This window comes from Lynx canadensis, chromosome D4 (genome assembly GCF_007474595.2).
Source record: "Lynx canadensis isolate LIC74 chromosome D4, mLynCan4.pri.v2, whole genome shotgun sequence".
Taxonomy (NCBI): Eukaryota; Metazoa; Chordata; class Mammalia; order Carnivora; family Felidae; genus Lynx; species Lynx canadensis.
The window spans coordinates 50,019,427-50,163,605 of NC_044315.2; the positions used below are offsets into that span (position 1 = coordinate 50,019,427).

Below are 144,179 nucleotides of genomic sequence, written 5' to 3' on the forward strand. Positions count from 1 at the left end.
CTGGGACTACAAATCCCACAATGCCACGCGCAGTGGGGCGGGAACCGCAGGCGCGCCGAATCCGGATATTTTAAGATTTGATTTCAGGAGCTGCGCGCTCCCTTGTGGTTGAGAGAAATCGTTCTGAACGTTTTGTCAGGGTAACTAACCCTTTTGCGACTTTTCCAGAACTTCTGTGGAATCGCCTGAGACTTTTGGAAGTTAAACATTGTTTTTTAATTAAAACGACAGAGTTTGGGACCAAGTTGTAAACAGTCGTTTGCCTTAAATCCTAATACTAAGCTGGGTTCTCGGTACTCTAAAAAATTAAAATATCTTACGTGTTAAGCAATTCTCAGATTTAAAACATTTATCTCAACTGTCACATCTGCATACAAATGACAAATGCTGCGTCCTCCTTCCATGTGTCTGAAGGCACTTGGAAAAAATCTCCATAATGTCAGTTGATTCAGACAATTCTGTGTACCGAGTAGTTGGGCAGAGGTTGTAGGGAAGGAAACAATCTTTTTTCTTTCTACCTTTGTAGGCTTTGCGCGGGGCGTTGCAACAAAAGAGGTTAATAAGAGAAAAATGTATTAACATACATATCTCATATATGCAAGGGAGAAACTCAGAAATGAGTACTCAAAGAGGTGGCTAGAGTCTGGACTTAGAGAACAAGTTAACAAAGGAACAATATTTCCTGAAGAAAAGGACTTTAAATCTTTAGAAGCAGCAAATTATGGAGAGGCAAAAATATGGGGAACTAACAGTGAATAAAGTCCAGTTAGTAAAATTTGTTATGTGGATTCCTCCTGTGTAGTCACTAAAGTACACTACAAATTTGTTGGGCTCAAATGGGAGAATTACATAAAAATATTTTACAAACTTGAAGTGATAATTCAGCCACGTGACATTTCATTTTGTTGCATTCATTTTATTTATTTTTTTTTCAACGTTTATTTATTTTTGGGACAGAGAGAGACAGAGCATGAATGGGGGAGGGGCAGAGAGAGAGGGAGACACAGAATCGGAAACAAGCTCCAGGCTCTGAGCCATCAGCCCAGAGCCCGACGCGGGGCTCGAACTCACGGACCGCGAGATCGTGACCTGGCTGAAGTCGGACGCTTAACCGACTGCGCCACCCAGGCGCCCCTTGTTGCATTCATTTTAAACTACTTGAAGGCAGGCACATTCAAAAATAAATCCAGTTTATAAATAATGTATGCAAGTTGAAAATGTGAAAAACGTTGAAAGTCCAATACGTACGTACGTTATGATTATAGTTGCAAGCACATTTAAGCTTTCTCTACATAGAAAGAATGGAAGAAAACTCCAAGTTACTTTATTAGAGATGTGGGATTTGAGATGAAGTAGTTTTTTTTTTTACATTGTGTTTATTTTTTTTTTAATTTTTTTTTACTTTTATTTTTGAGAGACATAGAGAGACAGAGCAGAAGCAGGGGAGGGGCAGACAGAGAATGAGACACAGAATCCAAAGGAGGCTCCAGGCTCCGAGCTATCAGCACAGAGCCCGACCTGGGGCTCGAACTCACAAGCCATGGGATCGTGACCCGAGCCAAAGTCGGATGCCCAACCGACTGAGCCACCCAGGCACCCCTACATGGTGTTTCTTTACACATTGATTCTAAAATAGTTATTTTTAAGACCACTGTCCATTTAATTCATCCTTCACAAACTTGGATCAAAATAACTTTGAAAGGAAGTTTAAAGATAGGAAGTTTCCACTGAAACGAGGAATAGATGTCACCAGAAACACATCTATACTTAATGTAATCTGTACATTGCGCAGACCTAACAGGAAGGATAACTACCTCTAATTAGAAGTAAAAAGATAGTATAACGCTTATTAAAGTCTATTACACGATAACACATATCATGTCACATACGAGGTGACATAGCGATATAATAAAACTCGCTAGGAGTAAATGCAGGTCAGGCACACAATCAGAAAGGTGACTTTGATTATAAATACTAAGGTTTTCAGACAAAACGTACTTTCCTACTCAAGTCGCCGTTTTCTGTTTGTTTCAGAAAAAGACTGGAGATACTCCGACAACAAAAATTAGATCTCCAATCTCGCGAGAACAGGTTATTCTCGTTCTGTTTGGTGTTACCAGGGACAGAAGCCGAAGATTGGCCAATCAGGAGGCGGGTCCTCTCTTCGTCCCGCCCCCGTTGCCGGGATACGTAGCCGCGCGTAGCCGCTAGTGGTTAGTTCTGAGGACCCAGGAAAGCTGCGCGAGGGCAGCTTGCAGTGGCGAAGTGAGCTAACGGTGCCCTGGAAGACTGGTGGGCTCCGCCGGGGGTGGCGGCCTCGGAAACAGGTTCGAGCGCCCGTCACCGCTACAGCTTTCCTCCTGACACTCCCAGGGAGGTGAGAAATCCCAGGTCCCATCTATCCCTCTCTCAGTCCCTCCGGAGCCGCTTTTCTTACCTTGGAGAAGCTGATCCGCTCCAAACAAAAACAAATACACACTTTTCGGCTCTTAGGCGGTTCTCTCAGCCTGTCGCCAGGCCTGGGAAGTCGGACTCCAGGCCGGCAGAGCGTGTGGAGAGATCACCTCAGTCAGTCCCCTGAGGAAACCTGCCGAGGCGAGACCGGAGGGAAGGATCCAAGAGCCTCAAAGAGAAAATTCACCGTGGGCTGAGGGATTTCACTCGAAGCAATAGATTTGTGTCTTTTATTAGCAACTTGCTAGTTGTTGGTATATGTTAAAATGGCTGGTTTAGGGAGGATCCTGGTAGTAATAATTAGCAAGCCGATGTTTTTATATAGCATCTTTAATCTTCACAACAGGTCTTCAGGCCACAGCCCATTGCCACGCATGGGTCTTACAGATGAGGACCCACATCCAGTGGGGATAACTGTCAGAGCTAAAGTTTGTGTCTCTCATTTTTCTGGAACCAAAGGCTAGGCTCCGTCTCTGATTTGCGTGAATAACGGAGGAGTTAGTGGCCTGTTAGGAGTGACCGTTCTTTTTATTTTATCTCCTGGAACTGATCTAATGCTAGGCTTTCTCCAAGATAGTAAAGCAGTGGTAGAGACAGTCAGGTGGAAATTCTTTTTTTTTTTTTTTAATTTTTAAATGTTTATTTACTTTTGACAGAGACACAGAGTGTGAGCGGGAAAGGGGTAGAGAGAGAGGGAGACGCAGAATCTGAAGCAGGCTCCAGGCTCTGAGCTGTTCCACAGAGCCGGATGGGGGCTCAAACTCACAAACCCAGGGATCATGACCTGAGCTGAAGTTGGAGGCTTAACAGACTGAGCCACCCAGGCGTCCCTGGAAATTCTATATGTTGTACATTTTCTTAAAGTTGTCAGGAAAGCTAGAATAATAGACTTAAATTTTACATGGACAACAGCCGTACTTCATTTTCTTGAGCTTCTCCAATAATGCGCTTTTTACACATTGAAGGTTTGTGGCAAACCTGTGTCAAGCGAGTGTATAAGTGCCATGTTCCCAACAGCATTTGCTCGCTTCATGTCTGTCACATTTTGGTAATTCTGGAGATATGTCAGACTATGCATTGTTACTATGTTTGTAATAGTCATCTGTGATTAGTGATTAGGACTTGCTGAAAGCTTAGATGAAGATGAGGGTTAGCATTTTTTAGCAATGAAGTATTTTTTTCGCTAATGTGTAAATTTACATAAATATAACTGAAACAAAAATGTAATGAAACAATACCCTTTCTATATGCAGTGAACTCTTACATTTAAAAAAAAATTTTTTTGTGTGATGTTTATTCAGTTTTGAGAGACAGAGAGCAAGCAGGGGTGGGGCAACAAAGAGAGGGAGACAGAATCCGAAGCAGGCTCCAGGCTCTGAGCTGTCAGCACAGAGCCTGACGTGGGGCTCGAACTCACGAACTGTGAGATCATGACCTGAGCTGAAGTCAGACGCTTAACCAACTGAGCCACTCAGGTGCCCCTCTTACATTTTTTTTAATGTTTATTTTTGCGAGAGAGAGTGAGTGGAGGAGGGGCAGAGAGGGAGAGAGAATCCCAAGTAGGCTCCAAACTGTTAGTATAGAGCCTGACACAGGGCTGGAACTCACAAACCATGAGATCATGATCTGAGCTGAAATCTAGAGTCAGATGCTTAACTGACTGAGCCACTCAGTCACCCTTCTTACATTTTTTACTTCATGTTTAAAGCATATTGGGCAAAACCTACCAACTTGTTTTCACAACCCACTGACAAGTCATGACCCATAATCTGAAAAGTGCTATTCTAAATCATCAGCCAAAACTTTGAATAATATATTCTGATGAGTAAAGGAGGGGGCTGGTAAACTGGGAGAGGATGAGTGAATTGAGGAGCGGGTTTAAAGGGAGATAGAGTGAGAATAAAGATAAAATGGGTATAAAGAGTACCAATGAAATATTTCAATTGGTATTGAGATGAAACAATTCCAGATGATGACAAGCTCCAGGTCTAGCCATAGCTATGGATGAGTGAAATGGAGTTGAGATGGTTACTAAAATTTAGGTCAGGGGAACTGTGACCTAGAATGTTAGATATTGAAGCCAGTATCCCTATGGAAGTCATCCAGGACATTGGTGGGACTGGAGTAGAGAGACTTGAACTAGGTATAAAAGACTTCAGTAAAGATGGGGGGAGAAATCAGGAGGTCCCTAAGATAAAAGGAACCAGGAAAGATCCAAGGCAGTAAGGTTGCATTCCTTGGTCCTCAAAGGAAGATTTGGAAGATTAATGTTTTAAAAGTGACACTGGGGAGCAACGGGAATGCTGTGTACTCCTTTGCTTTGGAATTGTGGATTGAGAAACTAAAACAGCCTTCACTGAAAGTGTTTTGTGGCAAGTTGGGATTCTATTAAGGCAAAGAGTAAAATGAAAGATCTGATAACAGGGTTTAGAATATAAAGGAGTGAATCATCATTTTTCCCTGTGGGGGGGAAAAAATAGGGAGGGAAGAAACGTGCTGGATATGTCAGAAAAGAGAAATTTTAGTAGAGTATGGGAAGAGCTCAAGAGAGATAGGTAATTAGAGAGGCTTACATTTTGGTAAAAAATAGGGAAATGAGAAAGGCATATGATAAATGATTTCATAGTTCCACTCTAAATTGAACATTACTTTCATATTTGAACAAAATGAAGCCGGTTTAGCCTTGTAGTAGTACCTGGAATGACAATTTGCAAGAGAAGTCATTGTGGATTAAATGTTTGAAGGGAAGCTATGTGGATCTCCAGTGTGTTGCTATAGGAGACATTAAAGGAGAATTGAACTGTTACTTGTTTCCAGATAGTGGTGAAAGTAAACAAACGATGGCCAGTAATCACAAACCTTCAGCTCGCCCTGTTTCACGAGGTGGAATGGGGTTGACTGGAAGACCTCCTTCTGGAATACGACCCCCATCAGCAAGTATTCGAGTGGCAACTGGAGTAAGTTTCAAACAAATCTGTTTAATTCTCATGCATATGTCCTACTAGAAGTTGGAAAGCCTGTCTATAATAAGAGATTCTTCTTTGTTCTTTCTTTATTCCATCAGCATACTATTACATATGTTTTGGCATTTTGGGGGGGGGGGGTTTGGGGGGATACCTAGAAGTATAAATGTGGGAGGATGTCTGAAAGACATTTTTAAAAATGTATTTATTTTGAGAGAGAGAGTGCAAGTAGGAGAGGAGTAAAGCGAGAGAGAGAGAGAGAGAGAGAGAGAGAGAGAGAGAGAGAGAGAATCCCAGGCAGGCTCCACAGTCAGCACGGAGCCCAGTGTGGGTGCTCAGTTTCACGAACCATGAGATCATGATCGGAACTGAAATCAAGAGTTGGACGCTTAACTGACTGAGCCACCTAGGCACCCCTAAAAGACATTACTGAGAGAAGATACCTTCTCACATTGATATTCAAATTTATTTTAAAGGTACAATAATTTAAGTGGTATAGCTTATTGGTGCCTGAATTAAATGAAATGGAATAGATGAGAAACAGAATCAAACATATGTAATTAGTGATGAAGGTAACATTTCATAATAGTTGGAAAAGCATGGAGTATTCAATAGTTTATTCAAGTAATGGATAAGCCATTTATTTTTAAAAATTGACCTCTCCCTCACACAGAATTCTAGGTATTTTAAAAACTTTATATTTAAAAAATGAAACCATAAATGTTCTAGAAGAAAATATAGGCAAGTATTTCATATAAACTTGGTGTGGACTCGTCCTTTGTAAAACAGAAACACCAAGTACTGAAAAGGAAAGTATGTTTATATTTATATATTTGAATTTTTAAAAATTGCAAACACCACAATAAAGTTAAAAGAAAAATGACAAACTGATAAAAATATCTGCAACATATATGTCATAAATAGAGTTGAGAATTGTAAAATGAAAAAACTTTATGAACTGGTAAGAGCTCTTTCTGTAATTAAACACTATGAACCCTATGTTAAATCAAAATTACATGAGATTTCTTTTGGGGAGAGTGGGGAACATCATTGTAAAACTATTCCAGAATTCATTTAGAGCAATAAAAAACAAAAATAAAAGTGCAATATTCTAATATAAAAATATAAGTAATAAGTAAAATAATATTTTGGTTGCCACAGCAGCCTGGAAACAAACAAACAAACTAGTAAATGTTAATAGCTTAGTGTAAGATGGGGAGTGCCATAAATCAGTAAGAGAAACACCGCATTAGAAAAAATTGGATAAACTTTATAAACTGATAATTCTAAGCAGAGTGATATCCTATAAAAGATAATTGTTACAGTTTCATTATAATAGTGAAAATTTGAAAGCAACTTACCTTGTAACAGGCAAAGCTTAAATAAATTATGATATATCTATCCCTATAATTGGCTATTAGGTAGTCATTAAAAATTATTTTCAAAGTATTTGAGGAAAGTATATATCTTTATAATACAGTATTAAATGAAAAAAAAAAAGCAGTGTGGTGCCAGTTGAACATAAAAACGGACATTTATTTACAGAGAAGTAAATGTACCAAAATATTCATATTAATTTTTCTTATGGTTGTAGCAGATGATTTTGACTCCATGTAAGGTGGTTTTGACTCCTTATCTGTGAAGTTTACACAGTAGGCTAACTGCAAACCAGAGATAATACTGGGTCGTCCTGTTTTTAGTTCATAAGAAGCACAATAAATTTTGGAGGGAATAATTTTGTTAAAAATCAGATTTTCTTAAAGTTTTCAGATTTTTCTAGAGTTTCAGCTAATATTACCAGCATCATCAACTTACACTGAAATGATTTTTCTAAAACCTTCATGTACGTGGTACTGAGCTAGTAAGAATTTTTATTTTAGTAAAAATTTATGTTTGTTAATTAAATATTTACAAAAGAATCTGACACTCATTGGCCGCTTACTCCATGCCAGGTGCTTTACCCATTTAATGTTTGCAGTTTTAAAAATGTCGATGCCTGTTGTAAATCATACAAAGGAAAAGTGTCAGAGTTCCCTCCTACCTCAGGTATAACTATTGTTAACAGTGTGACGTATATACCCTTTAAGATTTTTTTCTGTTCATTGACAAACACTAACACACATGCATATAAGATTATATGGTTTTAATATTTTCTAAAATAATGATAATACTATACACATTTTTATTTATCTTGTCCATTACTTTTAATAATATATTTCCATGTGAATACATATATATAGTAATTCCTTTTAATATGTGCAGTTTTAATTTATACTTCTCTATATTTTCATTTGGTAAAGTTTGCCCAGGAAGAGATGTAGCATTCTCTTCCAAAGATCACTCAAGATAACCCTGAACTCATTTCATTTGTATTTGTGGTTGACAGTGTTCCTGTGTCCAACATATTCTTTGACATGTGTTACTGTTGTTGGCCCCCAGTATAATAACCAAGTAATTCTCAGAATCACTTAAGAACTATGTTAGCTGACAAGATTAGAGACCACCACCTAACAATTAATGATAAGCAAAATGAATGACTATGGTTATATACAATCCCTATCTAAAATGTCTACTACATATTTAATCTACTACTTGACTCTTTGACAGAGAGTGGGGGAAAAAGTAAAGAAAGAATGGAAGATAAACAAAAGAAGGATATTTTGAAACAGCCTCAGGTTGTCTCCTACCTTTCCAACTTGTCCATGCTGTATGAACTGACAAGAGGACAGTCTTTTGTCCTTTCCTCAGATTGTCTAATGTTATATTGGATTTTACAGACCTGAAGTAGAGAATCATGTAGAGTAATGATATGAATGCTTGCTGAATGATGTCAGCCCTTTGACACTTGGCTGTCTCATGACAGAATTTATATGTAATTATAATTTAAAAATGAAAATTTATTTTTTCTGATTTTGAAGGTAGTATATACTTACCACAATAATGCTGAAAACACTGAATTGTAAAAATAACAACATAAAAATGAACTATAATATCACATCGTATGGAGATAACCGTTGTTATTGTTTCTTATATAATTCTCAGACTTTTTTGTTTTACAAAATGGAATTATAAATACTGTTCTGTAAACTACTTTTTAAAATATACTGTAACTTATTCAACCATTTCCTATGGTCAAATAGGGACAAAAATGTGGATATTTAATTCCTTTCCAGTTTTGAGGTTATTATATAATGTCTACACATAAAATTAATTTAAAAAAAATTTTACTTTATTTTTCTTGAAATATAGTTAACGTAGAATTTTTTTTTTTTTTCCCCTCAAGTTAGCTAACATACAGTGTAGTCTTCACTTCAGGAGTAGATTCCCATGATTCATCATTTACATACAACACCCAGTGCTCATTCCAGCAAGTGCCCTCCTCAATGCCCATTACCCATTTCCCCCACCCTCCATCCCCTACCTAGCCCCATCAACCCTCAGTTTGTTCTCTGTATTTAAGAGTCTCTTATGGTTTGCCTCTCTCTATATATATTATTTTTCCTTCCCTTCCCTTCCTCTATGCTTATCTGTTAAGTTTCTCAAATTCCACATTTGAGAGAAATCATAGATACCTGTCTTTCTCTGACTGACTTATTTCACTTAGCATAATATGTTCTGGCTCTATCCATGTCATTACAAATGGCAAGACTTCATTCTTTTCATTGCTGAAGTCTTCATTTCATTCTTTTCATTATTCCATTGTATACATATATACCACATCTTTATCCATTCATCAGTTGATGAACACTTGGGCCCTTTCCATAATTTGGCTATTGTTGCTAGTGCTGCTGTAAACATTGGGTTGCACGTGCCCCTTTGAATCAGCACTCCTGTATCCTTTGGATAAATAGCGCAATTGCTGGGTTGTAGGTTAGTTCTATTTTTAATTTTTTGAGTAACCTCCACACCGTTTTCTAGAGTGGCTGCACCAGTTTGCATTCCCACCAACAGTGCAAGAGGGTTCCCTTTTCTCCACATCCTCACCAACATCTCTTGTTTCCTGAGCTGTTAATTTAGGCCACTCTTACCCATGTGAGGTGATACCTCAGTGTAGTTTTGATTTGTATTTCCCTGATGATTAGTGATGTTGAGCACCTTTTCATGTGTCTGTTGGCCATCTGGATGTCTTTTTTGGAAAAGTGTGTATTCATATCTTCCCATTTCTTAACTGGATTATGTGTTTTTTAGGTGTTGAGTTTGGTAGGTTCTTTATAGATTTTTGATACTAACACTTTATATGATATGTCATTTGCGAGTATCTCCTCCCATTCCATCGGTTGTCTTTTAGTTTTGTTGATTATTTCCTTTGCTGTGCAGCTTTTTATCTTGATGAGGTCCCAATAGTTCATTTTTGCTTTTATTTCCCTTGCCTTCAGAGACATGTCAAGTAAGAAGTTGCAGCCGAGATCAAAGAGGTTGCTGCCTGTTTTCTTCTCTAGGATTTTGATGATTTCCTGTCTCACATTTAAGTCTTTCATCCATTTTGCATTTACTGTTGTGTATAGTGTAAAAAAGTGGTCCAGAGTCATTCTTCTGCATGTTGCTGTCCAGTTCTCCCAGCACCGTTTGCTAAAGAGACTCTTTTTTTCTATTGGATACTCTTTTCTGCTTTGTCGAAGATTAGTTGGCTATGTATTTGTGGGTCCATTTCTGAGTTCTCTATTCTATTTCATTGCTCTATGTGTCTGTGTTTGTGCCAGTACCAGACTGTCTTGAAGGGGCTAAAGTCTGGGATTGTGATGCCTCCGATTTGGTTTTCTTTTTCAACATTACTTTGGCTATTCGTGGTCTTTTGTGGTTCCATACAAATTTTAGGATTTTTTGTTCTAGCTCTGTGAAGAATGCCGGTGCTATTTTGATTGGGATTGCATTTGAATGTGTAGATTTCTTTGGGTAGTATCAACAGTTTAACAATATTTGTTCTGCCAATCCATGCACATGGAATGTTTTTCTATTTCTTTGTGTCTTCTTCAGTTGCTTTCATAAGCTTTCTATAGTGAAATTTTCAGCACACAGATCTTTGGTTAAGTTTATTCCTAGGTATTTTATCGTTCTTGATGCAGTTGTAAATGGGATTGATACCTTGATACCTTGGGATTGATACCTTGATCTCTTTGTGTTGCTTCATTATTGGTGTATAGAAATGTGACTGATGTCTGTACATTGATTTTATATCCTGCAACTTTGATGAATTCATGTATCAGCTTTAGCAATTTTTTGGTGGAGTCTTTTGGGTTTTCCATGTAGAGTATCATGCCATCTGTGAGAACTAAAAGTTTGAGTTCTTTGCCAATTTGGATGCCTTTTATTTCATTTTGTTGTCTTATTTGCTGAGGCTAGGACTTCTAACACTCGTTAAACAACAGTGGTGAGAATGGACATCTCTGTCGTGTTCCTAATTCAGTGGGAAAGCTCTTAGTTTTTTCCCATTGAGGATATTAGCTGTGGGCCTTTCACATATGGATTTTATGACATTAAGGTATGTTCCCTCTATCCCAACTTTCTTGAGGGTTTTTATTAAGAAAGGATGCTGTATTTTGTCAAATGCTTTTTCTGCATCTATTGCTAGGATCATATGGTTCTTATCCTTTCTTCTATTAATGTGATATATCATGTTTGATTTGCAAATATTGAACCAGCCCTGCAGTCCAGGAGTGAATCCCACTTGATCATGGTGAATAATTCTTTTAATATACTGTTGAATTCGATTTGCTAGTATTTTGTTGAGAATTTTTGCATCCATGTTCATCAGGTATATTGGCCTGTAATTCTCCTTTTCAGTCGGGTCCTTGTCTGGTGTGGGAATCAAGGTAATGCTGGCTTCATAGAATTGAGTCTGGAAGCTTCCCTTCCATTTCTGTTTTTTGGAATAGGTTGAGAAGAATAGGTATTAACTTTGCTTTAAATGGCTGGTAGAATTCCCCTGGGAAGCCATCTGACCAGTACTCATGTTTTTGGGAGATATTTTGATAACTGATTCAATTTTGTTGCCGATTATGGGTCTGTTTAAATTTTCTGTTTGTTCCTGTTTGAGTTTTGGTAGTGTGTAAGTGTCTAGGAATTTGTCCATTTCTTCCAGATTGTCCAGTTCGTTGGCATATAATTTTTCATAGTATTCTCTAATAATTGTTTGTATTTCTGTGGTGTTGGTTATGATCTGTCCTCTTTCATTTGTGATTTTATCTATTTGGGTCCTCTCTTTTCTTTTTGATTAATCTGGCTATTCATTGATCTGTTCTATATTCATTGATCTGTTCTGTGTTACTGGATTCTATATTTTTTATTTCTGCTCTAATCTTTGTTATTTCTTTTCTTCTGCGGGCTTTGGGCTTTCTTTGCCACGGCCTTTCTAGTTCCTTTAGGTGTGAGTTTAGATTGTGTATTTGGGACTTTTCTTGATTTTTGAGATAGGCCTGAATTGCAATATATTTTCCTCCTACAACTGCTTTTGCTGCATCCCAAAGGGTTTGGACGGTCATTTTTTCATTTTCATTTGCTTTCATATATTTTTTAATTTCTTTAATTTCCTGGTTGGCCCGTTCATTCTTTAGTAGGATGTTCTTTAACCTCCATGTATTTGGGGGACTTTCCAAATTTTTCCTTGTGGTTGATTTCAAGTTTCCTAGTGTTATGATCTAAAAATATGCATGGTATGTATGATCTCAGTCATTTTATATTTGTTGAGGGCTGTTTGGTGACCCTGTATGTGATCTATTTTGGAAAATGTTTCATGTGTACTCGAGAAGAATGTGTATTCTGCTGCTTTGGGAGGAAAAGTTCTGAATGTATCTGTTAAGTCCATCTGTTCCAATTGTAAGGGTTAAATTGTAGTGTAGGGCTAACCTGTAGCCTTAAGAAATAACAGCTTTGTTTTAACACTGTAGATTAAGAGATAACAGCCTTGTCCTATCAATCAAGGGAACAAAAGTTCAAGGAAAATTGGATTAGTGTTTGATTGGATTGGGGCAAGGGCATGTCTGAACTGTTTGCATCCCCATCTGGGAACTATTTCTTTGTTTTGTTCCCAGGTGATGATAAGACGGGATGTGGTCTATGTGGTCAGCTATAAAAACTCTGTACCCCTGCTGTTAGAGATGCACTCTGGTCTAGAGTGTCAGTCCTGATCGTTTGGCCTTGCCTCTCATTGCAATAAACTTTGTTGTGACTATCACTGGTGCCCATAGCATTCTGTTTCAGGAGTTGTGTGGATGCAACACAATGTGTCATTCAAAGCCGTTGTTTCCTTATTGATTTTCTGCCTAGATGATCTGTCTATTGTTGTAAGTGGAGTATTAAAGTCCCCTACAATCATGTTATTGTGTATAAATTTATTTATGTTTGTGATTAATTGATTTATATTATTTGGGTACTTCAGCATTGGGGACATAAACATTTATAATTGTTAGCTCTTCTTGATGGATAGACCTCTTACTTTTGATATAATGCCCTTCTTCATCTCTTGTTACAGACTTTGTTTTAAAATCTAGTTTGTCTGGGGCGCCTGGGTGGTGCAGTCGGTTAAGCGTCCGACTTCAGCCAGGTCACGATCTCGCGGTCCGGGAGTTCGAGCCCCGCGTCAGGCTCTGGGCTGATGGCTCAGAGCCTGGACCCTGCTTCCGATTCTGCGTCTCCCTCTCTCTCTGCCCCTCCCCCGTTCATGCTCTGTCTCTCTCTGTCCCAAAAATAAATAAACGTTGAAAAAAAAATTAAAAAAAAAAATCTAGTTTGTCTGATATAACTATGGCTACTCTGGCTTTCTTTTGACGCCCAGTAGCATGATAGATGGATTTCCTCACTTTCAACCTGCAGATGTCCTCAGGTTTAAGATGGGTCTTTGTAAGTAGCATATAGATGGGTCTTATTTTTTTACCCATTCTGATACCCCTGTATCTTTTGATTGGAGTATTTAATCCATTTACATTTAGAGTGATTATTCAAAGATACGGATTTAGTGTCATTGTGGATTTAGTGTCATTGTGTTATCTGTAGGTTTTAAGCTTGTGGTGATGCCTCTGGTCTTTTGTAATCTTTACTGCTTTCCACTCACAGAGTCCCTCTTAGGATCTCCTGCAGGGCTGGTTTAGTGGTCAGGAACACCTTTAGTTTTTGTTTGTCTGGAATAGCCTTTATCTCTTCTTCTATTCTGAAAGACAGCCTTGCTGGATAAAGGATTCTTGGCTGCATATTTTTCCTCTTCAGCACATTGAGTATTTATTTCCTGCCACTCCCTTCTGGCCTGCCTAGTTTCAGTGGACAGGTCTGCTACTACCCTTATGTGTCTACCCTTGGTGGTTAATGCTTGTTTGTCCCTAGCTGCTTTCAATATTCTCTCTTTATCTTTGTATTTTGCCAGTTTCACTATATGTCATGGTGTTGATCTGTTTTTGTTGATTTTGAAGGGAGTTCTCTGTGACTCCTAGACTTGGATGTCTGTTTCCTTCCCCAGATTAGGGAAGTTTTCAGGTGTAATTTGTTCAAATAAACCTTCTGCCCCTTTCTCTCTCTCCTTCTTCTTCTGGAAGTCCTATTATATGGATGTTATTTCATTTCATTGACTCACTTAAGTCTCTAATTCTCCCCTTGTGGTCTCATAATTTCTTTTCCCTCTTTTTTCAGCTTAATCATTTTCCATAATTTTACCTTCACTTCTTCTCTCCTCTGCTTCTTCCATCTTCGCTGTCACTGTATCTAGTTTATTTTGCATCTCAGTTATTTCTTAATTCATTGTGACTATTTCTTACGTTTTTGATGTCTGCAGCAATAGATTCTCTGCTGTCTTTGATGCTTTTTTCTAGCCCAGCTATTAGTCTTATGACTGTTACTTTAAACTGTTGTTCAGATATATTGTTTGTATCTGTTAAGAGCAATTCTCTGGCTGTCATTTCTTCCTGGGTTGTCTTTTGAAGAGAATTCTCCTGTTTCAACATTTTGGCTACATTTCTGGCTTTTACGTGTTTTAACAGCTTGTTATGTCTTCCATCTGCAAGTTACTACTATATTAAAGAGGGATAATACACTGGCCAGGGCCAGGCACTTCAGGAAGTGTTTTTGGAGTGTGTTGAGTGCACTCTTGTGTTGTGTATTTGGCTGCTGTGCCCACTGGTCAGTCTTCTACAAAGCTCCTCCTTACTTGTGGTGTGGATTGTTTGGACCTTCCACCAAGTGTGCTTTGATTTGTTCGTTGAAGTAACTCTGGAAGAAAGGAAAAGGTGGGGAACCTGATCCCATAGAAAGTGAAAAATGAAAGAGGTGAAAAAAAAAAGACCAAATAGAGAATCAAAGAAACTATAAGGCTTAATCCAGAGAGAGAAAGGAAGGAAAATTAAGATGGAGCTTTATAAAAAGTGTAAAAAGAATAAAAATGCCTGAAAAAAATGCATATATATATATATATATATATATATATATATAATAAGAATTGACCAAAAATCAAATCAGAAACTATGATCCCGATTCCAAAGGAAAAAAAGAAGAGGGTAGAAAGAAAAAAGAGAGGAAAAAAAAAAAAAAAGAAAAACAGACTAACATACAAAGCCACAAGATAGTTGTCTGTTGGTGTCTGGGACCAGTGGCTGTGCTCGTCTGGAGGAGGGACTGTCTGGTTCAGTCAGTGTCATTCCCACTCCAGTAGATGAGCAGTTGCCAGATTGCTAGACACGAGGGGCGGGTCTGGTGTAAACCAGTCCCGCCTCCACTGGGGGCAACTGTTCTGTTCCCTCAATCCCCACTGTGTTGGTGATGAGGAGAAAAATGGCAACACCCCAGTCTCTCCTCCCTGGACTGGGTTTCTCAAACCATGCTGTTCAGGCAGCCCTTACAGAATAGTGCTGGTGGTCAGTCTGTTCTCCACAGTCTCCCGCACCTCTTAGGCTCTTGGCTAAGATTCAGAACCTGATGTCTTAAGGGGCCCTGTACCACGTGGATTCCATTTTGGTGTAGCACCACTCAGCCCTGCTGGCGCCTGAAGGTTCTTTTGTCCTTGGTGGGGCCATAGACCCTCTTCCCACAGTATTGGAGGAAGGAGACTGTTACCTCTCAGCATGCCCCTGAGATTGCTACTGTGCCCTGGGGCCAGCTCCCTCTTCCCCCTAGGCTTGTGTACATGGAAGCTGCAGTGACTTCAGTCTGGCGAAATTTGCACACTTTTGAAAGCTCCTATCTTTGATCTTCAATTCCTAAGGCTGTTTGCAAAGTAGGAACTGGCACTCTCAGTATTTTTTTTCCCCAGTCCATGGTCCAGAGAAGTTTTTCTCTTGTACTAGTACAATACCACAATCCACAGCCTTTCTTTTTCTCGTTTTGTTTCTCCACAGAAGGGGCTCCTTCCCCTCTGTGCCTACGCTGTTTTATCTCCCCCAGTTCACATAATGCATCTGTGTCCTGCTGAGCTGTCTCCCTTACCTGTGGAGACTTTTCTCTCACTCCACAGATTGATTTCCTTAGTGTTCCAAGTGTTCTGACCTCAATACAGCTGTGTTTGAGGGAAGGGAAGGGAAGGGAAATCCCCGCAACCCTACTTCTCTGCCATCTTAACTCCTCTAAAATTTTAAATTTTAAAGGAATGTACTATCTAATTGCCGGGGTCCAGCCCCAGCAGATCCAGGGATTCCCGAAGGATGAATGGCGCCGGTGAAAAAATAAAAAATGGACACAGACAACAGCAGTGTGTTTGACTGGCTGCTTTATTGTGGCAAACGTGGCATTATATTTGTTAGCAATTTCCTTGTAGCATGCGTCATCTATTTTTCTGGCATTACCTAATTCTAAAAATGTTCCTATGTGTAATCACCCATTAAGGAACAACATGGTTATTTTCTTGTAATGTTCCCTCCTGCCCTTTGCTTATTGATTAATTTCTTCACATTATTTCATTATGTATCTACGTTTATCTATAATCTATAAAGCATTTGCTTTGCTATTTTCATGGAAGGTCATCTATCTCTCAACACCTCAAGTGGAACACTTACAGGGACAGGACTTCTTAATTGTTTTTTTGAACCATTTGCAGTATAAGGAACAAAAGTTTTTGCTTTGGTCTGGGGTGCCGGGAGGGAGCCAAGAGGACCCTGGGAACCCACGCCTCATGTGTTCCCAGAGAGACAATGTATACCTAGGAACTAATGAACCATTCTGTACCTTAACCCACCAGGTCCAATCATCATCTTGAATGTCTCATGGGGGCCAGGTGGGCCTAGGGTTGGAGTAACTTGTATCCATAGATACACTCCTTTGTTGCCGGAGTGGGGCTTTCAAATCCGTTTGTTCCCTCCTTGGCTGGAAAATATATGGGGTCATCCTTCCTTTAGGTAGAGGAGTCTTTATAGGGGGTGGCAAGGGCGAGATGTGGGGCTGCATGATTTTCTTGGGGTATCTTCTTTCTTTCCCCAGTGGTTCTTTTCCCTGGGGGCATGTCGTGGGCAATTCACCAACAGATGATTCCCCCAGGTACTTTGATTGGTAGGGGGGCTGCCCTGACCAATGCTAAGGCCAAATTACATAAAAGCAGGAGTACAAGAAGCTTCACTGTCGGTGGCCGCCCTGCAGTCCCGATCCATCCACCGTCTGGGCCCTGCCATCAGGCTGGTTGGAGAGCTTGGCTGCCGGCATCTATTGTTCATAGAATTTTAAATGTTAAAGACTTTTATTTAATATGTCCTATTTTGGGAATTCAAAAATGTAAGGAATACTTTACAAATTAAATGTAATTTTAATTTTTAAAAAATAATCTCTTTGCTGTCATAACAGTACTAGAGGTATAGTGTTTTTCTAGTTTACTAAAACTGGAATCATGTTTTTCATTTAGATGCCACCTGGAACAGCAAGACCAGGCTCTCGTGGTGGTACCATTGGGACAGGGGGAGTTCTGTCTTCTCAAATAAAAGTTGCTGATCGTCCTGTAACACAACAAGGTTTGAGTGGAATGAAAACTGGAATGAAAGGTATCTCTTTTAAAAAGATGAGTATATTTTGTATAAGAAGTATCACAGTACCATATTACTGGGGGAACCTGGGTGGCTCAGTTGGTTACTAGTGTCTGTCTTCAGCTCAGGTCATGATGCTGTGGTTTGTGAGTTCAAGCCCCGTGTTGGGGTTGCTGCTGTTACATGGAGCCCGCTTAGGATCCTCTGTCCACTCCCTCCTCAGCCCCTTCCCAACTTGAGGTCTCTCAAAAATAAACAAACACTAAAAAAAAAAATAGTATTGCAGTACCGTATTAGTTAGCCAAAAAGTATAAAGAGGCCATTTTATTCAATTTTTATTCCTTGATTCACAAAATTGTGGTGATGGTTAAATAAAAGTGCTATGAAAATACACTGTGAACTTTAATCTTCATTTTTCTAAATATGGAGCTTTACTATAACTTGAAGAAATTTGAAATAATTTGAAGAAGAGCTCAGGAATGAAAATTAGGTTTCTAGTACTACATAGAAATATCCTGAAATATTTTTTGATTGTTTCCATATCAAAATGACACTATTAAGGTATTTGTGTATTTATGATAAATGACTCAAGAAGTGTTACTTTTCTAATAATTAATAATCCATTATAATATGTAACTTCTTAAGTAAGGAATTGAAGCTAACACAGTTTTTTACTGCATCTTTCCTTAGGCCTATGTATGTGTTTAAAAAAGCATAATGGTACACTTATGATTCAAAAATTGGTCTGTGATACATACAAATCAAAGCATGGTAAACTGCTTTATAACGAGTTTTTTATTTTCTGTGTTTGTGACAGATGACTTATCAGGGATGAAGATATTCTACTGGGACAAAATTAATTATAAGATATTATGCTACCTTTTGTAATATAGTATGCCATGCCTTTCAGGAGACTTAAATTTTTTTACTTTATTATAATACCACTTAGCTCACTAAATATTAAAAAACAATTATTTAGGGGTATGTGGGTGGCTCAGTTGGTTAGCATCTGACTTCGGCTCAGGTCATGATATCACGGTTTGTGAGTTTGTGGGTTTGAGCGCTCTCTGCTGTTAGTGCAGAGTCCACTTTGGATCCTCTGTCCTCTCTTTGCCCCTCTCCCACTGGTTCCCCCTCTCTCTCTCAAAATAAATAAACTTAAAAAAAAACAACCAAAAAACACAATTTTTTAGAAATGCTTGCTTGATATCAATACTGTGAAGAAATGTCAAAATTATATCATTGTCTAGTCTTCTCTCCCTCTTCTGATCATAGACCTCACAGTTACTACTCTCTATCCTTACTTTTTCCACTTTGCAAGGTCACCTCTCTCAAGGTTTGGACATTTAACCTAGGGGTACTTTCTTAGTCCTGCTGAAATAACTGAAATAAGATCATGTTTCTAAAAAAAGGGTCTGGGGGCGCCTGGGTGGCGCAGTCGGTTGAGCGTCCGACTTCAGCCAGGTCACGATCTCGCGGTCCGGGAGTTCGAGCCCCGCGTCGGGCTCTGGGCTGATGGCTCAGAGCCTGGAGCCTGTTTCCGATTCTGTGTCTCCCTCTCTCTCTGCCCCTCCCCCGTTCATGCTCTGTCTCTCTCTGTCCCAAAAATAAATAAACGTTGAAAAAAAATAAAAAATAAAAAATAAAAAAAGGGTCTGTAAGACAAATTATGAAAAATCATAATCTCTTGCATTGAGAAATCCACAGTCTAAATCTTCACTGTGCTTTATGATAGTTAATAGCTACTTGTAGCTATTTAAATTTAAATTAATTAAAATTAAATAAAAGATTCAGTTCTCTGCTATCATCAGCCACATTTCAAGTGTTTAATAATTCCAAGTAGCTGCTTTATTGGACAGTGTTGGTATAGAATATTTCCATTGTTGCAAAAAGTTCTATTGGATAACCCTGTTCTAGACTTTTTAAAAAATATTTATTTATTTTGAGGGAGAAACAGATTGAGAGAGACTGCGGGGGTGGGGCAGAGACAGAGAGAGAGAGAGAGAGAGAGAGAATCTCATGCAAGCTCTGCACATGCTCACGAACCATGACATCATGACCTGGGCTGAAATCAAGAGTCAGCCACTTGACTTGTTGAGCCACCCTGGTGTGCCTAGACTTTCTTAGATTGAGTTTGCATTCAGTTAACCTGACCTGTAGAGTGTACTTCCTGTCTTAACACCCCTACCTTTAGTCCCATTTTTGTGATCTTAATTCAAGTTTCCATTATGTTATGATGCTAAGATATTAGTTCTCTTTTCCATTTTTTTTTTTAAGCAGGCTCCACGCTCAACATGGGGCTTGAACTCATGACCCTTAAGATGACAAGTCACATGCTTTACCAACAGAGCCAGCCAGGCACCCCAGTTGTCTTTTCAATTGATTCAGTCTGTCATCTTGATTATCAGATTTATTGGGGCATAAATAAGGACTCAACAGAATTGTGGAGTGTAATTGTGGTTGTGCTTTGGCTTTACTATTTTGGTGGTATTTCCAAACTGCACACTAATAATTAAAAAATTTTTTTTTAGGTCCCCAGAGGCAAATTTTAGACAAATCTTATTATCTTGGACTTCTTCGGTATGTTCAAGAAACATTTTTTTTCCTATGCATGGTCATGAAGTTTTAACGCTGGTGCTTATTAAGATAGTTAGGTGTCTGTTGATTTTTAAGAATTATTTTGTGTTATAATTTCTGGTTAATTTGGCTGTGCTACAAAATATATGAGATAATACAAATAGGTCAAGATTTTAAATTGTATTTGTTTGCATGTGTGTGAATTAATTTATGTCAAGTTCACTATCATAATGATAAGAATCATCTTTTATTATGCTTCTTTCACTAACTACTATGAAGTATATTATTCATACCACTGAAATGTCATCAGTTGTATCTAATAAGAAAGGGAAAATGCATATACTTATAATATTTTAGTGCAGAGTTTTACATAAATGTATAATTGGTCAGTTGCCACAAATGTAACCTAATTTTAATTAATTCATGAAGTTCATTATGTCTCTAAGAATGAAGCTCTAAATTGAGAACTTTTTTTGTATTCTTTATCTACCTTTTTTTGCTCAGATGTCCTACTGTTCAGTCTTCATTTTTCTGCTTTATTGTATTTTGTTCTTGGCTCATCATCTATATCTTTGTCTACTATTTCCATTGCATTTAATCCATCCTTCTATCATGTCCTAAAACCTCTGTTTTCTTTTTCATTTCTTCTGCAGTCTTTTGTTTGTCAATTATCAGGATCCTTTATGGGTCTCAAACTTCTAGAAGGCAATAGAGAGAAGTGTAGGTTTTCCCCACCACTCCTAATGCTAACATCAGCATGAGGCCAGCACTTACATAGCATCTCTTCATATCCAGCCACTTTTTAATCAAAAGAAAGAAAGGATATAGAGCTATTTGTCAGCATTGCATATCCTCACTTTTCCAGGATTTGTGCTTTTGTATCAAAAAAACGGGTCTAGGTATTTTTGTAATTGTTTGACTCTATAGCACTAGTTCTCAACTGTCCATGATTTTTGCCCCCCAGGGAACATTTGGTGATTTTTGGACATATTTTTGGTTGTCACAGCTAGGGTTGGGGGTGTGTGCTACTGACAACTTGACCAGGGATGCTGTTAAGCATTGTACAGTGCATAGGATAGCCCTTCCCCACTGCCAGAGTATCCTTTACTGACCTAAACTGTCAGCAGTGCTGCTTTTGAGAAGCCCCACCTTAGAGAGTAGCAGGAGCTGTGAGGATGACAATTAGGCATCTAGTTGTGTCTATAGATTGTTATTTTGACCAGGCTTACATTCTGGTCCTATTTCATTTTAATGATCAGAGAATCTATTTCAGTTTCTTATCATTTGGGATATGCCTCATTTTAGTCAAACAGGCCACATAAATTGTTTTTCTTTTTTTAGTGAAATTTCACAAAACCATTTATATTATTGTTACACATTTATGAAAAATTTGCTTGACTAGAAAGGCTCTTTTCTGGATTAGGATTATTGCTGACTTTTTTATTTCTTTCCATTTAGAAGTAAAATAAGTGAACTTACAACAGAAATTAATAAACTTCAAAAAGAAATAGAAATGTACAATCAAGAGAATTCAGTATATTTGTCATATGAAAAGAGGTGAGTAGTTTTGCAGTTAAAATTATGCAAGGTCTTTTTAAGAGCAATATTCAATGTAATATGCTTCAGAAGTTTAATACCAAATTTGTAATTATACATAATGTTTATAATGTTCTTCTTATTTAGGTGTTTATGAATGTATTTGTTTTATGCTTACAGAGCTGAGACTTTAGCTGTTGAAATCAAAGAGTTTCAAGGACAACTAGCAGACTACAATATGGTATTTGCCCTTTTCTGAGATTATTTTGAATATTTCCATTGTTTTTTACCACTTTAAAAATATATTATTTTAGATACTAAATAATACATGAATATATGCTTACGGTGAAAGATTGTAACAAGGGAGAGTATAGAGATTAAAGCCTCCCTTTGCTTTTCCCTCATTTTTCTCACCAGAAATCATTTGGCCTAACAGATATGTATTCTTCCAGTCTTAAGAAAATACATTTACTTGCAGATACATATTTTCCCTAACAGTATTAAAATAATCATTTTAAAAGTAGCTAAAATTTATTGGGTACTAACTGTCATTTCTGTAAAAAAAACATTTTATCTCTCTATGGATGGTTTTTATTATGAAATATTAAAAATTTTAATTATGTAGTGCGCAGATTCTACCTCCATTCTTATGTTTCATCCAAAATACAGCGGTTGCCTTCTGCCAAAATAGAGTATGTAACATAAACATAGTTCCACCAAGGATTTTTCCTAATGTTTACTTTCTGAAGAAATAATCTCCTTGGCTTTGTTCATAACTGTCGCAATCTTTGGGGTGGTCTTGGCCCCATTACACTTTCTAGTGTCAGAATTTTCTTTCTTCTAACTCTGTAGGTGCTCTAGACGGCAATGGCATTTGGTCTTAAAGGGGAAAACTTTTATCTCACTTCTGTTAAAAAATAGTGTTACATAAAACAAGAAACATTCTATCATAATCGTTGGGTAAATTATGCTATACCTACTTGATATTGTTATATTGTACTTATAAACAAATTTTGCTGCTTATGGAATACTGTACTTCTCAAATCTGTTTAACTGTATAATCCATAATGAACATTTTGTAGAGCCTAGTATTCAGTACAGATTTTTTTTTTAGTAATGTTTTGTTCTAAATATGAGGAAGTTTTTTATAAAATATGAAATGACATTAGTTAAAATCATTTAGCTGTACTGGAATGCATTAGGTAAATTACTTATGTAAAGATATTAATGTGTGAAATAGGTTGTTTGCAGGTATAATGACCTAACAACTGATACAGGGAAAACATTTAGCTGATATCTAACATATAGTAAGATCTCAAATGTTAGGGTTTATTAGTACTTACTATTCATATCAGAAGTGAAATATTCCATAAACTAATACATAGTACATTAATAAAGCTTGGTGTTTCAGGAAAAATTATACCCAAATAATTTGCTTTTAATAGCCTTCCTATTCATCCATTGATGGACATTTGGGCTCTTTCCGTACTTTGGCTATTGTTGATAGTGCTGCTGTAAACATGGTGGTGCATGTGTCCCTTCGAAACAGCAAACCTGTATCCCTTGGATAAATGCCTAGTAGTTCAATTGCTGGGTGGTAGGGTAGTTCTATTTTTAGTTTTTTGAGGAACCTGCATACTGTTTTCCAGAATGGCTGCACCAGCTTGCATTCCCAAGTAGCCTTCCTATTCAAATTCTGGTTCCACAACTTGCTGAATTTCTTTATCTGCTATATTTAGAACTCTGCATCCCAAAGCAACAGAATATACTTTCTTCTCAAGTGCACATGGAACATTCTCCAAGATAGATCACATACTGGGTCACAAAACAGCCCTTCATAAATATACAAGAATTGAGATCATACCATGCATACTTTCAGACCACAATGCGATGAAGCTTGAAATCAACCACAGGAAAAAGTCTGGAAAACCTCCAAAAGCATGGAGGTTAAAGAACACCCTACTAAAGAATGAATGGGTCAACCAGGCAAGTAGAGAAGAAATTAAGAAATATATGGAAACAAATGAAAATGAAAATACAACAATCCAAACGCTTTGGGATGCAGCGAAGGCAGTCCTGAGAGGAAAATACATTGCAATCCAGGCCTATCTCAAGTAACAAGAAAAATCCCAAATACAAAATCTAACAGCACACCTAAAGGAAATAGAAACAGAGCAGCAAAGACACCCCAAAACCAGCAGAAGAAGAAAGATCACAGCAGGAATAAACAATATAGAACCTAAAAAAACTATAGAGCAGATCAACGAAACCAAGAGTTGGTTTTTTGAAAAGAGAAACAAAATTGATAAACCTCTAGCCAGGCTTCTCAAAAAGAAAAGGGAGATGACCCAAATAGATAAAATCGTGAATGAAAATGGAATTATTACAACCAATCCCTCAGAAATACAAGCAACTATCAGGGAATACTATGAAAAATTATATGCCAACAAATTGGACAACCTGGAAGAAATGGACAAATTCCTAAACACCCACACACTTCCAAAACTCAGTCAGGAGGAAATAGAAAGCTTGAACAGAACAGACCCATAATCAGTGAAGAAATTGAATCAGTTTTCAAAAATCTCCCAACAAATAAGAGTCCAGGACCAGATGGCTTCCCAGGGGAGTTCTACCAGACGTTTAAAGCAGAGATAATACCTATCCTTCTCAAGCTATTCCAAAAAATAGAAAGGGAAGGAAAACTTCCAGACTCATTCTATGAAGCCAGCATTACTTTGATTCCTAAACCAGATAGAGACCCAGTAAAAAAAGAGAATTACAGGCCAATATCCCTGATGAATATGGATGCAAAAACTCTCAATAAGATACTAGCAAATCGAATTCAACAGCATATAAAAAGAATTATTCACCATGATCAAGTGGGATTCATTCCTGGGATGCAGGGCTGGTTCAACATTCACAAATCAATCAACGTGATACATCACATTAATAAAAGATAAGAACCATATGATCCTGTCAATCGATGCAGAAAAAGCATTTGACAAAATTCAGCATCCTTTCTTAATAAACACTTTCAAGAAAGTCGGGATAGAAGCAACATACTTAAACATCATGAAAGCCATTTATGAAAAGCCCACAGCTAACATCATCCTCAGTGGGGAAAAACTGAGAGCTTTTTCCCTGAGATCAGGAACACGACAGAGATGTCCACTCTTCACCACTGTTGTTTAACATAGTGTTGGAAGTTCTCACATCAGCAATCAGACGACAAAAGGAAATCAAAGGCATCAAAATTGGCAAAGATGAAGTTAAGCTTTCACTTTTTGCAGATGACACGATATTATACATCGAAAATCTGATAGACTCCACCAAAAGTCTGCTAGAACTGATACATGAATTCAGCAAAGTCACAGGATACAAAATCCATGTACAGAAATCAGTTGCATTCTTATACACTAATAATGAAGCAACAGAAAGACAAATAAAGAAACTGATCCCATTCACAATTGCACCAAGAAGCATAAAATACCTAGGAATAAATCTAACCAAAGATGTAAAAGATCTGTATGCTGAAAACTATAGAAAGCTTATGAAGGAAATTGAAGAAGATATAAAGAAATGGAAAAACATTCCGTGCTCATGGGTTGGAAGAATAAATATTGTCAAAATATCAATACTACCCAAAGCTATCTACACATTCAATGCAATCCCAATCAAAATTGCACCAGCATTCTTCTCGAAGCTAGAACAAGCAATCCTAAAATTCATATGGAACCACAAAAGGTCCGGAATACCAAAGTAATTTTGAAGAAGAAGACCAAAGCAGGAGGCATCACAATCCCAGACTTTAGCCTCTACTACAAAGCTGTAATTATCAAGACAGCATGGTTTTGGCACAAAAACAGACACATAGACCAATGGAATAGAATAGAAACCCCAGAACTAGACCCACAAAAGTATGGCCAACTAATCTTTGACAAAGCAGGAAAGAATATCCAATGGAAAAAAGACAGTCTCTTTAACAAATGGTGCTGGGAGAACTGGACAGCAACATGCAGAAGGTTGAAACTAGACCACTTTCTCACACCATTAACAAAAATAAACTCAAAATGGATAAAGGACCTGAATGTGAGACAGGAAACCATCAAAACCCTAGAGGAGAAAGACCCCTCTGACCTCAGTCGTAGCAATTTCTTACTTGACACATCTCCAAAGGCAAGGGAATTAAAAGCAAAAATGAACTATTGGGACCTCATGAAGATAAAAAGCTTCTGCACAGCAAAGGAAACAACCAACAAAACTAAAAGGCAACCAACGGAATGGGAAAAGGTATTTGCAAATGACATATCGGACAAATGGCTAGTATCCAAAATCTATAAAGAGCTCACCAAACTCCACACCCGAAAAACAAATAATCCAGTGAAGAAATGGGCAGAAAACATGAATAGACACTTCTGTAAAGAAGACATCCGGAAGGCCAACAGGCACATGAAAAGATGCTCAACATCGCTCCTCATCAGGGAAATACAAATCAAAACCACACTCAGATATCACCTCATGCCAGTCAGAGTGGCCAAAATGAACAAATCAGGAGACTATAGATGCTGGAGAGGATGTGGAGAAACGGGAACCCTCTTGCACTGTTGGTGAGAATGCAAACTGATGCAGCCACTCTGGAAAACAGCAATGAGTTTCCTCAAAAATTTAAAAATAGGCCTACCCTATGACCCAGCAGTAGCACTGCTAGGAATTTACCCAGGGGATACAGGAGTACTGATGCATAGGGGCACTTGTACCCCAATGTTTATAGCAGCACTCTCAACAATAGCCTTTCTCTTATGGAAAGAGCCTAAATGTCCATCAACTGATGAATGAATAAAGAAATTGTGGTTTATATACACAATGGAGTACTATGTGGCAATGAGAAAGAATGAAATATGGCCCTTTGTAGCAACGTGGATGGAAGTGGAGAGTGTGATGCTAAGTGAAATAAGCCATACAGAGAAAGACAGATACCATATGTTTTCACTCTTATGTGGATCCTGAGAAACTTAACAGAAACCCATAGGGGAGGGGAAGGAAAAAAAAAAACAGAGGTTAGAGTGGGAGAGAACCAAAGCATAAGAGACTCTTAAAAACTGAGAACAAACTGAGGGTTGACGAGGGGTGGGAGATGGGTATTGAAGAGGGCATTTTTTGGGATGAGCACTGGGTGTTGTATGGAAACCAATTTGACAGTAAATTTCATAAAAAAAATTAAAAAAATAAATTTCTTTATCTGCAAAATGCGGATAATATCTACTTTAGAGAGTAATTGTTAAAATTAAGTGATACATATAATGAGTCCAGAACAATGTTTGGTGGAAGGCAAATATGTTAGCAATTGCAATCATTGCCTAACTTTTTTTTTTTTTTTTTTTTTTTTTTTTTCAACGTTTATTTTATTTTTGTGACAGAGAGAGACAGAGCATGAACGGGGGAGGGGCAGAGAGAGAGGGAGACACAGAATCGGAAACAGGCTCCAGGCTCTGAGCCATCAGCCCAGAGCCCGACGCGGGGCTCGAACTCCAGGACCGCGAGATCGTGACCTGGCTGAAGTCGGACGCTTAACCGACTGCACCACCCAGGCGCCCCCATTGCCTAACTTTTTGAAGGAAGCTTACCTGGTGTTGTGTTTGTGCCTTACCTTGTTGGCTTTTTTGTTGTTGTTGTTGTTGTTGTTTTTAATTTTTAGAAGACCAAGAAAATCATTTTGTATTCTCACTGGTATAAATTTGTAAATCTGTTAATAGGCTCTCTGCTGCAGAAAAGAGAGTGACCGAAATTCCCCAAACTTTTTGTCTTCTTTAGACACTCCTTTTAAGGTCAAACATCTTTTCAAAGCAGGCAAAGCTCACTTTGCCACCCTAAAAATGTGACTGGCCAAATGCATAGTGTATACTTAGGTAGCTCAATATTTGTTTTTATCTTAGAAGATAAAATACACTATAAACAGTAGCCAAATTATGGAAAGAGCCCAAATGTCCATTGACTGACAAATAGATAAAGAAGATGTGATATATATATGCAATGGAGTATTATTTAGAGATCAAAAAGAATGAAATCATGGGGCATCCAGGTGGCTCAGTCAGTTAAGCATTGGACTTCAGCTCAGGTCATGATCTCGTGGTTCATGAGATTGAGCCCCACATTGGGCTCTGTGCTGACAGCTCAGAGCCTGGAGCCTGCTTCGGACTCTGTGTCTCCCTCTCTCTCTGTCCTTGCCCACTCACACACACTCTCTCTGTCTCTCAAAAGTAAAATAAAACATTAAAAAAAAAAATTTTTTAGGGGCGCCTGGGTGGCTCAGTCGGTTAAGCGTCCGACTTCGGCTCAGGTCATGATCTCGCGGTCCGTGAGTTCGTTCAAGCCCCGCGTCAGGCTCTGTGCTGACCGCTCAGAGCCTAGAGCCTGTTTCAGATTCTGTGTCTCCCTCTCTCTCTGACCCTCCCCCGTTCATGCTCTGTTTCTCTCTGTCTCAAAAATAAATAAACGTTAAAAAAAAAAAAATTTTTTTTTTAATTTTTTTTTTTAATTTTTTTTTTTTTTCCAACGTTTATTTATTTTTGGGACAGAGAGAGACAGAGCATGAACGGGGGAGGGGCAGAGAGAGAGGGAGACACAGAATCGGAAACAGGCTCCAGGCTCTGAGCCATCAGCCCAGAGCCCGACGCAGGGCTCGAACTCACGGACCGCAAGATCGTGACCTGGCTGAAGTCGGACGCTTAACCGACTGCGCCACCCAGGCGCCCCTAAATTTTTTTTAAAAAGAATGAAATCATGCCATTTGCAACAACATAGATAGAACTAGAGTGTATTATGCTAAGCGACATAAGTCAGTCAGAGAAAGATAAATATCATTATTTCATTCATATGTAGGATTTAAGAAACAATAGATAGAACATAGGGGAAAGGAAGGAAAAATAAGATAAAAACAGAGAGGGAGGCAAGTCATAAGAAACTCTTAAATACAGAGAACAAACTGAGGGTTGTTGGAGGGGTGTTGGCTGGAGGGATGGACTAAATGGGTGATGAGCATTAGGAGGGCACTTTTTGGGATGAGCACTGGGAATTATATTTAAGTGATGAATCACTAAATTCTGCTCCTGAAACCATTACTACACTATATGTTAACTGGTTTGGATTTAAATAAAATTAAAAATAATAATAAAATTAAAAAAGATAAAATATTTAGAAGTAATAATAATTAAATGACTACTCATTGTTTTAAGATTGAATAACTATTTATGAATTATAGAGAAAATTTATGAAGACTAACAGTGTTTTTTTTTTGTATCTTTGTTTTTAGTTGGTAGATAAACTTAATACCAATACTGAAATGGAAGAAGTAATGAATGATTACAACATGGTAAGAAAATTTAAAAGTATAAGTAATAGATTTACATAGATCATATCACCCAAAACAAAGCATTTATATCTAGAAATAGTTTGATAAAACCTTACATACTTTACAGATAGGTATTACTTTGATCTTAAATATTTCTATTATAGTTGACTTCCCTTACTTGCATTTTTTTCCATTAAAGATTTTAAAGTAATCTCAATACCCAGTGTGGGGTCCAACTCACAACACCAAGGTCAAGAGTTGCATGCTTTACCAACTGAGCCAGCCAGTGGCCCCTTAGTTGCTCTTTTTAAATTTCTTCCTATTGGTCATATTTCCCAAGTAGATGCTTTAGTATCTTTCTACAAGGCCATGTTTGAATTGGTCTCACACACAGCGTTAGTTAGGGAGTCTTGTCTATATTTCCTTACATATAAATTAGTTTGCAATACTTTTGGTTCAGTATTTGCACAAAAGGAACTGACTACTCACTGGAAATACAGTTGCACTTTTACAAAGTTTTATAAGAAAGAGAGAAAAGTCAATAGTTATATAATGCCAGACATAATACTACTTTTTGATTGATAAATGATACTTTGTGTTCAGTGTTCTTAGATTCTTTGGTAGACGACAAAAGGATAGAAGCTAACTTATTTTGATTATAAACATTTAGGAGAAACTAACATAGTTTATATAACTTATAATTTCTTTATATAACTTTTATATAGTTTATAATATGGCTTAGAGCTTATACAGTCAGACTATTCTGTGAAAGCATAGAATTTATAAAATGACTTTCTAAATTAGAGTTCTAAAAACATGATAATTTCGTGAAATTAGTCTCAACTTTAGAACACAGGAAAATTCCCAACTTAAATATATATATATAGATATATTTATATTTATATAGATTTATATAAATCTATATATAATCCTATATAGGGTTTTATTTTTGAGTAATCTCTGCACCTAGTGTGGGCCTTGAACTCAAAACCCCAAGATGAAGAGTCATGCACTCTACCCACTAAGCCAGCTGGGCACCACTAAAAGTATATTTTTCATGCCAAATGTAAAATGTGAAAACCTCTTTATGTGTTTTGTCAGTTGTTTGGGATAGGTCAAAATTCTAGGCTGAATATGGACAGGTGGAGTCACATAGGAGTACTCAGGGTAAAATTCTGAATAATTTAAGAATAAAACTTGTGTTGGCCCTTAATTCAGCATATTACTAATCAACTGTTGAACAGTCAATAAATATTAGATTCTGTTTACATAAATTAAGTTTACGTTGGATTATTTGATAGATCACTAAAGAACAGTGAATATTTTTGGTTTGAGATTACAATGCCTGTGAAAAAGACTTCCTTTTCCAGGGGTTGTAGTTCGTTCAGTGAAATAAGTACCGTTTTGTTTTTTTTTTTTTTTTAACTTTGACAGTGGCGTTAGGATTATGATAATCTCTCAAATTGTTTATGACCAGCATACCTTTTAAAGAAGTAGCTCAGTTGAATGGTAATTTTTATCACTAACTTCTATGTTAACTCTTTATTCAGCTTAAAGCTCAAAATGATCGAGAAACACAAAGTATGGATATCATATTTACTGAAAGACAAGCGTAAGTACAATCCATGTAGAAATCAAACATTTACAAGTGAAGTGTATTAGGCAATTTAACTTTGGAGTCCTTTATTTCCTTATAAATTTTCTCGTTTTCTTCTGTTACATTTTTTTATTTTAAAAATTTGAATATTTGCAAAACAAATTTTATTGTTTATACATTTGTTATCTTCATTTACCACTAAGAAGCCAAATCCTGTATAAATAAAATAACTACATAGATTAGATAAATAAAATTTCTGTTTTAAGTACTTTAAAATCTAAGATGGATGAGAACATCTCCATCTCTGCCACTTTTAATTTTATTAATTTTATTTTATTTTTAATTTTTTTAAGGTTTATTTATTTTGAAAGAGGACATGAACAGGGGAGGGGCAGAGAGAGAGAGAGAGAGAGAGAGAGAGAATCCCAAGCAGGCTCTGCTGTGTCAGCGCAGAGCCTCACTCAGGCTTGGTCTCAGGAACTGCGAGAGCACGACCTGAGCCAATATCAAGAGTCAGATGTTCAACCAACTGAGCACCCAGGTGCCCCTACTACTTGTAATTTTAACCTGAGCTTTTTAACTATTTTGAATTATGATATTTAAGTCCCAGCCTAATAAAAGGGACATTATTAGTGGGCTATTTATATTATTTCATTATTCAATTATTAGTTTATAATTAATAGTTATATTAATGCATATATATATATATATATATATATATATATATGGATCTTTATATATAACATGTTTAAAGAACACGTGGCAGTGACAGCAATGTCTACAAAGATGTAGATGTGATGTGGTTATCTTAGTCCGTTTGGGATGCTATAACAAAATACCATAAACTTAGTATTTTATAAACAACCAGAATTTGTTGCTCACAGTTCTAGAGGCTGAGAAGACCAAGCTCAAGGCACCAGCATGGTCCCATTCTGGTGAAGGCCCTCTTCATGGTTCATACCAGGCATTTTCTTGCTGTATCCTCCCAAGGTAGAGGGGGTCTGTGGGATCTCTTTTATAAGCGTGCTGATCCTATTCATGAGGGCTTCAGCCTCATTACCTAGTCAGTACACAAAGACTGCACCTACTAATACCTTTGGGGGTTAGGATTTCAACACAAATTTTGGAGTGACATAAATATTCAGATAACAGCAGTTAACATAATTATTCTTCCTTGATTTTTAGCCTTAATTAAATACTATCTAAGGCAATGCAAACATAAAAAGATAAGCTATTATTATACACACACCCCATACATATTTTGTCTCAGAATTTTATCAGTATTAATCTCTTTGAGAGCGAGGATAATAAGTAACCGAAATTACTGAAATTCTGTAACACCACATATACTGTCCTATTACTTATGCACGTAGAGTAAATATTTGATAAAGAATAGGATGTTTACAGGTAATTTTAAAACATTTGGAAGATAAATATAGTTTTTCTGTTGATTAAAAACAAAGCATCAATCTATCGTTTGATGCTGTTATAAAGTGTGCCTTAGAAATTACAAATCCTGGAAGTCCCTTCACATTTACAAAGCAAATTCCATATTTATGGTGACCAGGTTGTTACTAGAAAATTTTCTTTTTTACTGTTGTTTTTGTTCTGGTTTTAAACCATTTAGCAAGTATTTATCACTTACCATACATAAAATACTCTCCTAGGTACCTAAGGAATAAATAATAAACTGTAGTCCATTTATATTTTATAACGGACTTTGATAAAAAAAAAACTATATAAAGTGTTTTTTATAGAGTTTAGAACCTTTAGAGTCTAGAACATTTAGGTCCTCATTTATTTCCTCATTTATCTGCAGTTGTATAATATTCAAGTCAGATTTGTATATATTATATGTACATGTTTTATAGATATTTCATCCAGAAAGATAACTCACAGATTATAAATTTAAGAATGCCACAGACTTTATGTCTATTAGGTTCATTTAGTTGAGGAAAAAGTTCTTAAAATATGGTAGTTTGTCCTGAAATGTGAGAACTTTCAAACTTAATATTGGCAGTTTGTAATTGAGGCTGAGTGAAATTGGTTCTCCTGACCCTGTTAAGCAGAAAATTAAATTAAGAACAAAAGTTACCTTCAAGAAGGTTACTTTTATATGCAGAGGGATAGACTTACTTCATGTGTTAATCAGATGGTCAACATCTCAATAACACAAGGCTGTATCTTGACCACATTCAAAGGGAACAAGTAATTTCATACCTTGAGAAGGCAAGTCTAAAAACTTTTTTTCATTCTCTTTTATAGTACTACCATTTAGTGATTTAGTGTGGTGACTAAACCATCTGGTTTATTATGTAACACCTATTCATAATAAGTTAGTTATATTATGCAGCCTTAATATATTACTACAGCATTAAGAAACTTGGTTTTAATTTAGTTTCACATGCCAAAAAAAAAAAAAATTTAGTTTTGCATGCCAATATTCAATTATAAGAGTTTTAAGAAAATAGATGTAGTTTGCTCATGTAGTATTTCATTTTACTACATTTTTTTCAGTATTAATATTTGCCTCTTAGGAAATGATATTTTGGTAAAATAATAGCTTTTTAGAAAAACGTGCATTTTTGGGAATGCAACCTGGTGCAGCCACTCTGGAAAACAGTATGGAGGTTCCTCAAAAAACTAAAAATAGAACTACCCTACGACCCAGTAATTGATCCACGAGATACAGGTGTGCTGTTTCGAAGGGACACATGCACCCCCATGTTTATAGCAGCACTATCAACAATAGCCAAAGTATGGAAAGAGCCCAAATGTCCATTGATGGATGAATGGATAAAGAAGATGTGGTATGTATATACAATGGAGTATTACTTGGCAATCAAAAAGAATGAAATCTTGCCATTTGCAACTACGTGGATGGAACTGGAGGGTATTATGCTAAGTGAAATTAGAGAAAGACAAATACCATGACTTCACTCATATGAGGAATTTAAGAGACAAAACAGATGAACATAAGGGAAGGGAAACAAAAATAATATAAAAACGGGAAGGGGGATAAAACAGAAGAGACTCATAAATATGGAGAACAAACTGAGGGTTACTGGAGGGGTTGTGGGAGGGAGGATGGGGGTAAGGGGCACTAAGGAATCTATTCCTGAAATCATTGTTGCACTATATGCTAACTAATTTGGATGTAAATTTAAAAAAATTTTAAAAATTAAAAAAAAAAGTGCATTTTGTTTCCATAATTATCTCTTATAATTGAGATTTAAAACAATAAAGTATAAATGATATTATCTAGTAAGAAATTTTACATGTAAAACATTTATGTCCTTTATTGAAAACATGTTTCTATAAACACAGACAAATATACATTATAAATAAGTGAGTTCTATTTGACAGGGCATATATGTATCATCCTTAACAGTTTTTATTTTCCTCATTAGACATTTGAGCTGAATTTACTATTGGTATAATGGCTATTCTGCAGAATATAACATATATCTACATTATTTTTAGTTTCTTTTTTCTAAGAAACTATTAGGTGCATAGGCATTTTGAGAAATGACACAAAAATAAAACAGTGTATTAAACACTTATGTTCCCATCTCCCAGCTCCATCAGCTCATATCCATTCCTGCTCCATACAGACCTCTAGGCACTCACTACTGCCTTCCCTGTATTACGATGAAGAAGTTCTAAAGATATTGTATTATTTCATCTATAAATGTATTTTATTTTAGTGTTTTAGAGATGTTCTCTTCTCTAAAAGATATAGATAAATACACTTAATTTCCACCCATATGGAAGGTAAAAATGATGGATTGTTTTTTACAGCTTTTAATGCCACTGTTTGCATTAAGTTGTTAAATTATGATTGCAGCCAACTGAATTAGTAAATAATAAGAATTAGTAAATAATTAACTTCAGACCCTTCCTATAATAGTTTAAGGCCATTCTTGTCCAAACTACATTTTTTGGACCATTAATGTGCTATGAACTCTTTATGGGCATACTTCAAATAAAGGGTTTTGTTGTCAAGTAAGTTTGGAAAATTCTTAAAACTTGGTTCTTGAAGAGCAGAGTACTTTAGCTTAGTAGAGTTTCAAATAAGTCATATGACAAAGAATCTTGTTTCACTTTGTTTAAACTCAGTATTTCCTATAGGAATTCTGTAGTAATTTGTCCATGTACCTTTTCCCCCCTTATAAATATTTCTGGGCATTTTTCTGGAAATTAATATTCTGTAAAACAATTTGGGAAACATTGCTCCATCTACAGGATCCCAAACAGCTGTGCCTGGACCATCGGAAATTTCTCACATCCAGCCAAATTCATTTGAATAGAGTTCTCCTAAGAGAGGGAAAAAAATAGATTTTTAAAAACAGGATTCACAGATACTTGTGATAGCCACTTTGGAAGCCACCATACTGTTCATTTGTGACGATCATGCATTATGGTGATGGTCTTTCTTTATAGACAAAATCAGTACTTTTTTTTTTTTTTTTTTTTTTTGGAAATCAGTAGTAACTTGTTAGGGATTGTGCTTGGACGTTGTGCCTGGGCTTTAAGTTAGTACTAAATTTTCAGGAAATTTATTGTGCTAATTCTGGAAGCATTGAAAAAATATTTTCCAATTCCATGAATTCATTCTATGAGCATAAAATCAATCTTAGTCTGTTGTATATTTAAGCTTCTTCACTTTGACTTCTCATATCCAAAACCTTTATTTTTCACTTACTCCAGTCAATAAATGTTAATATAATTTAATATGTAGTGAATCAAATATCTGGGCTAATATGAGAATCAATTCATTTTAATTAATTAATAATTTACTTTAGGTCTTTTTCTTATTAGGATGTATGGTCTCCTGAATACTGCTGAGAAAAGTAATGCTTCTGTTGTAACTGTTAGCTACCGGATAATGTCATTTACTATATTTGCACATACTTGCTCAGTACCAATGAGAAAAACATGATTTTATGATATTCATGTGTTGTAATTAATATGAAAGTACTACTAGCCACAGTTTGGTATGTCACATGCCTAATCTCTATGTCTAAACTGTGAGTGAGCCAATAACATTTTTAAAGAATCAAACATTGAAGAGAATTAATTTTCTTCACATAATTCATGAGTATCTATATATTTGTCTTCAATAAACCCATCATCGTCTATTACAAATGAATGTAGTTGTTCAAATATTACTGTAGTTTCTTCAGAGTTTGTATGTGAGGCCTGTGAAAGAGAACTTGAATTTCCAGTAAAACCATCTTCATAGGTTTCTGCTTCATGCTCTTCCAGGCGATGATGATTGTAACTAAGCAGAAAATTATACCATATTGGGCATTTGATAGCAATAAAAATGAGGAATGAAGTCATCAGTACAGTGACTACCACACCAAGAAGAAAAGCCCAGCTTTTTCCAAGAAGTTTATGTTCTTAATTGGAATACCGAGAAAGAGAGAGAGAGAAAGAGATTTTGTTAATTGACAGAAATAAAATAATCATAATTACATGTCCTAATAACTCCATAGTATTGGTATTAGAAATAAACACACATTCTAATTTTCTTTAAACAAAAGTTACTAAGACTACAGTAAATTAAGATATTTCATAGTGTGATGAGAAAATACCTTTTTTTCAAAATAGCTACCTATCTTTGCAGATACTGTTTATCAATTCAACTTAAATCATTATTGATTTATACCTGTTGAGAATTGTTACTTAACCAGTCGAAAGTAAGGCTCAGAGAAGTTAAATAAGTTGCATTATGGCATTGGATGGTAACTGGCAGAACCTGGTTTGGAAACCTAGTATTTTGTAAATCTTTTGTTCAAATGAGGAATTGTTCTTTTACATTGTTTCTAGAAATTTAAAATTCAGTTTATTTAGTCTACTGCCCCAATATTAATATTTAAGACCAGTACATTACCTGAATTTTTTAAGTTGTTCAAAGAGCTGTTAAATGTTGAATTGTTAATGGACTGAGAGTGGTTATAAAGATCTTCATTTATAGGTGGAGAAAATTTTGAGTAGCACTCAGCATTGTATGGTACAGTTGTGATACTATAGCGTTCCAGGATATCTGGGTAGGCACATGTGGTGATGTTCTCATTTTCTGGTAAATCAGAATTAAGATTTGTTATGGAAAATAGGGTTAATAATATTAGTAAATTTTTATAGCTAACATAATTATTTTTACCTAGAATTTTTGGTAATGACCTATCATCATTAAAGATTATAAGAAAGAAACTCTTATATTTGCCTAGCAACACTATAAGGGAAAGATTCATATTCTTGTTTATTAAGTTATTTTATGAATATAGTTCAAGTGTAATATGTTTATTGTTTAGTTTATGTATTAAAGTAAAGATGGTATGATTAAGATTGTGGTGAAAATTGATCACAGGCAGAGCATGGTTTGCAGTTAAGCAAATAGGGCACCTGTTTTTATCTACTCTCTGGCAGGATATCCTAAGAAAAGGAAATACACCTAAAAAAAATTACTCTTATGTATTCACACTGCAAACTTAATACATGAAGTGATAGTATCATTTCACATATATAGAACATTTAAAATTTTCTTTTTTTTTTTTTTTTTTTCCTGAAAGGCAGAGGAAGAACATCTATTCAGCAATTACTTTTTATTGTTTCTTCCTGCTTCCCTTAAACAGGAATAGTTTCTTTTTCTTTAAAACATGAAGTGAGAGACTTTCCTGGGGTGGAACAATCAAAAATCAATCACATTTTGGTTTTGATTAAATTATGTTAGCTTACCTAGTGTCACATTTGAGGTGTTCAACCATTTCTGCAAATTCAGTAGACTACAAGAGCAGTTCCATGGATTTCCATATAAAATTATTAATTCCAGACGAAACATTCGTGGTACATCAAAATAGCTTATCAAATTGCCTTGCAGATTCAGAAGTATTAGGTTTTTTAGAGGCACAAATATATCAGGATTCAGTTGAAATATTTTGTTTTGACAGAGATGTAACTGTTTTAGTTTATTTAAGCCTATGAACGCACCCTGTTGAATTATGTGGATGGAGTTTGTACACATATTTAAAATTTCTAGGTTGGAGAGGTTACCAAAGCTGTTATTATATAACATAATGATATTGTTCTCAATCAAATAGAGTTCAGTGAGTAAAAAATAGGTCTGTAGAACCCTTGTGTCTGTAACATTCAGAGAAATTTGGTTATAACTGAGATCAAGTATAGTAATGTTTTTATTGATATCCACTGGAATTAACGAATAATTCATTTCAGTGAAATTATATTTGACTTCCTAAAAAAGAAAAAATCAGAAATTAATTAGGAAAAATATTAACAGAATTTCCCAAATTTTCATATCCAGGTAATTAGATATTTAGGAGAAAATAGTTTTAGGAAATATTTCCTCTCTAATATTTGATGTTACAATGTAAAAAAGGTAAAGAAAATACTTTTATTTCTTTATCGGGATGAAATACTGAAGATTAAGGAAATTCTGATACATGTAATTGAGCAAAGATCTTCTAGTTTACCATATATACTTTATGTTATTACAGAAAGAAAGACTATGGGTGTAATTCCATTTATGTATGTGGAAATACATGGCAAATAATAATTCTCTTATTTAGTACTTCATTTGTGCAGATTTATAATGAAATTTAAAATTTGTTGTTTTTAAAAATCAGAGCTACCAACACTAGGGCTATTAAATCATTAAATCATTCAGAAATATTACTCAAGATATAACTCTATAGAATTAACAGCTCAAAGTTTCGTGTTTTAAAAGAAAATATTTATTGGGGCACCAGGGTGGCTTAGTTAAACGTCCAACTCAACTCTGGCTCAGGTCAAGCAGCGTCTCGGGCTCTGCACTGGGCATGGAACCTGCTTAACATTCTCTCTCTTCCTTTCTCTCTGTCCCTTCCCTGCTTATGTTCTCTCTCAAAAAAAATGAAAATACATACTTTATTAATTTTTTTAAGTAATATCTGTACCCAGCATGGGGCTTGAACTCATGATCCCAAGATCAAGAATCATGTCCTACCGACTGAGCCAGCCAGGTGCCCCCAGAAAATATTTATTTTATAACAGAAATTGAACCATGTATTGAATTTAAGAGCCAGGAAGCATGAAGAAGTGCTTTCCTTATTTGGATATAGAGCCAAAAAAAATAGTTCTTATTTTGACTATTTTTGCAATTGAAGTATCTCCCTAAAAACAATAATGTAACAACAATAATTTTCCTCATAAATATATGATTTTTTTTAAAAAAAATTCCTACATTTTAAAAAGTAGTGTTTGGGGGTGCCTGGCTGGTTCAGTTGGTAGAGCATGTGACGCTTAATCTTCAGGCCCTGAGTTTGAGCCCCACTTTGGGAGTAGAGATTACTTAAAACAAGACAGTGGTGTTTATGTCCTGAAACTAATCTCACATTTTATAGTGAAAACTTTTAAAGAACTAAGTTAAAAAAAAATGGGGGCACCTGGGTGGCTCAGTCATTTGTGTCCGACTCTTGATTTCGACTCAGGTCATGATCCCAGGGTTGTGGGATCAAGTCCCACGTTTGGCTCCATGGCTGAGCATTGAGCCTACTTGTTTCTCTTTCTCTCTCTCTCTCTCTCTCTCTCTCTCTCTCTCTCTCTCTCTCTCTCCCTCTCTCCCTCTCTCCCTCTCTCCCTCCCTCCCTCCCTCCCTCCCTCTCCCTCTCCCTCTCCCTCTCCCCCTCTCTCCCCCCCCATCTGCCCCTTTCCACCACTCGAACATGTGCTGTCTGTCTAAAATAAAAAAAATAAATAAAAAGCATGTGTTTTCAATTTATAAAAAAAAATTTATAGACTGCTTTTGTCAAATTAGAATCCAGCTTACATATCACAGATTTTGAATATAGACAGCTAAACATTTGGTTGTGATAGCTTGGATTTTTTTCTTTTATTGTCTTGGGATATTTTACTAAATGTACAGAAAGTATACCTTTGAAAATATTGGTTGTAAAAACTTACTGTTCTAGAAGACTGGCTGTTGTCTGATAACAATAGCATGGAGAGGGGCCAAAATAAGATTGTGATGCATGTAGTTTTCATATCGCAAGCCTGATAGAAAAGAGAGTATTTTCATCTCAGTAGGATACTAGAACTTTAGAGATGATTGAGGACATTTTGATTTCCTTTTTTCTCCTTGTAAATCTATTTTTTCTTAAAATATGTAAAATGTAAAACAAGTACATGTCCCTGAACTCTTCCTTGCTCTCTAATCTTAACAAATTGGAAAGCTCCTGGCAAATGAAATTTGAATATATTTTAGAATGTTTATGAGTTCCTGAATTGATTGAAAAGAAATTTAATAGAACTGGTTGTATATTTTAAAATTTTAATAATGTGCGTGAAAGAAAGTTTTATATACATACATATGTGTACATGTTTAATATGCTTATATTGTTATTTCTTGGTTTTTTTAGATTTTAGGCATTGTCTGTTGGTATAATCCATTGACTTAAAACCGTAGGAGTTGAGAGCCTTCAGCTCTTTTTCAAACACTTGCTACCTTCATCTCCAATCCATCAAATGTATGCTTTTTATCTCTTCATTCTCCAAACATAGTTACTTATAATTTTGGCTAGATGAGTATTCAGGGCTTATCATGAACGTATAAATACTGTTAATGACTGAGCCATGTAACAGGATTACTTTCCTGTTCCTGTACACTTTTTTTTCCTCTAAATTACTGTATTTTTCATGTGCTTAGTTTTTTTTTATTTTTTTTTATGAATTGATACCTAAACTCTCCCCTAACATATCGCTAAATAGTTTATACTTAATTAGATATTTAACGTTCCATCTTCTTAAAGAAGTCTCTCCTTAGGCCTTACTTAGAATGAAATTGCTGGACTTTTTCTTGGGAATCCCTAAATGTTATTATCCTTAGTTTTTTTGTTTTGTTTTGTTTTCTTTTTCTCTTGGACTGGTTGGCTTTCCCAAAATGACTTTCAACTGTCTGAACAGATAAGGCCAGGTAGTGAGCTGAGAGCTGAGTGGTGAAAAAGGGGGGTTTATCTCAGTAATTAGTATGTAAACTTTAATTTACTCCCCGTTTTTGGCCTAACATTCCTGCATTCACTTGTGCTTAGTGCCCAGATTCCCTTTGTTGTATTCTCCCCAGAGGGAAAAAAAAGGCCTCAGTCTTATGCTTATGTAGGAGAGGAACTTTACTTGGCTGGGCAGAGGCAAGGAGGAAGAATTTTAACTATGTTTTATTCCTTTCTTCTCCAGTTCCAGAGTACCTGGTGCTGCCAGTTTCTGGGCCATTTATGGGTTCTGTGGTATAATTCAAGAAACTTCTCAGCTTGCCCCACTGCTGGCTTGGAAACATTTTGCTTTCCTAGATTCCACTTAACCATTAACTTTCAAGTTTCTTGGTTTTATTGCTGTTGCCCTCTCTTCCATTCTCTTTGTCCTTATTACTTTTTATTTTCATTTAAGTCAGGTTTGGGTCAGGAGTCAAAGTTAACATGTACATCCAACATGCCATCTTTTTTTTTTTTTTTTTAATTTTTTTTTTTTTCAACGTTTATTTATTTTTGGGACAGAGAGAGACAGAGCATGAACGGGGGAGGGGCAGAGAGAGAGGGAGACACAGAATCGGAAACAGGCTCCAGGCTCTGAGCCATCAGCCCAGAGCTTGACGCGGGGCTCAAACTCACGGACTGCGAGATCGTGACCTGGGTGAAGTCAGACGCTTAACCGACTGCGCCACCCAGGCGCCCCCAACATGCCATCTTTAACTGGAAATTGCCATTAATTTGAGTAAACTCTTGTTGCTAAATAATTACTTTCCATTTAGTCATTTTATTCATGACCTTGATGTTTCTTGTTTTTATCTGTTTTCTTAAGGTCAGCATTAGAAAACTATATTGCAAACAAATGATCATTTAAGAGGATATGAATATATCCTGTTATAATCCTTATTGGCTTTCTGAAATTTAGTCTTTTAAATCTTAGAGCATTTCTTGCAATGCGATACTTAATACTTTAAAGGGTAAGTTTATTCCTTCAGAGCAGGAAGTAGAAAACTATTCAGAATGAGCAAGCCTCATTTCAAGTTATAAAATCTGTTGTTGCCTCATTAGCAATGAGGAATTTACTGTTATTTCAGTTTTGGTCTATTTTAGTTCACTTTCTCATTACCTTCAGTATGTTGATTTGTTTATACTTATATCTCTTTTATTTCTCCTTTACCATAGTTAAATTTATTAGAAAAAGCCACTGCTGTCCTAGATTTCACAAACTGGATGTAGACTCAGAATCAGATTCTTTTAGAATCAGATTTAGAATCTGATTCTTTTAAAATCAGAAATGAGTTCAAGCTCTTATTCCAGAACATTGTCCACAAAAGGGGATCCCTAATTCATACATAAAAGGTACTTTACCCCTGTTTAACCACCTCTAGGAACATGTGTACAGCCTTGTCAATGGCTTGTGTCAGTATTTATCAGTGGGGTAGCAAAGTTCTTAGTGAGGGTGCAAATGTAGGTAAGGTAGTGGTGAGTAAGGGAAAAGTCCTATTTTTTTCAGAAATAAGTAGGATAGGGATCATTAAAGGAAGCAAATAGGCTACAAAAAAAATGAGCTGATTCTAAGAAATTATGTGGAAAAGAAGCAGCTAAAGTATGTAATGGAGAGATCAGGCAGGACTATAAACCAATGTGTAATTTATGATCTTTATCCTCTATTTCATACTAATAATTGCTTTCTCTAGTGTGCTAAAGGTGATAAGATTAGAAAAGGATTTTTCCCCATTTTTTGATAAATTTCAGAGTTAGGAGCAATATATATGCAGAGCTTAAGGTAGATTCTTATAGTGTTCAGCAAATCTCAAGCATTGTTAGGTCTAAAGCTATGAAATGCATTGATTAGACTACGCAGTCTGTGGGGCTTTTCATATATTTTGTGTGTCTTTTGGAAGGGGAAAGATTAAAAGAGGGGGTGGGGGCACCTGGATGGCGCAGTCGGTTAAGTGTCCTACTTGAGCTCAGGTCATGATCTTGCAGTTCGTGGGTTTTAGCTCCTCATCATCGGGCTCTGTGCTGACAGTTCAGAGCCTGAAACCTGTAGATTCTGTGTCTCCCTTTCTCTCTGCCCCTCCCCTGCTTGTTTTCTGTCTCTCTCAAAAGTAAATATTAAAACAAATTTTTTTTTTTAATAAATAAAAGAGGGAGTGGATGTTGACCATCACAACGTGAGTAGAGAAGTCCCTAGACAAAAACATTTGCTAGCATTATTGGCTATCTTAAAGAAATCAGGTGGGTGGAATAGCTAGCCAGTAGATAGGTTATGCAGATTGTCCTTGAGTCACTTTACCGCATTTAAAACATTGGTGTAAAAAGAAGATATCTATTACTGCCTTTTTCCTCCCATTGGAATTTTTTCTCAATTTGAAATTTATTTTGAAATGATACTTGGGTTTGAATTTAGTGATAAAAAAATAAAGAACAAATGGAATAACAGTTTCTTTTAATTTACAAAATAAAGTGCCTTTTGACTTAGCTTACAGCCTACCTTACAGGAAAAAAAAGCTTTACACAAAAGTAAATAATAGGTAAAGAATAGTGTTCCCCTTAGTGCGTTTTCAAGTATAAGTTTCTTGGGAGTTTTTGGTTATTTACTTCCTATGACTTTCATACCATGAAATAAAAAGATGCTGCAATTATGTTGGTTTTGTTAAATAAAATGTATATATAGGTTTGCCATTAAATATTTTAGTTACGCCAGAATTTGATGTGTTTGAAGATATTAACAGTTCATGATTAACTTCACTTTTGTAGTCAACCATTTTATAGATTTTTTTTGCAAACTTAAACATTTTTATAATGGAAAATTTCAAGAGAAAACCTCTGAGCAAGGAGAATAGTCACACCTAATTTCAGCAACTACCAATTAGCGGCCAGTTGTTTTGGTTTTTTTTTCATCTTTTAAATTTGTTTTAAGTTAATGTCATTTTTCAGAATGCTCTGTGATTAACATATTTCAAAATAAAAAGATCTTATATATTTGATTAGCTAGATGCAACCTTTTTCCCCCAAAAAAAGAAAAATTAGTTTGCATTGCATTATAACTTTATTCGAGAAAGTTTTTTGGCCATGTCCCAGGTGTATATTTCTAAAGTAGATCATGTGAAGATATAATCATATTTTCTCCTCTTTCATCACTTATTAAAGATTTTTGTACAGACTTAACAAATCTAAATATGTTTTTTTTAATTCACCAGCAACCACCAAACCTATAAATATATAGGATCTTACCTTTACTTTTTTCTTTTGTCTCTGAGATTCGTGTGCTAAGGAGTCTACTGTTTCTTCTACACCATTAAAAAAAAGTATGTCATATGATTGCATTTCACTTATGTTTTAACCTTTGTACCTAGTGAACACGTGATTAAAAAAAACTAGACTTCCTTAGCAAAAGATTGACTAGAAGAATAATTTCTTAAAGTCATCTTTGACTTTTTTAACGTAACAAATAAAGTGCGTTGCTTAACCTTTGTGTTTCTTAATTACTCTTGAAAAATTTAAATATTAGCAAATTCACTTTGCAAGTTAAAGTATATAATATTGAGAATGCATACTTTAAAAGATATGTTGTTAGAGTGATTTAAAGTTAGTCCTAAAGGTATTTTGTGTTTAGAAAGATTCAAATTGAAAAGATACCACCAAGTTTTGTATTCCCCTGAGTTTCAACTTTGTTATTTACTCATTTTTATGACACTGTCATTGGTGGTTTTACTGCCAAGTTATAACAGGAGCAAAGTGCTCAGAGCATCAAAAGACCTGACACTTGGCATTGTGTGGCCTTCAAAAAATGAGTTACCTTCCTTATGCTGCAGCTTCTCATCTGTGAAATAGAATACTGTATAGTATGAGCTCCCATATTACTACAGTAGACAGATAAATCAGGCAAAAACATGGTTAAGATTCCTTATTGATAGTGAATAATCATGGAATTTAGAATGAGTTAGTTCCAAAAGATTAACTCCTCTGAGCCTAGTATCCTTAATCTATGAAACAAAGAGATTGCAATAGATGACCTTTTCTGCTTCAAAGTTCTGTGAGCCCGTAAACCGTATCAGTTCAGCATTTGTGGTACTATAGTAATTGAAATTCAAAGTGAAGATATCACTCTGTCCAGCAGTGAGACAAAAATAAATAGAAATTCCAGGTTGTTTGATTTTGTTCATTTTTTTTTCTTAAGTTTTATTTATTTAAGTAATCTCTACATCCCATGTTGGGCTTGAACTCACAACTCTGAGATTAAGAGTCGCATGCTCCTGCACTTGAGCCAGCCAGGCACCCCTGATTTTGTTCATCTTTTGTTGGGTTATTATGAGATATTATTTGTAGGAAAATTTCTTAGTTTAGATTATTTTATTCTGGTAGTGGGGTATGAGTATAAAAGGTGTGGAGGATAGGTGCATCTACAGGGTTTAGAGAGAGATTGTGAAAACTGTAGAAGTTGATATCTACATGTGAAAGATTAAATAGTAGAAGATTCATATTTTGAAACACAAAATAGAAATTTTGATGTTGAGACTAAACATTTATCTTCAAGTAGTCTTTTTATATGTCAGTCTTTAAGTATTTACATGATAACTAGCATCTTTCTATTTTTTTCAGAATTTTTCTCTACCATATTGATAATTGACCTTGCTTAGGTAATAAGTGACACATCACTGGTATTTCTTGTGATTTTATGATAAAGATGGTTATTGTTTATAATTAATTTAGTCACTACTACTTTTATATGATTACACTCGTGATGTTCCTGTTATGTTTTTAGGGAAATAAATTTATTATTTTGCAGTGCTAAAATATAGTTGATAACTTTGGGAATACCAATTTTTTTAAGTTTATTTTTAAGAAAGAGAGAAAGAAGAAGCACAAGTGGGAGAGGGGCAGAGACAGAATCCCAAGCAGGCTCTGTGCTCTAAGCACAGAGACCAATGTGGGGCTCTGTCCCACAAACCATGAATCATGACCTGAGCCAAAATTAAGAGTGAGTTGAACGCTTAACAGACTGAGCCACCCATGTGCCCCAGAACACCAATTTTAATTAAAGCTGTAGATAAGCAAAATATATTATTATTCTAAAGCTCTGATTGTTTTTTAATCAAATTGCACTGTAGGTTTCCTTACTCTCAGATCAGTCAGAGCAGTGTTACTTTATATCATTTACATGGTGAACTACCATACAAGATTTCATTTGGTCAAAGAATTCTATAGCCAAAAGATGTTTAAAATCCACTATTCTAAAATTTAACTGTCTTATTTCTCTTGAGGATATGGCAAAGTGTAAACACATCCTTGTATATATATGGCTTTAAGGATTTTCTGTGATAATCTTTGTGTTTTCTAATAAAGTAAAATGGACACTAAGGAAATAGAAGGATTTGGGGATTGAGAAGAAAAAGACGTAAAATAAATCTGTGCTGATGGGACCAAATTATTTTTTTTGGATGTATAAGGGATTTTCTTATTAATTTTTAATTGAAGTATGGTTGACACATAATGTTACTTAGTGATTCAACAGCTCTATATGTTATGCAGCGTTCACCACAAGTTACCATCACCATACAACACTATATCGATGCCATTGGCTATATTATGCTGTACTTTTCATCCCTATGACTTATACATTCCATAACTAGAAACTTTGTATCTCCCACTCCACTTCACCCATTTTTTTTTTTTTTAAATTTTTTTTTTTCAACATTTATTTATTTTTGGGACAGAGAGAGACAGAGCATGAACGGGGGAGGGGCAGAGAGAGAGGGAGACACAGAATCGGAAACAGGCTCCAGGCTCTGAGCCATCAGCCCAGAGCCTGACGCGGGGCTCGAACTCATGGACCGCGAGATCGTGACCTGGCTGAAGTCAGACGCTTAACCGACTGCACCACCCAGGCGCCCCGTCCACTTCACCCATTTTTGCCCATCCCTCACCCTCTCCTCCCCAGCAACTGCTAGTTTGTTCTCTAAATAGAATTTTTTGTACATCTATAAGGATTACAAACTATGTTGAATAACTTTACCCTATTTAGTTCAGACCATGACCTGAGAAAAATTAATTGATGTTTTCCCCCTCAATATAGTAAGAGGAATATTACATGCTTGCTTTTGATTTCAGGAAGGAAAAACAAATTAGAAGTGTAGAAGAAGAAGTTGAACAGGAAAAGCAAGCAGCAGATGGCATTATCAAAAACATGTCTCCTGAAAAACAAGTCAAGTACACAGAAATGAAAACCACAAATGAGAAATTGTTGCAGGTAATACTAATCACTGTTCTGTGCCAAGCATACAGCAGTCTTGCTAATAAAAATTTGGTCTGAAGATGGGCAGCATTGGCATCCTGGAGATCTACTGATAAGAATATTTTAACAAGGTCTCCAGATAATTTTTATGGACATTTAAATTTGAGAAGCACTGATCTAGAAAACTTCATTAGCGTATGCTGCATAATGACCTAATCTGACTGTATTACTCATTTCTGTGCATCTTTCACTTCTGCATGTTACAAAGATTCATGGAAACACTTGTTTTTTTAAATGAACTGTAAATGGAAATAATAAAAACTCTCATATACCAGAGCCATATAGATATTTACTCTCTTTCCTGCCTAATAAGCAGCACCTAATAAGCATCTCTTTTACCGTGTCCTTGATTTGAACATCTCTTGCTTCCTAATCATGGTGTTTAAGTAAAAATTTGGGGGCCTGCTGAGGGCTCATTGAGAATTCTCCCAACATTCAGTTATGGTGGTGACTTAGATTAGCAAGTTAGTGCCTTTACATGCCTATATATCCCTTAACCCAACAGTTCACAGAGAATTAGTCCTCACGAATGCCAGTAATGAATACAGTTTCTCAAATATTACTTGACTGACTATTTTTTAAAGTTCATTTATTTATTTGGTGGGGAGGAGGAGAGAGAGAGAATCCCAAGCCAGCTCTATGCTTAGCACAGAGGGGGCTGCTGTCTCCATCTAATAACTGTGAGATCCTGACCTGAGCTGATATCAAGAGTCAGATGCTCAACCGGCTGAGCCACTCATCCACCCACTTCACCAACAATTTAATATAACTTTTTATTCAGGATTTATAACATAAAATGAAACACTGAAGAAAAGACTATTACAGAAATGCCAAAATACCATGAAAATGTAATTAATCTTGCACAGCTGTTTTTGAATAACTAATCAGCTCAAAAGTCTTGTCCCTAGGAGTGAGCGATGTATATTATGTGTTGGCTCTAAAAGAAATTAGACAAAATATATGAAAACATAGTTAAGAAATCAAAATTAAAAATCATGACTTTAAACAATGACATCATTAATTTGAAGGCTTCTGATATTTAATATTCTTGAAACACAATGATGATTCACTGTGTAAAGGGCTAGCTACCTTTGACAAGCTCATAAGGTATTTTTAAAGGTAGATCATGGCATAGTTTTTAGGAGTAATGAAAGAAATTAACAAAAATACAAATAATGTTAATAAATTCTAGTCATATAGCAAGATATGAGTTGAATATGTTTACAAAACCACAATCATATTTGCCACAACCACATTTGAAATGTTGAGAAACAGATTATTCTAAATATAACTTGCATATATATTTGCTTTTTTTCCTTTTTCTTAGGAATTAGATACACTTCAGCAACAACTAGACTCACTGAACATGAAAAAAGAGAGCTTGGAAGCTGTACGTATAAAATCAAATAAAGGTTCTTATATTACTCAGCTACAAAAGATAATTCAGCTAAATATATTAATGGAACTCACTCAAGGACATATTTATTTAGCAGTTTACTAAGAGGAGTATAATTTTTTTCCCATTCATCACCACAAATATCCTAGTTTGTTAAGAAATTAGATTCAGTTATTGAGTACCTACTGTGTGCAAAAGGAATCATTCTGCCTTGCTGAGGCATGTAAAATCTAATGGTAAGTTAAAGACATGTGAAGAAAGAGTCTAAAAGAAGTGAAAAGGGAGAGAGATTAGTTCATCACTTTAAAGATGTAAATGCTTGCATTTGTTGTTTATTTAAAGTAGTTTTAATTTAAAAAGCACGTGTTTTTTAATGAAAAATTTTTTTATTCAAAAAATTATTTTTTATTCAAAACAGTTGAATAAGGTAAAAGTGAAAATGCCTGTTTTTTCCCCCTCTTTCTAGACAGAAGTACTTTGTATTTTTTGAGTGTTTACTGTGTGCTTTTTTTGAGCTCTTTACAAAGATCACCAGCATTGTTGTTTAATCTTTACAACAATCTCATAATCTTATCTTGGTTTTATTGTTATGGAAAACCTCAAGTGGGATTCACACTTCATATGCAGCTTGATTTGGTTTTTTTTCACTTAACATTCTCTCTTGAATTCTATTCACCTCAGCTATTATTGTAAATTATTATTGTAAATTATTGTAATTATTGTTGTAAATCATTGTAAATTACTGCACTGTGTTATATTGTATAACTATAACATAGCCTTGTAGATGAATAGGTTGTTTATAGTTTTTTTGTATTATAAACAGTGCTGCAGTAAAAACATGCATTTTATGCAGTTATGTAAATATGTCTTAAGATAAATTTCTTGCAGTGGGTCAAAGGATACACACTTCTAAAATGTCAGGTTGCCAAATTGCCTTCCAAAGAGGTGGTTCCATTTTCTACTTCTAGATTCAATGTATGAGAGTGCCTATTTTCCCCTGCACTCATTAATGGCAAGCATTATCCACTTTTTCCATTTTTGCTGGTTTAATGGGTAAAAATTTCTATCTTGTTTTGATTTTCATTTGTTTATGCATGAAATTGAGTATTTCTTTATATATTATTGGCCAATGTATTTCTTTTTCTGTGAACTACCTTTTCATGTCCTTTACACTTCAGTATACTGTCTGTACCTCAAACCTTGCCTGCCTTTCCTGATTTCCTGTGGATTCCAGTAGGTATCATGATAATAGGATTGGGAACACTTGTAGATTGACAAGATTACTGTCTTGCAAAAAGAATTAAGCATGAGTATTTTGTAATTCTTTTGGAAATTTACTGTTGAAAAAGTAGTTTGCTTAAAATGTTAAGATGGTTTTCTATATCTGATTGTCCTCATGTGGGTATATATAATTTTTATTTTTTTGCATCTCTATGGTAACAGATCTCTATAAGCTTCAAAGAATAAGGGCCATATTAAGTATTAACATAGCTGCCCTACAGAATTCCTCACTATCTGTTTTAGGGTATGTAGGGAATGTCAGGTCTTATTTCACTTGGCAAATTTAGTTTCTGCAGGAAGAGGTATAAGCTATATTTTTGGACTTAGTGTTTATATTGCTGCTACTTTTTGGAATCAGAACATGTATGAGTAAGATAACATGAAATTTTATAAAACTTACAGTATTCCCAAATCAGGAAAAGTATAAGTTACTAATTTTATTTAACTTTTGCCAGATTCCTTCTATTTTTTATTTGGACTTGTTCTTCAAGAAAACGTTGTGTCAGATATCATTTAACTCATATTTATTGAATATCTACTGTGTGTTCACTACTATGCTAAGTATTACTTGTTCATTTCACCAGAATGTAAAAAACATAGATGAAGAATCAACATGAGTTTTATTCAGGAACGGTTTTATTGAGATACAATTTGAAGAGGTTTTTAGGATGATTAAGCAAAAGGAAGGGGGAGATGCGCCTGGGTGGCTCAGTCGAGCATCTGGCTTTGGCTCAGGTCATGATCTCACAGTCCGTGAGTTCGAGTCCCGCGTCAGGCTCTGTGCCGACAGCTTGGAGCCTGGAGCCTGCTTCAGATTCTGTCTCCCTCTCTCTGACCCTCCCTCGTTCATGCTCTGTCTTTCTCTGTCTCAAAAACAAATGAACATTAAAAAAATAAATAAATAAAGGAAGGGGGAGATAGCTATGAAAAAGGGTATCTCAAGATAACCTGTATTTCTTCTATCTGTATTTTATTATCGTGCTGTTTGACCTGAAGCTAATCGATTAATTGAGCTGTATATATGCTTTTTTTTATTGGCTCTGAGATCAAGAGCTGAGAGCTGAGATCAAGAGTCAGACGCTTAATCAACTGAGCCACCTAGGCACCCCTGCTTTTTTTTTTCTTTCAAGATTTTATTTTTAAGTAATCTCTGCACACAGTGTGGTCCCTACTTACAATCCTGAGATCAAGAGTCGCATTCTTCACCAACTGAGCCAGCCAGGCACTTCTATAAGATGCTTTTTTAATAGACTTTCAAACATTTCCTCTTACACACTTTTTCCTTTTTTTAATCCTTCTCTTTGGCTTCCAAAAAAGAGGTCTTTCATCTTAAAAATTTGGTCTTGTTCATGCTGTGGGCCTGGTTTCAGATATCATCATTAACTTTTATTTTTGTTAACTTAGAAAATTATTTAGATTTAGATCCTCTGTCTTTTCATCTGTAAAACAGAGATAATAGTATTATCTGATAGAGTTGCTTTGAGTATTAGAGATAGTGTCTAAAGAACATGGAATATAGTGCCTGGCACAGGAACTTGCTCAATAAATAACAGCTCCAAATGTCATTTTCCCCCTCATCCTCATCACTGTCAACATCCCTACCTCTTTTGGTTATCTGAAAATTATCACAGCCCTTAATTTCTCTTTGTGAACAGTGGAATAGTGGTGAATATACAAGACTATCCTATGTATGTGTATTAATTTCCTAACACTGCTGTAATAAATCCACACTAACTGGGTGGCTTAAAACAAATTTTCTCACCATTCTAGAGCCCAGAAATCTAAAATCAAGGTATCAGCAGAGCCATGTTCCCTCTGAGATACTGTTAGAATCCTTCCTTGCCTCTTCCTAGCTCCTGGTGGTGGCTATCAATCCTGGGTAGTCATTCCTTTATTTTAGCTGCATCACTCGTCTCTGCCTGTGTCATCACATGGCACTCTCCTTCTTTGTCTCTGTCTGTACATCTTCTCATAAGGACACCATTCACACTGGACTAGGGTCTATCCTAATGACCTCATCTTAACTGGAATAAATCTATGAGTGCTCTCTTTTACAAATTAGGTCATATTCATGGTACTGGAGATTAGGACTTCAACATATCTTTGGGTGACAAAGTTCAACTTGTAATATTGTAGTAGAATATATATGACTAGCCAGGAGAAAATATCTTCCCTCTAGAGATCAGGTCTTTGGACTTCCAAATGAATGTTGTGGTTTAAGTTGTACATACATTGTGACAATTTCTTAATTATCTTCCCAATGGTAGAGATGTCTGTCTTTGTTCAGGCGTTATATTTAGAAGATAAACCACCATCTTCTTGTGAATTTTAAACTGAAAATGGCTTATGAAGGAAAAAGTTTATTTTTATTCTTCCAATTTACAAATGTGCTTTGTAGCATTATTGAGTAGTATAGATATTGGATATCTCTATTTGAACATGCTGATGGCTTAAATTTGTCCTAATTCTTATAAACTAAAACCTACTTGAGAGTAGTTTTTATAAAATGCAATTAAATTTTTCTTCTTTTTGTGCTCACTAGGAAATAGCACACTCCCAGGTTAAACAGGAGGCTGTATTGCTGCATGAAAAACTTTATGAGTTGGAGTCCCATCGAGACCAAATGATTGCTGAAGACAAAAGCATGGGATCTCCAATGGAAGAGAGAGAGAGATTACTTAAGCAGGTAGAAAAAACAAAAATACTTTACTATGTTAAGATTTGTTAAGTATTCTGATTATTTTATTTAAGGCATATATATTGAACAGAAAGCCAGTAAGTTTATTGTCTTCAAAAACAGTGAAAAGTGAGTTTCATCTAAATTAAGATTAACTGGGGTGCTGGGGTGGCTCAGTCGGTTAAGTGTCCAGCTGTTGATCTTGGCTCAGGTCATGATCTCACAGTTTGTGAATTTGAACCCTCCATCTGGCTTTGTACTGACAGTGTAGAGCCTCCTTGGGATTCTCTCTCTCCCTCTCTTTCTGCGACCCTCCCATCCCTGCTCACTCTCCCTCTCTCAAAATAAATAAATAAACATTAAAAAATAAATAAATAATGATGAACTATTTGACCAAGAAAATCTAGGTGCAAGTCATTTTTCACATAAGCTGTTTCTTGACTTAAATCCTAATTTTACATGGCTCTTGTGCACATTTTGGCCATTTTTCATGTTTTGAATCCATATAAGAAAACTGAAAGTCTTCTTTATTGGTCCATAAATAATTAGATGATCTTATTGAAGATCTGTTCCTTTATTTGTTTGGGGCCTAATATTTAGAAAACAAAATGCCCCAAGGCTAATGAATTTTATGGTGATTATTATCAGTGTCTCTGTGAAGTGAATGGAGTTAAAATGTACTATGAAATCGCAGTATGTCACCAGGTTGTGTCACATGTATTCATTAGCTTTCTTATTACCCCAAAGCTAGTTTTAATCTAGCACTAAGTTATAATTAACCTGTTGTTTATCCTGAGACACCCTAACTATAGGGCTCCTGGAGCACTGCATATATATTTGGGAACAGCACCCATTAGGAACCTACAGATGAGACTCCTCTGTGGGATTAGGTTGAGCCCAAATGGTTTGGATGAACCTTAGGGATCAACTCAGGAACTATTTAAGTGTTAGAATCATTCCAGAAAGGTATTAAAATCTAGAATCTCTGAAGTTCCTCGGAAAGAAATCATTGGACGCGGGGGAGGGAGAATGTGATCTTGGGATAGGATTGCCAGATGAAATGCACAACAACCGTTTAAATTTTAATTTCATATAAACAATGAATAATTGTTTATAATATATGTATTATAATATATGTGCGTGTGTGTACACACACACATATATTAATCATGGTAAATACGTGCCCTGAAAGTTATTATTTATCTGAAATTCAAATGTAATAGAGATCATGAAATCTGGCAACCCTGCCTTGTGTGGGTGTGGGTGAGGGGCTAAGGAAAGACAGTCTCAGAAAGCCTGTATATTTATGTAAACTGATCTAGGCCTGAAGACACAACAGCCTCATGGTGCCAAACAGATAGGTATAGATGTATCAGTCATCACCCTTGCTTTGAGAAAAAAGGGAAAATCTGAGAGTAGTTTCTTAATAATGTGTGTGTGTGTGTGTGTGTGTATACATAATTATAAAATTTTTATATATAAAATATATATATATATTTTTTGACTTCAAAGTTTGAATTTTAAGAAATAGATTTCAAGAAAGACTACATTTGACATGTTTGTACAACATACCTTAGAAGGAAATTCTCTTTAAGATAGCCTAATGATAAGTAACTCTTTAAGTACTATTTTGTTTATATGCTTTTATAGGTTAAAGAAGATAATCAGGAAATAGCCAGCATGGAGCGACAGTAAGTACATTTATAATATGACACACTACATCCATTTCACATGTTTTAAATTTCATTCTAAATGTGCAGTAGGTACATATTGTTAGTTATTTTTTTCTATGTTTCACACTGATAATACTGATGTAATGATCAATCTTATTTAGAGATTTAAATATTTCTTTTAATATTTAGTTAAGAGCCATTGGATAGCATAATTATTTTTTAAAAACAGCTCTATTAAGATATGATACATACCAGGGGCGCCTAGGTGGCTCAGTCGCTTAAGCACCCAACTTCAGCTCAGGTCATGATCTTACAGTTGGTGGCTTTGAGCCCTGCGTTGGGCTCTCTGCTGTCAGCATAGAACCTGCTTCAGGTCCTCTGTCCCCCTCTGTCACTGCCCCTCCCCCACTCACATGTGCTCTCTTTCAAAAAAAACCATTAAAAAAAAAAAAAAATATATATATATATATATATATATATATATATATTCCTTAGCATACAATTCACATTTAAAGTATACAATTCAAAGGTTTTTAGTATATTCAGAATTGTGCAATCATTACCTCAGTAAGATCCAACACCCCTTTCCTCACCCCCCTCATCCACCACTCCCAGCCCTAGTCTACCATTCTACTTTATGTTGCTGTAGTTTGGCCTATTTTGGATATTCTGTACACATGGAATCATATTGTATGTTGTTCTGTGTGGCTAGATTCTTTCACTTAGCATAATGTCTTCAAGGTTCATCTGTGTGGTAGTATGTATCAGTATATAATTTCTTTTATTATCTTTCTTTTCTCTTCTTTTCTTTCTTTTTTTTTTTTTGCCAAATAATATTCCATTGTGTGAATATGCCATATTTATCCATTTATCAGTCGATGGGTATTTGGATTGTTTCCAGTTTTGGGCTATGATGGATCATGCTGGCATGAACACTGATGTATATATGTTTTCACTTTTCTTGGGTTTATACTGAGGAATAAAATTGCTGGCCTATATAGTAACTCTAGGACCAGCCAGACTATCTTCCAAGAAGCTGCACCATTTTACATTTATACCAGCGGTACATGAGCATTCCAGTTTCTCCAATCCTCACCAACACTTGTTATTATCTGTTTTTTTTTTTTTAATTCTAGCCATCCTAATGGGTAGAAAGTGGTATCTCATTATGGTTTTGATTTGCATTTCCCTAATGACTGATGTTTATTGACCATGTCTATATCTTCTTTAGAGAAATGTCTGTTCATATCCTTTGCCAATTTTTAAAAAATGCTTATTTATTTATTTTGAGAAAGAGAAAGTGAGCACGAGCCAGGGAGGGGCAGAGAGAGAGGCAGAGAGAGAATCCCAAGCAGGCTCCATGCTGCCAGTGCAGAGCCTGATGTGGGGCTGGAACTCAAGAACCGTGGGATCATGGCCTGAGCTGAAATCAAGAGCTGGATACTTCCCAACCCAGCTACCCCCTTTGCCCATTTTTTAATTGGATTATTTATCTTTTTATTATTGAATTGTTAAGAAGTCTTTATATATTCTAGAGACATGTCTCTAATCAGATAAATCATTGTGAAGTTTTTCTACCATTCTGTTGGTTGTCTTTTCATTCTCTTAGTGGTGTCCTTTGAAGAGCAAAAGTTTTAGATTTTGATAATGTCTAGTTTATTTTTTATTTTGTTGCTTATGGTTTTGGTGTCCTGTCTAAGAAACCAATGCCTAATCCAAAGTCATGAAGATCTATGCTGATGATTTATTTTAAGAATTTTACAGTTTAGCTCTTATGTTTAGATCTATGATTCATTTTAAGTAAACTTTTGTATATGGTATGAGGTAGGGTCCAATTTTATTCTTTTGTTTGTGCTTATCCAGTTGTCCCAGCAACATTTGTTGAAATATTCTTTCAATAAATATTATTCAATATTATTTCCCCATTTAATTATTTTTGCACCTTTGTCAAAAACCAGTTGTGTATCAATACAGGGGGTCCCATTTCTGGACTCTCAGTTTTATTCCATTGCTGTATATGTCTTCCTTTAGTCCAGTACCACATTGTGTTAATTATTGTAGCTTTGTAATAAGTACAAATGCTGTTTGTTAAAAATTTTAACCTATATAATTGTCAGTCAGCAGTAAATTTTTTATTCTCTAATTTTGAGACTAATTTGTCAACTTAGTTCAGTTTTTATAGACCTGCAAAAAGAAGGTTGCTAAAAATTTTTCACTTTAATATCACAAGTCAAACTCAAGAAAAGGATGGGGGAAAGGTCTGCTATTGAAATCAGGCAACCTAACTTTCTCAGAATATACTTCTATTCTAAATATGAATCCTATAAAAAGATCTGGAAAAGATTTTTCTCTCTATAGTATTGTCTTCAGAATAGGGCGTATTACTTATAGATATTATTTATGCAACTTAGAAAAGATTTCCTAACATCATTAAATTTTTATTTTATTTTATTTTTTTTTTTTAATTTTTTTTTTCAACTTTTATTTATTTTTGGGACAGAGAGAGACAGAGCACGAATGGGGGAGGGGCATAGAGAGAGGGAGACACAGAACCGGAAACAGGCTCCAGGCTCTGAGCCATCAGCCCAGAGCCCGACGCGGGGCTCGAACTCACAGACCGCGAGATCGTGACCTGGCTGCAGTCGGACGCTTAACCGACTGCGCCACCCAGGCGCCCCCATTAAATTTTTATTTAATGTTTTAATTTATTTTTAATGTTTTTACTGGATATCTAAATTATCTGTCAAATTTATTTTTTTTTAAGTTTATTTATCTTGGGGAGGGGGGAGGGGCAGAGAGAGAGAGAGAGAGAGAAAAGAGAATCCCAAGCAGGCTCCGTGCTGTCAACATGGAGCATAATGCAGGGCTCAAACTTAAGAACCATGAGATCATGACCTGAGCCGAAATCAAGAGTCAGATGCTTAACCAACTGAGCCATCCAGGCATCCCTCTTACATAACTTTATTAAATAATATTTTCAACAGGTTAACAGATATAAAAGAAAAAATAAAGCAATTTAATGAAGAAATTAGACAACTGGACATGGATTTAGAAGAACACCAAGGTAATTTTTCTGGTATTTTTATAATGTGTGATAGCAGTTATATAGCAGTATTGATATAGTATTGCCCTGGACTTCAGGGACTATTTACGTGGGATTTAATATTTAATTCTGTATGATATCTCTAACATTACTAAAATGCTGAACTATACTATAATAGTAAATATAATTAATATTAAATTGTGTAAGTTGACTAAAAATTTGAAATAAAGTGGTTATATAATGACAAGAATTTATTTTGTTTTGCAAAGCAGTTTTTTTTTTTTTAATATTTTTATTTATTTTTGAGAGAGAGAGAGACAGAGCACAAGCAGGGGAGGGACAGAGAGAGAGGGAGACACAGAATCCAAAGCAGGCTCCAGGCTCTGAGCTGTCACCACAGAGGCTGACATGGGGCCCAAACTCTTGAACCACGAGGTCATGACCTGAGCCGAAGTCAGACACTTAACTGACTGAGCCACCTAGGTGCCCCAGTTTTTTTAAAAATATGAAATAAAATGGTTTAAAGTTATTACAGATTTCTAATTTATACCTTCTTAATGTGGTCAGCTATCAATCAACTGGGGTAGCTGATAGAATTGAGAGGAGAGAGAGGATCAAGTCCCAAACAGAAAGAATTAATTTCTTAGGGGTCCCTGTAATGAGGTAGCAAGTACTGATCTGATCCTTTCCCTACTTCCCCCACCTGTGGGATATGAAGGGCCAAAGGGATTAGAACCCTTGTGGGAGCCTGGGGTACGAACATGTAGGGATTGGAGAGTTATAGTATATGTGTGGTTATATTATTTATATTTTTTCTTGATGTGTGAATAATAGCATTAGCTACTATTGATTGCTTACTTACCTGGATTGGGTACTATGTGATCTTTTCAAGAACCATTGAAGCCTTGTAAGCCCTTTTATACTTGTTGAAGCCCAGAGAAATTACTCAAATTCCCACAGCTAGGAAGGGGTAAAGTCTAGGTTTAGACCAAGTTTTCTTTGATCCCAAAGTTTTATTCTATTGTCCAAGCCTAATCAGTGCTACATTTGTGAAGTAAAAATATTCCTATGAAATGCTTAGTTTTATTTACATATGGCTACTAGTAATGGCTTCAAGTAAGACATTTAGGCATATTAGGCATACAAGGCAGACAAACTTTAAGTTCCAGTTAACAGATAAACCTTTCTGAGCTTAAATTTTCTCATCTGCAAAGTGAATATGAGTCATTCCTCACTAAGTTTATGAATACTAAATGGTATATATGACAAGGTAAGCTCCAAATAAATTGTTAAAACTAAGGTCATACTATCTTCCTTATTAAATTATTTTATTGCTTTTAATTTATGTAGATCTAGTATTCTAGATTTTTTTATTAATAACTTATTCTGAGAAATCTGATAATGTTCTTGATTTTAGATGCTTTATAGGAAACTTTCTAAACAATTTTCCTCTTCCTACGTTTAAACTTCTAACAACACTCAATTTATTTTTCCAGTAAAGTAATTCATTTTAAGGGTAACTATTAATTGCTAGTTCTAAGTTAAGTAGAATGTTTTGAATTTTGGCTTCTATTTTCCTTTTTGTTTTCTAACCTTCTTTGTCCTTTTTGATTAATGTGGAAAAAGACAATCTATAATGTAATAGTAACAAAAAAGTGTTAAAGTATCTATAAAAATATATGTGTTACATAAATATTATGTACATATGTATGTTCGTATATATATTAACACATTAATTTTTTGTTCTTGTGCTATACTGTGAACATAAATTATGGGTGCAGTAGCACAGGGGGGTTTTGTTAGAAGGTTATGTGTTAGCTCAGGACTTCATTATTTCTCGTCTGACCTTTTGCAGTAGCCTTCTAACTGGTTGCCCCATCTCCAGTCTTGCTCTTTCTTGGTTGATCTATCACAATGTTGCTAAAGTGACCTAAAATAAAATTGATTCTCTGTCATTCTCCTGCTTAACAGTGGTTCCCCATGACCTATGGGAGAAAAAGTTTAAGAATCTTTGCATGGCATTATAGTCCCTCTGCAATCTGATTTGTTTGTTGTCAGTCTCCTCTCCTCCTCATCATTTATGTCCTTACATTCTAATAATAATCTCCTTACAGTACCCTGCACTTCACCCCCTTTACCATAAATCAGACTCAGTCCTTTTCTCCTACTATTTATTCCCTTGTCTTGAATGTTCTTTTCCCTGTTATTTACTTACTAACTTCTCATCTTTAAAATCTACCTCAGGTATCCTTTCATCTAGCATAATAACCCTAACCTCCCTCCCTGACCTATATCAGGGCTGGACTAAGACACACACACCCCTGTATCAGAGCATACTGTGCATAAATATATCACTGTATTGACCATACTATATTACCACTATGTCCTTGGATGTTTGTCTTTTCCTTTAGGCTGTACATCCTCAAAGGATGCAGACTGTGTCTTATTCACTCTGGTAACCTCTTTCATCAACATGGTGTCTGGGAAAATAAACAATAAATGTTTGTGGAATGAATGAAACAGTGATGTATTTTAGCAGGGAAAGATTTGAGAATGAACTGAAGGTGAAAATTGAGCTCTGTCACTTCTTTGGGCCCTCTAGTTCTTAGGATGTACATATGCACTCTTTTCCAGAGACAGTTTGATTGGTTAGCAAAGGTTTTATTACTTTCTGGAAGATTCCTACCCTGGATTCATTATTTATTACCAGTAAAGTGATGGGTTCTTACCTTTATCTGCAATCTCACAGTCCCTTGACTGAAGACTGTAGATAATCCACTTCTTTTTTTTTTTTTTTTTTTTAATTTTTTTTTCAACGTTTATTTATTTTTGGGACAGAGAGAGACAGAGCATGAACGGGCGAGGGGCAGAGAGAGAGGGAGACACAGAATCGGAAACAGGCTCCAGGCTCTGAGCCATCAGCCCAGAGCCCGACGCGGGGCTCGAACTCACGGACCGCGAGATCGTGACCTGGCTGAAGTCGGACGCTTTAACCGACTGCGCCACCCAGGCGCCCCGATAATCCACTTCTTAAGGTGTAGAGGATAATCAAGTTATTTTGGCTTTCCAATTCATGCTTTTTCCTGCCCCAGGCTTTGTTTCTCTGGCCATTTTACTAATTTCACAGTTGCTACCTTAGGGTGCCTTTGTATAATCCACCTAAGGCCACCATTTTGCCTTGTAGTGGTTCTGGTTAAAAGAGCATATAAACCATAAATAATGTTAATAATATATATCTCACTATGTTAGTAGTTGCTTCATCCTTTCAGTTTTGCATAATTCATTTTAAATTCACAGGCATCCTTGGATACTGTGTTAGGTGTAGTCGTGTTCTCTGCTCAGTATTAACAGTGGCCCTGTAATCCAGTATCTTCCATAAGTGCATTATATTTATTTATTTTGACAAGTCCTTATAGTTATACCTTGTCAAAAGTTACTTTGAGTAGTTATGTTTCAAAGTTAACTTAGTAAAATAAATTAACAGTTATTTGACTATCCTATGAAAACCTTCATTATTCAGATGCTGAGTTATCCTCATAGTACACTTGGACTTTTGACCAATTCTTTTTTTTTTTAATTTTTTTTTTAACATTTATTTATTATTGAGAGACAGAGCATGAGCATGGGAGGGGCAGAGAAATGGGGAGACACAGAATCTGAAGCAGGCTCCAGGCTCTGAGCTGTCAGCACAGAGCCCAATGCAGGGCTCGAATTTATAAACTGTGAGATCATGACCTGAGCCAAAGTTGGATGCTTAACTGACTGAGCCACCCAGGTGCCCCTGGACTTTTGACCACTTCTAGAAAGGCTTCTTTGCTCTCACATCTTTACTTCATCTTTGTAAGTGATTTAAAAAAAAAATAAATCTCATAAAGAAAATTTCAATATAGTAAGATATCATTACTCTTTTTAAACTTCTGAGGGATTGAGTTTTATCATGTTAAATATTTATTAGACCTCACCCATACAGTGGTTTTACCTTATTGATGGAGCAGGTAATTTTGTTATATAGGTTCTGAAAATATTTAGATTAAAATATATATACTGTACTGTAAGGAACTATTTATTATTTATACTAACTAGAAGCAATGAGAAATAGTTCTATTGAAAGTTGCTAACATGGTCAGAATTTGGGTACAAACTACATTTTTTTTTTACAGTTTTTTTTTTAAACATTTATTTATTATTGATAGAGACAGAGCATGAGCATGGGAGGGGCGGAGAGAGAGGGAGACACAGATTCTAAAGCAGGCTTCAGGCTCTGAGCTGTCAGCACAGAGCCCGACATGGGGCCCAAACTCACAAACCACGAGATCATGACCTGAGCCAAAGTCGGACGCTTAACTGACTGAGCCATCCAGGCTCCCCCAAACTACATCATTATTCAAGCAGAGCATGATTGGCAGATGCCATGCTACTTTTCAGAAAAGGCAGAACCCGTATGGATTTCTCCTTTCTCAGCTAAATGACAGCCGTTAAATATTTGGTTAATTGTGCTTTTTAAAGTATTGTTTCTGCCTTAAGCCAGCAGAAGAAGGGAAGTAATAAAGATTAGAGCAGAAATAAATGATATAGAAACAAAAAAAATCAGTAGAACAGATCAATGAAACCAGGAGCTAGTTCTTTGAAAAAATTCATAAAATTGATAAACCCCTCGCTAGACTTACCAAAAAGAAAAGAGACAGGACCCAAATAAGTAACATCATAAATGAGGAGAAATAACAACCAACACCAAAGAAATTCAAACAATTATAAGAGAATATTATGAAAAATTATATGCCAACAAATTGGACAATTTGGAAGAAGTGGATAAATTCCTAGACACGTATAAACTACCAAAACTTAAATAGACCAGTAACCAGCAAAATAATTGAATCAATAATCAAAAGTCTCCCAAAAAACAAAGTCCAGGGCCAGATGGCTTACCAGAGCGTGTCTACCAAACATTTAAAGAAAACTTAACACCTATTCTCAAACTATTCCAAAAATTAGAAATGAAAGGGAAATTTCCAGATTCATTCTATGAGGCCAGCATTACCCTGATTCCAAAATTAGACAAAGAGACTCCACTAAAAATCTCATTGCTGGGAGTTTTACCTTTAAAATTTTTTTTCTGTAGTTTTTGTTGAGTTTGGGAGAGGATTAGAGTTACTGTGCCTATTAAACCTGCCATCTTTATCAAGAAATTACCAGTTATAAACATGGCTTACTCAGAATTTTCTAGAGTTTTAATCACCTGAATGTACTTCATTTTACGGGGTGTGTGTGTGTGTTGCCTCAAATGACCCATTCTCATGCTTTCATTAACTGTGCAATTATAGGAGGTTATCCCTTCCTAATTTTCAAAAAAAAATTCTTTAAAGTTACTTTATTTTATTTTTTATTTTTTTTAACATTTATTTATCTTTGAGAGACAGAGAGAGATAGAGCATAAACAGGGGAGGAGTAGAGAGAGAGGGAGACAGAATCCAAATCAGGCTCCAGGCTCTGAGCTGTCAGCACAGAGCCCGACGTGGGGTTCAAACTCACGGACCACAAGATCATAACCTGAGCTGAAGTCGGCCGCTTAACCAACTGAGCCACCCAGGCACCCCTAAAGTTATTTTAAAGACTCTAGTTAATTCATTTTTTAAAATTGTGTGCTTTATTTTTTTATAAAAATCTGATACATACTTAATGTGAAAAATTCAAGCAGTACAAAAGTGTATCAAGTAAAAAGTCATCTCCTTTCTCCTTAGAGTCATCCCAGTCTTCAGAGGTGATCATTATTTACAGTTTGGTGTCTATAGCCTTTTAGACTTTTTCTGTACATATATAAGTGTATGTATTTTAAGATGGAGTAATACAGGTTCTCTGAGGTTGAGTCTTTCATTTAACTATATATAATGTATCTTCTTCCATTTGAGGATATCTACTTCATTCTAAGAAGTATAGTATAGTGGTCAATGTCAGAGTTTTATTTTATTTTATTTTTTTCTTAATTTTTTTTAACGTTTTTTTATTTGTTTTTGAGACAGGGAGAGACAGAGCATGAACAGGGGAGGGTCAGAGAGAGGGAGACACAGAATCTGAAATAGGCTCCAGGCTCTGAGCTGTCAGCACAGAGCCCGATGCGGGGCTCAAACTCACGGACCGCGAGATCATGACCTGAGCCGAAGTTGGCCACTTAACCGACTGAGCCACCCAGGCTCCCCACAATGTCAGAGTTTTAAAGCCAGACCAAGAATGGTACCTGGCACATATTTATTAGTCTCAACAATTGTTACCTGCTATCATCCTCTTTGTTACTATGGTTAAAGTATTCACTGGATCCACATTGACATTTAGATGATTTCTAATCTTTCACCGCCAAGAACAATGCTGCAGTAAATAACCTTGTTATATACATGTTCATTAGCTTGCGTATTTCCATATGATAAATTTCTAGAAGTGACATTTTAAATAGAATGTTACTTTTACAATTTCTATTATTTTTGTTTATTTCTTCCTGAAAAGATTGTGCTGTTTTATACAGCAAACAGCAGTATGTGAAAGTGCTTCCTCACCAGTGTTATTTATAAATTTCTTATTTTTTGTCAGTCAAGAGAATATACACTTTGATGGGTCACTGTTCTTAAAGGCCTGAATTTGTAGGACTACTATGATCCACAAGGTGGGGCTAATTTTCTGGATGTCTACTTACACAGACTAGGCTTGACAAATACTGTTGAAAAAGTACAGTCACATAAAAAAAAGTACAGTCACATATCTCTGCAAGAAGGATTCTTGGGCATTATTACTCACTACAAATTATTTCCTCATTTTTAGAGTTCAGTACCTTTCCAAAGATGGATTAGATTGTAAAACTAAATATGTGATTATTGATACAGCATATCACAGACATCTAAATATTGAACAGCTGCAATATAATAAATATGTATCATGATAGAAGTATACATAAAGTGCTGTAGAATCATTGCATTACTTTCCTAAACTCTAAATAAACTCATTGTGATTTACTCTATAATTTATATGCTTCTTTGAAGCATAGGATACTTTTTCATACGCAGGGTGCCATGGCCTAGTTTGGAAGCTTTTATTCTTTACTTATGTTAGATAATATAGAATTTATAAAGACAGGATAGTTCTATTAAATTTTTTTTTTCAACGTTTATTTATTTTTGCGACAGAGAGAGACAGAGCATGAACGGGGGAGGGGCAGAGAGAGAGGGAGACACAGAATTCGAAGCAGGTTCCAGGCTCTGAGCCATCAGCCCAGAGCCCGACGCGGGGCTCGAACTCACGGACCGTGAGATCGTGACCTGGCTGAAGTCGGACGCTTAACCGACTGCGCCACCCAGGCGCCCCAGGATAGTTCTATTTAAGAGCATAGGTTCTGCAACCAAAATTCCTGTATTCAAATCTGAGCTGTGCCATTTTACTGGATGATCTTGGACATACTATCTGACCTTTCTATACCTTAGTTTCCTCTTTTTTAAAAAATTAATGAATAATTAATTGATCTAGTAGTTTCTTCATTTTTAAAATGGAGATGATAACAGTACCTCCTTACCACTTAGAGTCACTATGCATATTAAATGAATGGGTGTGTGTGTGGGTGTGTGTGTGTGTGTGTGTGTGTGTGTAAGTAACTGACTCAAAATAGCATACAGTTATAAAAGTGCACATAATGTTAGTTACTGGCTGTTATTATTAATGCTATTAATTTATAAACTGAAACTTGAGTAACTTTCCTGGAGATTTTCCCAAAACATATTTTGAGGAAAGTATTTTCCCTAGGATGTTTAAAATAACTGATTCAGTTTCAAAGTGATTTATCCTCTGGTATCTGAGATGCCAAATGGCATTTATGCATTGCTGTTCTGTAGAGATTCAATATACATTCAATGAAGAAGAATGAATCATTGCTTATTTTTCAGTTTGGAGATTGGGTAAGCTACATTTTGTATTTTTCATTAGAAGATGGTATCATTTCCAGATCAGGTACTTGAGTACTATCTGAAACTTGTCAGAAATAAAAATTCTTTGGCTTCACCTCAGACCTACTGAATGTGAAACACTGGGAATAGGGAATTTGTGTTTCAGCAAACCCTCCTGATGATTCTGATACATGCTAAAGTTTTATAACCACTTCTTGAGGAAATAATTAAGAACTTGTGTTTAGTACATTCTAAGGACTACTCATTATACCATCCAGTTTTATTGATATTACTCTGTTAAAACACATGTCTTTATAGTCCCTTTTTCTCTTATTTATATGGTGAGGCTTTTTATAATAATTCAACTTTTACATATTTAGAGAATTTTTATTATATATTTTTAAAGTGCCTCCAGTGTGTAAAAATAGAATTATTTACTGCATAGCTGTAAGAAAACTTGCCTGCAAAAATTTAAAACATTTTGCAGAGAATGTATGGCTGATAAGTTGGATGAAGCCTGAAGCCAGAAGTTAGTTTAAAACATTAAACTTATATGGACTCATCTTCACGTACTAGTTTGGTAGTATTTCATATGCTAGTTTATTACTTACTGCTACGATGATAGGTGAAAAGTAGGTGGGAAAGAGAGACTGAATATAAAAAGATGGAATTTAACAGGAACCCCAAACTAATTAAAATTTAAGTAGGAAAGGGGAAGAGAAAGTGTCCTGGCTTACTAAAATAGGTGAAAATGTTAGCAAAGATTTAGACAATAGTTTAGTATGAATTAATGTGCTATAGCCTCCCAAACAGCTGAAATCCTAGGTTGCATTAACAAAAAGGTGAATATATAGGGTATGGGAAGTAATAGTCTGCTTCGAATCCTATATTTTTTGGCATTATACTTTAAAAGGGACAAAAAAAGAACTGGAACTCACTAAGAGTAGAATGAACAGAATGGTAGAGACTAAAACCATGCCACAGAAGGAAAATTCAAAGGTATTGACTACTCAAAGGTCCTGGGGAGACTTAGCTAGCCTCAGAAGGACCCCAAATGCTAGAAAGGAAAGAATTTGGATATGTAAAAGTCCTTTGGGGTTTATTCATGGCCCACTTCTCTAATTTTATTTGTTAATTTTGTTGTTGTTTTGCTTGGTTAGTGTTTTTGATTGTTCATTTGTTTGTTTGCTCTTTCCCCTCCAAAATCAGTAGGCCTGCCAATGTGGGGAACTTTAGGCCAGAAGAATCATTAGCGTATGCCTTGTTGTATATTGGTCAAGAGAGAATATGGAGGGGAAATGGTACTCAGACCTTCTTTAGGGGCAGAGCAACTTCTTGGAGAATAAAAATCAAGATGACTCTGTAAGCCTAGAGTCCAGAGAACATTTGATGGCAGAGAAGTAATAGAGTCAGATGAACGGATAGTGAGGACAAAGGCAATTGTGGTGGTTACTCAGCCCCTTGGTAGTGCAAGAAGAGCGTATCTCTCTTACTCCACTAGCTTTCTGTAGCAGACACCATCAAAAGACAATAATATGTCCTTTCTACAGTATACCAAGTCTTTTGTAATAGTCTATACCCATTTATTTTTTCCTCCAAGTGAGGGGGAAAAAGGCCTGAATTAATAGTTTATAATTTTGGGGTACTTGCATTGGTGGAGTATAAATGTCTTGAATGTAAAGGTCTTCTTCATCTCTATAATTTCTATATTACCTGTTAGAGTGCCTTGCTGATAGGATACTTCCTGAACTCTTTCACCTATCTACTTACCACAGGACTTCGTATATACCTCAGTTAGAACACTTAGGTTCCATTGTAGCTTTTGGTTCTACATGTACACCTAATGTAGATTGTAATCCTTTCTATGATAGAGTTGTAACTATCTTGTTCATTTTGATTTGTAGCACCTGCTACAGTATCTAGCACATAGCAGGCATTCAGTAAATTTGAAGTAAATTATGTAGAGCTATACTTACATCATATATTCAGAATTTGAGGATAACCCTAAAATAACCCTTATCAGCATGCTGTTTTCCTACTCCTTTGGTCTCTTTAATCTTACTACTTAAGGTCCTTCTGCTTGCCTGCTTTGGCACCTCCAGGTAATATACTGATTAGCTTCCCGTATCTATGATCTTGAACTCTCCTTTAATAGTACAACTAAGGGTACATTTGGTAATAACTCCTGTATTTTACCCTACCTCAGGACTGCCCACATCTGTACATTGCCTATCATGGACAGCTCAAATATGAATCCTCCAACTGAGAAATCACAAAATAGAGGCGTTTACTAGTGCCCCAACCTCTTTTATTCCTAACAACAATGATAAGGGAGAAGGTTTTACAAAGCTTGGTAATCTGCTAAGCTATATGGGAGCTGTGTCCTTTCTAATCCAGCTGGCCAGCTGTATAGTTGGAGACACTGACCAGATATGTCTTCTAGCTCAATCTGATGACAGTTAAGAACAAGGATTTGAAAAGAGAAGGAGGAAGTACTCTCCCAGGTTTCTGACTTGGATGATAAGTGTGTGGTGAAGGACTTCCAAACATAATAGGGAATACAGAGCGGTGCAGACTCTGAGAGGAAAGACTGATGAATTTAATTATTAATAAACTATTAGGATGTCTTGAAAGTACCCACATGAATATATCTAGTAAACAGTTGGATAAAACAATCTGAAAATTAGGGAAAAGGTCAGATTCGGGAGTTCTTAAACCACAAGAATGAGTACAATTTTCTTGGATGTAATGTAGCATTAGAAGTCAACTAAAGGCAGAAACCAGAATTTAAATAAGAAAGCGAAAGCCATGAAGAGAATACAGAAAGAATGATCTGAGAGTGAGAGAAATCAGAAGTTCCCACCCTAACAGTAACAAATAAGGAGAAAAAAATTGAAAGAAGGAAGAAAGTATCAATAGTGTCAAATATTACAGTGTAATATAAGAACTGGAAACTGCCCCCTTGGATTCGATAACTAAAGAATCATATAACCTTACGGAGAGAAGTTTCATTAGAATGGTAGAAGGAGAAGTCTCATTACATGTCTTGAGGTCTGATAGCAAGATGAGGAACTAGAAACAGCATGTATAGGAGATTGTTTTAAGTAAGAAGAAAGATACAATGGTAGTTACATTTTTGTAAAGCATAGGATGCAGGCCTTCCTCCTAATTCTTTAATGCCTGACCAATCTCTGGCGCAAGTTCTCAATCAGGACTTTCTTAGAAACCTGGGCTATGGCAGGTTCAGCAGAAACTACCTTTTCTGCTACTTCACATGTTATGTAACATTTCCATGCATATACTCCTCCTGTGGAGGGTATTCCATCTCTAATTCTTTGTTCCCAACTCAAAAAACTATTGCCATAAGGTGAGTGAATGGTGATATTTATTGTAAGACTAATTTTAAAACATCGTATGCAAAGTTTGTTATTAATAACAAATTATCTCTCCCCTTCCCCTTAATAACCTATCATGTATCAATATGCTTTGAGACCATTGGTGATCATATGAACTCAGATAGCTGTTCAGTAAAGTTAATTCATCCAAAGCCTTAGTCTGAATGAACCCAATGTTTCCCATTGGTTCTCGGTGTTCATTGGCTGGAAATTAAGGACCACGGGGTATTTACTCTTCTTAAGGAGTGGAGTTCACTTTTAGCTTTTTATTGTCAATACTGTTTTGGGGGCCTTGACAAGATTTTCTCTGTATCAGGGCTCTCCTCAATGAGTTTGGTGAAAATATTTAGACCAGAAAGCAATAAAACTGCTGACCCAGCTTTCTGTTCCATCACCTTCTTGTACTTGTAACTCACTTCCCACCCAAGCAAATATATATATATATTTTGCCATGCCTCCATGTAATTTGAGGTTCTACCCCAACTGTCTTCTCTATTCCCTAACTTTACTCTAGCCAGTATTTGAAAAAGCTGCATAGGAGTTTAAATAGAACACAGGCTGACCATTGGGTTTTAACCTATGCACTATAACCTTTGGCTCCTATTTTCTTTGAACTCTTCTTAAAGTTCTTCTATCCACCAGCTCCTTATCAGGAACTTCCTTAGGAATCTCTGGTCTATGATTCTCACCATCTTTGCTAGATATCATCTTAATAATGTTTCTTGGTTTTTCCAAAATGCTAAAAATTGACTGACTCAGATGAAGAAATTGCAGATTGATGCAAGCACAAACTTATTATGCTTTCTCTACCTGGGACTCTGAGAACACAGGGCTGCAACTGTCTCACTAGTCCAGGGAAATAGCAGTGTGCTTCTAAAACTCATTTTTTGTTACGCTGAAAATCCTGTTGTCATAAAATAATCATGATCCACCTCTATAACAGTCCCTTTATGCAGCTAAAGTGTCCAATTTCATCCATTTATTGGGGTCTTAGATTTTTGCCCTTTTAACATGTCTTTCACATATATTAAATGCAACACATCCAGACCTGCTGTAAGCAACTTCTTCCTAAACTTGCTTCTCTTTTCAGTTTAATAATATGACCATGTCCTCAGTTGCCCAGGCCAGAAACCTGGGAGTCCTACAAAATCAATTCACTCTGGCTCTTAAATGTCTGCAACAAAAATCTGCTTTCCATCCTAACTGCCACTGCCCTACTCCAGGGAACCTTCATCTTTTACCTGGATTACTGTGACAACCTCCTAAACTGGTCATATTGTCTCCAAAATTTATTTCCCTTTTATTCACTCAACCAGAGATATTTTTCAAAAATGCAAATTGATCATTTGATTCCCCTGCTTAAAATTCTTTAGTAATTTTGCCATTGTCCTTAGGTGAAAGTCCAAACTTCTTTATATGTGTCTTTTAAGATCTCTCATCACTTTGCCTTCTCTTTGTGCCACTTTTTCACTTCACATTTTCTGCCTCTGCGATACCGCTCTTTCACTTCCTTGTTCACTTTGAAGTTTCTGTATTTGCATTGCTTTGACTTTGAACCCCTTCTCTGTTTCAACCAGGTGACTCCTATTCATTTATTCTTTATATAATGCAGCTTAAATATTACTTCTTTAGAGAACATTTCTGTGAATTCCTTAACTAGGTAAGTTGTCCATATTCTGTGCTCTTATAGCATCCTTTTTCATGAGATAGCGCTTAGTCCGTTCTAATTACATGTTCAATCTTTAGATTTTAAATTCTGTGAGGGAGCTAACTTTGCTGTTTTTGCTTCCTGTGGTGAGTTATTCAAAGATGGAATGAACTTCTGTGGGAACTTAGGATTCCCATCACCAGTGGTGTTCATGTGCAGGTTGAATAGCTCCAAGTTGGGACTGAAATAGAGAACCATTGGAAAGCTTTTAAGTCCTTTCCAGTCAGGAGATTGTTTTTTCCAAATAGTCAAACATAAGTATATAGGTATTGAAAAAGATTCTATGTTAATATAAAAGAATGTCACTGAATTGAAAATAATGAATTTTCAGTAACTAATGGTCACTGAAAAGTGACCATTGGTATATAGAGAACCTAAGAGATATTTTATATTTAGAACACCATCTGGAGTTTGTGAAATTGATGTTATATTTTGTGTCTCTTATAGGTGAAATGAATCAGAAGTACAAGGAACTAAAAAAACGAGAGGAAAATATGGACAGTAAGTGGTCATCTTATTGATATGAAAATATTCTCAGGTATCTGTTCATTTATACCAAATCAGAGATCTCGTTTTGGGAAGATACAGTAGCTAGTAATAAATCCAGGAGTGTGGACATTCAAAGCATTTGCCTTGAGGAATTAATAAATATCAAGCAGAGCTTAGGGATGGGTAGAGAATTTAGAAAGGTTTTGTATATTTGTGTGTATGAGTATTTTTAGGTTAGGGATAGATTCTAAAACTAGCGTTTACATTAATTGTATAGAGACCACTTATTGATTGAATGTTGAATGTTCTCTTTTACATGCTTCACTGCATTCATCTTTAGTGTCTTTCACCCTTTTTTTTTTTAACTCTTTATAATACTTCTCTCATTATATATCAGCCCTTACCTCGGATTTTGCTACTTGATTCTGTCACTGATTGTAGTTTTGGTAGCCTTCTGTTGCAACTTCTAATTTACTTTTTAAAAATCTTAACTTTGTAAGTAGATCTTCACTTAAAATTGTGTTGTACATTCAGAAATTTTTCAAAATTAATATTTATTATTGGTTTCCTTTTTTAATAATCATTTTACTAGAATCTGAAGTTTTATAGGTCTGATGTCAATTGTTACCCTCATCGAAGCATGCCGTAAAGTAGTAATTGCTAATTCTGATTTAACAATATCTCAAGATTTCTTTAAAATCTCAGCAAGTACCAAAAATTATCTCAAAACTAATTCATTGTTTCATAATAACAGTAAAGTTGTTTTTAACTTACTGTAAGTTTTTATTTTGGGGAAAGCCATAGAATACATTTTTAAGAATATAAAAAAGAATAGGGGCCCCTGGCTGGTTCTGTGGGTTAAGCTTCCGACTTCGGCTCAGGTCATGAACTCACGGTTTGTGAGTTCAAGCCCCTCATCAGGCTCTGTGTTGACAGCTCGGAGCCTGGAGCCTGCTTTGGATTCTGTGTCTCCCTCTCTCTCTGTTCCTCTCCCGCTGGCTTGCGCGCTCTCTCTCTCTCTCTCTCTCTCTCTCTGAAAAAATAAATAAAGATTAAAAAAAAATTTTTAAGAATATAAAAAAGTAAATTATGTACTCATTCTATAAGACAAGAGAAGGAGGATTTCTTAGAAACTATTTATAATGTGAATAAATTATTAAATTTATTTAGTTGAGATTAATGCAACATTATAAGTAAAATACTTTCAGATAAAATAGTTATTAGTAACTACTCTCAGTATTGAAATTAGTGACTAATTATAAATATTAATAATTATAGACCAAGGAGATCCTATGTAAGAACAGATTTTTTTCTGTTCTTCTTTATATCAACTATTATTTCTGAGTAACTTTTAGTTTACTTGTATTAAGATCACAACAGTTAAACTTTAAAAGTTTGAAAATAAGTAGGGGTGCCTGGGTGGCTCAGTTGGTTAAGTGTCTGACATTGGCTCAGATCATGATCTCATGATTTGTGGGTTCAGGCCCTGAGTCAGGCTCTGTGCTGACAGCTCAGAGCCCGGAAACTACTTTGGATTCTGTGTCTCCCTCTCTCCCTCTTTGCCCTCCCTTGCTCACACTCTGTTTCTTTCTCTGTCTCAAAAATAAACATTCAAAAAACTTTTTTTTAATTGTGAAAATATGTAGAAATGTTCTTATTCAATAATTTAACTACCCTTGAGTTAATAAAAGATGAAACCGTGCCTTAAAATTGACTGTGACATAGGGGAAGGGAAGAAAAAAACAAGATAAAAAGAGAGGGAGGCAAACCATAAGAGACTTGAAAATACAGAGAACAGACTGGGGGTTGCTAGAGGGGTTTGGGGTGGGGGATGGGCTAAATGATGGGCATTAAGGAGGGCACTGGCTGGAATGCACACTGGGTGTTATATGTAAGTCATATGAATCACTGAATTCTAGTCCTGAAATCATTACTGCACTCCATGTTAACTAGCTTGGATTTAAATAAAATTAAAAAGTTAAAAAAATTATAAATAAATCGTAGAAACAAACAAAAAAAATGAAATTTGCTTTGAATTTCTAAAAAGTACTGTTAAGACCTACAAATCAGAGTTTATATAGTATTAACTATATTAACAGTAACTTCTCGTTGTAATTTTGAATCTGTAGCTTTTATTGAGACTTTTGAGGAAACTAAGAATCAGGAACTTGAACGGAAGGCACAGATAGAAGCCAACATTGTTACACTTTTGGAGCACTCTAGTAGAGTAAGTACCATGTGCCTGTCTTAGTGCTCTCATTATTTTTACTGTGATTACCTTTCCAAATACAGTTCAGAAAACGCAGTGGTTCACAATGGCATCTGCTCATTTAATCTGTTTCCTTTAAATTCCCTTGATTATTATTTTATTCCTTTAATTTGTGTATTTCTAGCAAAATTCAGCTAAGGACAGTAGGGGAAAAGGGTAACATGTATGATGTCAGTGTTTAGCAGTAAGTGAGGGATTAATTCAGAGTAATTATTAATGATTTTCTTCCATTGTTGATGTGTTTGAACTTAGAGAAGGAATGCTTGCACAGATAACTTCAAAATCTACATGTTATAATGGAAAATTTTGATATATTTTTACATTGTAATTTGTACTATAAATAGAAGGTATTCTTTTCTTGTAATACTCTTTAAGAGTATATGATACCAAGGAGTATCTTCATTTATTCAAAAAAAAAAAAGTTTATTGAGCAGCTACTAATGAGTGCTAGCATAGAAGGAAAAATGCGCAGTTTCTTTTAAATATTCTAAGTGTCTTAAGACCCCCAAATAGTTCTTAAAATAGTGTAGTTGAATTTCTTCTACAGTGAAATAAAATTTAGAATTACTTCTTTTACATTTGCTTTAGTCTCTCCATATTGAGAAAACCTGACTTTGAATCTCACTATACTCTTATAAACATACATGAAACATATATAATGAATGATGTATTTCAATTCACAACATCTAGTCCCTTAGCAGTGTTTTCCAAGAGTTTTCTTGAAGAGTTAAATCAGTGTAGTTTTTCTATTTTTTTTTCTCTACAAATACAGAATATAAATCGTATGAAACAGATATCCTCTATCACCAATCAAGAGCTGAAGATGATGCAGGATGATCTCAATTTTAAATCTACTGAAATGCAGAAGTCACAAAGTACAGCTAGAAATTTGACTTCAGGTGAGAGAACATAGATTTTTATATTTTCCATGACAAATTGAAACTTTAAAACTTTAATACTATTTCATTTGATTTTTTTGTAAGGCTGACAATATAATATATGATTGCTTATTGCTCCAGTCACTTATAGACTCAGAATTGTGTGTGACTTTTCACATCAACTTAATAGTATTTCATTGGGACATTCTGATTCATTTTTAACATTTACTGAATATTTGTTCTATGCCTGTGCTATAACATGTGTATGCAGAGATTTAAAAAAAAAAAGTCCGGTCTCTTTCCTCAAGGAACTTTGAACTTGGTGGAATAATGACAAACAACTAAAATATAATGAAGCAGTACTATGATAGAAGCATAAGGAGCAACCCGACATTGGGTTCATATCCACCCCCCCCCCCCAGAGAGGTATCCTAGAGGAAGTAATGTTTTAATTATAATTAGTTTCAGCCATTATGACTAACATGGTATTAGAGCAACACTCTCCACTAGACATGTAATGCCAGCCACATATATAATTTTAAATTCCCTATTAAAAAGAGGTGTATGAATTTTAATAATATATTTTATTTAGTCCAGTGTATCCAAAAGAGTATTATTTAAACATGTACTCAGTATAAAAATGATCCATGAGATTTTGCTGTCACAGTCCATCTCAACTTGGGGCTAGACATAGTCGAAAGTTTAAAAACGATAATTGGCCAATGGCTGCCACTTGGGCAGTGCAGATAGAGATTAAAAACTAATACACAAAATAGATTTTAAAGAGTTTAGGATAGGATGTCAACTATACTCAAAAGACAAAAAGTTTAGGATAAAGTCAAAATTTGTATGGAACCTTTGATTTTTAAGCTAATAGATTCTAACTATGGGTATGTTTTATGCTGGTATGTGGTGACTTTGAATTAGCTATGTTTTTATTTGTCTACTTGGAATTACACTGGCAGTTAGTAAAATTACAAGGAATAAAGAATTAATATTTACTAATGTAAAAATGTTGGGATTCTTGAAATGGAATAAAAGATCCACAGTATTCATTTATCTGGAATCCTAAGGTCTAAAAGCTCCTGGCCACAAAACCTAACTTGACCTGAACTGACATGAGGCTATTTATAGTCTTTAATTATCCTACCTAATATGACTGTTCATACTTTTTGCTTCAGAAATAGCCAAGTACTTGATGACAGGATGCTACCTTAGACCCTGCTATGGGAGTTCTATTATAATCATTATATGTGCTGTATCATTTTTTTAAAATCTGAAGAATTCTGCATTCTAAAACACAATAACCTAGGAGTTTGTTTAATAAGGATTATAGACCTATAAGTGTGTACCGAATGTTATTCATATACAGTTGAATTTAGAATGATGATGTAGTTGGACAATTATCGTTATTTTATACATTCAAGTATATTTTATCTGTCCAGATTTGTTTAGAGTTTGTTTGCTATAGCTTTACTTGTATATCTGAATATATACTAAACAACTAGAGGAGGTACATTCTAAATGTGACTTATACCTGTTACTGGTTTAACTATCAGAATTTTTAAAATTGTGATAAAAAACACAGAACACAAATTTGCCATCTTAACCATTAACTGTAGGCACAGTGTTGAGCAACAGGTATCTAGAACTTGTTCATCTTACAAAACTGAAACTTACACCCATTAAACAGCTGTCCATTTCTCTCTCAATTTTTCTCCTCTGCTAGCCATATTCTACTTTCTGTTTCTATAAGTTTGACTACTTTAAATACCTCTTATAGGTGGAATCATGCAGTATTTGTCTCTTTGTGAATGGATATTTTACTTACAATGCCCTTGAAGTTCATCAGAGTTGTAACATGTAACAGGGTCTCCTTTTTTTAAAGGCTAAATAATATTCTATAGTATGTACATACTACACATACATTTTTTTATTCATTTGGTGATGGACATTTAGGTTGTTTTACCTCCTGGCTATTGTGATTCATGCTACAGTGGACATGGGTGTGTAAATACCTCTTCGAGATCTTTTCAAATATGAGTATTTTTACGTCTAAATTTTCTTTTCTCTATAAGGTAAAGAATTTTATCTTTAATTGTTCCATCTAGGAAATCTCTGTTTTGTGTTTTAGACTATAGTTTTAAGGCTTTAATTTATCTATTTTCAATTTTAATTTGAAAAGTTTTTTACTCCTTTAAGCTATCTTTGTAAAATGGCTGTTAAGAAACATACATTTTTTAAAAAGATAAATATCAGTACCAGGTAATGAATTCAATTATAAGGACTTTGAATTCCTTTCATACTTTTATACTTTATTCTTTACATTTTCTTTTAAAAACTAGCCATTATATTTTCTCCAGTGATGTAGGGTTGAAAAAGAATGAGAGCTGGCTTCAATTTTATTCAAGTTTATTACTATGATAAGAGTTTTACTGAAAAATTTCCTTATTAATAATGGTTTGAATTTTTTGGCCTGTGCAATTAGTTGCATTTACTCAATTATTTTTAAATGTTAATTTAAACCAAGCATATAAATGATTTTTCCTCTCTTAATACTATCCTCCACATGAAGTTTCTTATGTCTACAAATCACCATAAGAAGTCTATAATATTCTACTTCACCTTTCAGAGATAATGAATTTTACATTCCCTTTTGTGAATTGCCTCCCCTTTTGCTCTTGAGTTTATGATTGGAAATCACCTGATTTTCTTAGTGTACTCTATTTTTTAATGGAACAATATTATTCTCACAGGGGAAAAATTATTTCTTGGGAGATTAAAAAAAATCTTGATTATAATGGCTTGTGGCCCTCCAAAGTGTCACTGTACAATTAACAGATATACATTATATCTGTAATATAAAAGTTTCATGAGAGAGCAGTGATAAGGGAAAATAATTATCTACAAAAAGCTCCATAGAGGGACAATAATGGAAAAAAAAAAAAAAAAAAAAAGACTGCAAAACAGTGCTGTATTGCATGAGTAAAGAGGCAAGAAATCTGTCAGCAATAGTTTTTATTTATATTTTTGGAAAGGAAACTCCAAGGAATAAACAAATGCACTGATGGCAGAATATTTCAGAAACATTTCCCCATGTCAAAGTGGTTCCTTCTGAGATTTTGCTACTATGTACACACTGCTTAGTAAACTTTGCAACTTCATAGCATATCAGAAGGAACTAGTCTGCATCCTCTTCCTGTCTCTTCCCTTGGAGAAGTTTTTAGCTTTTCAAGGGGACCCGCTGTTAAAGGAAGATAAACTTTACCTCATACCAACCAACCATTTTCTCCCTTTCTCTAGGAAAAGCAGTTTCTATAGCTCCTAAATGTATGCCCCTAATATATCTTCAAATTAAACCTGTAGTTAGAGTTCAGTAACATTTTCACTGAGCACTCAAAATATACAAGCTATATACTTTTCCTTTTTGAAGCATTGAAACATCATAAGCCTCTGGGACTTTGATTCAACACTTTGGTTTTCATTTTAACTGTTTCCAACCCTAGTAGAGATATGAATCGAACAAAACAAAAGCCATCCCACAACATTTAAGTCCATGTATATATGTATGTTTTTTTAAGGATATATATGTCAGTATGACTGAGTCTTGTGACTCTTAAAGGGACAAAAGGAAATGCTCTAATTTAATTATACCAACTTAAATTTGGTTGGTAAAAACCTCCTCTCTTAAATCATTGTCTTTTGAAGACTTTTAAAACTATTTGATATTTTAGGCCCTGTGATCATTGTTATGGAGGCATTCAGTTTTTTGAACATGATATTTTTACTATAATGTCACCTTCCACCTATATTTTAATCCATAATCTTTCTAGTTTTATAGGTAGAGGAAGAAAGTTTAATATTTAATAGCAGCTTTGTATTTGATTTTTCCATTAGTGAATCTGTATAGATAATACAACTCAATTACAAGCAAATTTTGCTAAATTTTATATGAAGAAACTAACTTACTAATTGCCTGCCCACATATAAGGAAGACATCCTGCTAAGAGGGCAACTCAATGCCAAAATACATGCATAAATTCTATTCAGATCCTAATCTGACCAGTGAACTATGTATGCATTGAGTAAACTTTAAGGAACCCAGGAAAAAGTAGCAGTTAAAAATTGAAAGAACTGCATACATAGATTTTTTTACATGCTGTCCGCTCCAAAGGAGAAAAGTTTAGAATTTTGGTTTAGCAAAGTTTATTGCTCGTTTAATAAAAATCAATACTTTCCAAAGTAGTACGGCATAATCCAGAATCTCTACAACATATCAGAGTTTCCATTATACTATAAAACTTACTAGATATGTCAGCAAATTAGGAAGATGTGAGTCAAGGGGAAAAGCAATCAATGCACACTGAACCAGAGATAATCCAGATGTTGAACAGAAGATTTTAAATGTTTATAAACATATTTAAGGGTTTAAAGGAAAATAAAATCATAATAAATGAAAAGATGGAGAATACCACAGAGAAAATAAAAATTACAAAAAAGAACCAAGTGGAAATTCCAGTATTGAAAGTATAACTCAAATGAAAAATTGATTGAATGACCCTAATAGAAGATTGAAGTCCGCAGAGTCAATCAACTTGAAGATTTAAAAAAAAGATCTAATCTGGAGAAGAAATAAAAGTGAACAGAGACTGTAGGAGTGCCTGGGTGGCTCAGTTGGTTAAGTGTCCTGCTCTTGATTTCGGCTCAGGTCATGATCTCACAGTGTGGTTTGTGAGTTTTGAGCCCCACATAGGGCTCCGCTCTCTCAGCTCAGGATTCCCTTGGGATTCTCTCTCTCTCTCCCTTTTTCTCTGCCCCACCCCTGCACACACTCACTAGTACACGTGCACGTTCTCTCTCTCAAAATAAATAAACTTAAAAAAAAATGAACAAGAACTTAAATGTTCTGTGGGTCAGTTTCAGGCAGTCTGAAATACATGTAATTGAAATTCCAGGAGGAGTGGAGGGACAGAGAATGGGAGAAAAAAGATAACTGAAGAAATAATGGCTGAAAATTTCCCAAATTTGATTAAAAAAAAAATAAAACAGTATCTAAGAAGCTTATTGAACCCTAAACAAGATTGATATAAAAATCTCTTAACCACATCATACTACTAAAATGCAACATAAAGGAAAAACAATGAAGGTGCCAGAGAAAAATAATATATACATAGAGGGAATAATACATCCCACTCTAAGATTAAATTTTATCTTATTTTATTATAAAAATCTTTCACCCCTAAGTCTCTAAGTAATAAATGGAATATGTTCACGTTTGGCTTTTAATACTCTGAAATACCACCATATTTTTCTGAGGCTATTCATATCTTTACCTTGTAATAGAGGTAGAGTGAAAGCTAAATGTTCAAAGGTGAAAGTATATCACTATGTATGCCTCTATCTACAAACAAGTAACTGCAGGATGTTTAGGATTATTATCATACCCTGGGAACACAGGAGAGAGGAAACTAGCTTAGCTAGGTTTGAATTCAGATATCTTCATTTGATGTGCATATTATGTATTGCAGTTCATTTTATTTTTTTATTTTTTATTTTTTCAAATCAGAAAGTCTTTGTCTTTTTTTTTTTTAATGGAATTTATTGTTGAATTGGTTTCCATACAACACCCAGTGCTCATCCCAAGAGGTGCCCTCCTCAATACCCATCACCCACCCATCCCTCCTTCCCACCTCCCATAAACCCTCAGTTTTGTTCTCAGTTTTTAGGAGTCTCTTATGTTTTGGTTCCCTCCCTCTCTAACCATTTTTTTTTTCCTTCCCCTCCCCCATGGTCTTCTCTTAAGTTTCTCAGGATCCACATAGGAGTGAAAACATATGGAATCTGTCCTTCTCTGTATGACTTATTTCACTTAGCATAACACTCTCCATTTCCATCCATGTTGCTACAAAAGGCCATATTTCATTCTTTCTCATTGCCATGTAGTATTCCATTGTGTATATAAACCACAATTTCTTTATCCATTTGCCAAAGCAACAGAATATACTTTCTTCTTGAGTGCACATGGAACCTTCTCCAAGATAGATCACTTACTGGGTCACAAAAACAGCCCTTCATAAGTATACAAGAATTGAGATCATACCATGCATACTTTCAGACCACAATGCGATGAAGCTTGAAATCAACCACAAGAAAAAGTCTGGAAAACCTCCAAAAGCATGGAGGTTAAAGAACACCTTACTAAAGAATGAATGGGTCAACCAGGCAAGTAGAGAAGAAATTAAGAAATATATGGAAACAAACGAAAATGAAAATACAACAATCCAAACGCTTTGGGATGCAGCGAAGGCAGTCCTGAGAGGAAAATACATTGCAATCCAGGCCTATCTCAAGAAACAAGAAAAATCCCAAATACAAAATCTAACAGCACACCCAAAGGAAATAGAAGCAGAACAACAAAGACATCCCAAACCCAGCAGAAGAAGAGAAATAATAAAGATCAGAGCAGAAGTAAAAAATATAGAATCTAAAAAAACTGTAGAGCAGATCAATGAAACCAAGAGTTGGTTTTTTGAAAAAATAAACAAAATTGATAAACCTCTAGCCAGGCTTCTCAAAAAGAAAAGGGAGATGACCCAAATAGATAAAATCGTGAATGAAAATGGAATTATTACAACCAATCCCTCAGAAATACAAGCAACTATCAGGGAATACTATGAAAAATTATATGCCAACAAATTGGACAACCTGGAAGAAATGGACAAATTCCTAAACACCCACACACTTCCAAAACTCAAACAGGAAGAAATAGAAATCTTGAACAGACCCATAACCAGTGAAGAAATTGAATCAGTTATCAAAAATCTCCCAACAAATAAGAGTCCAGGACCAGATGGCTTCCCAGGGGAATTCTACCAGACATTTAAAACAGAGATAATACCTATCCTTCTCAAGCTATTCCAAAAAATAGAAAGGGAAGGATAACTTCCAGACTCATTCTATGAAGCCAGCATTACTTTGATTCCTAAACCAGATAGAGACCCAGTAAAAAAGAGAACTACAGGCCAATATCCCTGATGAATATGGATGCAAAAATTCTCAATAAGATACTAGCAAATCGAATTCAACAGCATATAAAAAGAATTATTCACCGTGATCAAGTGGGATTCATTCCTGGGATGCAGGGCTGGTTCAACATTTGCAAATCAATGTGATACATCACATTAATAAAAGAAAAGATAAGAACCATATGATCCTGTCAATCAGTGCAGTAAAAGCATTTGACAAAATTCAGCATCATTTCTTAATAAAAACCCTCGAGAAAGTCGGGATAGAAGGAACATACTTAAACATCATAAAAGCCATTTGTGGAAAGCCCACAGCTAATATCATCCTCAATGGGGAAAAACTGAGAGCTTTCTCCCTGAGATCAGGAACACGACAGGGATGTCCACTCTCACTGCTGTTGTTTAACATAGTGTTGGAAGTTCTCGCATCAGCAATCAGACGACAAAAGGAAATCAAAGGCATCAAAATTGGCAAAGATGAAGTTAAGCTTTCACTTCTTGCAGATGACATGATATTATACATGGAAAATCCGATAGACTCCACCAAAAGTCTGCTAGAACTGATACATGAATTTAGCAAATTGCAGGATACAAAATCAATGTACAGAAATCAGTTGCATTCTTATACACTAGTAATGAAGCAACAGAAAGACAAATAAAGAAACTGATCCCATTCACAATTGCACCAAGAAGCATAAAATACCTAGGAATAAATCTAACCAAAGGTGTAAAAGATCTGTATGCTGAAAACTATAGAAAGCTTATGAAGGAAATTGAAGAAGATATAAAGAAATGGAAAAACGTTCCGTGCTCATGGATTGGAAGAATAAATATTGTTAAAATGTCAATACTACCCAACGCAGTTCCATTTTAGTATCCATTTTTGAATTTGCTCTAATCATGTTTTACTTTGCTGCTTTTTTAAAAAAAATTTTTTTTTAACGTTTATTTATTTTTGAGACCGAGAGAGACAGAGCATGAACGGGGGAGGGACAGAGAGAGAGGGAGACACAGAATTGGAAGCAGGCTCCAGGCTCTGAGCCATCAGCCCAGAGCCTGACGCGGGGCTCGAACTCACGGACCGTGAGATCGTGACCTGAGCTGAAGCCGGATGCTTAACCGACTGAGCCACCCAGGCGCCCCTCATGTTTTACTTTGATAGCTATAAGAAAAGTAAAACAAAGAAGATGTCTGGGGAAGCCTGAATAGCAAAACTGAGCAAATGTTATGTTCCTCTTTTCATAGCTCACTGTTCCTCATCGAGGCATCTTTTTGGATCATTAAGTAACATTTGCTGTCTTAAATATGAACCTTTCATAAACATGATAATAATATTACTCAGCGCCAAAGCTTGACTGGTTGTGTGACCTTGGACAAAATACCTTTCTAAGCTTCAGTTTCCTCATAGCATACCTCCTAAGGCTGTTATGAAGTAGAAGAGATAACATATAAAGTCAGGCACATTTCAGGTACTCAGTAATATTGGCTCCCACCATACCTTTCTCTCACATTGAAAAAGGACTTTTACATTCAGAACCACAATGTTTAAAAGTCTCTGAAATAGAGAAGGTAGATATTATAGAATTCTGTTGAGAACAAAATATTTTTGGAGCTGCCTGGGTGGCCCAGTTGGTTAAGCATCTGACTTCAGCTCAGGTCATGATCTCGCGGTTCTTGAGTTCAAGCCCTGCATCAGGCTCTGTGCTGAGAGCTCAGAGCTTGGAGCGTGCTTCAGATTCTGTGTCTCCCTCTCTATCTGCCCCTCCCCTGCTCGCACTCTGTCTCTCTCAAAAATATAAAACGTTAAAAAATTTTTTTTAATAAATAAACATTAAATAAAAAAAAACAATATTTTTTTAAACATTGCCTTCTTATTGTAATTTGTATTCATTACAGAGAATTTTGGAGATACAGAAAAGCATAAATAAAAACTTTTTAAATATTAAATTCCCACCGTCAAATATTTATGACTATTAAAATGTTGGTATTTATCTTTCCAAATGTTGGTATTTATCTTTCCAGTCTTTTTTCTTTTCTTTTTAATAGTCTTTAATTTTAATCCCAGTATAGTTAACACACAGTGTTATATGAGTTTCAGGTGTACGATTTAGTGATTCAACAATTCTGTACATTACTCAGCACTCATCATGGTTAAGTGCACTCTTTAATCCCCATCATCTGTTTCACCCATCCCCCTACCCACTTGCCCTCTAGTAACCATCAGTTTATTCTCTATAGCTAAGAAAGAGTCTGTTTTTTTATTTCTCTCTCTTTTTGTCTCTCTCTCTCTCTCTCTCTCCTTTTTTTCCCCTTGCTCATTTAGTTTCCTGAATTGCCCATATAAGTGAAATCATAATGTATTTATCTTTCTCTGACTGACTTATTTCACTTAGTAGTATATGCTCTCTAGCTCTATCCATGTCATTGCAAATGGCAAGATTCCATTCAGTTATAAAACTGAATAATATTACATTGTGTGTGTGTGTGTGTGTGTATGCCATATCTTCTTTATCCATTCATCTATCAGTGGACACTTGGGTTGATTCCATAATTTGGCTGTTATAAATAATGCTGCAGTAAACATACAGAAGGGTGCGTGTATCCCTTTGAATTAGTGTTTTTGTATTTTTTGGATAAATACCCAGTAGTGCAATTACTGGATCATAGGGAAGTTCTATTTTTAACTTTTTGATGAATCTCCATACTGTTTTCCATAGTGGCGGCGCCAGTTTGCATTCCCAACCATAGTGCACAAGGGTCCCTTTTTCTCCACATTCTTGCCAATACTTGTTGTTTCTTCTATATTTATTTTAGCCATTCTGACAGCTGTGAGGTGATACCTCATGGTAGTTTTTGCATTTCCCTGATGATGAGTGATGTTGAGCGTCTGTTGCCTATTGACCATCTGTATGTCTTCTTTCAAAAAATGTCTGTTAATGTCTTCTCCCCATCTTTAATTGGATTATTTGGGGTCTTTTGGTGTTGACTTGTATCAGTTCTTATATATTTTGGATACTAACCCTTTATCAGATATGTCATTTGCCAATATCTTCTTCAGTCTTCTTCAAATATTTCATCTTGGCAAAAAAGAAGAAACCTCTCCCAAGTATTCTCTGCCCAGCTCTCATCCCTCCCTTTCTGAGGTTTCACTGCCAAAGTTTTCAAAACCTTCCTCTCACTCTTGGTCCCATTTTTTTTTTCTTTCTATGAAATCTATTCTCAGGAAATACATCAAGGTTTTCCTGTCCAGTTAGTACAACTTGTATTTTGCAGTCTTTTTTTTTTTTTTTTAATCTCTAAATAGTATTCTGCATTACAAACCACTCCTTTAGTCTTGAAATGTCTTTTCATCATGGTTTCATTTTTCTTTTACTTCTTTGGTCATTTCTTATTCTCCTTTATAGGCTCCCTCATGTCAATTTATTCTTTTAAAAATAGGTTCTGTCCTGAATCCTTTTCCCTTGATGATTTCAACTACACCCATAGTTTCAAGTGCTATGTGGATGATTTCAAAATAGCTATCTTCAAATTTCTCTCAGGGCTTTAGACGCCCGCATATATCTATACATGTCCTGTTTACTATTTAGGTCTTTCTGAGGTAACTCGCACAACATATCCTAAGTTGACTTGAACCCTTCATTTCATTCCCTCCTACAAACAAAAGTTTAGACTTCCATCTGCCTCCCCAACCATCAACTCCTTTACCTTTAAGTTAGAAATGGAACTCTGCATTGACTCCTCTTGCTCAACCACTGTATCCAGTCAATTGCCTGTTTTGTTAACCCCAAATCCCTAATATCTCTTGAGTCCCTCCACATCTCCCCTGTATTTTTTCCTCATTTACTTCCATGTGACATAACTTTAGATTTCATATATATAGTTGTCTTTTACTGGAATATAGGTTCTATAAGGATAGGGATTTTCATATGCTTTATTCATTGCTGTATCCCCTCTGCCTAGAAGTTTGCCTGGCACACAGAAAGCACTTAATAAATATTGCTTAATGAAAAAAAAATCCCCAAAGTGTTAACACCAGTCTAAGATTTCTTATGTAGATCACTGAATCAACATTTAACTGGTCCTTCTGTATGTTAGTAATGCTTTTCTAATTAATTGTCCACATTGAAACCAGAGTGAACTTTCTGAAATTTAATTATGCCACAATTTGATTTGAAATTCATCGATTACTTACCATTGCCCTTTGGATAAAGTTTCTTTTTTTTTTTTTTTGACTGTTTTTATTTTTTTTATTTTTTTCAATATATGAAATTTATTATCAAATTGGTTTCCATACAACACCCAGTGCTCATCCCAAAAGGTGCCCTCCTCAATACCCATCACCCACCCTCCCCTCCCTCCCACCCCCCGTCAACCCTCAGTTTGTTCTCAGTTTTTAAGAGTCTCTTATGCTTTGGCTCTCTCCCACTCTAACCTCTTTTTTTTTCCCCCTTCCCCTCCCCCATGGGTTTCTGTTAAGTTTCTCAGGATCCACATAAGAGTGAAACCATATGGTATCTGTCTTTCTCTGTATGGCTTAGTTCACTTAGCATCACACTCTCCAGTTCCATCCACATTGCTACAAAGGGCCATATTGGATAAAGTTTCAATTCCCTTTTTTCATTCATAAAGCCCTTCATGAACTGAAATTCTTCCCACTTTGAACTTTGGGTCCTAATCGTACTTAACTTTTATTATTTGCTTAGGTGTACCTCGCTTTCTCACCTCTAGACTTGGCATATATTGGTTGTGTTGCCTGGAGCACATTCACTTCTTGGTTTGGTGGATTCCTAATCCTTAAGGCTTCACTCAGTTAAAAGGCATATATTTAGAGAGTTCTCTTAGTCCCATATGCTCTTATGGCACTCTGTATTACTCTTTTCATGGTAGTTGTCTAACTTATTGTAAATGCTTACTTTAATATCCTGGTTCTACCTCTAGAATATAGCTCCTTGAGCAAAATCAATGTCTCTGTTGATCTCCATATTATTCTTAGCACCTAGCACATAGTAGATGCTCAATACTTTTGCAACAAAGAATGAGACACACACTCCCTCTTAAACACACATATATTTACAGTCAGTCCTCATTCATAATTCTGTATTTGTGAATTTACCTACTCACCATAATTAATTTGTACCCCCAAAATTAATACTTGTAGCACTTTCATGATCATTTGTGGACATGTGCAAAGTCAGGAAAAATTTGTATTGCCTGACATACATTTTTCAGTGGAGGTCAAATAAGGCAACATGCTGCCTTCTTGTTTTAATCCTCATACTGTGAACAAGTATCCTTTTTGTGGCATATTTGGTGCCACTTTTTGCCACAGTTTTGTACTTTTTGTTGGTGATTCTCCTGTATAATATGGCTCCCAAGCACAATGCTGAAGTGTTGGTTCGTGTTCCTAAGCCCACTATTCCTAAGAATATTGTAAGGCAATGTGCCTTACAGAGAATATGTGAGTTAGGTTAGCTTTGTTCAGGTATAAGTTGGCCTTGAATTCGATATATATTAAATAAAGTATGTTTAAACAGAAACACACACAAAACAAGGTTATGTATTAGTTGATGGATGAAAATATTGTGACCAGGGGCTCTCAGGAACCTAACCCCGTATCACCCATAGGAGCAAATGATTTAGTATTTGCTAACCTAGTATTTATAGTAACTTTATGGAATATAACTACCATAAGTAATGAGAATTGACTGTATATATAGGTACAAAATTTTGCTACATATATATATGTATATAAATATATAATGTGCCTAATTTGCTTTCATGCCCCTATTAAAAATAATGGGTCTCATAATATATGTTATATTATTAAGTAAGAAAAGAAACCTGTGTGTTCTTGAATGTTTGTATGAGAATGGAGACAAGTATGTTGGTATACATCAGGTTATGTTGGTTACCTGGAGGAAGAGTATTTTTTTTCTTTGTAATTTATCTTTGTATTGTCTCGTTGGTTGTAATGAAACACGTTTCTTTTGCAGGTACTCTGTAAAACATGATTTTTAATGGTTGCATTGTATTTGTCTTTGTGAAAGGAATAAAGTTTTGACTATGGTTTTGAATTTTCTTATGTTTCAGATAGTCAGCGTCTACAGTTGGATCTACAGAAAATGGAGCTTCTGGAAAGTAAAATGACTGAGGAACAGCATTCTCTGAAAAGCAAAATTAAGCAAATGACAGCTGATTTGGAAACATATAATGATTTGCCAGCTTTAAAATCATCAGGTGAAGAAAAGAAAAAGGTAAATGGTGACAGTCTTACAAAATTATGATACAAATTTTTTTTTAACAAATTAATATGTATGTAGTTTATAGAATTTACTATTTTCAGTTGATTATTTGATATATAAGCTAAGAAAAAAAATAAAGATGTTTACATATGTAGTAGGAATTTAGGGAGATACAAGTTTTAAACAAAAGGCAAAAGCGAGGGATAGAGCATTTCAACAGATATGAACTTTGTTAAATGCAGGTTTGATTATGATATTTCCCTACTTAAGACTTTATTATTAGTGGCTTTTCTTTGCTATTTACATTAAAATAAATTATTTAAATTAAATTAAATTTGGTTGGATAAGAACATATATATAGCAGCCTTAATACAGTTAATACTGATTTCACTTATTATAACTCAAAAGGTAATTTTACAAACAAGTTTTAGAGTAATTATAATCTTGGTAGAATTTAACCAGACTATCATTGAAATTATTTAAGTAGGAAATGATTTATATAGGCTTACTAGATATTCACTGAAGTCTATTATTTGCTTCCATTTGGATCTATCTAGAAATTACATCAGGAGAGAACAGTATTAACAACCCGTAGAAATGCCTTTAAGAAAATAACGGAGAAGCTAAATGTAGAGTATGAGACGCTAAAAACACAATTGCAAGAAAATGAGACACATTCTCAGGTAAAAAGAAAAAAAAGACTGAAGTTTATTTCTGTTTTTAAACTGTCTGTCCCATGTTCTTAATCTGTATTTCCACCCCAAAACAATTTTTTCTTTAAGTTGTTTTATCTTCCAGACTTTCTGGTTTTGAAGATAGCCAGACTGTGTACAGTCTCCACTCAGAAGTGAATTTACTTTTGCTCTCCTTCTATAAGCCTATATTGAAGGGCATTCTGTTCTAGGCCCTGTTCTAGGCATAGCTGTTATGATAATAGCTTTTAAAAATTTCAAAACTCAAGCATTTTGAATGGAGAAACTTTGCTAAATCATGAAAACCACAAATAAAGAAAATAAACCTTAATGACTAATATCTCACAGAAGAAATAATTCTTGTCCTTTTTGTGTAGGTCCTTCTAGTCTCTGTGTGTATGTTATATGTACACACACTTTATACGTACACATATGTGTATTTCTATATATTTAAAGAAATGGTATCATATGGTACATATTATTTAGAAACTTGTTTCTAATAAGCACTTTCCCTTGTCAGTAGATTTTTAAAAAATACGATTCTATATGATATTTGACTTCATGGATATAATTTTCGGAAGCAGTTCCATATTGTTGCACATTTAGGTTATTTTTAGGTTTAAAACTGTTTAATGCTGTAAAAAGCAGTCCTATACTTGAACTACTTGATTTACATTTCTGATTATTTACACAGGATGCATAGACAAGCCCCCTTTTCATATCATTCATCCTACTGACAGAGTTACCTGAACAATGTCAGAAGTTTTCTAGATTAAGTGCCCTGTCTGAGAGGATAGAGATGATTTCTGTCTCATTCACTTTCTTCTTACACTGTGCCAGCGGTTTGCACATAATAGGTGTTCAAAAAGTATTTGTTGGAGGATTAAATGAAGCATGTGTGATGTGTACAAAATCAGTAATTATGGTCTGATAAGGATTGATCATTCTCATGTCTAATTAGTATACATACATTAGCAATTTGTAACTATGATTTATTAACACTAAATGCATGAAAAATTATTCTTTTCTTTATTTGGTAATATGATCATGATAGGCAATCACTGTTAATATTTTGGTATAATATCTTTGTAAACTTTTTCCTGTGCAGTTCTATACCCATTTTATATTGTTTTTCCAAAAATCAAATTCTATGGATATAGTCTTTAAACATTAATTTTCTCACTTAAATATTTCAAGATCTTTTTTTGATGATTTTTTTATGACAGCTATATATGGATTTATCATTTTAAAGACAAAAATATACCTTATATTCTTTTTGAAAGGGGTGGAGTCTCATCAGAGTTTGCCACAACTAAAAGCTTAGAAATCACTGATTTTTTTACTCAAATTTATCAGTTATTCTGTCTCTACTTCATGATGTACAGGTCTAGATATAGATTTGTAAGTGGCACAGTTATCCTAGGTTGTTTAGAGTGGGGATGGATGCTGAAGAAATGTAAGAAAAAGTTTATGAGGCTATTGTCTTAAATGGTTCTTAGGAAAAAATATTGATATACTTAAGGAGGAAAACACCTGACAAACACAATTTCTTAGACCCAGTCAGTGGCTACCTTGTTTATTCCCACATCAAGTACTAATCATATACTTAACACCATATACTGGTAACAGGAATTCATAACATAACTCACAATTTATTCTCTGTATTATTTGTTGCTTTTTGAGAATCCCTACTGATCACATAAAATCTGGTCCCATTATCTTTCACAACTGTTTTCTTGAAAACTTTTTTGACACCTATAAATAATTTTCATAACAGACTTTTTTGAGGAATGGCTATTATTTACTTGATATCATTTAAACAATATTCATATTGAAACAAACTATAAAACTCTTAGTAGAAAACATAGGGATAAAGCTCTCATGGGGCGCCTGGGTGGCTCAGTCGGTTAAACGTCCGACTTCAGCTCAGGTCATGATCTCGTGGTCCATGAGTTTGAGTCCCATGTTGGGTTCTGTGCTGACAGCTCGGAGCCTGGAGCCTGCTTCAGATTTTGTTTTCTCCTCTCTCTCTGTCCCTCCCCTGCTTGCTCTCTGTCTGTCTGTCTCTCTCTCAAAAATAAATAAACATTAAAAAAATTTTTTTTAAAGCTCCTTGACATGAGTCTTGGTAGCAGTGTTTTGGTTATGATACCAAAAGTTGAAGTAACAAAGGCAAAAATAAATACGTATGCCTAATCGAACTAAAAAGCTTCTTCACAGCAAAAGAAACAATCAAAATGAAAACAACTTACAGAATGGGAGAAAATATTTCCAAATCATATATCTGATAAGGGGTTAATATCCAGAATATATAAAGAACACACAACAGACTGTTTAATTAAGTTGTAGGAAAAAAAAAGATTAATGCTTCAAGATATCCTCGGAGGTTTAAAGGCAAGTCACTAATACACATGTATAATATAGAAGGAAGTTGACCTTTACATAGTGTTGCTTTTATAGCATTATTCATTTAGCACTTAAGAGGTCTGCTGCATTCTAAGAAGGCCACCTCTTTGTATGAAACAAAGAGGAAAAGTTTGGTACTTGACTTTGCAAAAGGTTATTAGAGATTTATTGCCAAAAATGCTGACTGCTTCCTTAAGTTCATCTTAACTTTGAGTTCCCAGCTGGGGAGCTATATCTGATTTAATACTGTTAACTCATGGCACATACAGTTTATACAATTAATTAGGATTTATCATAATATTTAGATTTATCTCTTTAGAAGAAACAATGAGATGGATGCTACCTTAAGACTGAATATATGCCCTTAAAATAATTTTAACATGAGAGTAGAAAGAAATATTAATGCTGCTTCAGTTATCAGATTCTTAAAAATGATCATTACCTCTTAAAAATGTCCATGCACAATGTTATTTTAATGTTTCATTTTTCAGACAGTCTTTTGCTTAGGAAAAGTACTATGTGCATCTTAAAAAAGAAAGACCATAACCCAGAGTTACAAGGTTAATTAAATCAGAAAAACAATTTAATTCTATAACAGTAAAATTGTCTTCTGAGGAAACAACCATCAATATAATATCCACATTAGTTTCCTGTTGATGCAGAAATTATTGTAACAGCGCCAGCTTTTTACCAACCCTCTTATAATCTTCACACTGCAGCTCTGCTCTTATCACAGCTTGTGGAATTAGACAGGAAATTTAGCCCTGGAAATAAGGAAGTTACTCCTATATAGTTGAACCTTTGACAGTGTTAGAATATATATCACATTTGTGGCATTAGACTTCCAGATTTCAAGGAGAGATTCCCATTATGTCCTTTTCTTTCTAGTTCTTTTAGGAAAGGGAAAAAATCATAAATTGTCTTTCACTTGGCACATTCATTGGCATAATAAATATTGTCAATGCTTTCCAATTAAAATAAACATATAGAGTAAAACCTGTTGTCAAATTCAACATTGTATTTATTAATGTATTTACAGTTGTTTAATCTTTTCTAATTTTCTTTTTTGTGTACCATGGCTTTATCTCACTAAAATGCAAGGAGTTGATAAGACTTAAAATTGAATGTTTTTTTCCTTATCCTCTTAAAAGGGTGTATAATTGTTCTGAATATGGGTACTGTTTAACATTGTTATTTTGTGTTTTTAGCTTACAAATTTGGAGAGGAAGTGGCAACACCATGAGCAAAATAATTTTGTGATGAAAGAATGTATCCTTTAAAAAGCTGAAAATGAACTTGACTAAGTGATTTTTTTTCCTAGGAATTTCTTTAAAGGTTGAAATGAAATGAAATTTAACATACATCTATCAAATATCACTGAGCCAAACTATGTGGGTCATAAATGAATAAGAGTTAGTCTCTAGTCTACAGTAATTAGGGTATGTCTGTACCTTGGATATCCGGGCAGGAGAGGGAGATAAACCGAATAGTCTCCTGAGAAATTTGACCTTCAAGCTCATTTGTGTTTCAGCCAATTCAGCCTCACATTTCTACTAAGGTGGAACTTATATCCCATCTTCTTACTTATCTTTTTGTGCTACTATATAGGAGAAGGAAACAGCTACTGAGGGCATGTGTTGTGAAGTTGTAAGAAACGTTTCCCCAAAACTTATTTTCAGTTCCCTTCTTTGACCCATTAAGGACATCTCTGCTTGGAAAAATAGCTCCTAACTCATTGGTGGTATAGATTCTCCTCTAGGAAACTGCTGAACTTTTAGCTCAGGGCAGCATGGATCCTAGCTTATCTCCAGATGAAATACATCAGGAACTCTGTTCCCACAATAGGGCAACTTGGTTTAAAAGCAGAAGATTCCCGGGGTGCCTGGGTGGCTTGGTCCATTAAGCACCTGACTCTTGGTTTCAGCTCGGGTTCTGATCACAAGATCAAGCCCCATATCAGGCTCTGTGCTGAGCATGGAGCCTGCTTGGGATTCTCTCTCTCTCTCTCCCTCTCCCTCTCCCTCCCTCTCCCTCCCCCTCTCTCAAAATAAATAAATAAACATTTTTTTTTTAAAAAAGAAGATTCCCATACACAATATACTTTAGTCCAGCAGTCTAGTTTTATGCAACACAAAGTAGGCGATTTTGAAATACAGTGAAGTCTAAAGGCTTCTGAAATTGTGAGGTACTCTAGAGAACATGGTTCTTCTGAACATTCAGCTGTTTTCAGAACAGAATTAGATTGAGATGCATAACATATTAACTATACAAAAACTTTTATAGTATAAGTGTACTTTTTTTTTTAGAGTTAAATATTTTTTTTTAATGTTTATTTTTGAGAGAGAGTGTGTGTGCGCACATGAGCAGGGAAGAGGCAGAGAGAGAGAGGGAGACACAGACTCCAAAGCAGGCTCCAGGCTCTGAGCTGTCAGTACAGAGCCCAATGTGGGGCTCAAACTCATGAACTGCAAGATCATGACCTGAGCTGAAGTCGGATGCTTAACTGACCAAGCCACCCAGGTGCCCCTGTAGGTGTACTTTTTTGAAACAAGTTTTGCTTGGCCTTTTAGGTTTTAAATGATCTTAATCTACTATATTTTTCCTATATATTCTAATTGTGCTTTTTCTGGGCTGTTTTCAGTTTTCAATAAGAAAAATACCAGTATGAATTGGTTCCTTCCAAAGCCAAAATAGATCACTATTTTTGTTGATGAGTGTTCTCCCTTAACTCATGTAATTAGTTATAGCAACCAAGAGTCAAGAGAGTGACTACCAGTCAATTATGAAGACTGTGACCAAGCAGATTGCAGAGTACAATAAAAACCTTGTGGACGCTCTACATAGCATGAGCAGAAACTGAGTCTGAACCAACTGCAAGTCTCTGTAGTAGTGTCCTCTAGATACTGAACTTTGGACAAGCTGACTGAAAAAAAAAATAGCTTACCCTTGAAGAGTTTTACCTAAAATGTTTGAGTGCTATAATTTTTGTGACTGCTTTGAAGAGTGTATTTTAAGTAGTGTAATAGTTCAATAAAAAGTTTTTACATTAAAGTATCTTTTTATGATATTTGTATTTGTTCATGTGGGTGATAAAAATGTCTCAAACAACCTAGAGATAAACTATAAGTGGCCATTGTGATTCATTTTAGTTGGTATAATCTGTCCATGGCAGCAAATGACATCATTTTTTTTTAATGTACCATCTCTAGGGGGGGATACAAGGAGTGTGATTCTTATTTAGCATATATATCAGTCTTGTCAATTTTTGCTTCTAGAAAAAGTAAGAATAGAAGGGAGATGTTTAGCTTTGAGCTTTATTTCTAAAATAGGGTATATTTGATGTATTTTAGGGAATATAGGGTTGCAGATAAATATATTAACATATTTTTTGTGTATCAGTTATCCCTAAAGATTCAGAATTAAAAACTTTAACCTTTGCATTTTAAAAATACTTTCTAACATGTATATGCTAGGAAAAACATGAAGTTTAAAAGAAATGTTGCACTTACGGCTGTTACTGTTCATTGCCACTCTGGAGTATACATTCACTCTTTTGGACTAGAAGTAGTAATTTGTAAGCATTGCCCAAACATTTGAAAAGAAAATCTAGAAGAGGTAGATTTGTATAGTATAAATCTGGGAGACATTACAGTAACTAAAAATGTATCCTGTCTTGTGGTCAGGAATTAGTTATCTTGGCCAGTATAAAATATTTCTCAAAAGCTTCCTTCTTTTGCTCTGATTTCATGTTCCTCAAATACCTCCACTTTTCAGTATTCCTGAAACACAAGCATATTGGTTTCTTTAAAAAAGGGGGGGTGGGGGGCTTTACCAAGATATAATTTACATACTATCAATTTATCCATGCATATTACTTCCTTGAAGTAAATATCACCATAAATTCTTCAACTTTAGTCTGTGTGAGATTAGGTAGAGGGGTGAGCATTGTTGATTTTGGTTAACTCTGAAGTACTAATCTGGCTGAAGATCCTGGATGGGAATACATTCGTTACAGTGGAATTCCTAAAATGTGTTCCTCAGATCCTGAGCAACTCAGGTTATTAATAGGTGTTTGGCCACCAAAGGATTCATGGTCAAAGAAGTTTGAAAAACATGGTGTGAAACAAAGGTAAATTGTCTTCCATCTCCTTGACTGTTCAGAGCCCTTAATATGGTAATGTGCAATAAGATTGAGAAGAGTATATATATTGTGTTTAATTTTTTTTTTTCCTGAGTGGTGGGATTCTGGTTGTTTTCATCTTCCTTGGACTTTTTGGTCTAAAAATTTTGGTTCAGAATCATCTATCATGTACATAGAATATTTAGAAATGCAACAAAAATTGAAATAAAATTCTGTGTGCAGTTAGTATTTTAACTTATGGAAAGGAGATGTGATAATAAGATAACTCGGCAGTTACTAAACTAGATATGACCCAGTCTTCACCCAGAAAGAAGGTAGGAGGAAGATTGTCCTATATGCGTTTGCATTATAACAATGAGAAGCTTGGCAGAAAAAAAAGAAAAAAACTTCTTGAAAAAAGCAAGGTTTCCAACCTTCGTTCTAAATTACTCATATATGATATTTGTGGAACATAATTGAGCAGGATTTCTTTAAAACGTGTTATCTGAGGGAAATTCTCAGTAATGTCTCTTCCTTCCTCTCAGAGCTTTTCAACAAATCCAACAAGAATATTTCTCTGCTAGGATAGCATTAGAGGCTACTATCTGCATGAACCGGTTCTTCCTCAGTCAGTCACATTTGCTCAGTGAGTTCCATTCCTGTTAAAACAACACCTTGTAAGTCATATGGAAAGAAGCTGCGGACTGAACAAACATGCTGAGTAGTTTTACTAATGAAAATCAACATGGGAAAGTTAGCAAGTCTTTGTTTTTCTCATCCTTATCCTTTATCAATAAATAAACATGAGTTCTTGATATTCTTTCGCTAAGTGGAGAGTCCTTGATTTGGACCACATTCTGATCTAATGTTTAAGCGTAAAATTCAGTGCAAGGTTAGAGGATTAGAACATGGAGTAATGCCATTCGCACTAGAAATAAAAGACCAGTTAGTAGAAGCTCCTGGGATTCTTGCTGTCTCCTTACCAGTAAATTAGAACATTTAGACTTAAAGTAAGAAGAAATCAAGATGGATCACTAGAGAATAGTCATCTATTTTACTATTGATGTAATCTTTCATTTTCATACACTTTTCTACATAAAAGTAGGTTATGTCTTTGAATTGCAGATTCATGGTTTGAGAACTGATATTGAAAATCTTTTTTTTTAATGTTTATTTTTGAGAGAGAGTGAGTGTGCGTGAGTGGGGGAGGGGCACAGAGAGCGGGCAACAGATTCTGAAGCAGGCTCCAGACTGAGCTTCAGCACAGAGTCAGACGCAGGACTTGAATTTACAAACAGTGAGATCATGAGCTGAGCCAAAGTCTAACACTTAACCGACTAAGCCACCCAGACACCCCTGAAAATCCTTAAAAAGATAATTTTTTTTTTAAGTAAGCTCTATGCCCGACAAGGGGCTCAAACTCATGACCCCAAGATCAAGAGTCACATGTTTCACTGACTAAGCCAGGCCAGAAGCCTTAAAAGACAATTTTTAATGTAAAGTTTTCATGTAATGTCAGATTGTTCTTAAACGTTTGCTATTTATAATTTTGTAAACATTTGTCCTTGTCCATGTCATTATATATTTTTTGCAACATGTTAAGTTTGATGCATATTATTCTGTTATACAAGTATTTTCTAAAAACAAATCCCATATTATTGAATGAGGTTTGTGGTGTAGGAGTTAAGCATAAGTTTTGGATTGGGTAACTGAATTGGAATCACAACTCTCCTACTAACTTGTTATATGACCTTGGGAAGTTACTTAGTGTCTGAATTTCAGTTTCTTCACCCGTAAAATGAATAGTGCTTAACTCCTAAGATTGGGTCGAAGAGTAGGTGGAATCCAAGGCTTTTGACAAAACTAGCTTTTAGAAGGTGGCATGCTATTAGCAGTGTGCAAGAGTGCTTGTTTCCCTGCACTGTCACCAACACAGGTGTTATCCAGGTTGACAATGCACTACCTCATTTGATTTAGTTTTTTAAAATAAACTAAACTGCCTCCATTACTACAATTAGAAACTTTATTGTGTTTTAATTAATATGCAGAATATTTTTAATATTAAAAAGCTGATTTTTAAAATTCTATTTTAAAAGTATTTATTATAACTTTATAATAAAAAAGTTTAATGCTTGATGCTTCTTTTTAGAAGATACCAGATTATACTTTGCTGCCTCAGTGTCTTCTTTCATAATATATCATCATGAATTGCTGCTCTGAAAACCTGACTGTATAACCTTAAGGGGAATCAGAACAATCTGTGTACAAATAACCTACTCGATAATAATCGGAGGTGTTCTGTAGGTGGTTTTCTGTGTCTTCCTACAAGTCCAAGCGATTGCACATAAGGACAAGCTGAGTTAGAGGAGGAATAATAACATCCATTGAAGAGTCCAGTGTACAAGAGAGTTTGGAGGAAGCATGATCCTGAAGAATTCTGTGGTCTGCTACCTAAAAGAGGTTAGACACACTAGGTACGTCACAAGAGAACTATAAAAACTAAATGAGATTTTTCAAAATTAACTTTTGTTTTATTTCCACATCTTTCTGTAAAATAGTATTCTTACTGTGATAACAACATGGTAATACCATGGAAGAAAGACCAACTTAAATCTGTTAAAACTATACTTGACACAAGGTCAAGAAAGAACTACTACTCACCAACTAAAATATTATCTCCTTTTCTGTGTTTTCATTCTCAACAGATAAGTTCACCCTAGTAGAGGAAGTCCAGACTGACATGAAAGTGAAAATATTTGATACAACCCATAAGTTCAACCTGAATTTTTTTTTTGGTCAAAGGAAACTATAGTTCATTTTTAAAAGTCTCTTTCTATCTTTAATTTGCTTCTTGTTAAAGTGAACTTTCCCTTAGTTTACTGGAGATGGGGAGGGCTGCCTTAGAGATTGACCAGCCACACCCCATCCCCTCTGTCAAGGACAAAGCAGGGACCTGTGTCTCAGGATTAGGGGAAATGGTTAAGAAGGAGAGGAAAAGAAAATTGCTTTTCCAGCTTCTCTAACTTCCCATGTAGCCTACAGAGAAAAGCAAGCATCCCTTGGGAGGAAATAACAAAAGTGCTAAACAGTAGATGGATGGATGAAGCCTGCATCCCTGCAATGTACTGGAACCCTTGCCTTTATAATGTCCCTTGCTCATGGTTCTCAGAAGGCCAAATGGATGTTTACTGCCCATTGGCCCTACCCTCCTGGGCTCCTCTACCTTTGAAGCTGTTCCTGGCTCAGTTCCTTTTCCTGCCAGAAATATCAGTCAGAAAAGAGGGTCTGGTAACACTGTAACAGTCCAGTTGCCTTGTTTCCTTTCCCAAGAGCACACTTGAGGTAGCTGCTTAGACCATAAGAGGTATTCATAAGAGGCCCTAAGAGTCGCTTAATTGCCTGGGTGGCTCTGTGGGTTAAGTGTCCGATGCTTGATTTCGGCTCCAGTCATGATCTCACAGATCATAGGTTTGAGCCCCACAACAGGCTCTGTGCTGACAGTGTGGAGCCAGCTTAGCATTCTCTCTGTCCCTCTCTCTGCCCCTCCCCCACTCATGCACAAACACACCTACCCGCACTTTCTCTCAAAATAAATAAACTTAAAAAAAAGGTGAGAACATAGCACAGAGACCAAAATAATGAGTGCAGAAATCTTCTTGGAAAAAAAAAAAAAGGTGAGAACTAATTGGAAGAAGTGTCAGGTAATAAGAGATAAGCAAACCTCTTCTTACAAGACCAGTCATCATTATATTATCTTTAAGGTGCCCCCACCTCAGCCAAAAAAAAAAAAGGCTCCCATAAAATAAACATTCTAAGATCCTATCTTTTCATTAAGCATAGATTGGATTTCCTTACCAAATACAGTACTATGATTTGTCAGACTTTTGATTCTTAAAATACTTCATGACCGCCCTGTGTACTGCTTTCCCCTCTCTCAACAATAACCTCAACAAACATGGTAGGTATTGATGCCATATTTGCTTAATTATCTTCTTAGGAATCAAAGTATGATCTGATGAAAAGAACTTTTAAGAGTTTATATCAGTTTGATTGTCTGAAATTCCATACCAAGTTACTGCTTTCACACTGTGTGATCACGATTCTAATGTAAACAAAAAGGACATTGATGGTGAGCTGAAACTTAACACTAACACATTATATGCTTATAAGGAAAAGTCCTTGGGATTTCAACTGCCACATGAATGAGACCCTTTGGCATGTCTTATAATAATCTGACTTTATTTTTATTTCATTCATTGTGATAAAAGCACCCACCACACAAATGTGGTTAGACACTTCTTTAACTTTTCTTCATTGAAGGAGTTATGTAAATCTGTTCACTGCAAAGATTTCCCTCGCTTACTGGAAGAGATACATCTCTTCATCATACCCAAGCTAGTCACATACTTCCCATGGATCATCCCTTCACCACCTCCTCTGCTTGGACATAATTATTGAAACATACCTGAAAGGGCATGGGACCTTTGATTCTGAAAAAGTTCTTCCTATGCAGCACACCAGCTGAAGGCCTTTGGGCAGCTCAGTCAGTTTTCCTGAGCCTATTCGCAGGGTTATTGTAAGATTCCTATGCATATGAGGCATGGGAAATTGTTTTAATGTATAAGGTGCCAAATAAATAAAGCAGTAGTTACTACATTTCTTTAACTTGTTACCATCCCCACTGCCTGCATACAAACATTTTCATTAGTACCCATTCTTCCCTCTCGGAAGCGTTAAATGTCCCATCTCAGAAGAAAATGTCCTAGAAGCCTAGTTTCTACATCCTTCTAAAAGAAGGTCCCTTTCTGTCTAATGCTAATTCCTCCCCTGGTGCTTACATATCCACTGCAGATTCCTTATGCATCTTTCTTAATTCTCTACCATCCCCTTTCTCCTGTGGCTTTAGCCTTTCCTCCTTTGATTTTCATCCTCTCAATTTAGAAACAGATTCATCTTCTTCCCATTACTTTCACATTCAATGTCCGTAAAAGACTGGTCTACTTCACACCCCAATCTCTTCTAAACACTGCTCTGTCAACTGCACTGAAGCTGCTTTGTTAACATAACCAGTGATATTTTAAATACCAAATTAATGGATTCCTTTGGGTTGTATTCCAGTAAAATTTCTATATCGGTTTTAAAATTGTTAACCACTCTTTCCTTGAAACTTTTTCTTCATTTGCATTTTATGACCTCACTTTCACTTAATTCTTATACCTTTTTGTCCCCTGTTCAGTCTTTTTCCTAGGCATCTCATCTTTTCTGCTTCTAGAAGAGGCTTAGAGATATCTAGCTTGCCAAATTAAATAAATTCTTCTCCCATGGCTATTGGAATCATCCCAAAGGTCCCTATGTGTCAGGCAAATTTGATGCTGTGGTAGTGATTTTGTGGTTAGGATAAATATATAATGAAAACTGGATCATGACTAATTTTCCATAGACTTCTAAAGTGTCTAAAGATGTAGATAATTTTTAGTAACAGCTTATATGAATTCAGTTTAAGCCTCATCTAAAGGTATGAAAAGCCACAGTAGCAGAAATATAAACAACAAAAACTCCATTATTAAACATTTCCTGAATGCTAATTGTGTAATTGTCAAGTACCAGGGTCACTTGAACATCTTGTCCTCATCTGGTACTACTAGACCACAAGAATTTTCTCCCTCTCTCTCTAAGGCAGGTATCAGGTAGTAAGAACCACTCCTTATTTCTACTAAACTATGAGATTTTTCATCACACTGTGGGCTCCCTGCAGATAAGGATGATGTCTTAGTCATCTGTGTCCTCTCTGCCAAGCAGACCACTTGACATGTAAGTTCACAGTGAATGCTTATTGAGTTGATTTAGTTTGGGTGGGATAGACTGAACCAAATTAAAATGGCATGGAAGATACTTCGGAAAGCAGTTTGGAAGTTCCTTAAAAAGTTAAACATAAATTACCATATGCCTTAACAATTCCACTTGTAAGTAGGTACCCAAGAAATGAAACATATTGATACCAAATGAAACATATCAATATGAACATGAATGTTCATAGCAGCATTATTCATAATAGTCTAAAAGTAGAAACATCCAAATGTCCATCAGTTGATAAAAAGAATGTGGTATGTGTATACACACACACACACACACACACACACACACACACACACACTGGAACATTATTCAGCCACAAAAGGAGTGAAGTACTAATATATGCTACAATATGGATGAACCTTGAACATGCTGAAAGAAGCCAGTCATAAAAGGCTACAAAACACTGTGTGATTCTATTTATAAGAAATATCCAGAATAGACAAATTAATAGAGACAGAAAGTAGATTAGTGGTTGCCTAAAGATGAGAAGAGAGAGTTGAATGGGGTGATAATAAAGGTGCATTGTTTATTTGGGTGTGATGAAAATGTTCTAAAATTGATTGAAGTGATATTTGTACAACTCTGAATATTTAAAAAATTTAATTATACACTTTAAATGGATTTTATGATATGTACATTACATCTCATTAAAAAAAAAGAACACTGAGGAAAGTTAAGGGAACCACAAATAAATCATAAATCTAGACTTTGGTTAATGTGGAAGAGACTTTTCATAAAATTACTCATTTTTTTGTTTTTTTAAAAAAGGAAGGGGCATAGAAGTTGTGGGATACAGTTAGTCAAGAGCACTTTGAACATTCTCTTGTGTTCTGCTGAGAAACAGAAATGTCTAAAACTCCATTTTTCTTCCCTAGCACCACTAGTGTAATTCAAAGGGAACTTTTGGAAACTTATTCAAAGATAGGCCAGGTTTCTGTTCCTCTGGGAATGTTTAGATAGATGATAGATGATAGAAAGATAGGTAGGTAGATAGGTAGATAGATAGAGTGGTGATTGCACTTGCTGGGGGAAAAAACAAGTATAAAATAACTTGCCCTTCTATAAATACAATTCAGAAAGAGTTATTTTTTGTGGATTATTGGACTGGGTGAGAACTTTGATAGCTCTTCTATTATAATACTTTCAACAACTGCAGTTGATTGCGTTTTCCCTTGTCTCTTACTGTGTTTGAGGCAACATCTGTTGAAGTTCATCATTTAAGCTCCCATTTGCTCCCTAGCCATTTTTCAAGGGTCAATGATTTGGTTATTTCTAGGCAGGATTTTTTTTTTTTTTTTTTTTTTTTTTTTTTTATGGCCAGATTGTTTCTTCTCTAAGAATGTATGCAAAGAAAAGTAAATGTGAAGGCACTGTAACTTGCAGTCTGGGTACAGACTTACACCCCCTGAAAACCTTGTACACTTTAATGTCATGTCAGTCATTTTAATGCCTGTGGAATTGCATTTGGAAAATGGGGGACATAACTGTCTACTTCTTGAGAGAGAGCTAGTGATTAAATTAATGCTTTAAAGATATTTTGAATGAAAATATTGAAGATATTCGAATTAAAATATACTATAACTCATTCACACATTCAGAAATGAAGCTCTTTGAGCTTGTAGGAGGAAATACTGCACCGCCGATTTAGAACAGCACTGTCCAATAGAAATATAATGTGAGGTACAAATGTAAGCCAGATACGTAAAATTTTAATTTTTTTGTACCTACATTTAAAAAGGAAAAAGAAACAGGTGAAATTCATTTAAATAATATATTTATCTCAAAATATTTACCTCAGTATATTCAAAATACAATGTCAACATGTAGTTAACAAAACAATTTTTGATATACATTATGTTCTTTTTTTTTGTTCTAAATCTTTGAGATTTTATGGTGTGGTTTACACTTACAGTTGGTCTCAATTCAGATTGGCCATGTTTCAAGTGCTTAATAGCGACATTCATAGTGGCTACAAATTGGACAGATTTAATAAAATCTATAAATAATTTAATAGTAAAAATTATTTTAAAATAATTTTTAAAAATTAAAATTAAATAAAAATTAAATATTAAAAAATAATTTAATAATAAATTTAATAAAATCTATAAATCTATAAATAGATTTAGAATTTAGAACTTTTATTCTGATTGTAGCAAGAGGATGAGTCATGGGAGAAAGTCAAATAGCAGTTTTGCTAAATAAAGGAAAATGGTTTCATAAGGAAAAAAAACCCTTTCCTATGTGAGATTATAATCTAAAGTAGGACTTTCTGTATTCTTTTTGATTAGTCTTAAATTACTTTTACAAACCTATTTTCTTTGAAAAGTAATCTTAATTGGTAGAAGAAAGAAATATATGTGGTAGTTAGGAATATTTTAGAGGCTTTGTTCTGAATGGGACCTCTAAAAGAATCTGATTGGCTGGATCTTCTTAACTTCAGGAATTGAAAATATAAGAGGGTTTGTGAATTGTGCTTGCATTTAATAACACCAATATTCAAAAACATAGTATAGCCTGTATCATATATATTACTAATTAATATATATTATTAATATTTATATATAATTATAGAATATATCATTTTATATGATGCCATTATTGATTATATTTTCATTTATCTATGTATCTAAATAGTAAATTTTAATTGCCTGCGTTGAAAAGCTTTGAATTATAGAGCTATTCTAAAAAAGCCTGTAAACTGAGACCTCCTTTGGAAGAAAATCAGTATAGGAAAGAGTTTTCTTCTAGTCTCCCCTCCTGTGCTCCCACGTCCCTTGTCAAACAAAAGGATATTGAAAAGTCTATTTGGCCAAGTATTCCTTTCAATTTAAAATAATACTTACATTGGGAACTAATAGAAGTTTAGATGAAGCTACAGACATTTCTCAACAGGGATGTATTTTAACAGCATGAATTTTGACCCAGTGGATTATCAAATACTGTTATTTAGCAATGTTTAAAACAGGCTGGGTCACACAAATAAACTTAAATTGCAGTTTGCTACCTCTCGAGCTCTGTATGAAACTCTCCCTGCCCCCTTTTCAGCCACACTCCCTCTCCCCAGGCCTTCCTCTCAACCTCACAGATCTCTGGCACTAGTATCTGCAGAGGAAGGAGTGGGGATGAAGGCAAGTAGAGTAAAACAATGGGGAAGGGAAGAAGACAGAGTAGGCAGAGTACCTTGTGACCTTAAAATAACGAGCTGTGTTTTCCTGTGTGTCTGGTAAACTGTCTCTAAAGACAATTCCAAAAAAGAAGCTATAAAAATGTTTAGAATAAAGACAACATCCTTGGGCTAAAAGCCTGCCCTACCAAGTTTGCTACCATGAAGCTCATTACACTTTTGACTGTAACTGAAAAGCCGATTTTGGTGTTTGGAAGGTGAGGAATGGAAGTGAGGTGAGGTCAGTCTTACTACTTGAAAGCCATTGTTTATAATGCATTACACTTTTTTGAAAGAATTGACACAAGAAGTAGTGCTCCCCCTGCTCCCGTCTGTTATAAAAAATGATGAGGGCTTCTTCTTTGAGATAAAAAGAGGTTTGCAATTTTGTCGATTCAGGATAAAACTCTGCTGTGTGCCTCTAAATTTTTCAAATTTTTTTTTTTTTTACATTGAAGTAACAACATAGTGAATGAGCAGAGTAAAAATGTCAATGCAAGTAAGATTTCTAAATAGCTGTGGTACACCAAATATTGCCTCCCAAAGATGTTCACATCCTACTACTCCCCACAACCTGTGAATATGTTACCTTATATGGCAAAAGAGACGTTGCAATTGTGATTAAGGATCTTGAGATGGGAAGATTATTCTGGATTATCTGGGTGTGCCCAATGTAACCACAAACATCCCTTTGAAAAGGAAGCTAGAAGGTCAAAATCAGAGAAAATGTGAGGAATAGAAGCAAATGTTGGAATGATGTAATTTGAAGATGGAAGAAGGGCTATGAGCCAAGAAATGCAAGGAGCTTCTAAAAGCTGGGTAAGGAAAGGAAACAGAATCTCCTCTAGAGCCTTCACAAAGATTTTAGCCTCACACCTCTCAGACTTGTGACTTACAGAACTGTAAAAAGAATATATTTGTGTTGCTTTAAGCCACAAAGTTTGTGGTAATTTATTATAGCAGCAATACATGCAACATTTGCCTTTAATTTTGATCAGCTACAGTTTCTGTCCTCCCATTTATTTATCATAATTTCATTGCCAACAACAGGAACCTACTAACGATGTGAAGTCCATCATGGGGACAGCAAACCATACCTGCACATATAAAGGCATCTATACCAGCAAGTAAGGCTACCTATTTCCATTTATCAAATTGATTCATCTAATACATACTGAATAAAAGAGGGGCCAACATCAACAAAATTCTTGCCCAGTTGGAGCCTACATTCTAAAGGAGGATACAGACAATAAATAAACAATGCAGTTTCATACAATGGTAACTTTTCTTGGTAAAAGCAAATACTGGCTGATTTTGGAAAAGTTTTTGGAAAGGTTAACCAACTGTCTCTGTGTAAACCCAACTGCCAAGTTCATGTATCCTTTACTACTGTAAGATGTTTTTCCTGAGGTATTCAAGTAAAACCTGCAGGGGTTTCTTAAGACCTGGCATTTCATCTGTTCCATACCAGTTTTCTCAAATTTTGTGGGATAATCACTTTACAGCCTCTGTGCCTATGATCCACCTCTAGCCTTAATGCCATGTTCTGGCCAACATCCCAGAATAACCCACGACTACTGAGTCTCGAGTTGACTCCAGAATCTTTGTATGAGAGTATTTTAGGGATGGTAGTTTCATTAAAGTGTGGTTAGGAGACTTGTCTTCAACGTTTATTTATTTTTGGGACAGAGAGAGACAGAGCATGAACGGGGGAGGGGCAGAGAGAGAGGGAGACACAGAATCGGAAACAGGCTCCAGGCTCTGAGTCATCAGCCCAGAGCCGGACGCGGGGCTCGAACCCACGGACCGCGAGATCGTGACCTGGCTGAAGTCGGACGCTTAACCGACTGCGCCACCCAGGCGCCCCTAGGAGACTTGTCTTAAAGCTCTGTTTGAATAGCAAGAACACTGCCTAGAGTAATGCTTGGGAGGTAAGTACCTGGTAGGTACTCAACAGGTGTTTTTAAATAAATTAATGATTATTTTTATCATTGCCATAAAATCGTGATTGAGAAACTTAAGCCTACTGTTGGATGTTCAAAAAAAAAGGTTGGATAGTCAGCAAAACTAGATGAGCAGCACTCATCATAGCATTTTTCTTGATGTACTTTTCTTCTTTCTAGATATACCACATATCAAAGAAGCCCCACAACCAAACTTACATTGGCTAAGAAGATTGGGATATCACTATGACAACATTTCCAGGAGAAGAAAGGGTTACGATACAGAGGAAATCTGGTTTCAGAACAATGGGGGAATTAATAATATAGAATACTGGTTAAAAGTATGGGTTCTGGGGTCAGACAAGTCTGAGTTTTAATCCTGCCTGCCACTTGTTAGCTGGGTAACCCTGGACTACCAGCCAGTTGCTCTAATTTGCAATTTCAGCAACTACAAAATAAGGAATGTAATGTCTTCCTCATAGCATATAGATGAAATGAACTAATAAGGTAAAGCATCTGCACAGTGCCTGCTGCCAAAGTGTTCAATAAATGCTAGCAGTTAATATTATCAAATGGATGTTATTATATATTCCCAGATATTCTATAATGGAAATACAGAGATTTTAAGTTTTAATGGCATTTAAGATTACAGTATGGTTATAGTGTACTAAAGAATACTTTTTACGATGAGAACAAATTGCCACATGATTTACTTCCTATTTTTACTTTTGGTTTCCACTGATGAATTATTATACATTTCTGCAAATTTCAAGTATTACTGCCTAAGCCTTTTACTTATAAAAAGTATTAATTTATTTATTAATACATATATATAATTTTGGATAATGCATAAATATGAACACCTACATCTTTAGTAGTGACTATTTTTAAAAATCTCATATCTCTTCTCCCACTTTGGTTTCTTTTATACCCCATTTCCTTGATAACCCATGTTAACAGCCTAATACGTATCCATCCATTTTCTAATTTATTTTGTTGGTTTGTTTTTTACTTTAGAGAGATAGAAAGAGAGAGAGAGAGCACCAGTGGGGGACAGGGGCAGAGGGAGAGAGAGAGAGAATCTTCAACAGGCTCCACAAACTGCAATGCCCAACACGGGGCTCAGTCCCACAACTCTTGGATGATAACCTGAGATGAAATCAAGAGTTGGACACTCGACCAAGAGCAGGCGCTCCACTCTTCATTTATAATTCTATGGAGACTTATTCATAATATATTTATATACATATAAAAATACGGGGTTATTTTGATCATCAACTTTAAAAATGGGACCATATTCTCAAGCGTGTTACTTTTCTCACCCAACAATATCCAGAGGAAAGATCTTCAATTCATTTGAGTTTAATAGTACAATATTCCATAATTTAGATGTAATATTATCTATGTAGCATTTCCTCAATTATTGAGCGTTCCTTTTGTTTCCATTTTTTGGCACTACAAATTAGGCTACAATAAACATCCTTATATGTCTTTATCTACTGATTTGTTTATTTCTTTGTGATAGATTCACAGGAGTAGGGAATGTACACTTTTAATTTTAATAGATGTTTGATACATCTTTTCCACTAGAAGCAAGAAATGTAAGAAAATTTTATGTCACTTTCACCAAAAATGTCACTTGTACATAACAGTTATGTAGCAATAAATAGGAAATCTTGAAAAAAAAAAAAGAATAAACTTCTGGTAAGGAAGTTTCAAACAAAGATGCATTCCATTGGGATATGTCCTCCTTTTTAATTACTGTAATTGGGAAGTGAAGTTGAGTAAGGGCTGGGGGGAAGGGCAGGAGACTTTAAAAAGAAAGGATACTGAAATAGAAACCTCTCCCAAGTTTACTTTCATCAATAGGTGACTTTCCCCTCTATAAGTGTGCTCTTCTAAAACAGGATGTCTGAGAACCTGGTAATACACAATCATATGGCTGTTACACACTTTTTCTTGCAAGTTCATTGGCTTCTTACTCTTTTGGCTAAAAGTTTTATAGTGTGCAGCATACTGATTTTTACCACTTAAACATTTTTCACTAATTTGCTGTAGTAAGGAGTGGAGGAAGGGGAGAGAATTCCATGAACAAAGGCTGTCTTATGAAAGTACAGACATGTTATCAAGTCCTTCAGCAAGTGCAAGTGAAGTCTTAGCAGAGTTAATTGCTCAATTCACTAAGTTTACAGTGCATCTTTGTAGGGAGCAGAATAAAATACATGATTTACAAGTTGGAATGAAAAAAAATCTTCATAAAACAAAGTTATCAGGCTTTTTCTGTTAATAGGAAGAATACTAAACAGAGACGAGTATGCATTTTAAATATTTCTTCATTAGTAATTTCTGTTAAGAAATATGAGTTTTGTGCAAGGTAGATATAAAATCAGTAAGAAAGATTGACATACTTAATTTGTACATTTACTTCAAAAATATGATAGAAAGATGAAAATTGGCTAAAAAGAAACTGTTCGTAATGGTAGAAAGCTTATAACTGTATGACCTTTCTCCTGCAGAAGAACCAGAAAAGAGTCTGATTAATTCATGGCCAAGTGAGCTAATTTAAATAAAAACAAAAAACACAAAGATGACATTTGAGACAAAGTAGATATAAAATTTTACATTATTTCTAGAATAAATCAAATTCCCCTACAAATATGTTTCATTAAACAAGAGAATATTGAGAAACTTAGGTAATGGGAATACCGTATTAAAGTTTCATTTTCTTCTTGAATCACAATTATTGTGCTTCAGATAACAGCATTCTGAAAAAAAAAATGTATATTTTTTTTTACTGAGAAATTTGTCATTTTTAAAAAGCTGAAACAGTCTCAATTTTATTGTTTTTTTTTAAATATAATTTTAACTCAAATTAAGTGGGTAATATGTTCCAAAAAGTTAATTTCTTCCTCAATTCCTAGAAAAAGTCAGGTAGGATATATAACATTCTTTTACAGGAACAGCTCTAGGTTTGGACAAGCTCTAGGCCTGGTCTTTATCAGGTTTTCACAGAACTGAAGAGAAGGGGGTGAAGGTACAGACCAGGCATATCTCCAGTGTGGGAGTGACCAAGAAGTACTGTATCTTTTCTTTTAAGTCTAAATCTTCAAAGAGAGCGATGATAGAGGGCAATTTAAGCTATTAAGCCGAAGAAATGCACACACCTCATACCTAACTGTCAAAGGGATGATTTCACAACTTGGTTGCATAACTGGAAGAAAAAAAGAAGCTTTGGAATTAGAATAAATGAACATATACTCAGACAGTTGTACAAGATCTGCTGAAATTTCCAAGTGGTTCTTACCATAATTTGGAGAATTTTTTGACAAGGGTGCCCTGGAAATCCAAAGCTTATCTAGCAGCAACTCAAATTCAACACAAACCAGACAAAACCATCTTTCTCCCTAGTCTCCCTTCTGCTATTGACTCCTTTTCTAAATGACTGAGGTTGTTAGCTGTGTTCTATTTATATTTTGTATTCTATTCTTCTATATTCATTTTTAGAGAAATCATAACAGGAAAACCCCACTGAATTTACTCTTTAAAAAAATTTTTTTTAACGTTTATTTATTTTTGAGACAGAGAGAGACAGAGCATGAACGGGGGAGGGCCAGAGAGAGAGGGAGACACAGAATCTGAATCAGGCTCCAGGCTCTGAGCTGTCAGCACAGAGCCCGACATGGGGCTGGAACTCACAGAGCATGAGATCATGACCTGAGCCAAAGTCGGACGCTTAACCGACTGAGCCACCCAGGCGCCCCAAATTTACTCTTTAATAAATACTATGTAATATGACTTCTCCAGACCAGAGTTCCTTGTTTGTAAATGAGGAATCAAACCATGTAGGTAGAAAGATGATAGACTCAGAAACCAGAGATGTCTGTTCATATCCCAACTCTGCCACTTACCATGTATGTTGTCCTGGGAAATTTTAACAACTCATCTGCATCAAAGACTCCTCATTCTTACATTCTTTGACTTAGTCATTTGATGATGTTTCCATATTTCCATCTCCTATTGAAGAAAATGAACTATTAGCTTTAAGAGAGCCATAGAATTAGTAGATATAGACTTCAGATTGCAGTTAAAAAATTACAGTTGGAGACTCCCAGAAAAGTGCTTCAATCCAGTTGACTCTACACAACCATGTTCTTGCCTGCCTGAGTGACCGCCTCTAGCCACCTGAGATGTCCTTCTCCCTTCATCCATTTGCACCCTAACCACACTTCAAAGCCCAACTCAATTCTCATTCTCTTACTGAAGCATCCATTTCCTTTTTTAAAAACAATTTTTAAATTTATATCCAAGTTAGTTGGCATATAGTGCAATAATGATTTCAGGAGTAGATAACAGTGATCCACCCCCTATGTATAACACCCAGTACTCATCCTAACAAGTGTCTTCTTTAATTTGGCATCCCTTTCTGAAACATCTTTTTTTTCTGAAAATTTCAGTAAATATTGAATAATAATTGAACTTTCTGATTAAACAGTACTTAAGCCCATTATGTGTTTCCACCCTTAACAATGTATAATAATACACTATTTGTTTTACATACACGATATGCTTGAATTATTCATCCTCATATTTACCTTCTTTAAATACTCATCAAAAATCTACCACATACTCTGTGATCTAGGACTTTATGTAATGTTTTTTTTGTTTTTTGTTTTTTTTTGTTGTTGTTGTTGTTGTTGCTTTTCTTTTTTTGTTAAATGGAAATGAAAATTCCTATCTTTCAAGGTTCTGGAAAATTAAATAAGTTAATGTTTATGTAAAGTGCCTGGCCTGTGTTACGGCATAAATATCTGTTTTTCTTTCTTTTGTAAACAGATATTTTCTGAAAATTAAAAAGGACAGCTTTACTTATTCTCAAAAATTAATGATACCCTATCAAGAAAGCAGGTTTTGGAGCACGTGGGTGGCTCAGTCGGTTAAGCATCCAACTTCAGCTCAGGTCATGATCACACAGTTCATGGGTTTGAGCCCCACGTCAGGCTCTGTGCTGACAGCTCAGAGCCTGGAGCCTGCTTCGGATTCTGTGTCTCCCTCTCTCTCTGCTCCTCCCCTGCTCTCTCTCTCTCTCTCTCAAAATAAACATTAAAAAAAAAAAGAAAGAAAAGAAAGAAAGTAGGTTTATTTCTTTGTCACAAGAAACATTGTAACTAGACCTGTCCTCTTTATTAGAGTATTTCAGTATCCACTTGGAGTTGTCACTTGAAAAAGTTTTCTACCTTTGCTAACATGATAGAATTCTATAATCAAATGCTTAGGATACTGGGATAAAAAACGTAAGGCAATTTCTTCTTTTTCCTCACCCCTGAAGGGTTGTTTCATACATTTGTAAGGCAGATAGACCCTTTTGTCACATTTTGTACTACATCCTGAGATCCCTTACCTTCTAAATATTTTTTTTTAATTTGCATGCATTAAATTCTCTGATGGCTAATATTCCATTGTGTGCATGTGTGTGTGTGTGTATACACACCCCACATCTTTATCGATTCATCAGTTGATGAACACTTGGGCTCTTTCCATGATTTGGTTATTGTTGATAGTGCTGCTATAAACACTGGGGTGCATGAGCCCCTTCCAATAAGTATTTTTGTATAGTTTGGATAAAGACTTGGTAGAACAATTGCTGGGTCCTAGGGTAGTTTTATTTTTAACTTTTTGAGAAACCTCTACACTGTTTTCCAGAATGGCCGCACCAGTTTGCATTCCCACCAGCATTGCAAGAGTGTTCCCCTTTCTGTGCATCCTCACAAACATCTGTTGTTTCCCGAGTAGTTAATTTTTGGGCTGTTTGTTTAAGAACAGAGGATCAAAAAGCTGACTGGAAGCTCTGAGCATGAGGTCAGTTTATTGAGTATGAGCTTCTCTGTAGCAAAACTAATGGGTTGGTTTTGTTGGAGGTGCCCCACTGACCTATCTGTTGGAGAAATATGAACATTTTCAGGCTTATTCACTAGCCTGGTCAGAACACCCAGAGATCTGCTGATCCTTTGGCCAGCTTTCTGCAAGTGAAAGTGGGGAGAAAGCCCAAGGCTTAAATTCAGTTCAGAACTTCAACCTATTCTTACTGCCTATAACTGTATGGTCCAAAGAACCTCTATCTTCTACTTCCTTCAGGGAAAAGGACTCCCCGCCGCCACACCAGTGTTCTATCTGGTAGAAAATGTATGGTTGCTCCACTATGTGCAGCGCAAGAAAAATGCCTTGAGGGTCTTCCTGTTGTATTTTTATTGGAATAGTTTTACTGGGATATAATCCACATGTCATACAATTCACCCTCTAAAGTACATAATTCAATGTTTTCAATATATTCACAGAGTTGTGCAACTCACACCACATCAATTTTAGAACATTGTGATCACCTCATGAAGAAGCCCTGAGTCCCTAGCTGTCACCTGCCCACCCTTCCTATCATCCTCCACTGCCCCTGACCCTAGTCCTGAGCAACCACTAACATACTTTATGTGTCTATGGATTTGCCAACTTGGGACATTTCATGTAAATGAATTCTTAGAATATGTGGTCTTTTCTGACTGTATTCTTTCACTTTCTGTAATGTTTTCAAGATCCATCCATGTTGTAGCATGTATCATACGCCCCCCCTTTTTTTTTTGACCAAATAATATCCCATCATGTGGGTATACCATATTTTATTTATTCATTTGTCAATTGATGGTTCGGGGTTGTTTCTACTTTGGGGCTATTATAAATAATACTTCTATGAACAATTGTGTACAGGCTTTTGTATGGCCATGTTTTTATTTCTCTTGGGTATATGCCTAGGAGTAGAATTGCTGGTAACTCTGTGTTTAACCTTTTGAAGAACTGTTGGTCTGTTTTCCAAAGTAGCTGCACCATTTATATTACCACCAACAATGTATGAGTGCGTCAATTCTCCACAACCTAGACAACACTTGTTATTATCTGACTTTCTTATTATACCACTCTTGGAAGTGGTATCTCATTTTGTCTGATTTTAAAACATACTTTCAACTACTCCTCTTAACTTTTTTAATGTTTATTTATTTTTTAGAGAGAGTGTGAGTGAAGGAGGGGCAGAGAGAGAGGGAAACACAGAATCTGAAGCAGGCTCCAGGCTCTGAGCTGTCAGCACAGAATCTGCGGTGGGGCTCGAACCCGCGAACTACAAGATCATGACCTGAGCTGAAGTCGGATGCTTAACTGACTGAGTCACCCAACTGCCCTTCCCTCTCCTCCTGATTTTAATTCCACTTTATCCTCACTTCCAGAAGTACAAGTGGCCACTAATATATCATCTTTTAGAGGTTCTATAGTGTATATTGTTTTACCCTCTACCAATCACTTAGCAGTAGCATTTTGGTGTCTTTTATATCTGATAACTCTGGCCCATCAGTTTTCTAGCTTCTAAAATTTTGTGGTTTAAACATCTTCTTTCCTGTTTTCTGGTTGCCTTAATATCCGCAAACAGTAATTCGCTTTATTTTAATGTCTTTGAGAGGGAAGAGTAGTTAATGCATATGATAAACTGGAAGTTTATTCAGTTCTATTTGCATTTTGGAGTTTTTTGTTTGCTTATTTTAAGGAGAACAAGGTTTATCAAAATGTTTCTTGTTTCCAAAAGAGCTAGTCAAGGCATAACCCACTTTTGGGAATAGATGAAAACCCAAGCATACTTGGATTATTTATAATGGTTCTTTTTTCTTGTGATCATTAAAAAGTTAAATGAGTTATACAAATACAAATAATTACTTGTATTAATTTTTTCACCTTTTAAATTAATCACTGAGATACATTATTTTAAGCTTCGAACAAATGATGGCTATTAACTTCCTTTTTAAACCTTTAACAATAGCAATATTTATATTGTACGTAGTATATCCCAGACACTGTGCTAATAAGCATTGTTCATACATTATCTCACATAATTTTTCTAACAATTTTGTGAGGTAAGTACTTTCAAACTGCTATTACAGTGAAGGATGCTGTGGCTTTCATATCTAGTGTAACATGCTAGGAGATGATGGGCGTAGGCATTTTTCTTTGCTTTTCTGATCCTGAGGCCTGGTGTCTTTATAATACGCTGTATTGTACTGGGGGAGACCTTTGCTTGTTCAATTTATAGACAGACCAGGTTGGTTAAGTCTGCCTTAACATGAATTGTGGATCTGTGTGTTTAAACATTGTATTTGGGTCTGTGGGTATTACTAGTATGTATCTACATTTTAAATTAAACATATATAATTGATTAAATAAGTTTTTCTTGCTTATAGGTTTTTGACCTTTAATCCAGGTCAAAGTACAGATAATTATAATCAACTAACATTAATTTAATGTGTGATGCTAAAATGCCAATTTCAGAAGTCAACTTAAATATGGCTTTCTGGTGTCAAAAAATTGTAGCACTAAGAGACTCCATGTTCCTGCCTTAATTTTGCCTGTATTTTGCCAAATGCAGGAAGAAAACAAAACAAAACAAAACCTTCTTACTTAAAAAAAATTAGTTTCTATTTTGAGTTGTTTTGTTCAATTCCTCATTACAATTTTGTTTGTTGGTTTGTTTGTTTTTGTGTCTGATAAGGATTGCAGATTGCTTTCTCAGGGTGGGTGTGACTGAAGAGATGATACACAATCTAACATTCTTTCCAGGTTAACTTGCTCTCTTTCTCCATCTCTCTTGCCTAGAGTGACTAACAGAGTTTACAAGATAACGGGAAACCTTATTACGAAGGCCTTGACGGGGGAATGGATTATGGGGCTATGAGCTTAGAAGTTCCAGGAATAGTGAGGAGGCCATTGTGCCTAATTGCAGAGGGCAAGGGGAAGGCAGCTCCTGGTAAAGGTGGAGAGGTTGGCAGGATGGCAGTGCAGGCCACGCCAAGAGTTCACAATACAGAGCTGATGAGTAGCCATGAGTCACCAAGGGCAGGGCCTTTCATGTGGCCAATGCCAGGCGCTACAGTGTACCTCACGGCCCCCACTGTTTTACCCTCAAGAAATCAAAAGGGGGAGGTTTAGGTTTGAGTGTCTAGAAGTTTTGCAGGCTGTTTTAGAAGTCAAAGAATTACTGTTGAGTTATTTTACAGTGAGATGTCTATACCCCTGCCTGGACTAGCAGGGGTAGCTTCACCTTCATCTGTGGACATGTGCATGGACATTATAAATCTCGTGTGCCAAAAGCAGCCCCTATTCAGAGAGCTCTTCCTGGACATTTAATCCATCAGCACTAATGGCACTGAACTGGACAAACTCCTGCTCATGTGAGAACTAGTTCAACTGCTTTTCTTTGGTTTTCCAAGATATTAAAATAAAGTTCTCCAAACTGAAATGTCTCCTAGATAGTGTTTAAAGGCTCCGTATTTCATGTTTCAACTCTATGCACCTTTATAGGAATAGCTGCTGGAGATACATATGACACGATTCCTCCTCCAGGGAGCCTATGATCTAGTATGAAAGAAAGATGGAGACATCATTTTTCTGCCATTAAGCATGGTAGATTCCCCAGTGGAGACCTGATTCCATTTTTTTCTATGGTTGTCACGGGTGGATGTTGATGCTTTTTACCTGTGAAACGTTTGGATTGTGTTTGATGATGATGATGATGATGATGATGATGATAGTTATCATCATTATCAGGCATTATGCCAGATGCTTTACCCAAATTACATGTTATTTCAAAGTAGATGTCCTCCTCCCCCTTCCTTCATTTAGCAGCTGAGGAAACTAAGCTTTAGAGAACTGAGTAAGCCCAAGGGAAAAGAGCTAGTGAGAGGAGTACCTATGATTTGCCCATCAGTGATTCTGGAGCCCTGCACTTTTTGTTTTTCTACACACCAACTCCTTGAAAACGGATTTCTATGATGTATGTGTGGATTGATAACCACTTTACCACCAACTCTTTAAAGACATTTGCACTGGTTTTGTTTCCAGTGGTCAAATTAATCTCTAAAAGGTGGGCCCTTTGGAATGCCTAGGTGGCTCAGTCGGTTAAGCGTCTGACTTCAGCTCAGGTTATGATCTCACGATTTGTGAGTTTGAACACCGCATCAGGCTCTGTACTGACAGCTCAGAGCCTGGAGCCTACTGCAGATTCTGTGTCTCCCTCTCTCTCTGCCCCTCCCCCACTCACGCTGCCCCCCCCCAAAAAATAAATAAACATTAAAAAATAAAATAAAACATGGAACCTTCTGTATTCATTTACCAAAACTTCACTGAGTATCTGTGAGTGAAGCACTGTGCTAATGGATCTACACAGATGACTACGACATTGCCCTTGACTGAAGAACTCAAAGTCCAGAAGGGAAACAAGGAATGCAGAGTGACAAATACTGTTAGTCATTTCAAAAAGCTCTCTTCCTGCTTCTCAGAGTCATGTCTCTCACAGTCCTCCACTAACTCTTCCCCTGTATCTGCTCCTTATGGTCCAGGCTTCTCTGGGGTCCCTCCCTTTGCAGGCCATCTGAGTGATCTCACTCATCCCCACAGCAATGCTCAGATTTCTTTCTTGAGCTTCATACCGATGTATCCACTTTAAACTAAGTATCTATCCATACTTGACTAACCAATATCTAACCTAAACCTATCTATCCATAATAGAATTTTATGAATTTTTAATATTTCCCCACAAATGAGCTTCATGTCCTATGCCCTTTTCACAGTGAGTATTACCACGTCCATATTGTTAAACAAAATAGCAACCTTGGATTTACCTTAATCTCCTTCCTCCATGTCAACCCCCAAGAGTCATTATATTAATACTTCTATCACTTTAACACTTGTCCTTCTATCTCTGATGCTACTATAGCCTTAGTTCAGACTTTCATGGTCTCTAAATGCCACATTGCAATATTCATCTATTATTAGTTTTCCTAGCTTTAATCTCTACAAATGTAACATATCCATTGCTTCCAGGGTAATCTTCCTAAAATGAAAGTTTGGTCATGACATTCCTTGATTTAAAACTTTTTATTTCCCATTGTTATAGACCTCAGTAGGGTATACCAAATCTGAAAACAGTTTGATTAAAGCACCTTCTCTCTTGCCAGGCCCTTTGTCACTCTTATTTCATCTTGCTCAAACACTTACATTTCCCCTAACATGGAATATTATTTCACACCACCATATTTAGGCCCAGGCTACTGGTCCATTTGTTGAAATGCCTATCTGACCTCCCTCCTGTCCTTGTCATGGTTCACCTGGTAAACAACTCAGCTTTCAGTACCTGGATCAAGATTCCTTTGAGCGGCATGGCCCTTTCTAGGGTGGAGGGATGAATAAATACATAACTCTAAAGAAGAGAAGGTAAGTCTGCTATGACAGATTTCAAAAATACCAAAGTTGAATTCAGAACAAGAAGTATAATCAGAAGTGAAGATTTCATATTAATTAAATAAAGACAAGTGAGTCAATTTACGAAGACACATAACAATCCTAAATATAACAAACCTAACAAATAACCTTCAAAACACATGAAGAAAAATGGATAGAATTGAAAGGATAAATACAAATCCATTATTCTAGTTGAAACATTTATCACCCTGCTTTCAGAAACTGATACAACAGGGAGAAAGTAGGACCAAGTAGGGATATAGAAGACCTAAATAACATTATACTCCAGCTGGACCTGACTCTGATTTTTGGAATGCTCCAGCCACTAACAGCAGAATACATATTCTTTTCAAGTGCACATGGAACATTCACCAGCATACACCTTATTCTGGACCATAAAATAAACCTAAACAAATTTAAAAGAACTGAAATCATACAAAGCATGTTTTCTGATCATAACAGAATTAAACTATAAATCATTTAAAGAAAGATACCTGTAAAATCCCCTAAATATTCGGGAGTAAGCAGCTCATGAGTTAAATGGAAACTAGAAAATATTTTGAACAAAATGAAAATGAAAATTCAACTTACCAAAATTTGTAGGACACAACTAAAGCAGTGCTTAAAGGGAAACTTATAGCATAACATGATTATATCAAAATAGAAAGGTCTCAATTTAGTGATATAAATTTCTACCTTAAAAAACTAGAATATAAAGGGAAAACTAAGCTCACAGTAAGTAGAAGGATACAGAGGAACTAGAACAAGTAAAATAATTCTGAAATAGAACAAAGTTTGAGGACTCACACTACTTGATATCAAGATTTACTATAAAGCTCTAGAAACAAAATAGTATAGTATTCACAAAAGAATAGAGTCATAGATTAATGGCATAGAATGGAGAGTCTAGAAATACACTCAGACATTTGTGGTTAATTGATTTTTGGCAAAGGTGCAAAGCAAATTCAACGGAGAAAGGATGGTCTTTTCATCAAATGGTGCTGGAACGGTTGGGCATCCACATGCAAGAAAATAGCTCTCAACTTTTACATGACATGTTATACAAAACTTAAAATGGATTATTGAACTAAATAAAAAATCACAAGACTTTTAGAAGAAAACAGAAAATAATCTTTGTGACCTTGTGTTAGGCACAGAAGTAATATTTATAAAAGAAGATACAACACAAAAGCAATATTTATAAAAGAAAGATATAAATGGCATCTTTTTTCAAAATGAAAAGGTTTCCTCTGAAAAATACAATGTTAAGATAATGAAAGACAATCCACAGATTGGGAGAAGATATTTGCAAATCACATATTTGACAGGAGTATATAAAAGACTCCCAAGACTTAACAAAAAGAAACAACTCAATTAAAAAATGGGCAATTTTAACACTTTACCAAAGAAGAAAAGTGAATAGCAAAGAAACACATGAAAAGATTCTCAGCATTGTTAGTTATTAAGGAAGTAAGTATTAAAATCACAACTATATATATAATATTTAAATATTTAAATAAATAGCATATATGTATATATATACATTATATAATATATAAATAAATATATATAATATATAAATAAATATATATAATATATAAATAAACATTAATGTTTATTTTGGGGGGAGAGAGAGAGAGCACACGCACAAGCAGGGAAGGGGTAGAAAGAGGGGAATAGAGGATCTGAAGCGGGCTCTGTGCTGACGGCAGCGAGCCCAATGCAGGGCTCAAACTCATGAATCATGAGATCATAACCTGAGCCAAAGTCCAATGCTTAACCTACTGAGCCACCCAGGAGCCCCAGAAAACAAATTTTTTAAAACCTAATAATACTAAGTGCTAGGATATAGGGTAACAAGAACTCATGTATGTTGGTAATGGAAATGCAAAATGTCACAACCACAACAGGAAAAGCTTAGGAGTTCCCTATAAAATTAAGCATAGAATCCACAGAATCCACTAATCCCAGTCTCCAGTATTTACCTGAGAAATGAAAAACATATGTTTACACAAAATATATGCATGCAAATAATAAATAGTTTAAGCGACACAGATGAACAATGTTATAGGGACTTTATCAATTAAAACTGGAAACATTCCAAATAGTGAATAAACAAACTTTGGTATGTCCATACAGTGTCATACTATTCAGAAACAAAAAGGAACAGACTACTCATAAATGCAAATACATGCATGAATTAAATAAATCATGCCAAATGAAAGAAGCAAGATTCAAAAACTATATACTGTGATTCCTTTACATGATGTTCTGGAAACATCAAAATAATAGAGACAGAAAACATATCTGTGATTGCCTGGGGCTGTGGGGTAGGCGAAAGGACTTATTGCATTGGAGCCCAAAGGAACTTCTTGGGTACTGGAAATTAGGGTGTTTGGCGTGGTGATTATACGAAGGTATGCATGCATTTGTCAAAACTCCTAGGACTGTGCACTTAAAAAGGAATAACTTTTCCATTCACACATTAAAATAGCCACCATTAAAAAACCAGAAAATATTAAGAGTTGACAAGGATATGGATAAATTAAAGCCCTTGTGCACTACTGGTGGGAACAGAAGATGCTGCAGCTGCTGTGGAAAATAATATAGAGGTTCCTCAAAACATTGAAAATAGAACTCTCATATCATCCAGTAATCCCACTTCTGGGTATATATATCCAAAAGAATTGAAAGCAGAATCTCAAGAATATATTTGCATACCCATATTCACTGGAGCATTTCTCACCATAGCCAAGAGGTGGAAGCCACCCAAGTGCCCAACTACTGATGAATGTATAAAGAAAATACGGTATATGCATACAGTGAAATATTATTCAGCCTTTAAAAAGAAGGAAATCCTGGGGCGCCTGGGTGGCGCAGTCGGTTAAGCGTCCGACTTCAGCCAGGTCACGATCTCGCGGTCCGTGAGTTCGAGCCCCGCGTCAGGCTCTGGGCTGATGGCTCAGAGCCTGGAGCCTGTTTCCGATTCTGTGTCTCCCTCTCTCTCTGCCCCTCCCCCGTTCATGCTCTGTCTCTCTCTGCCCCAAAAATAAATAAACGTTGAAAAAAAAATTTAAAAAAAAAAAAAAAGAAGGAAATCCTGTCATCTGACACAACATGGACAAACACTGGACGTTATGCTAAGTGAAATAAGCCGGTCATAAAAAGACAAATAATGAGTGATTCCATTTTTATGAGAAATCTCAAGTAGTTAAACTCCTAGAAACATAAAGTAGAATTATGGTTGCCAGAGGCTGAGAAGAGGGGTAGATGTGGAGTTGTTCAGTGAGTATAGAATTTCAGTTTTGCAAGATGAAAAACATTCTAGAGATCTGTTGCATGACAATGTGAATAGAGTTAAGTCTACTGGAATGTATACTTAATGGTTAAAATTAAAATTTTATGTTATATTGGGGTGCCTAGGTGACTCAGTCAGTTGAGTGTTGGACTTTGGCTCAGGTCATGATCTCTCCTTCCATGAGTTCGAGCCCCGCGTGGAGCTCTGTGCTGACAGCTCAGAGCCTGGAGCCTGCTTCGGATTCTGTGTGTGTGTGTCTTTCTCTCTGCACCTCCCCTGCTCACTCTCTCTCTCTCTCTCTCTCAAACATAAATAAACATCAAAAAATTTAAAAAATTTTTGTTATGTTTTTATACCATAATTTTTTAAAATGGGGGTGAATCTTACTGTATATACATTATATCCTAACAAACCTAAAGAATGACCAAAAATGCTCATTTTAAAAATTCTTGCCCTTTGCATTGTAACTTTCTAACTCTTCATACCAAAAGATGAAGTCTGTGTTTCTACCTCTTGGATCTAGTCTTAGTTATGTGCTTTTGCTTGGTAATAAAATGTGGCATAAGTAATGATATGCCTAGACCTCGTTAAAGGATAAATTGAGGCAAATTAAAAATTTTGAGTTTATTTGAGCAAAAATTTTTTTGAATCAGGCAGCACCAAATCAGAAGTGGTTAGGAATAACCCAGTGTCAGGAGTACTGGGGAGCCAGTTAGGCAGAAGCTTTTACAGAGAAGAGGAGGAAGCAAAGTAAGAACACTGTTGATTGGCTGTAGCTTAAGGCCTACTTGGCTACGATTGGTTGTCCTTAGTGTTTTGATTTCATAATCTTCAGGCATTTACAGGCTTAGACTTTGGTTTACTTACATAGACCTACAGAGCTTTAGAACAACCTCAGTCTAACAGCTTCCTTGTTTAATTAATTTAACAGCCTCAAGAAAACTTGTATCCCTGACTACAGACAAATGAGGGAGGCCAGGTAGGATCAGAACTGTCCAGGTGAGCCTGAACTATTGACCTACAAAATCTTGAGCTATGTAAATATTTGTTGTTTTAAGCCACTAAGTCATGGGATGATTTATTAGACATCGTTAGCTACATATTCAAAGAGGTTTTCACAGTTGAAGTGACATTTGAATTGTTTTTTGAAGGATAAATAGGAATTTCTTTTTCTTTTTTCTTACTATTTTTATCTTTTATGAAGGTTTTTTTTTGGGGCGGCGGTGGAAGGGGTGTCATGAAAAATACTCCCAGTCTATTCTGTCTGTGGCAAATTGGTCTCATAGTGGTTGTGAGGCATTCTGGTTAGTCTTTCCCCTAAGCCATTGAGAAAATAGCATAGGATCATCTGAAATGAAGTACAGAGTCCCTGCCTTAATGGAAAGATGCTTTGTGTACCAAGGAAAGAGCAGGAGAAACGAAAAGAGGCAGGAGAATTGGTGCCTCATGGGCTAAAGCAGAGACTACTAAAAATTTTACTGCCAGTACCACCCTTTGGTATTTAGCCACACAATGCCTGATTTTGTTACTTTACTCTTCCTGTTTTGATGCATTGTTGTCATGCTAGGATTGTGTAATTGTGAGGTTCCAAAGTAGAAACTACATCTTCTATATCTGTGTCTCTTCCTACAGTAATAAGCATAGTCCTTGTCATTTAGATGATAAAAGAAAAAAAAAGATTTAGAGTAAATGGGGTTCGTGGAGGGTCAGGTATTTTCCATATTTTCCATAGCCATCAGCTCCCAGAATGGGTGTTGCCACTTTCATTGTGGTGTCCTGGCCTTCAGCCAGGACTTAATTGTTGATGACCCTTCCTTTTCTGCTAGCTATCGTTAAGTATAGCGGGTTCACAAAGAAGTTCATGAAAGCCCTTAAGAAGCCAGATGTGATAGGGCTGGAGGTTCAGTGCTTATACCCCTGCACAAGGCAGGATGGTAAGGCTACCTTGCAGGAAGCCAACACCAAAATCTGTTTGCTCACCTCCTGGACACTGAGCTACACTTGAATTCTGTTTCATCTTTGCCAATGGGTGTTTTAATGTTCATCTTATTGCCCTGGGTCAACTATCTCAAGGATTTCCCCCAATCTTCTTCATTTGTACATATATGCTCATTATTAAAAAATATATTTTTCGTTTCCTTCTTTTTTGGACAGAGAAAGAGAGAGAGAGAGAGAGAGAGAGAGAGAGAGAGCGTGCACAAGTGGAGGAGAGGGGCAGAGAGAGGGAGAGAAAATCCCAAGCAGGCTCCACACTTAGTGCTGAGACAGACGCAGGGCTCAACCCATGACCCTGGGAACATGACCTGAGCTGAAATCAAGAGTCAGAGGCTCAACTGAGCCACCCAGGTGTCCCTTTTAAAATGTTGAAATTATAGAAAATTATAAAGAGGAAAATAAAAATTATCAGTGTTTCAACAACCTAGAAATAATAACATTTGTTCAGTGAGTATAACATTTTGGCATATATTTGTCATATACACTATAGCATATGGTTATATAGGTGCATGTGTGCCTATGTTCAATGAATATAACGTTTTGGCATTTATTTGTCATATATATTGTATCGTGTAGGTATATGTGTGCACGTGTGCATATGTGTATACATTTCATATTGTTCAAACTTTGATTCCCAATCAACCAAAAACTATACAACATCAAATGTTGTATACATCAAATATAATATACAACATCAAATGTTGATTCCCCATAAACAATATACTATATATATCTTTACATCTTTCATTGTCAATAAGCTTCCACTATATTTTGATATTTGTCTATTTCATTGTGTACCATGACTTATATAAATAATCCATTTTTGTTGGCCGTTTATATTGTTTCCATGTTTTGATTATTATCAGCAGTGCTTCTATAACGCCTTTATAAGGGCACATGGATGGCTCAATCTGTTAAGTGTTCGACTTCAGCTCAGGTCATGATCTCATGGTTTGTGAGTTCAAGCCGCACATTGGATCCTCTGTCCTCTACCTCTCTGCCTCTACCCTGCTTGCACTTGGTCTCCCTCTCTCTCTCAAAAATAAATAAACTCTAGAAAAAATTTACAATGCCTTTAGACCTACATTTTGGATAACATCTTTGACTTTGGCTTGGGGTATATCATAAAAGTGGATTTTCTCAGCTAAAGGATATGCATCTGTGGCTTTTGCTACATATTTGTGATATTGACCTCTAGATGTGGGATACCAGTATATTAGTAACATTGTATGCTTTCCATACCTCTTCACATTTTTTGATTGTCAATTGATATTTTTGTTAATCTGTTTCAAAGATTTTTAATGTTTTCTAAAAATGTTTTTCATATAGTAAGTGCAAAAACCAGAGAATAGAAAACAACAAACCAGCCAAATGCCTCGTTTGCTTATTTTGTTTCCTCGTTGCTGGTTTGCTTTTCTTTTTTGTTCTGCTTTAAGTAATGTCTGGAAAAATAAAATTAAACTGAGTGTGCTTGACTCATGAGGAAGCCCCTTTTCATTTCCCTGGAGCAAGGCTATGGAGTGCACAGAGGTCCTGATATTAGCTATTACTATTTTGGAAGCACAATGAGAAGTGACTACATCTCTCAGTGTTATCAGACTTTTCCCATTATCTGTCCAAGTTTCATTTCACATACTTTCCTAAGGTCTGAGTATACCATGTTGGTGTTTATGATATTTCCTATATTTCTATTTATCTACTTTTTTGCACGTTGTGGTCTAAAGATGAACTATGCAAAAAAAGAGTCATATATTAAACTTGAAAAAATTGGAAGCCAAGACCAGGATTCTAATACTCTCTGGGCTACCCACAGCTGAGCACATTACTTAGACTTTGTGGGAGGAAAGAGACATTAAAGAGACAACGACACAAATGTATGATTACCAGTTGCGATCACTACCATGGACAAAAAGACACAGTGTTATAAGAGAAGAATGGGGGAGACCTAATGTGGATTGAGCAGTTAAAGAACACTTTTCGGAGACTAAGGGGATAGCTAGGAGCTTGTCAGGCAAGGGTGGGAAGATGATTTCAACCTGTCCAGCTAAGCTGCTACGGGTGGAGAGCTGATCCAGCTGGCCCCCAACAAGGCTCTTCAGGGAATGGAGATGCCATTATGATGGCCATAGCCAGCTTTCTAGAGAAGGGTTGTGGCTTGTCCAAATATGTGGTATTTCCTTAATACGTTATGTACTGGGGAGAGTCCTGTCCAGACGTGGAAGTGGCCTCTCCCTTCCCTTGGAAATTCTGGCATGCCATCCAGTTTTGCAACTTCCCAACGTGTTGCCAGTCAGCTCTGCTGACCTATCGGCCCCACAGTGTGTGGTGAACCTCGTATTATTGTTCCTTGATTGGTTCTTCATGTTCTAATATCCACAGGGCAGAAAGTTGGAGCAGAGAATGTTTGGCCAGGTTTGTCCACAGTAATCTTCACTTTACACCTGGAATTTACATGCTAATGATTCAGATATCCCAGAGAGAAGTTGCTCAGCCTTTTGCCTAGCTATACAATCATAGGCTAGGGAAATTTAGCAGTTATTTATTAAATGGACTCAATACTCTGGATAGCACGAGAAAGGACTCCATGGAAGATGAGATTAAACTACATAGCTCTTTTTGCATAATGGAGCAACACTGCCTTTTCTAACATGAACAACATTTCTGGGTTACAGAGCACAGGATGAAACCGAGTCACCCATTCTGAAGAAAGGAAGGACAGAGAACTTGATTAACAATTCACGGGAAGAGTAGATCTTTCTGGAGAATGGGGGACGAATGAAAGTGAGGTGCTTTTCTGCATAACAGAGGGAAGCAGCCCAGAAAAGGAAGGTAGAAGCATCTTTGTCCCACACGAAGTAGCCAACAGGAGGGAATGTGAGCAATGACTTCCTTGTGTGGCCATCAAGCACAAACAAAGGAAGCTGTGGCTGAGGAGACAGGTGCCCTGGAATTTGTTTATTTCCAAGGCTTTCCACGTCTGCTCCATATGGCCCGGGGCCATAGGACCTCACAAAGTTTCAGCCACCACGTTCTCAAAATAGAGCACGTTTGTGACCCTCTCAGGTTCTGCAGTGACACAGACACAAAGCTAGCATCTTCTCTGAACAGCCCAGAGGAGAGGACCTGGGAACCTAGGAGGACATGCTGTCAGGGACAGCTTAGTCACTTGGACTTACAAGCTGTTACAATTGGAGGGAAGTTAGTCACATCCAGTATAAACCCTTTATTTTACAGTTGAGGAAACTGAGGCCTACAGATGGGAAATGACTAGTCCAAGGCCTCACAGGAAGAACAGAGCTGGGAGTAGAGCTCAGAATCCCCCACTCCCAGCCTGGTTCCTTGCAAAACCAAACTCAAAGCCATTTCATAAGATGAGAGAATGGCTTTTGGGAGGAATCCCTTGGGACCAAAATCAGAGACTGAAGGGAAAGACTAAGGAAATGAATATATTAACATTTAATGAAAGCCTTCGATGAATATGCATCATGCCAGCCTCATTTAATCCTCTCTAAAATCCCCAGGTTGGAGATATTAGTGCTGTTGTAACAGCTGTTGAAACTGACAATCAAAGAGATGAAGTAAACATGAGGTGGAGTAAGTATCTGAACCCAGGTCTGCTTGAAAACTGCCTGTGCAGGGTGCATGGGTGGCTCCTTTGATTAGGCTTCCAGCTCTTGATTTCGGCTCAGGTCGTGATGTCACGGTTTGTGGGTTCGAGCTTCACATCGGGCTCTGAGTTGAGAGCGTGGAGCCTGCTTAGAATTCTCTCTCTCTCTCTCTCTCTCTCTCTCTCTGTGCCCCTCCCCTGCTCTGTCAAAATAAATAAACCTAAAAAAAAAAAAAAAAAGCCTGCACTTTACTGCCCCAGCTGGAAACATCCATTGGTCCTGGAGTTGTCACTGATGTGGTAAAACCTGGGAGAGAAATGAGGCAAAGCCAGCAGCGTCTCTGTTTTCCTATGGTGAGCAGTGAAAGCTGGAGCGGACGGCTCTTTCCTAGGGCATGAAGGCAGGGTGAACAAAAACAATGACACCCGGTTCTGAAGTCATAGTTTGTGTTATGGAGAAACTATCTTCTGGATAAATTTAGGATCTCTGATCTCATTTTAGATATGGTTACTCCAAAAGCTCTTTTTCTTTTGGCCTATGTATTCTCTCTGCTCTTAGGAATGCTCTTTTGATCCCAAATCAAATCCATTTGGTTTTGACACCGGTTATTTTTAAGGTTTTGTATATAATTTGCTTCTGAAACACTGTTGGCCAAGAACCATGAAATCCGTTTCATTACCAAAATCCTTCTAGGCCAAGTTCTTTAAGAAATGAGATCACCTTCAAATGAATTGTTAGCAAAAATTAAAGCTATAGCCAGTAGCATGGATATGTTTGGGCTCTTGGCCAAGAAATAAACCATGTGTGTGAAAGAAAACAGGCTAACAATTCTGGACTCTGGTCTCCGTGGCTGCATTGCACATTGACCTCACCGGTAATTATCCAAATTAATTGCCTTTCGGGTTGTGTTCTCTCATCACGGAAACCTTCCTTTCCCAATTCAACCCATGTGGGTTAAAATGAGAAAACAAAAGCAAAAATTCCGCCCCACACCCAGAAGCCCCTTCTGTCAGGGATCCCAGGTGGACCCGGGAGAGCTGTTGGAGGCTGAGAAGGGCTGGTGATCATCGCATACCACACATAGGTGGAGGGCTGTTATTCTGTTTCCCGCCTAAGAGAGGATACCCCTATTGTTTCTGAAAACGCTGACCAGGACCCACACTTCCAACAAAAATTCCTCTATCCCCACAACAGCAGCAAAAGCAGCGGCAGAAGCAACAGCAATAGAGAAGTGTTTTGATGAATTGCAAGATGGATAGGGCTTTCAGTGCCCCCAGCCCTGCTGATACCAAACGCCTTTAAGATACAGCCTTTCCCATCCTAATCTACAAAGGAAACAGGAAAAAGGAACTTAAAACTCCCTGTGCTCAGACAGAAATGAGACTGTTACAGCCTGCTTCTGTGCTGTTCCTTCTTGCCTCTGACTTGTAAACAGGACCCAGTAGAACATGCGAATGGAAAGTCACAAACCTCTTGGTGTCTGAAAGGATCCTTGGGACCTCATGCACATCTGCGGAAACTGGATGGAGAGATTTGGGGAAGCATGGACTCTTTAGCTGGCTTAGTTCTCTATGGAGTCAGCTTGCTCCTTTCTGGTAAGGTTTGGCTTTGTTGCCTTTTTTGAATTTAATATTTTAGGTTTTTTTCTTTTTTCTTTCTTTAACAGTTAATGATACTGGGCTTTCTCACCAGTATTTAGTTCTGGTTAACAAAGGGCAGCTGTGTTATAGGCACTGTTTCTCTAGGACTTTCCATTTAATAGATGTGAGGATTAAAATGCAATGTCTTTGTGGCTTGGAACTGAGTTTTTCGAGAGTTTCCCTTCCGCTTATTTGCCCCCTATGTTGCCACAGACCCTATGAGAACTGATCAGGTCACTTTATTTGTGGAGAATCACTTACTATGGCACATTATTTTACTCTTCCTCATTTGGGATTGTTACCTTATTAAAAAAAAACAAACAAACCCAGTTTTACCTGCTTCAAAAAAATCTTGCATAATTTTTAAAAAATGAAATTCATGCAGACAATTATGGGGACCCACTTAAGGCAATGTACAGATTGTCATTTTTAAAGGAGAACAAAGATGCTTTTCTATAAAGATGTCATATCCACATCCTATTACAAATTTTTCAAAAATATTTATTTATTTTTGAGAGAGAGAGAGCGAGCACGCACGAGAGCATGCACTAGTAGGGGAGGGACGGAGGAGAGGGAGTCACAGAATCCGAATCAGGCTCCAGGGTCTGAGCTGTCAGTACAGAGCCCTATGTGGGCGCAAACCCTTGAACTACCAGATCATGACCTGAGCCAAAGCCAGATGCTTAACTGACTGAGCCACCCAGGGGCCCTAGCCACATCCTATTTTAGTTAAAGCAATCAAATTCTAGGCTTTTTGGGTTTTTATTAGACCTTGGGTCATGGCTATATAATTATTTTCTGTTTCTTTAAAAAAAATACTTGGCATGTAGTAATTTATAAAGTCTTTATTGGCCCAGTGAAATGAAAGTTGGGGCACTTATCCAGATTACCGGGCACAGGAGAAGATCAAAGCCTGTTGGAGGGCTAAGGAATGGTTGGCTTGCATGTTTTTAGATCTGGTGTGTGTGTTGCCCAGATTCTCCACACAGTGGCATGCCTCTGATGCTTACCCACCCTGAGGGACGCTGTCTGAAAGTGGTATCCAAATATGAAGTACAAATCACAACTCTAATCGCCTTAGGTTTCTCCCTTTTAGTTTGAAAACATTCTAATTATTGTAATGAAGATAGAAATGATACTGGAAATGGAATTGGACAAACGTACTGAATTGAATGTTGCAGACTATATTATATTATTAGAATTTGATCTGAACATACACATAAGTTTGTGCTACATTATTTTCATACTTTTCTATAAGTTTGGAAATTATTAAATATTCAAAAAATTAATCCAACAAGAGAAAAGAATTGCATGTAACTTGTTTATAGCATTTCAGATCACTTTCAACACCCAGTTATATTGAGGATTTAATCATATTTTGAGGCTAAGAACGTGTAATGTCAGTTGCTGAGATGCTTTCACTATTTATGTGGAAATTATATTAACATAGAAGTGTTAATTTCTCCTGTTATATGCACCTTTAAATGAAAGAATTATCATGATTCCATTTTTGTTTGGCTTTTTTTCTGTGTGACATACTTATGCGTAACATGAAATCTGGAACTAATTCTACACCAGGGATTCTAGTAACGCAAAGCCCAGGGTCTATCATTGGTCTGAGCTATTTTTTAAGTTAAATCACCTACGTGTGCACACATGCCAACACACACACAGTTTTAATTCACTTTTTGCCCCTCAAAGTGACTGTGTCATGGCACTTTGTAGTCTAGGCTTAGAAGAGCTGTCATAAAATCAGACCAAAAAATTATGTGGTTGAAACAGTTGCTCCCTGTCTAGACCTTAGTTCCCTGGAAACATAGCCCTGACTTCAACAGGGAGAGGCCCAAGGAGAGGGATTTCATCCTCCAGTTGAAAAGGAAAGGTGACACTAGCAAGGTTGGTTTCTGGGGTAGGTCTGTTGTATTGGAATCTTAAGTTCCCTTCCCAGTATAACTCTCCATGGACATGAACAAACAAGGCTTGGTAATTGCGACAAGAATCCAGCATGATTATATCTACAAGCATAGGAGTCCATTCTTTGCACCAAACTCCCCTGGTAGACCATAGTAATGGAACAAGGGACTTATGGTTTATGGTTTTTTCTCTCTATTCCAATGGGTTGTTTCTGATTTTTTTTTTTTTTTGTAACAAATAAGACTGAAAAAATATGTCACATTTGCCTCAGTGAAGGTGGCTCTGGGTGGCAGATATCCATAAGAGGTTTGGAAGAGGTATATAATTTTCAGAAGACTTCCCCAACCTACCTAGATTCTGGTACATTCCCCTCCCCATTGAGAATCATGGCCAATTTCAGCTTACAAACAAGTTATAATAAACATACTAGCTTTTCCCCACTCTCCTGTCCTCACCAAACTAGGCTGTTCTCTCTAAAGAGTTGTGTATATAGCAATACAAAATACAACAAATTACTCTTTCTGCTTTATCATAGTATGTCCTATATGATCAACGCCGACCCACTGGGAAGTCTCTAGTAGTATGCCTTCATATCTCTTTGTTGTTTCCTTTGACATTTTAAGTAACAACCTGGGTTCAGAGATAGTAGATATCTTATCTGGAATGACAGTGGAAATTCGGTTATAAGGTCAGGGAAGTGGTCCCAGAGGGAACCTTCTCATTAGGGCTGGTCTTGGAAGGCTATATCAAGTCTGAGTAATCAAGGGTGGAGGTCTAGTAGCTGGGACCAGAGACACACCTGGGAATTATTCGCACAGGGAGGAGTTTTGCGTTCTTCACAGATGCTCCCTCCTAAGCATTGTCTCTGTTGGAAATGTCAGCATTTCCCTTTCAGCTCTATGCTGGGAGAGCTTCCTGCAAGAGCTCCAACTCTTCTAAGACATCCCTCCAGGAGGCAAGAACTCTTCCAAGGCCATTTCAGAGGACTATGCTATGTCCTCTGGGAGATTCATATGGGTGGGCTCCAAATTTTTCTGACGTTATCTATTTGACTACTCCTAAAAAGATAGGTATGTAATTGTGTAACCTGCTTATTCCCTGTAGATGGCTTATCAGTCAGAGCATACAACCTGGATTCAAATGATTTCTCTAGGCTGGATGAGTGGACCAAATCCAAGAGACAGCCCTTTAAAATAGACGAATGTGAAGTCATGAGTTTGGTTTCAATAAATGGATGTATGTATGTTCAGTGTGAGAGAGACTTGGTTTGTTGAGTTTTCTTTTTTTTTAATTAAAAAAATTTTTAAGTTAATTATTTTGAGACAGAGAAAGTGAGTGGGGGAGGGGCAGAGAGAGAGAGAGAGAGAGAGAGAGAGAGAGGGAGGCAGAGAGAGAATTCCAAGCAGGCTCTGCCCTGTCAGCACGGAGTCTGGTGTGGGGCTCAGACTCAAGTACCTTGATATCATGACTTAAGCTGATACCGAGTCAGATGCTCAACCAGCTGAGCCACCTAAGCGCCCCTGTTTATTCAAATTCCTAGTGAATAACAGGTTTTGGTGATACGAAAAATTCATAGATGCCAACATGTGCTCTGCTTGCTGAAAAGGTAATTTATAAGCTGCAACAGTTCACTTTAGTAGATATATAAGGTCCAAATTAGAAATGGTAATCACTGTACTGCTCAAAGAATACCCATTAAACACTGAAGACATTGAGAAATTTGGCAGTAAACATAGTGGACAAGCAGGAAGGTAAGTGCTTTAGAAACCATTTTATATGGGACTATTTAGCCAGGGAAAAGAGACCAAGATCAGCATTTTTAAGGGTTTCCATGTACAAGACCCCACAGATAGTGTATTTTGCCAGATCTAGGATAGAGGGGTGAAGAGAGTTAGGCTTTATTGATGGAAACCTTCTAAAAATTGGATCACCATCCCCATGAAGAGTGAACTCCCACACTGGAGAGTGTTCAGGCATAGGTTGGGTGATGTCTATCAGGAACATCAGAAGGATGTGGAGTCTGATGGTGACTATACTTGTCTTTCACATCTCTTCCATTTTACTATTTCTCTGTGAGTTCAGAAAAGCCACCAACACCTTTGAAACCAAACAGTGTGTTTCCCGAATTTCAACTCAATCCACATGACTTGTGAGAGAAAAAAGTGTACCTGCACATGTGCTATCATGGCTCTTCCGAAGACACTCCTTTATGGGACTGAGGTGGATCTAATCAAGAAGGCAGGAGAAAGAGTTAAGAGTATGAATTGTGAAGCCACAGACCTGGGCTTAAGCTCAAATTGGATGACAGTGGGAAAGTTATTTGATTTCTCAAAGACACCATTTTCTCATCTCTTATGGATGAGAATACGTATTTCCCAGAGTAGTTATGAGGATCAAGTGTGATAATGCAAGAAGAGAGCTTAGCCGGTAAGAACTTTCTAAATAAATGAAGCGAGTGTAATAAAAAAGGGGAGTATTTCTCTGAGGACCTCTGTGCTAGTTGCAGACTGGTTTAATCTTTTCTAGCATGGAGGGGAGTCACTGCTCATGTAAGCAGTCTCTTTCTGAAATAACTCAACATAGGGTCACCTGGGTGGCTCAGTCGGTTAAGTGCCGACTTCAGCTCAGGTCATGATCTCGCAATTCTTGAGTTTGAGCCCCATGTTGGGCTCTGTGTTGACAGCTCAGAGCCTGGAGCCTGCTTGGGATTCTGCGTCTCTCTCTCTCTCTCTGCCCCTTTCCTACTTGCTCTCTGTCTCTCTTTCTCTCTGTCTCTCTCAAAAATGAGTAAACATTAAAAAGTTTCTTTTTTTAAATAACTTAATTCCTCAAATTTTATGCTTGTCTCTCCCCACTTGGGCTACTATCCCAGTGCTTCCCTTCACCTACCCCTTCATCCCTGCTCTTGGCCCTTCTCCTTCCATCAGGCCCATATTTACAGTCTACACATTTTTTTCCCTCATGGCTCTTGTTCATGCTGTTCCATCCATTTGGGAATGACACCCTCCATGCCTTCTCTGCAAACAAAATTGAACTCAACTTGCCTGGGTCAGCTCTTCGTCATGATCTCCTTCCCTTAGTTCTGAATTCCCTTCTCATAGAGGCTGTGTCTTGAGCTTTGGGCACATAGATTTAGCTCCATTAGCCTTTAACATCTTTAACAACAGATAATACTTCTTTTTTATTCTCTATAGTGTGTTGCATTTAATGTTCACACATTTAATGTGTGTGAAACATAAAAATACACTCATGAAAGTGGCTTTAACTAGGCCTTTACCTTATACAAGGTATTGTTTGATTGTTGAATATTACCCAAAAGGTATGTATACTTTTTTCAATAGACATTTGAATTGTTGGCTGCCTTTTGTTTATTCATTTTTTCATTCCTTTACTCAGCTATCATTTCAGTCAATGAAGACCTATTGAGGATTTACTCACAAAGCCAAGTCCTGTACTGGATTCCAGGAATGCAAAGAAGGATGAGTCATTTTTCCCCCTTGCTAAATTCACAGTTTAGAAGGAAAGAAGAATATAGGCACATGAATTATATGATGATGTGATAAATGTTATCATAGGGATATATATAAAATCTAGCTTTTCAAGAGCTATAAAAACTGTTTTTGGCTCCACTAATAAAAAATGAAACTTTAAAATCTAAGTTATGCATAAATGTCTAAAAACATAGAATATCGACTTCATTAGTTGCTAAATTTAGTATAAATAAACTTAATAATATTTGAAATGAGTCTGTAGCTTAGATGTTCCTCACTTTGCAAGAACTCCGTAAATAGTTGTGACTATTGCCAATTATTGCCACTTGTAGTTAGGAATTGCTCGTTATCAAATGATTGGAAAACTAAGAAGATAGAAAAGGGAAGAACGAACTTCCCATTAGAGACAGCAGGGGGTCTGAAATAGCAGGTAAAGGTCAAGAAAGTTGAGTAAGGCTGGAATGTAGGGTGGAAATGGAGAATTAAGTTTGGGGTCAGATCAGGAAGGGCCTTGTAGGGCATTTTAAGTAACTTGTACCTCATTCTGTACATGTTGAAATTTAGTATGGTGTTTGTTCTATCATAGTTGATGTCTGTCTTGGAAAAATTACTGTGATAATAGTATGGAAGATGGGTTGACCTGGCAGAGCCTGTAGGCCTGAACTAGTGTGGCTTTTCAACACTCCAGGAAGAAAGGCCTGGATGGACAGGGGGGTTGAGAGTATTGAGGAGATGAAACTGTAAGGGTTGGTGATTGATTGCATTTGGGAGATTGAGAGAAATGGGGGAGAATAAGTATAGTTCCACTGTTCTGGTTTGGGTAGTGGTGCTGCCATTCACTGTGCTGGGAAACATGGCAGGAGGAACTGGCTGGAGATGGGCTGAGATGGAGCAAATAATGATTTTGTATGTGTTGATTTTGAAGTTCCATGTAAAGGGAAAATATTTAGCAAAATTTGGGTCTCTGAGTGTGAAGCTCAGATGAAGGAGACTGGGCAAGGGCTTGAGACAAACACCCTTGATTCATGGGAAGTAAAGCCATGGGCATGGACGTATATGAAGATAAAGTGAAGGGACAAAAAGGAGAAAGTAGCCAAGTGGGGGCAGCAATCAGGGAATTGGTAGGAAAAGCAAATCCAATTAGATTTCTTTCCTGGAATTTTAGAGAATTGGTGTTGTGGTAGCTAAGGAAGAAGAAAGTTTTAAAAAGAGGAGAGGAAGGGCGACTAGGTGGCTCAGTCAGTTAAGCATCTGATTTCAGCTCAGGTCATGATCTCATGGTTTGGGGGTTCAAGCCCCACTTCAAGTGAGCCCTGCTTCTCTCTCTTGCTCTCTTTTTCTACCCCTTGCTCACTTGCGCTCTCTCTCAAAAAAAAAAAAGAGGGGCGCCTGGGTGGCTCAGTCGGTTAAGCGTCCGACTTCGGCTCAGGTCACGATCTCACAGTCCGTGAGTTCGAGCCCCGCGTCGGGCTCTGTGCTGACAGCTCAGAGCCTGGAGCCTTCTTCGGATTCTGTGTCTCCCCCTCTCTCTGAACCTCCCCCATTCATGCTCTGTCTCTCTCTGTCTCAAAAATAAATAAAAACATTAAAAAAAAAAGAGAGAGAGAGAGATAATAAAACAGTTGCTGTTAAAAAAATAAAAAGAGGAGAGAAGGATTGGGGCAGCAGACTGACAGCTTCTGGGTTTGGTGTGGTGGCACCAGGTTACAGGTGTGTGGTTTTACAGGGAGCCAGCCGCACTCCTAACAGTGTGGACCAGGACTGGAAGGGATGTCAGAGGATCATTTGGCATCACTCCCAGCCTTCAGGAAAGGGAATGTCTAAAGTTGCCTCCCTTATTTCTGGAATTTCAAACTGATAACCCAATTCCCACCGGTCTGGCCAGACTATTCCTTAACTCACAGCACACGTGCGGAATGTTTTTTAGATTGAACCATGCCTGCTTTCCTCTGCACCCCGCCCCCCACTCTTCTTGTCCCTTCGGGAATCGGACCGTCCTTCTCTTCATGTTCGTTTCCCCCGGCTGCAGGGGCAGGTGTGGGGATGTGGGTCTGCTAGATGGAAAGAGTCCTGACTCTTTTCAATACATCCGTTGATGGGAGGGAGCGCATTCCTTCTGCCTGGTTGGTTCCCTGTCTAACATGGTATGGATGTGACAGGGAGCCTGTCAGGCAGCCAGATGAGGGACATTGTGGGCGGCTGCTGTTCACTTTCTGCTTGCCACAGCCCTTGCTCGGGGCTTGACCAGTGAGGTGTATGTGGTGGTCACACCCATCTCAGCAGATCTGTCAGCTTTCCCGCTTTTGTTAGAGGGTGATATCATGCTTCCTGGGGGGAGTGCTGGAAGACAATGCTCGGCCACTTTTCTCCAGATACAATAGGCGGAGTCAGGAAGGCAGTATTGACATTGCTGGGGCTGGGGAGGCACTCACTGCTCTGCGGCCGTCAGATGGTGAACCAGCTTAACCTTGGCACACAGGGCCTGGGTTGTGCAAGGCGTCTGGCTGCAGAGCCAAAGGGGACTCCGCCCTGGGGACAGGGCTGCTTTAGACATCTGGGAATCTGGGATGGGCTTCAAATTCTGATCCCTGTGTCAAAAACAACCACAAAACAATAATAGTACCAGATAACAAAAATGACTACCGTAGCTTGAATGTTTCTATGTGCCAAGTGTTTCATATGATTTTTTTTTTTTTAAATTTTTTTTTTTCAACGTTTATTTATTTTTGGGACAGAGAGAGACAGAGCATGAACGGGGGAGGGGCAGAGAGAGAGGGAGACACAGAATCGGAAACAGGCTCCAGGCTCTGAGCCATCAGCCCAGAGCCCGACGCGGGGCTCGAACTCCCGGACCGCGAGATCGTGACCTGGCTGAAGTCGGACGCTTAACCGACTGCGCCACCCAGGCGCCCCCATATGATTTTTAATAACTCATGACAACTGTGCACAATAGATATTATTCGTTTTTTTTAAATAGATGGTGGAACTGAGGCTCCAAAAGTGACTTGCCCAAGGTTAAAACGTAGTAGACATCCATTAGTTTGGAATGCCTAGCATCCCTATGTGTTAAGAGCTGCTATGATTTCCCTCCATGTGACCCTGATGGGACTGCCAGTGACGGCAGAGTGTGCCATTCATCTGACCACAACCATTGGTTCAGATGGAGGATGCATGACCCAACAGGGCCAGGTAGACTCTGGCTTGGGGAATTGATGAGAAAACATTTTCTCTCTTTGGTGAGGACACTGGGCACCCAGAGCTACCAGCTGCCCTGGGCACTTGAAGGAAGCTAGTCTTTGGAAGGAGAGAATGAGGACAGTAGCACAGAGAACCTAGAACCATGACAGGCTCTCCATATTATCGGAGCGCTGAGTGCAGTGGTTTTTAGAAATCCACTCCTGTACCTTCCAAGTATGGGATCCAGTTACGTTTATTTGCTTCCACAATTTTGAGTTGGTTTCTGTCTTTTGAAAGTGAATCGTCCTGAGTGATGCCATGGTTTCAGTAGGAAGTGATAGAGGCAAGAGTTAAACTGAGAATGACCTGAAGCCCAGTTATGAGTTCTTTTAAACTCTTCACTGTGTGGTCTTCTAACTAGTGTTTCATGGTCACCGCAGGCTGGTTCCTGGAAAAGGAGGCTGATGACAGTACTTAGTCGTGTGGCTTTAGGAAAGATTTTAAAAGAAACATTACTTCAAAGTACTTAGTACAGTGTTGGTACATGACAAGCACTCAAAAAAATCAAACGCTGTTAATTGTTTGCTTATAAACAAAGCTGGAGACTCTTAGGTTGCTTTATGCTGGTCTTTGCAAGGCACATCTTCACCCTTGAGGGCAGGCAACCCATATTCTATGCCAGATGGAGGTCTCTGCTTCACTTGGTGAAACTCAGCATTAGTACCCTTCGTAGCTTGGCCTTGTCTCAGAGAAAGGAGTGAAAGGAGTGGTTTCTTGATTTTTTTTTTTTTTTTTTTTTTTTTTGCTAAATATCTGGAGTGTCAGGTAGGAGAATTTTTTCCAGTGGATCTCCTAGGTAGCAAGACAGTTCTTCCTGCTTTTCTCCTGCCAGCTCCCGATTCCTTCTTTTCTCTTGTCTTGACTGAACAGAGGCTCTAGGATGATTTGTCATTTATAGGTCCCCACTGCACTGATCCCAAGCCTAATTCCTAGTTCTTGACAATTTACTGTGGAATTGTTAGTTCCAAATGGAAGTTGCCTCATTTTTGACTAAGCTCATTATCGGATTTTTGGACCCATCCTGGAGCGAGAGAGAGAGAGTATGTGTGTGTGGCAGCAGCTCTCCTCCTGTTTCACCACCATCTTTGCCCCAATTACTCCTGTTCTTACTCTGAATTCCTCTTTATGTCCAGTACCTCTCACATCCGGAAAGCACTTTCTAATCGGTGGGGGTTGATTCAAACACCCACCTGCGTTACTACTCATTGCTACCACTTCAGAACCAAAGGGCATGGTGTCGTAGCCGTTGGTTGTGGTCGGCACTGTTTCAGAAACCAGTCTTTACCTGCTTCGCAAGGCTCTTGCGATTCTCAGTCCCTCATGTCACATTGGAGGGGTATTTCAGCCATACCAGGCTCTGCGGTTTCTAAACATACACTCTTGAAGCCTCCGTGTGCCTTTGCGTATGTTGTGTCTTCTGCCCGGAATGCTCTCTTCCCATCCCCTTTTTCATGTGACTTATTCATGCTTCAAGGTTTATCTCAGGTTCCAGCTCTTCCGAGGAGTCTTCCTTAAACTTCTTGCGTGGGTTTGGCACCTGCCTTCACCTGGGCTTCCACTAAAAACGTGGCCTGAAGTAAAGGCATATGCGTAGGTAGATTATTCGGGAAGTGATCTTGGGAGCAGGAGTGAGGGACTAGGGAAGTAGAACAGTACTAGGAAGTGTTATATGCTGGTCACTGCTATGGATGCCTGGTACCCCAGATATCCTGAGGAGCCTTATACAATGAGACTCAGAACTGTTTACCCACAAAGAAAAAGGAGAGGCATTCATCCATTGCTATCCTCCTTCCTCTGTTCAGGGTTATGTAGATAAAAGAAACTAGTGAGTTACTGCTGGTATCTTGTACTGTTGTGCCGGAGAAAGTCCCAGGAAAGGAAAAGACATGTACTTGCCTGGGCACTGGGTGAGCTACTTTGACACCTGCCTAAAGTGGCTGCTGCAGGTGGAGTGGGGTGGATTTGCATTGGTGCCCAAGAAGTGTCACATACGGGCACCCCTATGCTTGCCTCTGTCCTCATACTTAGAACAGTAGATGACAATGAACAGTTTGTTTGTTGATGTCACCCACTAGTGAGCTGTGGTTGGCATTTCAATATTCCCAGCACCAGACGTAGTATTGTGGCTGGCAGAGAAAGGCTTTATTTATTTGTGTGTTTATTTTTGAGAGAGCACAAGTTGGGGAGGGGCAGAGAGAGGGGAACAGAGGATCCAAAGTGGGCTTTGTGCTGACAGCAGCAAGCTCAGTGTGGGACTTCGACTCATGAACTGTGATGTCATGACATAAGCCGAAGTCAGATGTTCAACCGACTGAGCCACCCAGGTGCCCTAAGAAATGCTTTAATAAATGGGTTTGCGTTGGACTAAATGTTCCAACCTAGTGCTTCCCTACGTGTGCTCTATGTATTACTGCTGGCCTGAAAAAGATGATTGTATGTGCTTCCTGGAAGCATATTTTAAATTATCTATTTTTGTATCTAAGTGTAAATATATGTGTGTATATATCTATCATATCAATCAGGTGATTTAATGAATATTCTTAATATGAGGCTTAGAAAAAAATGAGCTAAAGAGAATGGTTAATAGAATAATTGTACAAGCAGCATGTAGATTCAGCAAAGATCATGCCTGTGGTACATAAATTAATGCACTTTGGGAGATACTGCTCTAACTGAATTAGTTAGCTAATCCTCTTTAGAACTCTGTGTCCAAAAAGAAAATAGAAAAGTAATTTGGCATGTAATGAATACTATCCCAGTGAGATGAACCAAGTGAAAGAGTCTTACAGTGATCAGCCTGTGTCAAAGGATTATCTAGGACTCTAATCTTGCTTTTTCCAGTAAACCTGGAAAATGGGCATTTGTTATTAAATCATAGACAAGATCTAATTTACCCCTTGGACATAACTGGGGCATCCCTCAAAATAGGCCCACAAGTCAGCCAGCAGACCAGCAGGCATAGTGAGCCAGTAGAAGAACGGGTAAGTCCGTTATACTCACTCATTCAAGCTAACATTTACGGAGCCCTTTCTGTGTCCTGGGAATCTGCTAGGCATTGCAGTTAGAAAGATGACTAAGAGAGGCACGTGACGTCAACTGGCTTGTGATATGCTCGGTGAAAAGTTCTGCTTTATGGGAGGCAGATGTTGGGAGCATGGAAAATGGAGGGAGTAATCCTGGAAGAGAACAGGGGTCTCATCATGAGGGTGACATCTGAGATGGATGGATAGGATTACACTTAGTGGAAAATCAGGAGTGGAAGTGAGAAGTAAAGCATTCCAGGCAGAGGAAAAAGCATGAAAATGGGAAATATGTTGTGTGGCAGTTTTATGTGGCTATGCTCCAGGGCCCACTGAAGGAGGTAGCAGGGGATAGAGCCAGGAAGATGAGTTGGGAAGACGGTAATTTGGTTTGAGTTAGGCTGAGTGGGCAGGGACAGACCAGAGACCCTTCCTGGAGTCATTAGGATGTAGTAGAGTGAAGCTGTGTGAGGGAATGAGATTGTCCAAGAAGAGGACAGAAGACTGGTTCTGGGAACACCTGTATCAACGGGGTAAGTGGGTAGAGGAAAAGGAAACTGGAGGCATTCAATGAGAGAAGCCAAGGGAGGAGGGAGTTTTAGCTGCGTCAAAAAGTGCAGAGGCAGGAGTAGGGTGAAGGGAGGGACTAGAGAATGTGGCACTTAGGTGCTGTGTGTTGCAAAGCATTCTTGGTGAATGGCGCTGGGCTGGGGTTGAGGAGTAAGTGGGAGGTGTGGAAGTGGGGTTGGTAAGCATAAATTCCTTTCTGGGAGATGTCCCTTATTCTGGAAGATTCCTTTTACCACGTGCCTTTCTGTAAGCTTGATGCGGCATGATCTGGTAGGAGGAGGCGTGAGGTCCTCTCTGCTAACACTGGCAGAGGATACACAGAGGTCTGGAGATAGGGAAAGAACTCTTACATGACAGATACTCTCTCTTGCCCCTGGATGTGGTCCCCAATTACCTGAATTAGGGAATTATTTTAGTTTCAAGAACATGATAACAGAGGTAGAAGTCTTTATGGCAGGCCACACACTAACTGTTACATAGAGTAACAGAATAGTGGAACTGTCAAAGTCTTAGAAGATTATCTGGTCCAGTATTTCTGAAGACGAACTCCTCAGAGAATCGTAGAATCCTTTATTTTTTGTCTTTTGAGTATCGTATGGAGCTAATGTTTGTTACCTTAAGAAATACCGGTTTGATTCAACTTTCTCATTATACAGATGCCAGCACTGTGGTTCAGTACTTGGTTTAAACTCACTCAGTGCATTAGAGGCTAAGTTTCTTCACTTCAGTGGAGAATGTGGAAGGCAATCTATAAATTCGGGCAGAATCCATGTACCGTCAAATTGCCTATTGTTTAGGTTTGAGCCTCCAGATCATTCACTTATAAATCCCTTTCCTTCTCTTTTAAGTGCTTAATGGATACAGCTGTAAGGCCCCTGGCAGTGCTGGCTTGCTTTGTGCCTCCCAGCCCCCTTCCCCCTGTGTATCTCACACCCAGATTCAGCAGGGCTTTTCACACAAATAGTCTGCCAAGAGGTGTGGAACTGGAGCCAGAAACACACAACAGCTGCAGAAGGGTCAGCCACATGTAGAGGCCTGGGGTAATCTGCAGGCCTGGACACAGCCCTGACCACTGATGACTCCGGAGTCCACAAGCCATCAGCAAAGTGAGTAATACACTCATTCTGCCAGCTGCTTCTGGAATCAAACAAAAACTAGTGCTGTTGCCAGCCGGCAGGGAAAGAATCACCTTTGATTGCATCACTGTCTTCCCATTAAGGCTGGGGAGAGCCTGTGGTTTAGACTGACTTCTGTTAGAGAACCTCTCTTCCTCTCCTAGAGATCACTCTCTGATGGAACTCATGGTTTATCACCCCTGCCAAGCCCGCATTTTCACCTTCCCCAGATGGTTATGAGCACAGGCTCTGGGGCCAGATGGATCTTGGTTGGAGCCCTACCCAGGGTGAAAATGGTGTGACATTGAACAATTTATTTCACCTTCCTGTAGAATGGGGATCGTGTCACCCACACTGCAGAGTGGTAAGGATTCCATGATATAAGTTGGTCAAATGCCTGGCAAGTGCAGGCTCATAAAAAAAAGCTCAATAAATATTAACTGTCATTATTATTTCTTATGTTTCCCTATGTTCCTAAGAGCACCCTGTTGCTAAGAACCTGTATGAATGTTATTCTATTCCATTCCATCCCATTTCAACATCTCCTTCCTTCCCAGCCTATTCTATTCTATGAATATTTCTTGACCTTCTACTCTGTGCCCCACCCTGGGTCAGCAGATGTAAAGATGAATAAAATAAAGTCCGTGCTGCTAAGGAGGTTGCTGTTGGGGTGTGAGTTGCCAGTGGACATTCAGTACATTCTCATCATTCCTAATAGTTCCATTCTATAAATCATGGACACAGCGTTAGATCCCTGCAAGTCGCAACTTTTTTGTCAGCGAATCGATACATACCTAGTTTTGTGTGTGTTTCCATTTAAAGGAAAATCATTTAATGCATAGGACTGACTCATTAGCATGGGACTCGTGGTCAACAGCATGAACTGCAGCCCAAAAGGAGCTTATCTAACATGTGTTTTCTCCTGAGGTACATCGTAGCTTTCTCATGCTTAAGAACACTAAACAGCACTTCAACACTATGCCTAGGAGCTATCTTATTCTTTTTATCTTTTGGATTTGTCTTACAATTTTTTTTTTTAATGTGAGTATAGTTGACACACGGTGTAACATTAGTTTTAGGCGTACAACGTAGTGATTTGACATGTTGATACATTATGTATGTTCACCACAAGTGTAGCAACCACCTGTCCTGTTATATTACTGTAACAATTGACTGTATTCCTTATGATGTGCCTTTAGTTGTTTGGAGGCAATTTAAATGGTGAAACTGCCAACTAAAAGCACAAAAATGTGAAAAAATAGCACTACCTATACTGTGGAGAGGATACTGGTTTACAGTTGGGAACATGTGCATCTGAGGACTCGGGCTTTTTCCTGCTCTACTGTGCGTTCTAATGGCTGGGAAGGCATCATGAGTGCTGATTTTGAGGCAATAAATAAATTGTAGGCAAATTCAAGTATACGGAATCAACCAATAATGAGGATAGACCGTTGATACAAATGACTCTCCTCGGGCGGTAATGAGGTTTCCACAGATGTACAGGCAGGCACAGGAAAGAGAGAAGTGAGTTCATTCTGGGACACTAAGCTCCCCTGATGGAAATCAGGCTTTCCGAGAGGCATTTCTGACCGAGCAGACAGTGGACATGGATGCCTGAAGAGATGACCGTATGGCTGCCAGATTGGGGCTCAGGGTGGAGGGGGTTCTGCCTCCAGTGCCGTACCACGTGGCCTGGATTTGACTGGATGCCCTTAAGCAGACTTCTTCTCACCCACGTTCATGTCAAAGTGAGACCCAGCCCTCTGAGACACCAAACACATGAGGAAGGACCCACCTCTGTAGTGTTGGTGAATAATAGAGTTCCCAGTAGGTCGAAGGGGAGGATGATTTGTGTTGTACAGTGTGCAAAATGAATGAAGTTCCCAAGTAGACATCTCTCTGTTTCTCTGGCAAAGTTCATCTCCAGTTCCCAGCTTCCTGATTTCTCCACCTCCCTCCCTTCCACCTGTCCTGTTCCAGGCTATTGCACTTCACCCCTGCGTGCACATAGCACTCAGCACGCCAAAGGTCAGCTCCCTCTCCTGGCTCCCTCTCCTGTGGACTCTTTGCAGGAGGCCTGTATTACTGGGATGGCTTTGGGGAGTTTTTACTCCATGCTTCACTCCCCACTTATCCAAATAGTCACTCAGTAAAATATTTTTTCCATATTTTGGAATCGGCAAGAAAGAAGCACAAGGTCCCGGATGAGTTACCACTCCCTCGTGCTGCCAGTTTTTCCCAACAGAATATTTTTTCATCTTGGACACATGATCCGTGGTTTCTACAGTTAATTTTTTATTATTTTTTATTTTAGAGAGAGGAAGCAAGTAAGGGAGGGGGGCAGTAGGAGAGAGAGAGATTGAAAATCTTAAGCATGCTCCACATTTAGTGTAGAGCCCAACACGGGGCTCGATCCCAAGACCCTGGGATCATGACCTGAGCCAAAACCAAGAGTCAGACACTTAACCGATTGAGCCACCCAGGTGCCCCAGTTTCTACAGTTTTTAAAGAGCCTAGTCCAGGCCCTAGCCACACTAGATATTTGATAAGTGAATAGATTTCCATTAAACAGATGATTTGGGGAAAGGAGACACTTTTGTAATGTTTTCCTCCACTAAACTGATTGGTACTTTTAATTACTGTAATTTCCTTACATATTTCGCAGCAAGGTTTTATAACCCTCATCACAAGTGCTAAACACTTCTTTCTAATAATTTTCATCAAAATTGCCAATTATCCTATTTTTGAAACTTAAAACAATTGTGAATTTTATCTTAAAGAATAAGCAGAAAGAGCTGCTGAGAAAATTCTGGGGAGAAAAAGGTAATTCTTGGCAGTAGCTCTATTATCTTTTTATTATTATTTTATTTTATTTTTTATTTTTTTACTATTATTTTAAATGTTTATTTTAGAGAGAGTGAGCGAGCAAGCAAGCATGTGAGCAGAGGAGGGACAGAGAGAGAGAGAGAGAGAGAGAGAGAGAGAGAGAGAGAGAGAAAGAATTGCAAACAGGTTCCATGCTCGGTACTGAGCCTGACATGGGGCTCTATCCCACGACCATGAGATCATGACCTGAGCTGAAATCAAGAATTGGATGCTCAACCGACTGAGCCACCCAGGTGCCCAGATAATGGCTCTGATAGCTCCCAAGGCAGCGTATAATACTCTAGTAACAGTGGAGTACCCTATAAGAGTATGGGGACACAGATTAACAGACTTAGAAAAGTCAGAACCAGACCTGAGTTTACATAAAATTTTATTATCTATAAAGGATATAAATCAGTGGAGAAAAGAATAACACTTATGGGAAAATTAGTTTTCTGTTTTGAAAAAAGAACTGTTTAAAAAACCCATCTGTTACCACACACTGAAGTAAATGCCAAAGAGATTAAAGAGTAAATGTAAAAAATCAAGCCACCAAAAAAACATGGAAGTGAATATTTATTGATTTTTCATAGGGAGAAAGACTTCTTAGGCTTAAAAACAGTGAAAGAAACCACAAAAATAAAATTCAGTATATATAGCTACATAAATATTTAAACTGTTAATTTAATAAGCAAAATAAAAAGGCAAAGGAAAAATGAGAAAAATACTTGCAACAAATATGGCATATAAGAGACTAAAGTATTTTCATAAAAGATGCTCATTTGAAGCTGATAGAAAAAGGAAAACAACAGAAAAAGAAGAAGAAATAATTCACAGAGGAGGAAATACAAATGGCTAATAGTCTTGTGAAAAAATTCACCCTCTGAATTAAAATCAAATCAAAATAAGAGACTATTTTTCTATATCAAACTGGCAAAGATTAAAAAGCAAGTGAGAATATTCAATAATACACGAGATAAGTGTGTATGAAAATACACTGCACCTTTTTATTTTTTAAATTATTTTTTAAAGTTTATTTATTTATTTTGAGAGAGACAGAGACAGTGTGAGTGGAGGAGGGGGCGTAGACAGGATCCCAAGCAGACTCCACGCTGCCCTTGCAGAGCCTGATGCAGGGCTTGAACTCACGAAACTGGGAGATCATGACCAGAGCCAAAGTCAAGAGTCAGATGCTTAACTGACTGAGCCACCC

General features: G+C 36.6%; 3 protein-coding genes across 3 annotated transcripts in view; 2 read left to right on the top strand and 1 right to left on the bottom strand.

Moving 5' to 3' along the window:
* Nucleotides 1-2,212: 2,212 nt before the first annotated feature.
* Nucleotides 2,213-92,863, top strand: IFT74 (intraflagellar transport 74). Its single transcript, XM_030293713.2, has 20 exons — nt 2,213-2,377; nt 5,272-5,411; nt 17,221-17,356; nt 19,870-19,918; nt 21,374-21,472; nt 21,632-21,692; nt 28,761-28,820; nt 30,350-30,411; nt 46,533-46,671; nt 48,044-48,106; nt 51,936-52,079; nt 53,721-53,761; nt 56,728-56,807; nt 70,256-70,309; nt 72,427-72,524; nt 73,339-73,465; nt 86,560-86,723; nt 87,269-87,394; nt 91,018-91,078; nt 92,551-92,863. Exons 2-20 carry the CDS (start codon nt 5,295-5,297, stop codon nt 92,667-92,669), a joined length of 1,800 nt encoding a protein of 599 aa, XP_030149573.1. The 5' UTR covers nt 2,213-2,377; nt 5,272-5,294; the 3' UTR covers nt 92,670-92,863.
* LRRC19 (leucine rich repeat containing 19) lies at nt 34,759-44,011 on the bottom strand. The gene is made up of 5 exons (XM_030293714.1): nt 43,656-44,011; nt 39,361-39,450; nt 37,141-37,654; nt 36,296-36,481; nt 34,759-35,801 (listed from the first exon to the last, which is right to left on the bottom strand). Exons 1-5 carry the CDS (start codon nt 43,746-43,748, stop codon nt 35,473-35,475), a joined length of 1,212 nt encoding a protein of 403 aa, XP_030149574.1. The 5' UTR covers nt 43,749-44,011; the 3' UTR covers nt 34,759-35,472.
* A 33,347-nt stretch (nt 92,864-126,210) lies between the features above and the next one.
* TEK (TEK receptor tyrosine kinase) overlaps nt 126,211-144,179 on the top strand; it is an 82,937-nt gene continuing 64,968 nt past the window's right edge. The window contains exon 1 of the mRNA XM_030292816.1: nt 126,211-126,709. Within this exon, the coding sequence (XP_030148676.1) occupies nt 126,658-126,709 (52 nt within the window). The 5' untranslated portion in view covers nt 126,211-126,657. The remainder of the gene's footprint in view (nt 126,710-144,179) is intronic.

What these genes read in the sequence shown, in the direction of transcription:
- IFT74 (XM_030293713.2), top strand. Translation starts at nt 5,295, where the DNA reads ATGGCCAGTAATCACAAACCTTCAGCTCGCCCTGTTTCACGAGGTGGA. An exon ending in TAATGAATGATTACAACATG is followed by an intron (nt 28,821 to 30,349) that starts GTAAGAAAATTT and finishes CTCTTTATTCAG; the next exon opens with CTTAAAGCTCAAAATGATCG. An exon ending in TTTTGGAGCACTCTAGTAGA is followed by an intron (nt 72,525 to 73,338) that starts GTAAGTACCATG and finishes CTACAAATACAG; the next exon opens with AATATAAATCGTATGAAACA.
- LRRC19 (XM_030293714.1), bottom strand. Translation starts at nt 43,748, where the DNA reads ATGCAATCATATGACATACTTTTTTTTAATGGTGTAGAAGAAACAGTA. An exon ending in GACAAAAGAAAAAAGTAAAG is followed by an intron (nt 39,451 to 43,655) that starts GTAAGATCCTAT and finishes CTTTTCTATCAG; the next exon opens with GCTTGCGATATGAAAACTAC. An exon ending in CACCTCAAATGTGACACTAG is followed by an intron (nt 36,482 to 37,140) that starts GTAAGCTAACAT and finishes CTGATTTACCAG; the next exon opens with AAAATGAGAACATCACCACA.